Here is a 144,179-nt window from a genome sequence, read left to right on the forward strand (position 1 = left end):
TGATTTGTTTACTTAAAGTATAAAGCAAATAATCAGGTTGAGTATCATTCCTAAATGCACTCACAGTCACTTTGTGTAACCTCTTACTACTTTTTGCAATGAAACCTCTTTAATAGACAGGCTTGCTCTGGGAGATGATACCTTGTACCTGGAGCAAGAACATTTAACTGCTTCAGTAAAGGTGCTCTTAGCTTAGAGTGTGAAAGACAAGTTTGATTTTTGTTTCAAGATGTGAAAATTCAGTTTTCCCTGCCTAGTAGGTGTGGTTATGTGTTGTTATGTTATGTTATGTAAAACGTGCTACCATGTTGACCCTGTATTTGTGTATAAATTAAGACAGTTTGGTTTAACCTTTGACTGTATTCATATCCCTCTACTTCCCTCAGTGCATAAGAATAAAAAGGCATCCTAGAATGTTAGTGTTTATCAGCGAGTTCTCTACTGATTTAGAGGTTTTACTGTGGTTATGACTGTAGAAAAAAATACAGTGTATCTGTGGGTATTGTATTGCATTGATTGAGGAGCTGTATTGGAGCCTTAATCAGTGACACAGAAGAGTGAATTTTTCTATACAAATATCCTTTGGCAATTTTTGCTCACAGAGGTAACAATAGAAAATAATTGTATTTTAACAGAAGTTAATATTTCAAATGTATTGAGTATATTTTGGGACTTGTGACTTTCTGCAGTTGTCCACAGAGCATCCCAAAGGCATGTTTAAAGTACTTTAAGCAATTAATTTAGTGTTTATTTTAAAACACTTACGAGAGATACAGCACAATAGAAGAGAACATTGGCCATGATCTGTGGTTTCATTTCCAGTATATTCAATGGAGAGTGTAGTTTGTATTATCCTTTTCTAGAATAAATTGCCTTTACTTGTGCTAAATGTGCAAGTATGTACAGTTGAGCATCTGTAGTCATTATGTTTTAATTTGTGGACATTTTTACTTGTGTGTATAAATTGGGAGCTGCAAACTAGAACTCAGAGATTCACGTGCCCAGTTTTGAGGACATGTATCTCCAGTTTTGGTGGTATGAGTACCTGAACATTTTAAAGATAACAGAGAGAAGAGGGATGATTGCAAGTTGTTGAAATATGTAAGTGGAAGGGTAGAAATGTTGAAGACTGTGAATAGCTTTACTTTCTTTCCCGTGAGTGAATTCTGTAGGTTGTAATAAAAGACCAAGTGTATGTTGGGATGAGTGACTAATTCAGGGAACTGTCATGTCTCTCTCCCACTCAGCCTGTGGAATCCACACTCAGGGACAGTCAGCTGATCTTGGCTGCAGGGCAGGAGAGGGGAAGTTCCCAGCTAACCTGGTGCACACACAGTTAAAAATGTTTACTTATTGCTTCAAAGGCATCACAGTGAGCTCTCACACTGGGTTCCAGTAGACATCATAAAAAGTTAGTTTGTGAATGTGCAGACACAAAAGGAAAAAGGCTCAGTAAATAAAACACCAGTCTTGCAAGTAATTCTCAATATGGTGTTTGGTTTATGCACTTGATATTTTCAGGTATGTTCTACTCAAGTGTAACTTCCTTTATAGGTAATGCCAAAGCCCCTGAAGCTCTTCAGTTCAAAAGTTAAAATAGCTTGATGCAGCAAGGAAGCAAAGTTTTGACATCTAGAATGACAGCCTGGGTGAAGTAAGTAACTGACCTTCTCTGGATGTGATGTTTTAAAGTGTGCTCGGTAATGACTGCTACAGTTAAATTTAGACTTGCACAGTCAGCCTGCTTTATAAACTAATTTCTTTTCAAAGATTTTTTTTCATCCTAGAGAAGATTTTTTGTGATTTTAGATTTTGAGAAAGATTGCAAAATCTTTCTTTTCCTCTCTTATCTCCATGCCTCTTATCCACATTCAGACCAAATAATAATTTATGAATACTTTTAATATTCATCAGGTTCACAATCCAAACCACACTTCTGATTTTTTGGACATTTTGTTCCTCCAAACCTCACCCCCTTTCACTCTTGTGGCCTTCGTCCTTGTCCCTGCTTTCATTGCTCTTTCCCCAGGGAGGCCTCTCTCTGTCTTGGACACATTTCTTCTAAACTGGGAACTGCTATTACCCTTCTGGAAAAGAAAAACTGTGGAGAACTTAGAAATTCCTTAGCTATGTAAAAATTTAAGCCACGGAATAGAATGCCTCCAATGATGTAACTGATGACATCTGAGTCTCTGAAGTCTTCTGACAGGGACAGGGAAATGGAGATTTAGTATGCCAGTAATAAAATAAAATGTTTTAGGAAATTTCAGCTTTCCTGCATGGCTTCTCCCTGCCCCTTCTACTTTTAGAGGCACGTCCAATATTTCTGAGAAATACCAAAGAGCAAAAAGAAACTTATTATTTATGATTCATCCTGAAAAATTATATCATATTTATAATTCATAATCCCTGAAAGTAGAAATTGCACTCTGTTCATGGAATCAGATTTAATAAGAAGGAAATATGTAGCTTTGTATATCTCAAATGAGCACATAGCTCATATGTTTAGGGTAGCATTTTCAATGTACATGTGTCTATACACTGAAAAAACAAAAAAATAAATTTATTCACTAACATGAGCAATATTTCATGAAGAGAAGTTTGATTAATTTCATACTAATATTTTCTAATTTCCTGCTCTTCTGAGAATACTTTTAAATGGGATATTGATTCTGTTTACAAAAAAGAGCCAGGTTATTATTATAAAATTGGAGCTGAGCCCGGATGGAAATATGTACTCCCTTGCAGCTCTCTGCATTGTATTGGAGCTAAATGCTGAGGTTCACCCATCCATAGTGTCTGTCTTTATAGTAAAGGACTTTTGGGACTTCATTTTCTTTTGAATGTTTCCTTATATCCTTGGTAGATTTCCTGTAGAGAGTACCTGCTTGCTGTCTGCTGAGGGGCTGATCCAGCGCAGGTTAAATGCCTAGGATGTCAGTAGGGGGTCCAAGACTGTCATCTTGACCTATGGAAATTAGCCTGGGCTGTATCACTGATTTCAGTCCTTAGAGAGTTATGCCCTTTCCAAAAGAGATTTGTAGACACCATTAATGTAATACACATAATTTATTTACAAATATACTTGTTCAGTGACTAATTTCTTAGTCACTTTATTTTGCATTTGCTTAACTGTGGAGCTGGAAATTTGAGTTTATCTCATGGATGGATGGATGGTTAATCTGTGTGATGTTTATTTTTCAGAGGAACATTAGTATCTCAGAAAGAGATATTTAACTCAAGTGTAGAGTGGTGTGCATGTGTAGAGCAAAAATATGTCTCCATTCCCCTCTGATATCTGAGCTTTTTTAGAAAGCTTATGGTTTTGCTGTCTCTCTCTTGACTTAAACAGCTGATCACAGTTTTGGAGTTACAATTTGTGATAATTTGAATACAAGGGGAAACAGCACAAGAAAGACGTGGATCTGTAAGAGGTGTCCAGAGGAGGGCATGAAGATACTCAGCGGTGTGGAGCACATCTGCCATGGGGACAGGCTGAGAGCTGGGGCTGTTCATCCTGGAGAAGAGAAGGCTCCAGGGAGACCTCCTTTGTTGCCTTACAGTGCTTTAAAGGGGGCTTATAAAAAGGAGAGGGAGGGACTTCTTATGTGGGCAGACAGTGACAGGACAAGGGGCAATGGTTTTAAACTGAAAGGGCAGGTTTAGACTGAATGATAGGAAGAAATTCTTTACTCAGAAATTCTTTACTCAGAAATTCTTTACTCAGAAATTCTTTACTGTGCCTGCACTGGCACAGGCTTTCCAGAGAAACTATGTCTGCCCTATCCCTGGAAATGTTGGATAGGGCCTGGAGCAACCAGGTGTACTGGAAGGTGTCTCTGCCCATGGCAGGGGATCTGAATGAGATGATCTTTAAGGACCCTTCCAACTGAAATCATTCGATGGCTCTGTGAAACTGATGATGGACTAGGGTTCTTCATTGCTTCAGTCTGGTTTAGGGGGTTTCAGTGAAAAGTGCCTAAATATTTTGCAGACTGATACCAAAAGCAATTCACATGTCACACCACATGTGTGGAGCACCTCATGCTGGAGCAGAGGGTTGAACCTGGGTTTCATAAAGCTAAGCCCACCACCTTAACCTGCTTACTTGTTTTGTCTCTCTAAGCTGGCTGATTAATTTGAATTTATTTTAACTTCATTTGAAGTATTAACTTATTCACTGGAATTATTTGAATGCACTGATTTACTCAAAAATATGACCATGAGAAAAGTAAATAGCAGATTGCAACAAATTTACATTGCAAAGAAAGGGAGAGCAAATTTGATCTGCTGTGGTGAGTCTAACTGTATTGGCTGGAGTTTAATTTGGGGAAAAAAATTATCATAAATATGATAATAGAGCGTCTGATATTTTTCTGGTAAATAACTGGTCATGTAGGAAAACCTCTCAGTCTCCACCCTCACAAATCATTTAAATTCCATCATTCCTTGGGGTTTTAAAATTACTTCCAGTGTGTTTAAAAGGGGCTGTTGACTAGAGATGAGTAAGCAACCCTTCTCTTGAGATAAAATACATTCTTTGGCTGGCAGCCCCCAATTCATTTGTCTTGATATCAGTGGAAGTATCTTTATGTTTTTTGAATCAAATGTTCATAGCAATGAACCCAAAAATCAATCATGTGATACCCAGTAACAGCTCGTTTACTTATTAATGTAATTGTGTACTCTGAGAACACTCAATATTTAAACTTCTGTGGTTGTTTTAACAATTGTTGCTTCAGACTTCAAAATACAGTGTAAATCAGTAAATGTAAATGCATTACTCTGTCCTTCATGTTCAGGCGAGTCGCTACTTCCCTTCAAATCACTGAAAGCCCTCTTACCCAGTGCCTTTCACTGTGCAGGCTGACAACAAATCCACTGAGTAATTCCATGCCCTGATTTTGAGAGAAACATTTTATTTCTCCTAAATCTCTTTATAACAGAATGCACTCAACCATCCTCTTTTCTTGGAATAAAGCCCCTTTTTCAACCTCTTCATTCCTTGTGCTTTACCCTGTTAGTTTCCAAGCCCTGTATTCATGAAGATGTTTCACAGTTCTCCTGGAGTTGTAATGATTTGTATCACCTGCTAACCTGTGCTTTTTCCTACTTGTCTTTTGTCTTACTGTCTCTTGATCCCCAGCTGCAAACCCCATTTTTACATCTCATACAAACCTACTGTGTCTCTTTCTCCTTTGTATTGATCTTAAAGACCTCCCTCTAATGTGATGATTGTAATAAATGAGACTGTGCAAAGGCTAGGTAGAGGCTGATGAGCAAAGCTGGCTCCCATCTCTGAGCTTGATCCATTCAAGTTGGTGAAAAATCTCTTATTGATTTTAGTACAGCAATGTCAATATTAAATTTCCATGTATCTGTATTTATAACCGCATTTCTGATGGTGAATTTTCCTCCTCCTTGGACAGGAACCATCTTTGTCTATGTTACCACAGCATCTTGGCAATGGAGACAAATCTGAGTTTATTCATCTCTATTGTAATAGAATCATAAAATATTTTAGGTTGGAAAAGACCTTTAAGACTATCAAGTCCGACCGTAACACCAAACCTAACATTGCCAAGTCCACCACATAAGTGTGTCCCTTACCACCATGTGTGCCATCATCAAAGACTGGGAAAGAAAAGGGGAAAAGGATTTGGGTGTTACTGATCACCTTGCTGCCACATGTAAGAACCAGTGAATTTTCCCACTGTCTGTTCAGTTTTATAATTCTTAATTCTAGAAGATTGGTAAGAGAGAGCAAACACAGCATTGGGATTTATGGGTCAGGACACTTACCTGGGAGGGTGGGAATGAAGTTCCTGTTCTGCTTTGTCAGTGTCACTTTGTGGATTATCATATCTGGAAACCAAACTGCTGTACAAGGGGAGTTCTGAAGAGATTGAAGTGGTTGTGTACAAATGGGTTTGAGCAAAAAAAAGGTGCAGAATCGAGCAGCAGTAGATGAAACCTGATCTTTATTTCTTGGCTGGTGCTGCTCAGCAGTTTCCTTGATGACTCAGTTACATGGTGAAATCAGCTTTCTGAATCCAAAGAACAGAAATGCCTTTTATAACAAGGGAAGGTTCTTTCTTGGTAATCTGTTCACAAAGTAGAACATTAACCTGCTGAAAATCTTACTCCCTTAATATAAATGTCATCTTTCTTAATGTTCAAAGCACAGATTTTACACAGGGAAAATTGGGAGGTCTTTCAGAATAGAAATGAGAACATTTTAGAGCATTAGTTGACTTACAGGGTGAGAACCTCACCCCAAGCATGTGGGTTTAGCTTTTTGTACTTGCTTGGTTATAATTCTTTTTATATCAGTTGAAGATGACCTATTTTTCTAGTTGTAAGATTTGAATCTCTAGAAAATGAATCATTCTTGTCAAATGAACAAGACCTTCCTCCTGTTTTAAAGAGATAGTTATTTTCATGCATATAACCTGTGGTCAGTTGCTTTAATTAAAAAAAAAAAACCAGACCAATGATTTAGTGTTTTTGTAGATTGTCTGCAAGTAATACAGAGGCAAAAATAATCCAAATCTCTGCAAATCCAGTATCTCAGCCTACCTCTGTTTTTTGAAAGGTGATATGAAGGTTTGTGATCAAGAAAGAATGTTTTTAAGCACATGAACATGTTAAGAATTTGACTGTCTGAAAGGTTCATTACTGAGCACATTCTCACTGGCCATCCTGGAGTCAGGCAGTGCTCACAACAGCAGGCTCTTTGGTATTTTAAAAGGGATTATTGGCACAGTTCTAGGTGAACAAAGGCTTTGCCAAAACACTGAAATCTTGCCAGGGCAGACACAAAGAGTGGTTTTGAAAGCAGCATTGTAGATTTGGTGCCTAATTTCCACTGATGCAAATTTTGAAAAAATCACGTAAGGAGATGCCTGGTCTTTGATGTGGAAGGAGCCCCATTGCTGCCATGATGTCAGTCTATGGGTTACCTTAAACACAAGTGCAACTCTGGCCTTGGGAAGTCAGAGGGGTTCAGTGGTGTAGAGATGTACTGTGTTAGTTTGAAAATCATAAAATAATTTAAATTGGAAGGGCCTGCCAAGCTTTAGCTTCTCAGACAGTAAAATTGAAATTTTCAAAATTATTATGTATATTTATAAACTATTTGTCACCATAGTAATTATAAGAATGCTACTTAGATTTGATTGAAGAACAAACAGGACCTTTTCTGGAACAGGGGCCCATGTTTGTGGCAGCCTGTCATTAATTAGTCTAAAATACACCAATGGCTATTATGGAGGAATAGAAAGATTTATAAAGAATATAAAGGTTCTGTAAGCAATTTTGGGACCTACTAGACTGTCAGCTACTTACTGCATTTATACCACAACTTGAGGACTACTGTCATCACAAGAGGAGTTGTTAGAAAATCAGAATATCCCTGTACTTGGTGTTACTGGTTTTTATCTTCTAGAGATAATGGTATAAATTATATCTAAAATATAAACTTTTGTCTCTACAGTATTTTTATGTAGTTTCTGCTATGGTGGCAGTTTTGTGCATTTCAGCTTTACCCATATGCGTTTTTTCCACTGAGCCTTTATCTTCATTGACATATTTTTAAGTTCTAAATATTTGCATTTTCTTTTGGTTGAAGTTCATCCTGGCTGTGCCAAGTTCCTTTTGCCTACTGCACTTTTTGCTTACCCATGAAGAATTATACTTATCTCCCCATACCTTGCTGCAGCAGAACATTTTGGTACATTTTCCACCAAGTTTACTTTTGAGTTGGATGCCGCACCCTTAGATACATCCTGCACAGACAGGTTCCTGCTATGTCCCCCGTGGTGAGGTCTGTGAGTATTATCCTTCCTCACAGGCTCTTGCTTGTTTTCCTGGTGGTTTTTCATCATGACCCTGCAAAAGAGCTGCTGGCCTCACTGCTAATGTGTGTTTATTTGTTCCTGTATGTGTTTAGAATATTTTCTTTTAATTTCTGTAGCTTCTGTGAGAGAATCTTAGAGTGTGATTTTAAATAAGAGGTTCTCCTCTGTGACTGAGAGCGGAAGTTTCAGAACTTGCCTGTGCCCTGGCCACTGTACAGTGGACATTGGAATCCTTTCTGTTTTCAAATGGATTGGCACAGTACATGAAAACTGAATGTGGTCTGTTGCAGAATGGTTTTGGCGCTCCTTTTTAGTAATTACGTATCATTATACTGCTATTTAAATGCAACCTGCCTAAACATTTTATTAGTACTTTACTACTTAATTAACAACTATTGCTGAAAACAGTCCCCATACTGAGACTTATTCCACTTAAGCATCCATGCTAGTGAAATGTAACTTGCCTTTTGAAGGAATATATGACATTCTGTGGAATGTTTTTTCTTGGTTGGTTCTTGAAAGTGAGCCACTTATTTAGTGCTGAGTATCTGAAATTATTTAAAACAGTATCTGCTAATGCTTTCTACATAAAAATGATAATTATACAAATAAAATTCTCAACAATAATTCACATTCTTGTCTGGGTGAAGAGCCTTCATACAACAAGCCACCAAGCTCTGCTGCTAAATCAACAATTGTGTTAGCCTTGTAGTGTCACTACATGTGTCATTTCCTTTGGTCTCTGACTCTCCTGGTGTGTTCCATACGTTCCAAGCAGTGTAGAATGGATGACCTGGAGATGTTGTCATTTCCCAGGGATGTACACGCAGAAAACCAAAAAGGTGTTTGGGTTTGGGAGAAAAGATAAAGAATTTCCTATTTTTAAATGAATTTGGTTTTTTAAAGATCATTTTTGATGGAGGGGTGCTGGGTATATAAAATAGTGCTCTAGGGAATTCTGGAGCTCTGCAGGATTTCTGGGAATTAGTATTGCTATAATGATGGAAGATTACTTAGAGCCTTCTGCATACAAGAAAGATATATCGTGATTTTCTTCCATAAACTGCAAGCTTAATACTGCACACTGCCAATCTTTTACATTCCTCTTACTTTAGGAATCTCAGATGGAGAAGATGCATACGGGGGAATTTGCTTTCAAAACTGGACTTCTGCAGGACTTGGTTCTCTTCTCACAGTTGTGTAGGCCAAGTGCAACCCATGACAGAATCCTTCACAGTGAGTGACATCAGTTCCTCATAAAGTTATTATTTAGTCATAGTTCTGTATTTCCAGTTGGTAAGATCATGGAGGGGAATGTGGTGTTTGAAGAGAAAATCTTCCTGCTGCTGTGTTCTTCTGTGGGACATTGCCATGTTTCAGTTGTCCTAGATTTTAGTCAACCATTTGAGCTCACAGTCAGCTCAAATTTATCTCCTTTGGCTCAGATGTGTCTGTGTAATCTGCAGCCCCTGCTGCAGTTGTTAACAACTGGCAGAAAGACAGGGCTGAAGGATGGGGGGGGAAAGTCTTTCTGACCACTCCGGTAGGGTTTGTCAGGCCTTGTCTCTTAATGCCATAGGTGTTGGTTTTGTCTAAACTTTGGGCTTAAGGCTTTATTAGGGCCATTAGATGGGAGAAAAGACCTTCATAGATCTGTGAAGGGATGCTTACTGTATTTCCACCCTGGACATATTAGATGTCTGTACAAACTAATTCTTATCTCTGCCATTTCACAGCCCAGGCCTAATCAGGGCAGGACAGACTAACAGTAAATAGATGATACTGGCTGTGAGTTGAGTTTCTGGAGGAGATGGCTCAGGCCATGGAGGTCAGTGGGGCCAGATGTGTAAAAAAACTCCTTTTTGTAGGCTCAAGCAGCATGATGACAGCAAAGCTGGCTGTCCTCAGCCTTTAACTGGAAACGGTATCTGTTCCCTAATGGAGGCAAGTTGTAAATTCACAGATGGTCTATAATTACCCTTAACTAACACTCTGAAGGTAATAAGTGGAGCCTCACCCCCCTCCCGCTTTCCCCTCCTCCACAGGTGTCCAATGTGGTTATTTACACCTGTGAAGAGTGAGTAAGAAAGTAGGTATAAAATCCTGTCATTCAGGTTTGGCAGTGTTTAACAACCTTGTAAATGAGTATTCAAATCTTCAGGTGGAAGATTGAGTACTCTTTCCAATTTTTTTTTTTAATCCTCACTTTTTATGCTCTTTTTCCATCCTGAATAGAGTACCTAGAGTGATCATGCACAGTGATGCTTCAGTGGGGAACTTTTTACGAGGGGTTAATTTAAAAATTATTTAGGACATCTTTTGATTTCATCAACCACTCACAAGAACACTGTGTAGCAAAGTAGTGTGCATAGATACTCCTTAGGGAATAGGACAGATGAGTTGAACTGTATTTTCATTAGGAAGACGTACTCCTTTTTATATCTATGCAAGTATTAAATATTATCAATTCTAATGCTCTTGTGAAACCCTTTGGCACTCAGCCTTGCCAGGGTTATCACTGGGATTTTGGTCAAGAGTAAGGATTTTAGGACTGTACTGATATGCGTTCATGAACCTCATTCTTGTCAGTTTACTGTTTGCTATTTTCTTAAGTGTTTGTCCTAATTTAAAATTTGAGAAATTCTGTAAAGTTGGAAGAAAATTGAGAGAGTTGCCTGTATTAGTGGTTAAAAAATTCCAGTAATTTTTTGCATTTTTATGGTGTGCTTTCATTTTCTTGGTAAGAAAAATGTTCTCTGAGTGAGGGTTAAATGCATTCTTGACACTTGATTCCCTCCCCTGCCTGCTGACTCACCATTTCATTGGCACGAAGCCATGGTACAGTTGTGGAGTGTGTTTACCAAGTGCTTGAATCACAAATGGAGAGTTGCTGGATTTTCTCATACTTGAAATGGTTGGGAAAAGTTTTAGCCTTTCAAATCAGCCATATTGCAGACTGTTCCTTTAAAGCTCAGTTTTAATATTTGAATATCTTTTTGGATGAAAAGCATTTATTTAAAAAGCGCCATTTAGAAGGAGACAGTGTCTTTGTGTTCTAACTAGAGACAGCCATGTATGGAAGATGAGTCCTACCAGGTCTAATGTGCTTTGGGTTGTTCCTTTCCAACTGGCATCACATTAGCATCCAGGAAAATAAGTGCTTCATCCTGCTACATGTAAATACATGAAGAATAAAATGTGCTGTTTTTCTGGTCTGATGAAGGCAGGCGCATCCCAGTGCTGGGGATGGGGTGGGTGTTATCAGCACCATGTCTGGGGCTTGCTCTCAGAAATGAAGGGAGGATTCGAGTCAAGCAGTCACCAGCTCTGCACCCCACAGTCCAACCAGAAGGATGCTGCTAATCTGACCTTTGCCCTTGGAGCAAGAGCATCCATTGGCAGTGCAGCCAGCAGGAGTTTGGAGTTGGTGCTCATTTTGAGTCTAATGGGCAAAAAGTAGATTTGAAGGGAATTGTTTGCCAGAGTCTGAGCCCCTGACAAAGTTGCCGCAGGTGCATACAAAATAAACAAGTGAGAGGCTAAAATAATGCAGATCTTGAATAATTAAGCATGGGAAGAGTTTAATGTGAATTCCTGTATTCATTTAATGAAAGTGAATACCCCAGAGCCTGGTGGGCAGCATAAGGAGAAACCAGGCGTCTGGAAGGACAGCAGTAGGAAATTGCTGATCTTTTTGGAGTAATAGATAGTGTAGTACTTATTTACAGACACATCAGAAACACATTTCTGGATGACTGTGAATAACTTATTTCTAGATGATAGTAATTAACTCAATTCTAACAAGTCAAGATTGCTGCTTAGTGTTTAAATCATTTTTCATTCTAGAAACTCCAATGTTAGATGGCAGCTTTTTATCTCACATCTTAGGAAGCAGCAGCAGTTCAACAGCCCTCGTTTCAAACATGACTCCTGGTTGCAAAGAGCATTTTCACTTTTCTCTTTACAGTTGTTCACCAATATATTTCTGTGTATGACCAATGTATTAAATCAGTTTCACAGATGTGTTATACAGTCATCCAGAATTCAAATTGATAAATGTGACTGAAGGGTTGAGGAACATTAAAACACAGCACGGCATGACTTTCTACTAACAGGAGTCAGCAATAACACTGTAAATGTTGAAATTTATACAAGACTTCATAGACACTGCTGTTAAATTTTGAACTAATGGAACCCTTCCTCCAATGCTAATTATGTGTTTCTCATCAGAGCACTTTATCTTTTGAAGAGATGGCTACAAGGTATTCCTGTACTATTACTGTGAAGGAGTTTGCTGTGGTATCTGTCAGCCACTGGGTTTATCTAGAAGCAGGCGAAGTCAAGAGGAGGATCTCCACTGATGCTGGTGGCTCTTGACTTAGAATCATGGGGTTTGTTCAAGTGACACCAGTGTCAGGAAGTGATAAGGAAAGGTGATAGAGTTTAACATAGAATTTTTAAAGTTACTAAAGGTTTCATTTTCTCAAAATGAAAATTGCCTTCTTTCTCCCATAGTACTCTTAACTGTTCCAGATGAAAATTACTGAGTAACACCAGATGGACTTAATAATTGGAATTTAACAAAGTTTTTAACAGTTCTATTTTTATTACATATCTGTAATGAGCAAATTTGTGAAACCAAGGAAAGAGTATAAATTAAAGCAAAGTGGTGCTAACACAGTTCAAATGGTTTGAATTCTACAGGGGGTTTTTAGTCTGGCTTTCTTAGTAATCTGAAACTCGCCATGCTATGACTGGAGATTGGTTTTGAGGTTAAGTCAGAGTTGTGAAGAGATGCATTATGTTTGATTAAATTTTTCTTCTGAGGTGGTTTCATGACAAATAAGACACCCAAGGAGAGGTGAATTCCTGAAGTCAGTATGTCCAGAATCAAACCTGACTTTTTCCTTTGCAAGCAAACTGTCCCCTAGTCCAACTTCTGACAATTGTTTTGCTTTGAAATCCTACAGTGTTTAAAATTGTCTGCTTTTTTTCCACATGCTTTCATTTGCTTTCAGAACCTCTCCTTGTTCTTGCCATATGCAATATTATTTCTGTTACTCAAAATGAGAAGTGGTACATCTTAGTGTATGTAGAGCTTTGACCTGTTTTTATATCTTAATTGGGATTAATACCTTCCTGTTCTTTTAAAACATGCAATTAATTCTTTATATCTACTTAACATGTTCCTTTTCCATTTAATTTGTATATTAATGTGCTGTAAAAAGGACTGACATTTGAAAAAGCTTGAACCCTCCCCAAACACTTGGATGAAGTTTTTAATTTTAAAGAATTTTTGCTTTCTTTTAAAAATGAGTTATTTAAAATAAAATTCCCATGTTGACAATCTGTGTCAAAACTAAACCAAACTTATCAATAAAACTGTTAGACAGGAAAGCTATGACACCCTGTTCATCATGTGCACATTGCTCACAGTCCAGTGGAAGCTACAATAAGTTAATTCCTGACAAGAGTCACTGTAATAAATAATTGGATTTGTTGATAGTGAAGTAAGACTAAATTGCTCAGTCCTCTGCTCCAAATAGCTGACCACAGTTTTTACTAACAGTGTCTGTCAGTTTAAAGCCAACCAATATAATTGCTAGAACATAACTGCTTCCTTTGAATGAAGTGTAGGTAATTTTTTCAGACCTTTTTGTATAGCTGGGTTGGCTAACCCTGGCTCTCTGTAAAAATATCCTTCCTTTTCTGCCCCAGGCAGTAGTAATTTACAATTACTCTTCCAACCATGGGAGATATGTGATTGGAAACAGCATTCATGGACGCTACGGGCAAAGGATCCCCTGGTACACAAGAGCCCCTGGCAGAAATGTTGTCTGGAGCCATGGGGGGGGACCACAGGCTGATCCACCTTCTCCTGCACCAGGCTGGGGCTGGGCTGAATCTTGGCCTTCCTGAAAAACACCACTTCAAAATCCAGTTCCCTCATGTGGAGCCAAAATCCTGCATGCAACAGCTGGCTCTGGGCAGGAATATTTTAGGTGATGTGCAATAGCAAATAGTGGAAGCGATAACAGTGGAGAAGGTGTCCTAGAAGTGTGTTTGTGAGACAGTTCTTGGTGGTTTTCTATGATTTGATCAAGAAATGGTAATTGAAATGGATCATAATTGATTTCAGACAGTTCTTATTGCAGTGTGTCTTAGTGCCCTGGGTTTTGCCATTTAAAAAAAAAATCTCTTTTGAAAAGCCCACTGTGTGCCTGGTCTCTTTGGGAAGGCAGGAGCCCATGAATAGCATTATCATATATAATGGCTACCACTTATCACGTTCATTCTGATTATGTAAAACTGAAAATCACTGCATTGAAATGAAGTTTCAATGTTTTTATTCAAAGCAGCTTCTCACAATGTATAAATACTGCATATTAACACACATGAAAAATACAACTTCTAAGGCACCCAGAAATGTGTCCATACACTAGTTACAGGACCATCAACAAATAAATTGTGTACAATTTGATCTAGACAGTCAATATTTGATATATCAGAAGATACAAGTCCCTCAGTACTGTACCAGTTTCAGAAAATATTTACAACACTGTGATATAGGGGTGCCTGTACCCTTATAATATTATAATATGTACTCATCATTACAAATATTAGAAACTGTTTTAGTCTGTTCCATGGCATTCTGACAAAATAACTTAAGGGCCTAATTTGCAAAGTTCTACAATTAATTATTTGTGCAAGTTCTGAAAATAAATTTACATTGACATAACTTGTGAATTTTTGGTTCTTTGCTTCATCTCAGAGGTTTGGTAATAAGCCTTACCAATAGACATGCCATCCCAGCTGAACATCACTCCTTTCCCAATAGCTCAGTGGATACATCTTTTCCCCCTTACACCTGACATGGATGAGAACGCAGTGTTTGAAGCAGAAAGAGACTATTTGATCTTCGGTACAAATGTCAAACTAGATCACTGGCAAAGGAACTAATGCTTTGTTAGAATAATGCAATTCTTTGGTCCTTTGTTTTTATGGAAGGCATAATATTTTTATTCACTAAAATTCGAAATCCTGTCTGTGAGCAAGCAAGCTAGTGAATGACTTTCAGTGTAGTATTTAAAATAGCAGTAAAGAGATTTAATATGGCTTAAAACATACGGTTAATTGGGCAGACACAGATAACACATCGAGGATACCAAGTACCCAAATGTACTATGATAAGATTGTCTATAAGTCTCTTATGTAAACTTCTTTAGTGTCTCCTAAAGAGTGCTGGCTTTAGCCAGATTTGACTTTTATAGACCCAGCCACACAAAGCCTGAGATTAAACTACCATGGTTGGGAGCACAAATGCACAGTTTATATATAACAAAGCCCATGCTGACAAGTCTACCTATGTTGTTCAAAAGAAACAACCCGTATTATCCTTTTCACAAGAAAAACTTAAGGCCCTGTACTCTGATTTGCTAACTTTCTTACAGCAATTATTTGGGGAAGTCCTTAGTGCTACATAAGCAATTATGCAGCTTTAAAGATTTCTTGTACCTAATGGTAAGGCTTATTCACAAATGCAATACATTTATAAATTATATTTAAAACTGTAAAGGCTGGCAAAATAATTAAAAAACCCAAAACCAAAAATAAAAGAAACCCCAACCAAAATTGTCTGTTCATCCCTAGCATTAAAAGAGCATTTCATTCTAATGAAAAACTATTGGCACAAAACCATTATATTATAGATTAAAAGAACAGTTCATAGTAGTGAAAAAGATTGCCTAAAACGCATACCCTAACCTACCACAGAAATATAAAAGTTTATATTTTGAAAATATATACTGTATTAAAGTTCGTAAGCTTATTTATTTAAACAGAAATGTACTGAAATAGTAAACTAAGCAACACTTATCTACAGCAAAAATATACATGCAGGACAACACAAAATAAATTGCTTACCTTTAATATCTACAAATGCAAAACTGTAGATTTTTAAAGATTGTACAAAACAATTTACACAAGAATAAAATAACATACTCAAACAACAAATTGCATTTTTAATCTTAAATACTGTGAATATTAGTAAAGGTACCCAGACTAATATGTACAGTACATCTAGATATCTGAATACCTAGTAAGGATAGAAACACAAGAGAAAATTCAGATTCTGATATTTAAATACTGGAAAAGAAGCTTTCAACATTGTTATTATTCTTTTTTGAAGGGAAAATAGATTCCATGAAAACTAGATTGTAACTGTATAGATATGAATAATTAAAAATGTTAACTATGGTTAGCGCTTGCTTTAATGGAAAAATAATTATAGAAAATGTATTTCAACCATTCCTTTGTCATAAAAAATGCTAAGATACAGATATCTGAAAATTCAGATGAAATGGTGCAGTTTAAAAGATCCAACAACGTAAGATTCTTCTCTGTTTGCAAATCTCATTCGGAACGCATTCCTTCACATTGCTGAGCAATCTTGCTATATTTATCTACAAAAACTAAGCATAGTATTGAAATAAACTTCTAATATCTTATTAACACATGACTAGGACTTATGGCTCTCTGGACGGGAATAAAGGAAATAAAGGAAATTGAGGAATCGTGGTACTTTCCATTGCCTTTTTTCTCTTTTTCTGAAGGTATATGCTGGAGGCCTGATTGTGCAAACGTGTGTGTGTGTGAGAGTGGTTTTCACTTGGGTGATCCCTCTTTTTCCAGGTGACTCCGTGTGCACCTGCCATGCCGGGGCCCGAGGCCTTGATCCAACGCACCCTGCGGCACTGCTGGCAGGTTGTAGACAAAAGCAAGTGTTGGTATAAAACAAGTGGTGCATCCATCACTTCAAATAGTTATTGAAAGAGCTCTCTTTCAGTCATTTTAAAATAAGCTAATGGTTTTGATAAGTTTTTTTTAAAAAACATTTTAAACCGGCTAATTAGAAGCCAGATTCTGTCTTTTTAATGAAGAATTTCCATGAGAACTTCTGCATTTAGGGTAATGATTTCCTTAAAATTCAGTGGTACAATTAGGGCATAAAAACAGCACTTCTAATTATTTGTGGAAAATGAAATGTTACGTGAATGTGTTGAAGGCTACTGTTTACTGTAATCACCTGTTCGTTAACTTTACAAAGGCTTTGTTGAAACTCTTTATGGAAATACTAAGAGGGAGAAAGCTGAGCAGCCTCATTTGCAGAGGTTTAAACCATAATAAGTCACTGAGCTCAAGGATGAAGAGCAAGTGCACAAATTACAAAGCAAACAAATGTGCAAAGCTTCTGCTTCAAGAGGTTTCAATTTGGGCGTACTATAATGGCAGGTGAAGTCTCAGAGCATGCTCCTGTCCTTTCCACATGAACTGCCCATAGCAGGAAAGAACTGAGAGAGATCCAGTGTTCAGAAGTCAGTCAGTGTCACTGAACAGTACTAGGATCACATTCGAAAAGAGCAGATTGGATTTTTCTTGTTTATTGTGGACTGCTTTTATGGATAGCCATAAGTTCTTGTAACAGGTGGTGGGGTGGCCAGATGTGGAGAGCTGGGAAAAGCAAAACAAAACCTCTGCCCCCACTTAGTTCAATGCCTAGCACCTTGTATAAACTGCTGGCCCACACCCAAAGGCCTCCAGAGCAGAAATTATCTCACACCTGAGGAATCAGGCAACTAGACTAAGGCTCATAAGGATTTGCTTTTAGACTTCAGACCAAAAGGGGTGTTTAAACCTGAAAAACAGTACGATGCCACGGAACGGCACCACTCACCCTGTTACTGATATCCGGCTAACAGGAATATAGTAAACTTAAATAAAGCATCTTGTTGGCGAGCCCTTCAGTGCTCCTCAAGAAGGCAGAAAGTGAAGAGAGACTTAAGGGGGACTCACTGTGTCAGAATCCACTTTTTTTCTCTTAACCCTGGCAAATGAATCTGTTTCATACATTTTTTTGACAATTTCACACATAGAGGAGCATGCACGTGGCTGTTTCGTTTGCTGCCCACAACATTCTGTGGGTTTTCTGTATATTCTTTATTTTTCTACTCAGTTTGCTGCTAAAATTGTGTTTGCATTCTCATGTGATGCTACTAATTCATTCAAGGGAAATATGAAAATAGGATCTGTGATCAATAAACAGCTGAATATGAACACAAAATAAATAAGTTAAATAAATTCAACAAAGAAAAAAATTCTAGTTGTTTTTGTAAACTAACTTTACATATTATACATATAAATTATCAGATTTTTCCATTAAACTGTTAGAACTTAGAAAAAATAATTAACATATTTCTAATGTATGGTTTTTGGGTCTACGAAAGGTCGTGCTGACCCGGATTTTAGACTGAGCCCTCTGTGTCAGCCCAGATGTGCTGCAACAGCAAGAATAAGTTAAGAAGGACAGACAAAATAAACCCTTACAGGTGGGTGAGCCTTGCTGGGCCTCAGTGGTGCTTCTCAGCACATGGAATGTAGAGTTGGATGTGGATGAGCAATGTGAAAGATGCAGCCTCTGCACAGGTTATGTGCACTGAACGCCTGCCCACGTCTTGGTTACACAAAATCAAACCGGCTGCAAGCAGCTGTGTAGCTCACAAGGAAATCCACACAGCCACAGGCATTGGGATCACTGTCACAAATTCCTCACTGATGCATTGCCTCTGCTTCTCAAACACAGTCATGTCTGACTCTGGTCACAACTGGAGCAATCTCTCTTTAAGTTAGGCCAAGACATCAGACTTCATAAATTTTGTCTTGCAAGTAGCTGAATAATGAATCCAGTCCTTTGGAAGAACTCCACAGTTGTTTTAACATCTGACACTCTTTCTCGTTCACATCTTCAAGTCCAGATTTCAGGAAGCTCCGCACGAGACATTTGGACTCTTCCAATACCTAAAGTCAAAATACGACTCAGTATTTTATTTTGAATCTGAGAAAATTGCTATGGATAATGGCGTGAACAGCATTTTTAGACTACTGACTCTGTTTTACAATCTAAATAACTTCTTTGGGCCCAGAAATTACAATTGATTTATAGCCACAACTCCACTTGCTGATAGTCAGCATCTTTAAGAATTGAGGTTGATGGGTTAGTGCCAGGTTTTTAAAGAATGAGGGATTCTGAAGTACTTTAGATTAATTGAAGGTCTGCCATGAAGCACAAGAAGGAGCTGACCTCCCTCACATTGAAATGAAAATGTGTGAGGCACAATATACTGGCTACCTGTTTTCTGGAAAGGGGCCTTTAAGGTTAGACATGTTGGAAACCCAAATGTGGATGTCCATCATCTTTAACAATTTTCCCTCATATATTATTTCCTTATCAAAACAGAAAATAAGAAAGGGCCTTTACTGCAAAACCCTGTTAAAGCCTATTTACTTACATTTTTATGAAAGTGAAATATTTTATAAAAGAATGGTGCTGAGCAAAAGAAGCACCCTCTGACTGTGTTCTGGAGTTAGATTTACTTGGCAGATACAACAAATCACCAGAGATCTTTGCAAGAGAATGTGCAATCTCAAGCCCTTAGTAATTGTAGCAAGTTCTACAAGGCATGAACTGCAGGTCCATGGTTGCTCCCATAGTTCAGCTCATTTTTCCAAGACCCATGTTTAAACACATTGAGGTTGATTCTTTTAAAATTAATTTTGAAATATACAACACCAGTATGTATCTCACAAGGAACTCAACTAGTCAGACAAACCCATTAATAATTCCTACATTACTGATTTTCTGAGGACAGAAGATTTAATATAACTAATACAGTGCACTGTGGGAAGGGAGGTGCAGTCTTTTCACTCAGCTTTCTCAACACCTTCATGTTAAGCCCAGTTCCTCCCTGTTGCAGGTTTCAACACTGCTATTGCAAAGTAGTATTTGTCTTTAACTCAAGTAAATGGTGTTCATTGCAAATCAAGGGGCCTGTGTATTTTTTGTGGTTTGTTTGTGAACAAGTCTTTGGAGGTTTATCTTTGTCCACAAGTCAGCACCAGTTTTCCTAAAGGGTCTTGAGAAAATTTCATGGGCAGCCAATAGCAGTGAGGGAAGGAAGATTTCACAGTAAGGCCCAGAGGTTTTCCCAACTCAAATAATACATGTTATATCAGCATCATCAAATAAAATTCTGCTACATTTCCAGAGAGTTTCATTCTCAATGTCTTCTCTGAGATCTAATCTACACTTTGTTTAATTAAAAATCTCTTGTGTCTCTACCTCCTTTTACAGCAGATCTTTTAAATGAAACTGAGGGATGCTGAGACAGTTTCAGGCATAGGAAATATAGCAAGAAACGATAACAATTTTCACTTTAATTACTGCAGTTTTATTGCAGCCAGTATCACTTTCTTCACTGCATGTTTTTTAAACAAGGATATGCCCAGAATAGGAGTATATCTGCCTGAGGGGAAAAACCCCTAGGAAGTAAAGATAGGAAAGGATTTTCTTTCAACTGTTGTGTACACAAAAGGAAAGTTATAATACACTGTGACCAGACTGTGTTCAAATCCCTCTTGTCTGGATCTCACCTCTCCTTCACAGCAGAGCTTAGCTGGCACTATCCTACCCTTCTGGGGTGCTGTGTAGAACATTCTGCAGCAGCAGGAACTGTGCAGGTGCAGAAAAGAAGGCAGACTCAGCTGAAACATGGTAGGCCAGGACAAACTGAAAGGCAAATCTGTTTTCTTACGGGTCCTACAGAGGTTTCCCAGTACAGTTGTATAGTTCCAGACTGTTACACCTTCATAAAGGAAACCTGTCCTAAAAGCCCCTTTCAAAATCTGGGGCAAGGAGGTGCCACTCACATTGAATAAATGTAAAGATGGGAAAAGGAAATAACCCACCCTGCACCTGAAAAATGAGGAACCACACAACCTCACTGATCCCTATCCAGGTTTCCTGATGTCAGCCTTCTTTCACAGGTGTGGTTGTGGAAACTGAGGGCCCACATGTGATGAGCCTTCGGAGTGCACCTTACCTCTGTGAAATGCCATTTAATGAAGGAGTTTGATTTCTTACCACTGCACTGCAGGATGCCATCTCTTTCACTCGTAGCATCACTTCTTGGCTAAATGTTGTTGGCCAAAATACTTGTGACACCAGTCCTCTGCTGCAGGCTTCCTGTGCTGTCAGCTTTCTCCCACAGAACAACATTTCATTTGCCTGTGGAACCAAAAGATTCTGGTAATCTTGGGTTGTAATTCCCTTAAAATTTTTCTCATACTTGCCTGCTGTTTTTATGATTAAATTACAAATGTTCTTCTGTATCTTTCCATACTGCAAAATACTTTAAAAGGAGTTTCAGTAGCTATTTAAGGATTGTGCAGGTGGCCAGAGCACAGCATGGGTTTCATTTAAAAGAAATGTGCTGGCATGCATGGTGAATCTCTATTGCTGATCTTACAGGAGTAACTGTCAGTGATACTGTGTCGAGAGCCATGGAATCCAGTAGGAAATATTTGTGGGGCAAATTCTGATTTATTATACTGGTAAAAGCTAAACAGTCTTACTGGAATCATTGTGGATTATCTTTAAAGAGCAGAGAGCTGCATCTGGCTGTATTTCTGCCCACTCCTAACACAATGCAGACAACTACTCTCCAAGGTTATTCTGCTAATGTATTTCTTCACTTTTCTACCATGATGTTGACAATCTTTGCTTTTTTAACCTGTGTCCAATCTTTCTTGTGTACAGCAGGTGTTGTACATTGAATTCTGAGGTTATTTTGTGATAAGAAGTTGGTAGTGATTAGATGAACTTTCCACAGATTTCCATTAAAGACAATTAAGAAAATTGTTTACTTTTTAAAGAGAGAAAGAAGAACAGGAATTTATTAAAGGTTCTTCAGCAGTTTGAGGTAGGAAACCTTACCAGTGCAACACCCAGAATTTGTGGGAATGTGTATGATGAGCAGCCAGCTGGAGTGAGTCGGATTGTTGCATATGGTGTCTGAAACCAAGCCTTCTCACTTGCCCAAACGATATCACAGAGTGGTAAAATAGAAGCTCCTAACCCCAGAGCAGGGCCGTTGATAGCAACCACAATTGGCTTCTTAAACTGAATAAAAGCTTTTACAAAATCCCTAAAATAAAAAATAAAAGAAAGGTCTTGAATACAGAAGTAACACATAAATACCCAAGTTTAAAGTACTTAATCTGAAAACAAATTAGAACCACAGAAGAACACAACAAATGCCCAGTTTTATGAGGTCAGAACTGCAAGATACTTCCTAGTTTGCACATGGAAAAGTTTGCTTATTTTTAGTTATTTAATCTTTCTGAGTACCTGGGCTATTGTATAGTTTTGTGTATGTTGTATATGACCTGATTAAGTGGATTGCACTGAGTGTTGTACTTTTTGCAGAAAGGTTTGATTGGGTTTAGTTTTACTTCTGGACCAGTAGCTCCTGAGTTTGTACACATGACACTTCTTGGTTTGCTCCACAGTTGGCTGGGATGGACCCAGTTTGGCTACTGATGAAATATTACAGTGTGAAAGACAGGACACTCATAGGTGGATCACTGAATATTTATTTTTTTCAAAAAGTTCTCTTAAGATTCTGTGTCAAAGGTTACTGCCAGTCCCATCAGAGGATTGGGAGATTGTCAATGTTTATGGCACACCAGCAGAAAGAACAAGATGTGCAAAGGGGAGTCACAGAGAGAAATGTCTGAACAGGGCAAGTGATCTGTTGGGTCTTCATTGCAAAAATCTTCAGCAAAGCCATTACAAAGCAGATGCCCTTGCCTGACTACCCCAGTAAATGTGATGAGAAATAACAGGGAAGTTAAATGCCATCAGATTTATCTGGATGAACGAACTGGAATATGTTAAATTCTGTGCAATGAGGAGATCTTTTAAATAAGTTACCTACCAGCAACTGTGGAAAGACATCTGTTGAATGGAACAGCCTTTACTCCAATTAGAAAAAAAGCAAGAGTGTAATTGTGGGCAAATTATGGGCTCCAGCAGTTCAGTGCACAGCAGGTATATGGAGGAAAATGAGATGCTCAGTTACTTTAGAAAAAATACATGGATAAATCAAATTCCAAGCAAAAGAGGAGATTCTGTCCCTGCACTGGGTATTTATTAGATCCAGAGTGCATCTTTGCTGACAGATTTTAGGAAAGAAAATTTTGTCAAATGTGGCCTTTGATCAGTTGCTGCTCTCCCACTGAGGCCAAAAGGATCCACGCCTCTGTACCTGAGCACAGGTGGGCCCTGCAGGTTAGAGAGCCCATGTGGCAGGTGGGCAGAAGTGCAGGGGCACTGGCTGTATTTTAAATGAGGCCAAAGAGTCTGAGATGACCCAGCATTAAATTTTCAATTAATACAGTCTGGTTTTCAAGTCCTCTAGTAAGGAGTTAATTTTTGACCATGGGAGAATAGAGAATTGATGCAGCTCTGTTCACAGTAATAAACCAGGAGATCACTGTCAAGACAAAGAGAGTGAAATAAGGAACATTGTTTTTGTCTGTTCAAGCCTATTTCTGTCTAGAGGAGAGCAGAGTTAAGGAGAGTTGTGGTTTATTTTCATTGCAGAAACAATGCTGTTCCCTTATCTCATTATTTCTTTGGTAGTTTATGACTGAGTTGTGACTGGATCATTGCACCTCACTAATTCCAGAATTTTGAGATCCTCAGTAGTTACGTAAGCCTTCCAGGTAGGACCACAGTTAGGAACAGGGATGTGATGAATGATAGGTAAAAAGAAAGCAAACTAAGGATAAATGGTGGCAGTAAATCTGAGGACTATGTGGAGGCAGATAAAAACAGTGTTGTGGAGAAAAGCAGGAATCATGGTGATAAACAGGACTGGAAGTGAATATGGAAAAGCAATTACGGATGTGGAGAGGAAACAGATAATGTGGAGGAAGAACAAAGCAGAACACGTTAATGGAGGGGAAAGGTTGAAAGAAGTCTTCATATGAGTGAGCAAGGAAGGGAGGACCTGGAGATGGGGAGAGAGTGGAAGATAACATTGAGAGGGTACAGCAAGCCTCTGTCATGAGGGAAGAATGGGGAGCACAGATGATGGTAAAACAGATGGGTGTGCAACATGCTACATATAGGATGGAGTGGAAGGCTACAATATTGGGAGATTATGACGGGAGCAAATGCCTGCCTTTGGTCTCCAGAAGCCGCAGTGACCAGCACTACATTTATCTTTGTTTCCTCTTTGGTGCGTTGCTTCAGTGGGTCACCTCTCTACCCTGAACCTGGCACGTTTCCAGGTCTCCAAACTGTAAGTTCACACATGGAGTTTCTGGGCTACAAGATAATTGTTTCAATTCAAAGCAGTCTTTGAAAAGGATTTCAGATTGCAGCTGTTGTTGCACAGTAGATCCAGATGCTTAAAGATAGGAAAATGTGTCTGCAGAAGGCTGCTGGTTTGGCTAGAGGATATCTGGGAAGCTGACCATCGAACACACACTGGGATGCTCAGACACCTCTGCACCGTTTCAGGCTCTTGCTGCTGGGTCAGTGCTTTTAAGTACATCCAGGGCTGTAAAGAAGCTGAACAAGTAAATTTGTCCTTGTCTGTTTTCTTCTGAGCACACCCAGAGTGGTGAGGCTTGGGTGCCACAACGCTGCCCAGATGATGGTGTGAGCTCGGTGCTGGGAATGCCTTCCAGGGAGTGTGCTGATCCCAGGGCTCTGCAGGCCACACTGTGCAGCCTGTCTGCCTTTTCCCTGCTCTGGGAGGGAGTGTGGATGGTGGCAGCTCAGGCTGGTGGGTCTGTCATGGATCGGTGATGGATCTGTGATGGATCTGTGACCAGTGCCTGCAGAGGAGCTGCAGTGCCACACATCTGTTTATTGCAAACCCCGCTGGCAGTGGCCGAGGACACAGCACCACCAATGAATAAACCCTGCATGGGAGAGGAGACTTGATGGGGATTGAAACTCCAGCTGTAACTTGTGACCGGTATAGGAGAGCCACGCTTTGGCAAGTGGAAACACATGGTAACCAAGAGTTCCATTTCATTTTGATACACGTCTACCTTGATGTAAAGCAGTGGAGGCAGAGATCCGTGGATGTGTTTTAGGACATCTAAACCACTGAAAAAGCAATGTACACTTTTTCTTCTCTTATTACAGTGTATTTTCCATGAGTTGAGTCCTTTGTTCACAGAAAGCACAGAGAGTACTAAATGGAAAACATAGGGTATTGTTTCCAGAAGTACAATAAAAATCTATTTTCAGTGGGCCTGAAGCCGACATTCTTGACAAGGAGCAGTACATTGTACCAGTATTTCAAGAGTGTTCTGTAAGTCCAAGGGTGGAAAAACTGACTATCACAGTCTGGCTTGTATTAATTTAAATGTTGAATTGGTAAGTATACCTGTATATTAGATGTGTGCAAATAAATGTAAGCATATATAATAATACCTAACTGCACAATTTTTACAAGAATAATATTAAATTTGTATCTTTAGTGGACTGTGAGTGTGCCTGTGTTTTCAAACAAGAACAGTGATTTTCTTCCCTCACTTTTTTTTTGGTTCCACATCGTTAAAAACCCCCTCACATTTAAAAAATAAAATGAGGATGTGTCCTTCAAAAGGTTTCACTTTTAAAAAATATCACTCATGATATTCAAGCACAGCTAGGATCTTATAAACAGATTGTAACTTACTACATTTAAGAAGTATCTTTTAAATTCTTTCAAAATAATTGCTACCTTGAGAATTTCAAAAGTTTTAAACCAAGAATCCAAACTGATCTGCAGTGGTTGTAACCAAGATAATTGGTGGTTAATGTATGTTGTGTAATAACTAAACCTGATCTTATGTTATACGAATAAATCCAAAGTAGAGATATCTTGTAAAAAAAAATCTTTACTATTCCTTCATAGAATTGTTGCATAAAGTTTTAAAGCTCTCAGAAGAATAATAATTATTTGTAGGAAATGGGGGACAAAAAAAAGGGACCAAATCCTCTCCTGATACAGACTGGTGAAATACCACTGGCTTTAGTGGAATAATGTTGATTTATACTGGAAAAATCTACCTTGTGGATAAGGGAATATTTGGTGATGTGTTGTGCAGATTGATTTGCAGACTGCATGGCATAAACCCTGGAATTCTATTCAGGTGATGTGATATATATATAAGGAAAGTCACATTTTAGTTACAAAAATAAAACTATATTTACATATATATTAAGTAATTTAAATTTAAGAAGAAGAGTGGAGACCCTTCGAGTAAGGCTCTGAAATACAGAGGCAGAGTGCTATTTCAACAGAATATGAGTAAGCCATGGATTCCCATTTGGGCTGAAATTCATGAAAATGATGAACATTAAAACAAGTAAAAGATCTGCCTTTCAGGAACCACTTTAGAACATGAAGCAATACTGAATTTGAAAAAACAACAACGAAGCTGTATTTGAATTTGAGGAATGCTTTGAAATATTAAATACCGAGAAGTGGAATAAAAGAAATCCCTGTGGATATTAGCACTGGAATAAATGTGCTTTCTTATCTAATATGGAAAGGTCCAAGTTTCTTTTTACTAAACAAATTTGCAGGACTATAATTAGAATGCAATCAACATTTAAATATACAACACTTTTGGACCTGAAAAATATCTTCATAATCACACACTGCATTTCATAATTTAGAGATCATAGGTAAGCTTGGGTCACCTTATAGCTTCTGCAATCCTAGTGCTTTCCTTTCTTCTGTCATTGGATAACCTGCCAATTAAATATGAGTAATCTAGGCCACTACAGAATACACTTCCCACTGCGCTGAGAAGTAAGAGTTTACTGTCATCAGCTGATGCATTGCACAATGCTCTCCGAACTTCCTTCATGATCTGTGGATAAAGAAAAGTAAACAATTCGACAAGCATGCCGTGGCAATATCATTTCCCTATTTTTACAAACCTTATTGATTTTGAGAGACTTAAATTTTGGGCACTATTAATACTTACATCAATTATATATAATTTTAATATAGAATGATATTAGAATCATTAGAATGGTAACACTGAGAGTTTGCAAAATGTTTTATATTTGGCAGTGCTTTGTTGATGCTTTATTAACTCAAGGACGTTTTAGGACTTGGCTGTTCTTTTTTGTATGGGAAATTCTACCCAGTTTATGCTACTTGATTGCAATTTAATAATTCCAAATATCACTTTTTTGTTTTCACTGTGTACATTCAGTGTTCACCACTGTATCATCGGGAACATGTTTATCACAGCAAAAGCCTATTATTAACCTCAACAGCTTGTAAGCAAAATCAGTTTTCAGTTCTTTAACTACTTTGGTTTATATGACTTCAACCAGAGCAAAGCAGGACAAGAGGACATCATATACATCAACATGACAAATATATTACTCATTTTTCTGTGGTCAGTGACATTTTTACAGTTTACAAAAGTTAAAGCAAAAAAGTCTCTTGAAAAAGAGACATTTTAACTCTGTTTTACAAATGGATCAAGCTATTAATTGCACCATAAGTCAAACCTTATAAAAATCTGTATAGAACTGAGCTGCTGGTATTGTACAAAAATGGCCTTTCACCTGAGCAGAGAATTGTTTTATAATGATTTTTAAAAGGAAATATTATTTCATAAACTTCTGATGGGTAACTTCTTGTTTGGTCACAATTGGGTGTGGTTTGTGAGCTGTAACTCATTTCAGCCCCCTTTTCTCTGTAACGATTTTCTCCTCACTGCAGGGGCCATGATTCCATCTAGTGTGACACCCCCTATCCTTAATCACACCCATATGTCAAAGTATTTCCTATAGACAGGGTCCTGCTGACTCAAATTTTTCTCCTTTGCACCAAAAGATTTGCTGCTGGTGTAAATTTAGGTAAGAGAGAGCTAAATGTGGCTGGGGATTTAAATAGAGTTTCCATGTGAGAGAAACCCAAGAATTTTAGCCTGTGAATATTTCTGTTCACTACTTTCTGTTTCCAAAACTTCTTTAGATCTCTAAAGTGCCTTGTTTAAGAAATGTCCCTAAACACTGAAGTTTTCTTGATGCCACCCTAGGTAGCCTTTTAATAGAAATCCTGTGGATTGTGCTGCTTTCCCTAGGGGTTTGTGTAAAGATGATTATTACTGGCTGCTGGGACTGGGCATGAGAGAGCAGGTGGTGAACTTTTAGATGCTTCACTTCTGCAAGAGCACTTCAGAATGCCTGTAATACTGAGTGTGTGACAGTGGGTGCAAGTGAAGTAATTAAAAGCTGCAGAATTTGGAAGTGTATTTGAAATTCTTATGCAGGTACAAAAATGTCATCAGCAATTTTAGGAGCACTGTTCATTCTGAGAGTCTCAGAGGCTGTCTCAGCCCTCAGCTGGAAGAAACACAGCAATACTCCACATATAATGGGGAAACAAAGGGGATAAACCCCTAAAACCTCTGTTCAATGTTAAAAGAGAAACTTTAGAATGTGGTAGATAGTCAAATAAAAAAAGATATGTATTTTGGTTTTCCTAGTTCCATGTGAATGCAATGTTGTCCTCTTAATTCACTTTAGAAGATCTCAGAATCTGCTCTTTCTTAGGGTGAATGTATAAATAACATTAGGGAATACCAGTCAAACATTTTCTATCCAGTGAGGAATGTTGCATTAAATATGATGCCATGATACTCCATTCAGCAAGTTTATTATTCCCCTTCCTCCAGTGGTATTTGCCTATGTGCCACCTCCTTGCTGTTAGCAGTGCTCTCCTTCATACACATCATTACTGTTACAAACTTGCCTCTTTTTTATCTCACCCCTCACTGATCTGGATGACTAAAGCCATCTAAAAGCCATCCAAATTTTTGAGCAGAGGTTACACTTATTATGGGAAAAAACCAAATATTCTGCCATCACTGTTTTTCAGTGTTCTGGAGAGGATGACATTGAAAGTCTGTTATTGAGTCAATTTCTGATATGGTTGAAAGTGGGAAGGCTTTGGTTACTATTTTTGAGCAGGAGGGGAAATTTAGTTCAACTGCTCCACTTGTTTCTATCAAAAGAAACCAGGAAACCATTATGTATCAGCATTTTCAGACTCCCAAATGTATGTTTTCTTCTAAGCAGCTCAAAGTTTGTCATTAACTTTATCATCCAAAGGCGCTTGGAGGCTCACTGGAATCCAGCAATGACAGCCAAGTCAATTCTCACTCCCTTGGTCTATGCCATGGTTCCTTTGCTGGTGCAGTGCAAAATTCCCTGGCTCCCCTTGTCACTCAGCCTGGTTACAGCAACTGCTGTTCACTGCTGCTTCTGGGAGCCTCGGCTTTCCCCATGGGTTATGGGTTATGTGGGGATGGGTACTTCTCTCTGCTATTTCTAGGATTACAGGGAAGCTACAAACAGGAAAATAATGATAAAAGAGCTGGTTTGTCTGCCGGGTTGCCAAAGTGTGTTTTAAATTGAAGTACTGTAAAGTAATTATAATTTTAGTTCAGAACTGCTCTGTTTTTAAGGACAAATTTCTATTTACTGTGGTGACGAATTCAGTTCTCAAATACAGAGATACAGCCTGTCTTTAGTTACATTCCTTTGTCAGTTCCATATTCTTTTTCTTTCTTCCATAGTCCTTAAACCTTTCCCCATTTTGCTATAACTATGGCATTTGTCCAATTAAATTTTATTTTCTCTAGTGGACCAGATCTAATACTACTATTTCCAGAGCTCCTTAGCAATATTCTCCAGGTCCATGCTTTTATTAATTAGCTTTTTTATGGCCTTTTAGGTAATTTTCAGTTGTGGGGACAGTATTTCTATTTGAATGCATTTGATGAAAATTTCTGAGGAAGTATTTACAGAACAGTATGGGCCAGTTATTTAGGTTATGATAGTTGATTGGACTGTAAATTTAGAACAGGCCTACTGCTTCACTTACTGTTTTATTGAAACATAAATATATAATAAAATTATCACCTTCTCAGAAGTTGCTTATATTTTTAATCCTCTCAAGAAAATAATCTGGTTCATTTTTGAACAGGACATCTTGTTTTGCAAAATAAACATGAACCAGTTAAAAACTTCATTAAACTTCTAAGAGCTTATTTTAGGGCCCTTTGCTGGATGAAGGAAATTTCTAAAGGCATTTGGTGCCCTTTGCTTTCCATCTTGTTACATTCTGGGAAAATCAAAGAGCTGGGAATTTATACATAAATAATTACACAAAGTATCCTGAACAGAAGTCTTATTCACACAAATAGAAGCACTAGTTAAAAAATTTAACTTCTCTGAGTCTCTGAGGGCTCACCTTCTTAAAGGTAATTATTCTGTAAATATTACCATAAATCCAAATTTTAAAGCCATTCCATTGTTCTTAGAACCTCTTCCCCACTTGTGCCTTTTTACATAAATAAACTGTGTTACTGCCTGTGCAAACAGATTCCAAGTCCATTCTGTCCAGCACCTAAAGGACTTGGGAACCTCTAGAGCTGAAGGCACAAGCACTGGCCCAAACCCACAATTTACTGTTGTATGACAGCAGAACCAGAGAGAACAATAAACTTGTACCTGCCTCTTTTTTATTATTTCTAAGTTAGGAAAAGTGAAGCAAACCACTGCTCCAAAATGCACCTGGCAGAACTTTAAACCCTGTAATTCACATGGCCAGAAATTTGAAACCTGATTCTTGTGTATGAGAAAGTACTTGAGGTACTTTTGTCACTCCTCGATGGAAACTCTGGCTTTTTAGGGAATGTTTTGCTTTTAATTCAGGGGAATATTAACTCCTAGCTCTGTTAGTAGTGTTAAATAAAAACAGCAGATGGGTCCATTTAGTTTGAAACAGAATTTGGATCCTTGAGATGTGCTGAGTTAAAACAGCAGCAGCATCACTGGAGAAAGAGCTTCAGAAGCAGCAAAAGTCCCGCAAGAAGAAATGCCTTAAAGGATTTTAAAATGGTGAAATATTTCACAAATATATTTAAAAAACAAATTTTAAAAGTAGCAAGCCTAAGATACTGAAATAAGTATAAGCTGTACTGTTTCATGACACTGTCTTGGAAGTTTTATAAGCTCTTGTAAAAAATAAGAAAGAATTTCTATAGTGCCCTGAACATTTTTGTAGAAAAAACTCAATTACTGAAGAGGCACTGAGCCAACTTCAATAAGTTCAAAGGCTGCTGGAAAGAGCATTGGCACATTTCATGCTAAAATCACCTGCAAAAATGGGGTTACCAACAACACAGGATGAAGAGTCAGGTAGGCTTCTCTAGACTTTCATATTTTTTTGGGCATAAATAAGTTCTTTGTCATTTTAATCAAATTGGCATAAATATCAGAGGCCAATGGTTGAACACAACTAATAAATTTCATCTGAAGAGTCCGATAAAGCACAAAGGGAAACAGAGCTGTTGAGGGGTGAGAGGAATTTTGTATAAGCTTAAGTTTAAAAGTTTAAAATGATTGTTTGCAGTGCACACCTTTTCTTTTTTTAATGTAGATGGCTGGGTATAACCAGGCCACTATTTAGCCACTTCAAGTAGACCTGCTCTGAATAAATGATTCATTTGCTATTTGGCAAACATAATTTACTGAATGTTTAATAAAGCTTGAAGTTAGCATTTCTTTACACAAAATGAAACACACTTTCTTCATTTTGTAGGAATTGTGTTTTTCTATTCACTGGGAATAAAAGGCATCAAAACTGAAAATGTTCTAAACCTCCCTAAAACACTTTTATCAGTTTGTCTCACCTATGGCTAGGGGTGACAAACTGCAGGGACAAGTCATTCAACACATTCCTCCTTTCAGTTCCTGGGGTTTTTGCTGTAATTGCCAGCAAGAATGTGAAATTGCCAATCCTGGAGGTGCTGGATTTTGTGGTGTGAATGATCATGGGCAGCAGCCTGGACTGAGGCCAAAGAAGCCGTTTCACATTTGCAGCCATGAGTCTTCCAAGGGCAAGAGCCTGTGATTGCTCTTGGCCTGGATGAGGTTTAAACAGACAATCTCCATGAGGAGAACTCATTACCTGATTAATTCCTGACCATCCTGGTCAGTAAAGTGGTTTTCTAAAATGTATTTCCTGGTTTTCAAGTGAGCTTCAATAAAGGTTCTAGAAATAGTCTACACTGGTGATGCAGGGAGAGGACTATTACATGCTTATCACTTATTCTTCCACAGAGGTGGGTTCCTGACATATTGAAAACTTTCAAAGGATGAAATTGATTGGTTTGGCAGATCCAAAGAGCCTGAATTAATCCCCTGGTTAGAGCACCTGAACACTACTGATGTGGAACAGTACAGCCAGAAATGTAAATGTATGTCTGTTCTGACTGAACACAGTAAGTCCATGATTTTACATTTTTTCAGGCCCTTGAGCTCCTTCACTTAAATTACCTGCAGTGTCAATTAGTGGTAATTAAGACAGAGATGGAATGATGGATTTGATGCAATCTAATGCATTTTAAGGAATTAGTGTTAAAAGTGAGTGTTTGGTGTTCTGTGGTAATTACCAAGATAGTCCTTCTAAATATTTGGTAGTTTAAAAACCAGGAGTGATAAATGTTATGTACCATCAGTTTTAGCCATTTAATATCACTCAGTGTATTACTGCCCACGTGTACGTGTGCATTTGGGAAGGGGACTCATCATACCTGCCAGTTGTAAGTAATTAACTTCAAAGTTACTCATTTTCTTATTGAATAAAATGATTCCTCAAAGCTACAATCTACTCTTCCCTCAGGTGGTGCTCAAACTGGAATTTCACACAGTCTTGAAGTTGCTGTGTAGGACGGAGCTGTGCTGGAGTGTCTGGGGGCAGAAAAGGCCGAGATCTCCTCAGTGAGGGCAGCCCTTGGAGGAACTCTGCCTGCAGGCTGCTCAGACAGGCCAGACTGGTGCTGGGAGGCAGCTCCTGGTGTTCCCTCTGTGATCTGAGGCAGCCCTGTCCATCAGGCCATTACTGCCCACGTGGAACGGGGCTCAGGCATGCTTTCTTCTCTCCAGGACATCCACCCTGATGCAAGCACTTATGGACACCCCTTTTCTTCTAACATGGGAATGGTATAAGAAGGCATTGCAGCCACAGGGAATGGAAGGAAAAGCTCCTCAACCCTTCCAGTGATCCATGTATGTACTGGGGAAGTACAAGCTGCAAGTCTGAGTCTGCCTTTATGTTTGGAACAAGGGAATTCATTAATATCTTTTATATGTGGTATGATTTTATGCAATTCAGCTGAGGATAGAGCCCCTAATTGATTAGGATTTCAAAAATAAGGACTCATACAGTGATTCAGAGAAAAAGTAATTAGAGATCAAGATAGAATTTAGAACGGCTGTCTCAGGATATAAACTGAAATTCTCTGTATACAACTGGAGCACTATTTAAATTAGTAAAAGCAGAAAGACCAGATTTCTCCTAAGGATAGTAAATATCAGTAACTTCAACATGTGAAAAGCTGCTTCACACAACTCCATGCTGGAAATACTGATTCTGCCATTTCTTTCGTTAATTTTTTTTTGTCAGATGTGAATTAAAATTTAATTTCCATTGCATTCTTTTGGATAGGAATTCCAAGTGTAAAAAAGTTAGATATGTCTGTACTCTAGATTTATTTTCTAAAATCATAAATTAGGAAAAAAAATACATAAAATTGAATTCAAGTGCAGTGTTTGCAAGATTACCCACACATTAGGATGGCTTTCTTTGGCTTTTAGGGCTAAATACTTACCTCTGGGGTCAGTGCATTGTTCTCTGAAGTCTGACTTGACAGCAAAATATGTGTGAAACCATCTTCTTTCCGGACTACAATGTCCCTGAAGCGGCAGTTACTTTCGTTTTGTCGCACACTGTATCTCAGTCTCTTATCGAAGACATAATCTTTCTCTCCATCAAGTTTCCTTTTCACAGTGCTGTGTAGATTCAAGCTTCCATTGGCCAGAGAAGAACCTTGCAGATGGAAAGAATCAAAGCATAATTACCTCTATACCATCAAAAAAGTGGAGCGATACTCTCTATTAGTTTCAACAACAACAATAAAATACAGTGAGATAAATAAAAAATGTGTCTGGCTAGTCAAATGTGGCCTCAAGCCATTGTTCTTATTCTGTACTCCAATGTGCAGAACTTTTTGTTCTCTGATCAGACAACCTCTAGACCCAAGGAACTGATGCCATTTTGGAGAGTATCCAGCAGTAGGGAAAGAGAAGAACTATGAGAAAGATGTAATTCCTCCTTAAAAACAAGTGAGAGTAATAGTAAGTCAGTTTCAAAAGACAGTTTATTCTGACTTATACTGTGTATGAACTGCAAACCATTCCTTTGCTGATGGTTACAGTGTTTCTGTAATAGGCAACAGGGGATGATTGGTAACAGTGCTGAGCAGGGGGGTTGAAGGAGCTTTACAAGATTTGTATGCAATAATCCTTTTCTAATTACAGATGTTTCACACCATCGCCATTAAAAATAAAGCAGAGACAGGTTGTTGAGGGACAGAATTAAAGTCACTGGTTTGTGTTTAAATAGACACCAGCCCACAATGCACCATTTTTAAGAAAGGCCAAGAGAGAGCTGAATGAAAACACCTTTGTTTGTTCTGTTCTTTACTCCTGCCAAAGCTGACCTGTTCCAGCTCCTGGTTTCAAATAGCCAGGAATTTTTAAAGGGCAGATGACATGAATATTAGAACACAGATTTAAATTTTATAGTTTAAGTGCCCACCATTCAATTAGAAATGCTCTGTTGGAATAGAATTGAACAGTGAATTCATGACAGATGACTCTAAACCAAAATCACTTACCCTCATTTTGGATTAGCTATGTTTCAGCTCGATGCTTACGTAGGTAACTGATCTGTCTGACACCTCACAGTTGGCAGTGGCCTGTGGAATTGTTCACAGTGTGTGAAATCCTGTATGTGCACTGCAGTTAGGAGATGGGATGTGAAAATACAGCCAGCACTCAGCAGTGTGTGACTGGGTCTCATGTGGTGTGTGCATGTGGGTACTCACACATCTACACACAGGGATCCACCTTTGCCCAGGAGTCTGTTCAGTCAATCAGAAAACTCTTTTTTGTTGTTGAATTAAGAGATACCATCTAAAGCATTGCCTGGGTTATACTGAACGGAGGATTTACCTGGTGCAATGCAAACATCGGCAAATGCCATTAGATCATCACTTTAAAAAAAGTAATTTGAAACCAGGAGAGTTGGAAATTTGTTTTCTTGACAAAAAGTGTCTACAAGGGTAGAAGTTACCATGTGCCTGAAATTTAAATGTTATGAATAATTTCCTATGGCATGTTTCTTCTTTTTCCTAAGATTTTGCTACTGCGTCTATTTTGACATGTATACTTACAAACAGAAATCAACTTGTGAAATTACTAATGGAACACCAGTGTCATTAGGAATAATGTGCTGAAACAAATTAACTATTTGACTGAGGCAGGCTATTAAATATTGCATTTTTATCTATTCAGTGCTTAACCAGCAATAAGCTACTGAATTGTGGTGATTGCAAACTCCCAAAAAAGTGTGAAGAACTTATAAAATCAGAGGCACAAATGCCCATTGAGTGCAAGGTGTGTCAGACTAACTGTACTGATTATCTACCTAGAGTGGAAGATTATGCCACATCTATTTTAAATACAGATGGTATAGAGAATAGTAGAAGATTAATTCACTCATATAATCCAGCTCAACAAAAAGCCTCACAGTAATTTTTTTGGTTTTATTCTTCTTTATGTATTCAGTTTGTAAATGAATATATGATGTTAAAATCTATAGAGTTTATCACAGTATTTTAAGTATCTAGAAGCCAGCTGAAAGAAATTTAACCAGAGGAAAGATCTAAATTAAATATGAGAGAAACATAAATGAAAAAGTGCCATTTCCAAAAGTGGATCATTAACAGAACAATATATAGTGAATAGCTTGTTGTTTCCGTGTCTCCAGTGCATCCCTGTAATCTTGTTTAATCCGATAAACTGGAGAAAATGATCAGCACACTCCAAAGACAACACTGATGTGGAACCAGGCCAATTCTGCTGCATGGAGGTGGTGGAGCTTCTGAAGGTTTGCTCTGGAGCCACTGGAGCCACTGGGATTGTCCCTGCATGAGGGTCAATAGTCAGCACCTGCTCAATGCACACAAGGGGAGCAGCACCTGAGTATGTCAAGGTGAAAAATAACTGTGACAGGCAAAAAGAGACATTCAAAGACTCAAAGCAATTTATACTCCACATGAAACAAATTAAGGATGCCACAAATTAACTAAGGAAGCTTTAGCTACATCTAAGTGTGGTTTACTGTCTTAATAGTAAGTAAGTGTTTGATGCTTAGTCTAAGTACAAAAAGAAAACAGAATGGGAGAAAATACTCTTTCCTTTACTGGGAATTTAATTATTACTTTGTGTTTAATCAGCAGTAGAACTTGTGGAATACCTAAACTAACATTTATATTTTTAAGAAGCTTCAATTTTTTTTTAAGGGGATCTAAGATACTCCCAGGCCACTGCTGCATGCAGTAATCCTTCTCCAAGAATGGCAGTAAAGGACGCTATTTAAGGAGAAAATGTGAGCTTGGTTGCTTTCTGCAGGCCTTTCCCATAGTATCATCCCTAAGTGTTGTATAGAAATACGAGAGGGCTCATCCCTCCTGTTTCCTTCGGTGTTTGCTTGTGGACCTTTTCATGGATTTCTCTAATCCCCTTCTGAGCCTGTTGATACTGTCTGTCTCCACAGCTTCCTGTGGTATAAGTTTGAGAAGTTGGGTAGCCACTACACAGAGAAGAATTTTCTTTCATCTGTGCTTTTATCTGATGTTCCACCAGTTTCAGTGAGTGGTCCCTAGTTCTGCTATCAAGGGATTTCAGGAGCAACAGTTCTGCATTTAGTATAGCTGAGGCCTTGATGATTTTGTAAACTTTGATCATGCTCCCCCCTCAGCCACCCCCTCTCGTAACTGAAGCCTCTTTTATTCCTCTTCATTTTAGCTGCCCACCCCTGCATCTTCTACATTACTCCACCAGTGCCAAAGGGTCTGAGACTGGGGCTCCATTCTACCAAGCATTGCAGAAAACTCATTAGAAAATTGTATTCTAAAATCTGAGGCAGACAAATAGCGGGAAAGGAAAGAGAGGAAAGATGGGACTGACCCTCAGTGCTTTGGGGGACTCGGAGCTCCACAACTCCTTCCACTGCTTCTGCCCACTGGTAGAGGACACCTCAAGCTACTGTTATTTCCAGATACATCTTTTCTGAGTGTTCCAACAGAACCAGTTTAATGGTGCAGTCCCTTTGCCACCACCCCCCACAGCAAACCCAGTACTGGTATGAGCAGCCACACCATGAATTGGCCTGGTGATCTGCTCTGGCTGAAAACTCACCCTGCAAAACTGGTTAATTTTCAAACAGATCAGGTTCACCTTGTAGCCTCGAGTACTAAAACTGGTGCAGAGGGAGGGATGGGAATACCGATTAGGGTGTCATGGGAAGGAGAGCTGGACTGCTGCTTTTGTTAGCAGTATGCATTTATGCTGAATGGAAAGGATGATGGAGCTGAGGCTTTAATTTTTCTAGGTGAACTAAGCCATGCTCCCTCACTCTCCCTGGTAAAGGAGCTTGGCATTCCTCAGTCTTCCCCATAGCCTTTAACTGCCTCTTTTCTGTCTTTCTTGTGGGTAGTGGTTAATACTGTACATACTTAAAAGCTGTGTTCTGTTGATAATTTACTAATAATTTCAGACTTCTCCAACTAAGGGAGCATCTGTAAGATATCTAAAAGCAATGAGTTTTTATCCAAACTGAGAGAGCAAGCATGTTTGCTTGTCTTTTACTGCCAGTATTCTTTCAGAATAAATAAAACAGAATAAGCTAAAAAACCAAGAGGAAGCAGTGACTAAGTCACAGAGAGTATTTAAATCAAGGACACCATGAGACTACAAAGATTTTCATAATGGAGAAAAACAGTGGTTAGTGATACATGACAGGCAGAAGTTCTTCAGCAGATGGTACAGAAATAGAGCGATGTAGAAAAAGGAAAGAGAAAATTAAAAGGGGATGTTTTTTGATTCTGTCAAGAAACTTCACAAAACAATCACTCTCAATTACAGTATCTGGAGAGAAACAGAAATGTAATAACAGAAGACAACAAATATAATCAGAAAGAACAGTATTGTTAGCTTCTGGGAGCATCAATGGATGTTCTTCACAGAGTTTTTCAATATTTTCCAATTTGCAGACCCTTAAATAACTGTCAGTAAAGATGATTCTGTTCTCCTTATGGCAGGACATATAGAAGGTAGAAGACAGTTTTTGGTATTAAAGATCTGTCCTAACTTCCACAAGGTCCCAGGCTTCCAGTGGGGTGCACTGATCATTTTGTGCACACACCTGTAGGTACACACTCATCCTTCTGGGGTAAAGAGCTTCCTGGTGGGATTTTTGTCTAGAGGTTGAAGAAACACTTGTACCCAAGTGGATTTATACACAAAACCAAACAGACTGGTGGCAATTCATTCAAGGAGTCATCAAAAGCTGGTTTTCAAATAGCTGTTATTTGTTTGAACAGAACTGGCATGGACAGACAAACAAAATAACTATTATTTGATTACTTCTAGTTTAAACATTACTATCTATATTGCTTGGTTCAATGCACTGGTGGTTAAACATTATTATAATATGAAACAATACTGGTTCAGGTTGGTGGGTTTTGGAGACCTTCAGCATAGGCCGACACTGGTAGCAGAGCTGGGCCTACAGCTGGGTTTTCAAATTGCATGGAATTTGTGACTTTTCCAAATCTAGGCTTCATCTCAAGACAAACCTAAAATTTCTATATTTTCTGTGCAGTCTTACACTTAGCTGTGAAATGAGTCTGACATTCATTTGGGTTCCATACAGGCAATCTCAAAGCTGACATAAATGTCTGCTTCCTCAGATTCTGAACAGGGCCGCCCAGGAGCCACAGCTTCTGGGAGCCAAACCAGGTCCTCCAAGCTCCCTCTTTGTTCCACATCTAGTGCCTGCGAGCCCTGCAAGTGCTGAAGGGGCATGCCAGACTTTCAACTTCCAGACTCAGTGGCAGACTGCCTGAAACCTCTGGCATAGCTAGCTGCCTCCAAGCTAAACGTGGGAGTCCTGCCAAGCAGACTGCCACACTGCTCCCAGTCCCCAGGGACATAGCCTTAGGACCTTGGCTCAGATTTGGAGAAAGTTTTGAAACCCAAAATGTTTGGAACAAAATTTCTGTTATTCAACAAATCGGACATTTTTCTCTGAAACTTTCTTCATTTGTAATTTGTAAAATTTCAGCCTGGTTTTAGTGTGGCATTGATCCCAATTAGAGTGGGTTTCTGTGATAATAATGGGACACAGGGCAGAATCACACTGGCATCCTCTATGCGAGTGTGAATACTGAGCGAGTTAAGGAAATTGTTGGACTTGGTGAAGAGTAGTGCAAGTTTCTTCCACTTGACATTTCAGACCCCTGTATCAGAAATGTGGCTTCTCTCAAGCTTTCAGGGCAATATTAAGAAAAAACCTAGTAATTTCATTTTGACCCTTCTTCACCAGTTTGTTTTCTCTTACTCTGGCAGTCTCATCTCTCCTCTTTGTAGTTTTCTCCACTCTGCATGTGCTGAGTATCACACAGCAGGACTCGAGGGATTTCTGACCTTGGCAGTGCTGCTGAGTATGGGCTTTTCAGAAAAGAACCAGGCAGAGATTTAAAGATCTCTTACTTTTGCCCACAGAATGCAAGGGGAGCAAAATACAGAACACAAGTGATGGATTTGGAGAATGCAAAAGCCATCATAAAGAACTGTTTGAAAGGAGCTGCAGAGATCAGCTCTTGGGCCAGGAGAGAACACCTGGCTGCTCAGGCAAAGAAGCTTTCCACAGAACTAGAGCTCTCTGACAGGGATTATTTAATCAGGAGCGCTGGAGGCCATTCCTTAGCTCTTGTGGGGACAAAGGAAAGGCTCATTTGACCTTACAGTTTTTTGTGACCCTTTAGCTCTTCATTAAACAAAATATTCTAGAATATGGGAATTGATGCATTTCAAAGATACATTTTGTATCAGAACTTCCCTACAAATAATGTAAAATAAATAATTTTAAAAACTTCATTAGAAACAGTAAAAAAAGACCCCAAAACTTTATACACATCTGTAATTAGATATGTAAGTTGTCTTAAAGAAGCAGGTAACTTTTTAGGCATTCTTACATGAGCTCAAACTCCACAAAATTCAAAAGCCAAAATACACTTTTAAGTGCTTTCACTTTAAATATCATTGACATCATCAGGAGTACTAATGCATTTAAATCTGACCATGTATTTTGCTGGTTTGGGAGTTTTTAATAGTATATTTGATGCCTGGTTTGAAAGATCCCAGTAGCTATCACATATAGCCAGTAAGACTGGGCAAGGTCAGTTCTCCTTCCCAAATCAAGGAGCATTTGCCAGGTTGCCAGTAGGGTGGAAAATGGAAAGCGGGGTGATATAATTTATGTTGACTTCTGAAAAGTTTTTGGCAGGGCAATTCACCAGAAGCTGTTAAGGAAATGAGTACTATCATGGGCTATAGAAAGTAGCTAATAAAAATAAATAATTGGAACAAATGGTTACTTTTCATCATGTCAAGTTGGCTGTCCCAAGGACCTGCAGAAGGATTAGTTTATTTAATGTATGTATTAATGAACTGGGAAGAGAAATATGAGAGGAAAATTTGAAAGCAATACAAAATAAGTAGAGTGAAAACTAGGAAAGATTTTGAAGAGCTTCACTGAATCAAAAGGTGAATTGGCAACCGTAAAGCAGATTAAATGCATAGTGAAAGGGATCATACATAAAGCTGTGTTCTAAATTAACTGGAACAAGGAAGGAAAAGAAACCCAAGAGCAACTGTGGATCAGTCAATGAAAACCTTTATGCAGTGTGTAAGAGCAGAAAAAGTAATTCTCCAAAGTTCTATCGTCACTGTATCAGTAAGCAGTCGGAAATCACTTGGAACAGCTCCTGCCGTTTTTAAAAGGTATTAAAACCACCCCCCCACAGCAATGGCACAAGAGGATACTCAAAACTCTCAGGAACCAGTAAAGTCTTCCATGTGGTAGGAAATCTGAAAAGGGTGGGACTGCCTTCTGAGTGACATGGCATCCTCCACTTCATCCCTTCATAGAGGGATGGGAGGCTATTCAGTGACAGTAAAGGTCAACTCCCCCCCAACAAAATCCCAAAACCTGATCAAATAAAATGTGCATCTTATTGTTAACTCCTGGAAATTACTGTCACAAAACACCATTGAGGCTGTTTCTTATGGATGGTTTATTATCCCCTACCATTTTTGGGGGTTTTGATCTGTTTTGTTTTGTTTGTGCCTGGAGTGGCTGCTGTTCCTGCCCCACCCGCCATCCTCCCTGGCTCTAGGGCTATCTCGATGAATGGGAGCCCGGCCGGGGCTTCCAGAGGGAGCTGGGGGCAGGGTGAGAGGTGGCCCCTTTCTTTTTGGTGCAGGCTGTTCGACTGTGTCTGGTATCTCTGACCAGGGATCCTGCTGTTTCTGCGCATTTTGCTTTCTTCTTTTTTATTTTTTTTTGACACTGTGACTGAGCTTCTTGGCTTGGCTTCTTTTGCTGCTCTGCTGTCAGGAAGCCCAAAGCCAGTGCGTGCCCGCCAGGACCCAGGAACACCCCTGTTTTCTCACCGGGGGGCTGCCCCCCCACCCTCCACACAGCCCGCCCCTGTGAGAAATCCCAGGGAGCCTCTTCCCTACTGTGTTCAGGAGCCAGGCTGCTGCTGCCCAACCCCTGACATACCACTGCCATCGCTTTGGGTTTGTGCTAGACTCTAGCTTTCACCCCCTGCCTGCCAGGAGGTCCTGCTGCTCCAGCTTGCTTCTCCTGAGGTCCCTGCTACAGCTCCTGTTGCTGTCCAGAGGGGGCACCAGGATCGGCTGCCGCTGGGGGCTCGTAAAGAAAGCCTTTTCTCCATCCCATCTGCCAGCTGTGCCATGTGGAGAGAGACGGCCGCACTCACGCCACAGCGCCCCCTGCAGCCGAGGGGGAGTCATCGCACCTGCCCTGCCCGGCCGGGAAGCCACCAGCGCCCCTGCCGGCTGCGACTGTAACTACACAAAGGGGAAAGTACCTGCAGGCAAGAGAAGACTGTTACTGGGTTTCTGGGGGGGGGGGGGGGGAAGGGGTAAGGTTCCTCAATTTCAATATCTAGCATTTATTCAATTTTTTTTGTTAAAAAACAGGTTTTTTTTTTTCATGTTCACCCCCCGGTATCCATTTCTCTCATTGGCAGTAGAAAAGGGAGTTATTTAAGCGCTTTCTCCGTAGTGGAAATGCTCATTCCAGGGCGTTTTCTCCTGAAATTTGTCTTGAAACCGAGACAGGCTATAAATTTGGTAGGATTAAAAACAAACAAACCAAAAAGATTGGACATATATAGATAATGAGAAGCTATTTAATTTCCATTAAGCTGAATAGTTTTTATAGAGAATATAAACCTTATTCTTTGAGAACTAAGCCAGTGAGTAACTATGAGGATTAGAGAGAAATTTCTCCTATATCTTCTTGTTCACTTCAAGACTGTTTGTACCTTCCTCTAAAGGTCTTACGACTTTTGATGTGTCCAGTCACTGTCAGAGACAAGGACCTGGCTGTTCTGAGTGTTCCTGACTATGACAAGCATTGATACTGAGAACTTGAATCTTATTCAGCCATACTTACCAGGGCACTTTAGCAAGAGTGGTATTCTAAAATAATTCTGGTTTCTCTAGACCACTGCGTTTGAGCACACCTAACCGAGTAGTGATTTGTTATGTGGTGATACACACACCCAGAGCTGCAGCCTTATACATACCTACTGTATGTATAAGTTGTCATTCCTACTCCCTGCCCTATCCTCATTTCCCATAGGGATGTACACTGCAAAGGCACGTGACAGACCCCACACTGCTTCGTGTCATTCTATGGGAAAAGGAAAGAGAGAAGCCAAATGATAAAAAAAGTCTATAATATATGGAGAAAGTGTGGAATTTGTTTGTGTGCTTCTCACCATATCACTTGTGTGACAACAATTTTTCCAAATTTTCCATTTTGGGCCGTACTTGCAGTTGCTGCAATTAACACCCCCCTCCCGCAAAGAGGAGTTGTTTAAATCACATACCAATTCCATTCACAACAGGGGAATCGCTACCGACTTCCAACACACTGGGCAAGTTTTGTTCTCCTTCGTGATCATTTAAATCCACGTTTTGCTGCTGTGAGCCATTCCCAAAATGTCTAGAATCTTTCTCATGGCTGCCATCTCCATTCTGCAGACCATTATGTGGCTTTTTCAGTGGCATGATCTGTAAACCGCTGGGAGTAGTTCGGTAAGTAACAGTTTTAGCAGCCCTGTCATTTGCAGATCCTGGCTTTGCTGCATATCCTCGTTTCTGTTTTTGATGAGATGGATTAATTCTCTTCCTTTTGTGTGTTGATCCTTTAGACTTCCCAGATTCAGAAGGTCTATGTGATATTTTCTCAACAGATGACCCTCGGCTTTCCCGCAATAATTTTGGTGCACTGGCCTGTTTCCCATGCCTGGATCGCTTTTCTCTGGTAACATGTAGTCTATTGAACTCATCAATAAATTCCTCACAATGGAGTAGGTGATGTTCAGGTTCCCAGGTGTCTTCATTGCTCCCGTAGCCTTTCCACCTGATAAGATACTCCCATTTGCCCTTCTTGTTCTTCCTTTTGTCTACAATCCTCTCTACCTAAAAGGAAAAACCAAAACTGTATTAGAAAGAATGCCCATGAACAGACCTGGCAGTACAGGAGCGAAATGCAGAGCCCCAGTAGTATTTTGACAGCAAGGCCACTGCCCCTTCTGAAAACATTAAAAGAGATGTAAACACATCCTCAAATCTGATCTGGGCACTTGCAGTAGCTCCAATGTGAAGAAACAAGAGAGAGTCTGAGATCATCAATAAAAGCACAATTTCTTTGAAAATCTGGTTGCAAAATGAGACTATTACTGTTATATTCCTTAGCTATGTCTTGTTTCAAAGAGCCAAAGAAAGGTTTTTTTGCTGCTTTGTTAGTTACTGATCATTCTCCTGAATCCACACGTATTATGTCCCTATAAGCTTCCCCAGTCCTCTTTGTATCTTGAAACTACCTTGAACAGAGAACTGATGACGACAAATTGCAGTATTTTACAGCAAAGATCTTGTTTGCAGTACTGTACATCCACTTTGCTGTTTCCAACTTATAAAAATTTGTATTTTTAGGAACACAGTATTTGAGTAAATACACAAAATTTTTGAATGCACCAATTAAAAAATAAAAAAGCAAACAAAGGGTATAAAGGCAGGGTTCTTACATGGAAAGAATGAATTTTATCAGCCTGTTCTGGAGAATGCCAGTGTAAGGAACATTTCTACAGCAAAAGCTAAGGGACTGTATTGGGACTGCACCCTGAATGTGAATTAACAGCATCATGATGCTGTGGAACCTGGATGCTGGTCAAGTCTGAGGTAGAGGGAGAATGCAGAGGAAAGTCCAAACACAACTAGTGGACAGCAAGTCGGGGTTAAACTGCACCAAGTGAAATTCAGATCAAGTCATTAGGAAAAATGTTGTAATGGCAGCAGGAATTAAGTATTAGAATAATATTTGGTAATGTGTGGAAGGTAGGGAGGGTTTTTAGAACAAACAGTTTTTGTTACATATGTCTGCCATGAAAAGTCAATGCTGGAAGATCAGTTATGATAAGGAAACCTTCAAAGACTCTCCCAGGTTTTATTTTTTCATTCTTTAATTTTTATATTTTGTTTTTAATATGTGGTTTATGAAGGATAAAGATGCCACTAATGAAAAAAAAGTCATTATCATTAACCCAAAGCAGTATTGTTAATTTAGAACAATAAATAAGTGGATAGATCATGTAATAGCTTTCACTGCTCTTCAAAGAAAAATCATCTCATGTGAAGAGCAATAGTGGAATCTGTATGGAGAATTTAACCTTGAAGAAGGGCAATCTCAGCAGTGTAAGTAATTGTTCATTTTAGGTCCCTTGTTAGAGCAAACCAATGGATTAATTCTGTCTGTTCACTGGCTGGAACTGTACATTCATAGAAATCTTGGTGGGTTCCCCAAAGGAGTCTAAATGTAATTAGCAACTAAACATTATACTTCTATCTCAGTTCATTTACATGGGAACTGTGCTAAGGTGTCTCTGAGTTGTAGTGGACACCTTCCTCCATCTCCAGGGCTCCCACTGCAGCATCCCAAACAGCTCTGGTGCTCTGGTTTATCAAATATCTACACAGAACCACCTCAGAGGCAAAGCAAGGCATCCTCTTTACTCTAAATTTAGCACAGTCCCCTTCAGGATTGCTCAGAGAGGCAAAACAATTAACTGAAGCTCAGCCTGGGCAAGTTTGAGATCATTTGTCTGAAAAGAGGGAAAAGGCTTCACAAAATAAATGAACTGGCTTTTTTTTTGTCCTCATGTGGGATGTGTGGCTTTCAGTTGTCAAACTAATAGTATACTTATTATGATCTTGTTGACTTTATAGAGAGCAGCTGTCCAAATTATCCTTGGCTTTAAAATACTTTCATGTTCCTATCACGGACTAGCCAGAAAAACTGTACATTGAACCGTGGAACTCTGTGTGGGCTGCCTGTGGATTTGTTACCTTAATTACTGCAGCTTGCTATACCAAGGAGCAAAACACATATATGTATGTCCTGGGGAAAAAATTAAATTGCTTCTAAACTCGGTAGACCACAGCTATCAGTACTGGAGAGTCTGGGTTACTGCTTTTCTGTCTGTACCAGATAAACAACACATGCATTCCCCTCCCTTTTAATTCAGAACTTTGGACTTGGAACACAAACTCCATGGCAGGTTGGTGCTACTTGGGAGATACTTGTCTTTGTTTTGCGAGATTGCATCAGCTTGGTTCCCCAACTTGCTCACTGGAGGAAGAGCCTCAGAGAAGATGGACAAATACCTCACCTTTTCTTGGATCACATACAAAAACCATCTCTTCACCCTCACCTTTTTTTCACCTTTTTTTAACTACACAGATTTCTTATTTTCACGTTGTTGCTCGATGTGAAGAGGTTTTGTGGAGGGCGTTTTTTAATATGGAAAACACTCAAGTATTTTGGTGATGAGGCAGCCTGCATTTCGATTAAGAGGATAAAAGGAGAAAATATGAGTAGTCTTTGTTCCTGGGAAACAAAATAATGGCAATGGAGAATGTGATTAACCAGTTAAACACATCATGAAGGGAGAATAAAAGTATTTATGAAATTGGGTCAAATTTAATGAATAGTTGCTGAAAAAACATTCAGAAAACAAATATATTTGGGAAAGACTAACCATTTCATTACAGCATTTTCAGAACAAAATTATCAATGTTCAAATTTAACTAACTGAAATAAAGAAGGACTAAATAAACTGAAGACAAAATATTTTGTTTCTGTTTAACCCTCTTTTCAGTTTATTGTTTTGTTGGGCAGAAAATGAAAATAATCTGGTTTAATCCAAAATTAGTTTGTTTTCCTTGATTTTTTTAGTTCAACCATAATACCCACTGGCTTGACTAATGATGCATAAAAAGTCTGAGTAGATATTTTCCTGTCCTCATTACTGCCTCGTTGTTCACTGAATGCATCTGAGGGTAGCATCAAACATACTTGACCTCTCAACATGGTCCCTTTTCTAGTGCAGGGCTTTAAGTTCTTCAGTAATATTTATCCCCTTCAGAGTGCCACTGGGAAGCGCTTCAGTGGAGGCATAAATATCAGGGTTTTAGCCACACCTGCTACTGTCTGTCCCATTTTCCTTCTATCCACAATCCACAGAAACAACAAACATCACTACTTTGTTTTTATAATGATGTGTATTTGTTTTAACAGGTACTATGTAAAATAATACTCTTTCTGTATTTACTTAAGGTTGCACAAATCATATCAGTTCTCTTAATGAGAAATAATTCTGTGACAGCTAGTGATTAATAGAAACAATACTTTAAATCCTCCCCTAGAATAAGCAATACATGGTTCTGAGAGTATGAAGAAAATATCTAGGGCTTCAGTGTCTGATTTTCCATTTTCCCCCTCAGTTCCATCTTTAATCAGAACTGAGTAACATGTTCCCAAAAGTGACCTTGGTAGTTACAGTTTCCAAATCCATGATTTCACTTTATTTGGTTTGGAAAATGAAGGAGTTAAATTTAATAAAAGTGCTATGACTACAAACAAACTTTGTAGCGGTATCACAGTTAAAAGATTGCTAGAAATTGGTACCATCACTTCCCTGGATTCTCTCTCTCTCTGCCCCTGCTGGCTAATTCTGGATGAACTGAGGTTCTGATATGTTACCATATAAATACATTTAAAGAGAACAAATAGAGTGAGAACATGGCATCTGTGCAAATGCATTTGCAACACAATTTTAAGCTTCCAAGTAGCCTTAAACCGAGCTCTATACACAGCCGCACAAACTAGGATGAAAATCATAAATAAAAAGCCTTTAAAAATATATCTGCATTCTAAAGTTCATGTGAAATAAAAAAAATACATCAGTGAATTACAGCACAAATATCTATAGCTTCATAAATTTAAGTGTTGTGCTTACATATGCAGAATACAACAACCCCCTCACTCTTCCTTCAAAGAAAATTCTGGGTCAAGATCATTTAACTGCACAATGTTTTTGTTTGGTTATCAAAAAAATTACATCTAGGCTAAGTTAAAAAAGGGTAATTCCTATGCAATTATTTCTACAGCTGTAACTATAACGTCAAAGCACAGCATACTCATCTCAGTTTACAGCTCTGAAGGGTAGAGATAAAAATCCTTGTGCTCCCAGAAAACACCTTCTGGGAGATGAGTAAACTTCTAGAAAGGTTTGGAAGGTTGCATATCTACTTAGTGATTTCCAAAATAAATACATGTCATTTTCTCTTCTTGCCATGCACATCCATGTAAAAAATTTAAACTGTAATCGGTGGTGTTCAGATGGTCTCTGTTACTGAACTCTTCAGAGCATCAGAGCGACTGCATGACAGACACCCGAAAAACTGCCTTTCATTGCTATGATTACAGGACTTGTACTGGTTTATGTGGGTTTTTTCATTGGAGGTCTTTGTCCCATGCTGTGCCTCAGGGTGTTGGAAGGGTATTTGAAGAAAGTGCCAAGGAAGGAAAGGCAGTAAGATTTCTGAGAGAGATAAAGGCCATCTGATTCTACATGTGTCTCTTTTAAAAATTCGGTATTGCCCTAACCTCCCCCCTTTTTGTTACCTTTGCTTTGAGAAATACTGTATCTCATTAGCGGTAAATCTCGTCTTCTTGTCTTTGTAACTTATTTTTATTTTTCTTGTATTTGATTTCACAAAATCTGGTAATTGGAGAATTTGTTCCAGATGTACAAAATTATGGCAATATATCTTCTGAAGCAGCCAGTATTCATGTTAGGAAAATAACAGTGGAATAGCTGCTGGGACTCTCTTCAGAATCATAGCTGGACATTAGGTCCAGCTATGAAACCCCCTCAGTACTAAATTTGTGTTGTTAGCTGGAAGATCAAAATGAAAGTGAAAGGGCTAGATAGTCTTAAAAATGAAAGGGAAGCCATTCCTCATCTGAATTACTCACAGGCAAAACATCAAATGACATCTTCCCAGGAAAACCAGTGAACAGCCCATTAAGATCAAAAGACACTGCTTTTTATTCAGCTCCTTTTTTCTCTTTTTAATTTTCTATTTTCCAAGTTTCCTAGAATTAGAAGAGGTGTTAAACTTTCTAGGGAAATCCTGGAACTTCTACATTTTCACTGGGAAAAGCCTATCAGCCTGGTATTACAACTCCATCAGTTGTATGTGTCCTTCAACACAGACCTAGGAAGACTTAAACAAAACAAATAAATGCTGTAAGATCTCCTGTTGTTCCCTGTCCTGCACCTTTGATCTTCCCCTCCTGAGAGATGAAGCCCCTGCCAAGGCTTCCTGCTATGAGATTCCATGGTTGGGGTTTAGATGGAAAACCATCAGTGGCATTTACAGAAGTGGTGCAGCCATTAGAAGTTACTGCTCAAAGTGGTGTTTTCGCATTCCTAACTTTTCTGGCCCAACATTTTGTCTGCATAAGTACACTTTGTCAGTTACCTTCCCCAAGCAACATTTGTGTAAGGGGCCTTCTGGCAGAGGGAGTTTCCCTTCATTAGCAGTGGAGATCCAATGAAACCCTGGCTGAGGGCCTGAACCAACCACAGCTTCCATGAACACTCATATCTTCAGTGACCTTATGCCAGTTTTCTCAGAAGTCCCACCTTTCTGTGAAATTCAGTCTCTTAGAAACTGAAATTCTGGTCAGGTCTCTCAGTTGTTCCTTTCTGACTCTCCAACCGTGTCCTGGTGCTGCATCTCCAGTCCCACACTGGGGCCCTGGTTCCCCCTTGGTCCCATCTGTCCCTGCTGCTGACTCTATTAACAGGACCTATTTTCATAACCCTGTCCTCTCTTGTTTTGTTTCCAAAAGCTTTTTCCTGGTCAGAACTTAAGAGTGCTCAAATCTGTTATGCTGTTAAATGCTTAAGTCTGTTAAAGCCATTTCCCTCTCCCGCTATACATTTAAGGATGTAATGTACATCACTTTCTTTTCATAGGATTGAAGTGTACGTGTATCAACTATACCTGTGGTGGAAGTGCCACATTCATTGTGGGTTTTGGAGCAAACAGGAGTAAGACTATACACATTAATCTTGCACCGGAGGGAGGGTGTTTTTGTACAAGCTGATAGTGTCCCCTAGAACAGGAAACTTGACAGATGAGACAGGGATCAGGAAAAGACTTTTTGGTCAACCTGTGTAGTCCCTGTCATTGTAGGCAATTACATCATACAAACCCTTTCATATTGGACATGTTCATGATACAGAACGTATTTCTGTCCAGGGTTATTGCTCATAGGTTGCACAGCAAACAGCTGTTCCTTCCTAAATGCATTAATTTTGTTAAAAATGTTTTAGGCTTTCATTTGGAAAGTGAGAGTTTTCAAAGTTGCAAGAAAAGTGCATGAAAAAGTCCTTTATAGCAGCAGGTTACGGTAATCTTGAGAATATTCTTTATATGGAGGAAGAGCAGGAATTTTTCCTTTGCCATCCAAGAGTGCATCCATGTCATAAAAAACTGTTATGCAATGTGGGAGAGACTTCTTTAGATCTCTTCCTCCATAAATGGTTTAAATCCCTTTGACTTACAGACATTAATCATCACCTACAACATACTTGGAAATCCAAAGAACATGAGGGTTTCTGTTTATTTTAAAGCACAGTGACACATTTTATTTATCAAATCCCTGTTTTCTTTTGTACAATAAATCAGTTCATTATTGTATTTCAGTGTTAATAGTTGAAAAGAAAGCAAGAAGCAGGACATTCAAAATTCTTGGTGTCCTTTATGCTAAAAAGTGGTCGGTTCTGAACACAGCCACAACAATGAGTTGCTGGCACAACTCATTTCTGCAAAATTCAATGGGATTTTACAGTTTTCTACCATCCGAGAGTGTGTGTGTGGGAAATGTGTGGTTTATAAGCAAAGAAGGGTTCAGCACAACCTAGTATGGTTCTGATTCTGCCTATACTTCCTTTACAATACTACAAGTCAGCACAGTTATTCCTTATTAACTTACATGCAAGTAAAATCTAAGTAGGAATCCCTGGGATTTAAACCATGAGCTTTTTGGCTTTTAGTTTAAAAGCAGTTTATAGGAATAGGAGAACAACTTGAAGAGATTTCTAAGCAAAGCAGTGTTTATATGAACAAGTCACAGTTCTCTCAATAGAACTGTCTGGAATTTGTTAAAAATACTCATGTTTCCAAACAGATTTTGAAATGTATAAGTAATAGTTAAAAAATAAAAACATGACTATCACTAAAGGTGCTCTTCAACATTAAAGCAACTCCAGAAATGCAGGAAGCAATAATTAATTTGCATAAAAACTTAACTTGAAATCATTAGAAAAAAAATTAATGCTGTTTTTTTATATTCATTGGCAGATTTTTCTCCTCTACCTTGTTCAGTTATGGCTTTTTTTGGTGCTTTTTTGTACAGTTTACCCAGTATTTTTCTTCACTATATGGGCTTCGTTCAGATTCAGCTCAAGGCCAGGACTTCAGTTCAACACTTCTACATCCATCCCAAAGCTTAGTCAGAAGTGAAGATTTCACATTAAAAAAATACAAAGGTTTAGCTATAATACAGCATAAACAAATATTTGAACTATTTGCTGTACTACCACTCAGTGAGTCATTGCTTTACAAATGCTACTGGTACGACTGTCATAAAACAAACCACATGTTCTTGTGGGATAGGTAGAAAAATATTTTCTTAGACCTTTTACAGCAAAGTGGTAAACTTGAGCACAGGGATGTGAAAGCCTTGGTTTTGGGGAGCCCTTCATCACTAGATGTGTCCATAGGTGCTGAGGATTTGGGATTTCAGATGTTCAGAGAGGCTTTACCAGCTGAGGAGGGAAGCTTGCTGGCTCTGCAAAGGTGATATGGCAAGGAGGAGATGAGGGACAAGAGGGGGCTACAAGGGGACACTGGTCAGTCCAAGTGGCCATTGTATTAAAGGGCTTGAAGTGGATTTTACAGCAATGTCTAAGGCAGGATAAGGCAACAGTTTTGCAGAGATTTTGAAGGATTGAAATGACAGCTTGGTACAAATGAAGGCTCTGGGTTGGAAAACAAGACAAATGGATGAATAGATGTAGTTACTCCAAGATCTGGGATATGAAACAGCCGTTTTTGTGTAAAGAATCTCCCGTGGCAGTATGCGTTTTGTAGCTCTAGCACACAGGGAGATATAACTATTTTTTAAATGATTGTCATGGCTTAGAAATTATATTCTCCAATTTAGTACTCACACTAAAACCACCCTCTGCTCCCCCTCCCCCTCCAACTGGAGGCACAAGAGGCAAAGACCATGGGTTGAGATACAAACAATTTACTGGAAACAGCAATGAGATGAGAAAAATTAATAGTAACAGCAACAAGAGGTATAAGAAAATAAATAATTCACACAGAAGAACTCCCTGTAAATAAACAATACTAGACAGCTCCCTCTGCCACATTTTCTTGACTGGAAGAAGTCCCTTCCTCCTGGAAGAGAGTCCCCTTCCCTGCCCCTAGCAATGATGATGTGAGGTGGCATAGAACAACATCAGGGTCCTGGCCATGCCTCTCCTGGCTACTGCAAAAAATTCATCCTGTCCTGGCCACAACCAGGACAACAATAATACATATCTGACAAAGAAGCAAATCAAAAATAATCCCCAGATGACGGGCCTGAATGTGAAGGAGTACAGTAATCTCTCCCCATCACTAACACAGAAGGGAGAAGAAAATGCAGAACCTTGTCCACGTTATATGAGTGACTGGACAGGGATAAGGTGATATGAGAAGGCTAAATCATATATCCCCTTCATACTTTCTATCCAGACTAGAAAAGAGGGCAATTGGTTTGGAACATCCATATAGCAAAAGTAGTAAGTCAAATTTGTGAATAATGCCATGCAGGGATAGATTTTAAAGGGAAGGGGCTAAAAATAGATGACTTTGTACAATACAGAAGGTGGAGGGGTGATCCTTTGAGTGAAAAGCTGAAGTAGCAGTTTGTAAAGTGTACAATAATAAGAGAAGAAAACTCATGAAACACAAAGCTTTCTTTCAGAATTCAGTAGAATCCTTCATTTTCTTGGTTACACAAATGAAGTTAATGTGGTGGCAGAATACAGGAAGGTGCCAAAAAGAAAGGTAGAGCAGAAAAGGGAATAAAGAAACATGCTTTAGGCAACTATAATGGCATGACAGGAGCAAAGAATATTACAACTAAGTATCCAGGATACCAGAGCAACATCACAGAAAAATGGCACAGAAAATTTCAAAAATTATCTGTGAAGGAGTAATTGTCAAAAAGGAAGAAGAATACATCATTATACCCTCAGAAATAGCATTCAGATGAGCAGGGTCAGTAGGCCAAGTTTTGGCCTCAATTATTGCATTGGTTTTCACTGCAGATTTAATTTGTGTTTGAGATTTGAATTCTGCCCAGTGCAAAACCAACTTCCTACTGGTGCTTGGAAGGAACAAACTATCTTATGGACAGCAGTAAAGGCAGTTATGAAAGCTGTCAATGTTCATCAGACAGCTGCATCTTAAATTATCTTAGAGTGCAGCTAATGAGAAACCTGCATTTAAAACATGGGGACAGTGCTTTAAACACAGAGATGCAGGGTGTGAAAGCATATCCATTGATTTAACACAAGTGTGCTTTGGAGCAATTAGCTGGGCTCTGAGGCGGCCGTTTGCTGCCAGGGTGGGTGAAAGGCACTGACACATCTGTGCTTGTCCCAGGGTCTGCAGTGAGTCAGGCTGACCACACCACACTGTGTGGCATGCTCTGGCCACATGCTGCCCTGAAACTCCTCTGGCATTGCAGAGTCCCTGGGAGTTGCCATCACTGATGGTGCTGCCGAGGAGACGACCACAGGTTACCCTCCTGCTGTCCTCAGACCCCACATCTCTTGAAAGCTGCCTTTGGTAACAGATGAGCACCCTTCCTTGATCTCAGCAAGTCCTGTGTCAGCCCTGATAATTCACTCAAGCCAAGGACTTGTTAACTGATGAGTGCTGAGTTCTTTAAAATGATCATGATTCCTGGTGATAAGGTTTCAGCCAAGTGTTGGCAGCACTTCCAGCCATAGGGGGTTGCTATAAACTGGAATCCATTACTCCTTTCAGGAAGATCCTCAGGAACAACACTGGGGTTTCTCTGGTGGAGAGGTACAGACCTTGCCATCCTGCTCCAAACATGTGCCAGATGACTCCAAGTGTTCCTGTGGAGGCATGTGCACATCTCCATGCTGCAGCTACCTTCTGTCTCTGTTCAGAGATGGTGCAGACCCATCAAGCATCAGGGTGAGACTGGAACTCCGATGAAGCTGAGGAACCATTTAGAAATGTCTGTGCTCGAAGCAGTATTGAATATGTAAGTAGCGAATATATTACTGAGGAAATTTTCCACGTATTTGTTAGTCAGATTCCTAACTTGGCGGTTGTGTGAATACCTCAGCTGCTCCTGGATGCATTTGCAGCAATGATGTGGCAAAGGGCTTTGTTCCATGTCCCTCCATAGAATAGGGCAATTACAGAATTATATTTTTATAAATGTAGGTTTTTCTGAGATTTATTCCCTACATTTGTCTCACTGGGACTGGGCTAGTGTATGTTCTTTCCGTGGCACTATGCCAGTCACAAACTGGAGCTGGGGAAGGCTGCAGCTGTCTGCTTGTTATTAATTGAGGGTTAGTGCAGAGACCAATGCACATTGGTGCTCCAACACCCAAACTGTTTTCCAGATACTTCATGAATGGAAGCTTAAATTCCCACTTTAGTACAGCAAACATTTAATACTAAGATCCCACTTGCAAATGGTTTATGAGCTTACAAAAGGGAGTTTTAACTTCTAGGACTCTTATGAATTGCACAGCTAATTAATCTGATTCTAATGAGTCATAATAATCTTCTGCTGTCCTCACTGTCATGCCCAGCACAAACCATGTAAGTGGTCAAATACTGGGACAGATGTCCAGAGAGGCTGTGGAATATCCACCCTTAGAGATACTCAGAACCTGACTGAGCATGACCCTGAGTAACCTAATTAAGTTGGTGCTGCCTTAAGCAAGAAGTTGGATCAGATGATCTCCAAAAGTCCCTTCCAACCTAAATTCCTATGGTTCTATAATACATTTTGCCTAAAATATTTGCTAATAATTTAATAATTCTTCATTTATTCTTTTCCACTTGGAAAAGCATCTCCATTTGGAAAACTGAGTTCTGTGCAATCTGTGGAAGTGTGTATGTGTGAATTGACTCAATTAATCTGGGTTTAGATTCACCAGGCAGCTGGAAGGGAGCTTCACACAAGCAGCTCTGAACTTCCAACTTACTTTGACCTGGTACCATCAGGGTTGTTGGCCTTCAGTCATACAGCAAGAGCCATCTACTCTTTGAGATGTACAAAGGAAAGATGGGTTGGAAAACAAAGGTCAGCTGCTCACAAGGTTAAAAAGATTTTCTTAGTCATTAAGTGGATGTTTTTTAATACTGAGATACATTGTGAAGTCATTCCTCAGTGCCTTTTCAGTGTTTGAATGAACATTCAGTATTCATGGTATAAGCAGAACAAGGAATGTGCTAAGCTGGGGTGTGAACATACAACATGCTCCATGGCAACAGCTGTATATTTGCTTTTCATCCAATATGATGGAATTAAAGACAGCGATAAGAGGGATAAGTTGCCAAACCTTTACCACAAAGGTAAGAGGAAATATGCAAATCGAAATATTTTTGTGTTTCCTGTACCTGTCCTGGAGGTTTGTGCTGAGGTAGTAACAGAGTGTTGTGCAGGACAGGACGCTTAGATGGGGCTTCAAGGTCAGAGTTTGTGTTTCTACTCCTTGTCACCATCTCAACTGTTCTCTTTGTTTTTATGTGCCTCATCCAAAAAGAACACCCACTCTATGAAGTGATTTCAGACCTGGTGTTGAAAATGGGAAAGGTGCACTGAAATAATTTGTATGTAGAGCAATGTACAAAATGAAAATTTTAGTGAAGCAGATCTGTTTTGAAGCCTAGTGAGAAATAAAAAATGGGAAAAAATACCAAGATTAACTTGTGCTGTATATGTGCATTTTGTACTGGTGCCCTTTGCATCTCACATTTGGGAGCAGATTATGCAGTATAATGGCCTGACAAAACCAAAAGGTTCCTGGCATATTTGGGAGGGGTAAGAAATTCACAAGATAAATACATGGGAAAAGGACTACATGTGGATTATATGGCTCTGGAATAACATATGGAATTTCTGATCACACTTCAACCATTGTTTCTCTCCAAAGAAAGTTGTGTACAAAGGCATACATAGAAAGACTATCACAGAAATAAACAATAACACCCACAACGGAGAGGTGCTATATTCTTAGTACTTCAGCAGAAATATTGATAAATACTGGGAAAAGTTTTACTTTTATTATGCTTATCAGCTGTAGTCCAATGAAGGAACATAAACCTCCTCCTTTTGGAATATTTTTAGGGCTAATAACTAATATAAGGTATCTAGAATAACTAAACTTTCCTTCTAGATAATAAGAAAGTATTTTATGTTTTGAAGATTTCAAGATGATGTGCACATGTTTAAATTTTTTATTTTAATTCCAAGGAAACAAGAAACTTTTGTGGTCATGCAAGAAGGATTTATACAAACCAAGTTTGTCTTTAGATCAGAGGATTTCCCTAGAGAGTGTCTATTTTCCCAATTACCACTCTGAAATGTTATTTTCATAGTTACGAAGCACCATGTAAACCTATCCTACTACAGGGATACTAATGATCATTGCTATTATTTAGCAGCATTAGAGATGGAGCTTAGAGCAGTGAGCATTTTAATACATAGTGTGCTATAACGTTTGACTTGTTCTTGAAATTAAATGGTCAGAATATGTTAATCACAAAATCTAGTACAGAGTGTCTGTCAGAAAAGTGCTAATGATTGCCTAGTGCCCCAAAGTCAGAGATGTTAGTTTTGCTGTGCAGAAATTCAGTGTTATTCTGGAAAAGACCTTGCCCTTGGCTGCTGAATGTCACATGGACTGTGCAGTACAGGGCAAAGGCAGCACAGGCAGCACCATATGCTCCAGGATCTTTACAGTTCTTGCCTTGCTGATTCCATTAATGCAACAATCATAAATAGTTAGTGCAGGTTTTAAAAGGCAAGTTTGCACCTGTGAATTACTTCTAGAGGTAACCAGAGATATTTTACGACACGAGTAAGGATAAATACTGGTTAGATGACTCTGGGGAAAAATGGATGGAATAGTCTCCAGTTTCTCTCTAAATGGCTGGAAAGAGTCTTCCAAAGGTGGCAGTAAGGGAGGAAAAAGTGTCTGAATCACCTGTACATCTCCTATATTTTGTTGGAAACGTTCCTTACTCAAGTGAGCACTCTGGGATGTTTAATAAATTCCTCTGATGGCTATAGAATATCAAATAATTTTTATTCAAGATAATCAGAATGTCTGAAATCTTTCTACGTTCAGTTTTTTGGTGATGTACTAGCTCATTTTTTATACTCTTCATAATACCATACATATCAAAATGGACAGTCCTGTCCAAGTTAATCAATAAGCCACTTCAATTTTTTGTAAGGGTCAGAAGTACAATTTATCTTCAACCAAAAAAATCTATTTGGCCTCAAATTTTTTTAATGGCATTTAAAAAAATATGATTAAAAAATGAGCTATTTAAGGAGTAAAGATATTTTTCAAGCTCTCTTTACCCCAGAATCTGCATTTTATGATTTTGGTTCTTTCCCTTTTCTAGTGCCCATCCAGTCACAGACTCATAAGTCAGCGACATTAAATCTAATTATGTAAGTAATTGTGGGCATTGTTCAATGAAGGGCATCCATTCATAATCTAACTATGCTGTGTGTACAGTGAAAAAAAAAGTATAGTTCTAAAAAATTAGAGTCTGAAATCACTTGTTATTTGAAACAGCATGAAGTGCTGGAAGTTTCTGCTCCATTAGAGCGATCTGCACTTTATTCACACACTAGAACTCATTCTCCAACAGCTGGTCACCATGCCTTTCTTCAAACTATAGATTTTTAACCACTGTTTAACATAAAAGCTAATAATATCCTGTTCATTAAATGATCTAAAAATAATGGTGAGACAGACTGCATATTTGAGCTTGAGATTTTTAGCATTTTAGGTGTTTAGTGTATAGTATAATCTAAAATGAAAACCACAAAACTATTAAAATAATAGTGACCTTCTGGAGTAGATGACAAATGATATCACAAAATTTTTTTCAATGTCACCAAAGTTTTCCTTTTTTGACAAATGTTTATTCTGTGGCTATAAACCTTTGGGGATGTAGTGTCTTGATAACACTAAAAACCCAAGTAAACACAGATTAAAACTCAAATACAGATCTAGAATAAGTTTTGCATACCTGGGCACCAAAGAAGTCCCAGAGCCACTCTGTTAAGAGGAACCCATGGTCCTTTTCAGTATGAGGGCCCAGATTTGCTTATTTGTGTGCCATGACATTATTTACAGGCTCACAGTCACAGATTTGAAGGCCAAAAGGGACAATTGCACCCACTGAACCCATCTTGGGTTGCACAGGAACATTCTTCATCCATGTTCTGCATGAGGTCCCAAATTCTGGTTTACTTAAACCATGATGTTACAACATCATCATGTCTTAATTTGAAGTGATTCACAGAAAGTACACCATTGCTGGTAGTGAATCAAAGTCCCATAAATAAATGCTATCACCTTAATGTTAAAAGGTGTGTCTCAACTCTAATTTTGAAGGGCAAACTTCCAGCCACTGGCACTTTTTATATCTCTTAGTTAATTTAATTTTCCAAACATTAAATCCTGCAAAGTGGTTTGCAACTTACTGACCAGATGGTCTACGTGTTTCTTTACATTTTGTAAAATTTGGGAGCGAATGTGATGGCTCTGTCTAAAATTTTGTAGCTGCTTTAGAGTCATATTCTAAAACTTCATCCTAAAGGTTAGGGTTCATCACTTGTGTTTAAAGTTCAAATTCATGTTATTTTGTGTAATATTGGGGGAGAGCACTTTTATGAAGTGTGGGACTATAATAACTGCATTCACCAGATCAGTATAAGTAACTTCTTTTCTTTGTTTTATTGCTTAGAAAAACAATGCACCTCCTCTTAAAACAGCACAATTTTGACTAACAAAAATGGACAAATTAAATGCAAGGAAAACGTGCTGAGTTGTGTGCTCCAGTTTTACTTCTGCTATGCAAAAAGTTTATTACTTATTGTCTTAAATCTGTACCCATGTGCTCAGTCACATGGCCAAAGAGATGTTTTCACTGTGCTATATGGGATCACTGGAAACAACTATATAATTGCCCACATCTGTCTACAAACTGCTTTACATCTGCATAGACATGCACTCTGTTGGAAACAGGACAACAACAGCCTTGCTCATTTGCAAAAAGTTCAAGTGCTAAATATGTATTCCAATTTTTTTAGTTATAATACTACCTAAGTGAGAAAGCTTAAAAAGAAGTCATCCATGAAAGACGCAGATCTATAAAAATTAAAATGTTTACCTTAAAAAAATTTTTTTCAGTGTTTGGGTTTTTAAAACCCTATGCCATGAATTCAAAAATACCAATTAAACAAATTGAAACACAACACTCTAAGAGTGTTCTGAAAGCAGACAGACGAAACATTAATAGAGTGTAAGGAGTTAAATAATTTGAGTTAGTGTCTCATATATGTGTTTTACCATAGTAAAGTACACTCACATTTTTTATCCAAAGAATAAGTGTCTTTTGGATATATGTGCCCAAAAATAAGAAAGGGGTTGGTTTTGCTGACCTGACAGACCATTCACTAGGCACAAGTGATTCACCATCAGCTGCATTTGGGAAATGAAGATGTAACAGCGTTTTCTTCTCAATCTCAAACTGACTAGTTTGCTGAGCCTGTTGGGGTATGTAAAAGAACTGCTGTCACTTCAGAGCAGACAGTGAACCAAAAATTACATGATTTTCTCAAATGAAATTCATGACTAGTGAATCAATTTCCACAGAAATAACCCAGTTCTGCATCATCAGGGAACTCCACGGGGTAAATTCAGTGAGTGTTTGCATTAGTGGCACATGAACTCCCTGGTCCAGGGCAGCCAAGTGTGAGGGAGACTGAGGGAGATACATAAGTGACACTTCCCTGTCCCTGCAGCACTTTTGTATCCTACATGACGTTCAAAAATACTAAACTGAGTTTAGTTTTGAGGCCAAGTTCTCTGTGGAGTCAGCTGTGGACAGCCTGTCTTATTCTCCAGGCTTTCCTGTGCATGGAAGCAGTAGAGAGAGGCAGTGAGATTCCAGAGAGCTGGACATGGGCAGGGCTGCCAGGTGACTTCCCAAAGACAAGGCCAGCAACATCCAGGGAAATGCCACTGGCAGCACAAAGGGAAGGGATGGGAAGAGCAGGGGGCAGGGATGAATAAAGAAGTTCCTTGTAGAGCTTTCAGAATAGAACAAGTGGTTTGGGATTAGGAATGCTCTTGAAATGGCTGTGTGTATTGCCCAAATTGTACATCCCTGCTGGTGAAGCGACTGACGTATCCATATACCACATGGGAGAGTTACTGCTTCTTTGAGCTACACTCACACAAAAATGAGCAGCACACATCTACCAAAAGGAAGGATGCAGCAATCCTGTTCTGTTCTAGGATGCCATCCTTTTCCTGGAAGAGAGACACAACCTTTTGCACCAGGAGCATTCTGGAAAATTGAGAATATTTTCACTTAAGGGCCAAACCCTCAGGTATCTTTTGGTTTTAGATACCTGAAAAACTTTTCACTGGCATGTTGGACATTTCCCTAATCATCTGAATCAAAAGCTGTAGATTTAGTGTTAGTAGAAGTCACAACCTTACACCACTGGCAGATTCTGGTAAGTTATTCAAACAGTGCTATACTCGTAGCTTTGCACAACCAAAGCTCTCCAGCACTGTAACAACCAAGGTCAACTTGGTTGGTTGAAGTCCTGTTTTTAAAGTTACTTTTATAAAAATACTTAGCCCTAGGGCTTTTAATTTTCTTAGTATATCTACCATATTTCTCAGCATTTGGCATTAAAGCACACTGAAATAATTTTATAAAAGCAATTTTTTAGTTTGACTGTTCCAGAGTAGACTGTCCAAGGATAGATAACTTACAATACACATCCATTAATAAAATTGTAACATAGCCAGAAAACAGCTGTGATAGTACTTTTAAAAAAAATTGTACCAGTTCATCACCCTGCTTTGCCAAAAGTGAGATAAATGCTGCTGCAATGAATTTTTCCCTTTGAAGGTCAGTGTCCATACTGTAGATGGAATGAATCTTTGCTATTCATGCTTTACAAGAACAGTATTAACATTCATGAACGTTTCAGCTTTAATCATGCGATGAGTTTGGTTAACAAAATTCCAACTCCGTGTCTTCTGTGGGTACCTCTTTCACAAAGCAAATAATTTTTTTTCTATATGAGTGTGGACCTCCTGGACTTCAGTGTCTGTGACCACGGTGAGCCGTGCCAGTGGAAGCCCTTTGCAGTACAATGTCTGATCAACTCAATGCTGAGAACAGCTGCTGAAGCGGGTGAGCTACTTACAGTGGGGTTGCTGATGTTGCTGAAATTGGTGCAGCATAGAACTGGTGCAGTTTTTCAGAGCTCTGCAGTGTACAAGGCTCAAAGGTCAGACTGAGAACGCTGGTTTGCAGGACTGAGAACTCCAAAGAAACTTTCAGTCCCGTATAGGATTTATTAAGCTCATTAAAATAACACCCAGTCCTAAATGAGCCACAGCTTTACTTACTCTCTGTTGTGGCTCTTGAAACTCAGAGTGTGATTCCCTCACACAATAGCAGTGAGAAGCCACAGATCGAAAGCAGCTGCCACCATGTTTGCAGAGGGGAACGTGCTCTGAACAGTCGGCAGTTTCTGTCCCAGAAGTGCTGCAGCTACCGGCTTACCCCGTACAGAGATGTCTCTGTTTGAGTCACAGGTTCAAGTAACCTTCTCAGAAATGGAGCTACAGACGAGTCACTTCAAAAGAAAAAAAAGAGCCTTAAAACTGACTGTAAACCAGCCTTGGTTCATCCTCTGTCTCCCTCAGTTAGGCTGTATCTGTCTCTGCAAAGCCGTATTGCACTACCATATAATCAGAGGAGGAATGAAAAGTTAGGTCTTGCTATCAGTTCTTCTGTGAGATCTAAGGCTTATCACACAGCTCCTCTGCTAACCCTGAGGCTTACTTCTCAAGTACTTTCCAAATCTTGAATAAGTGATGTATCAACTACTAAATACCTGTAGGCAATCCCCAGATATCCCCTCAATGCCTGTGAAAGTGTACGTATTTAAATGCACATCCAAAACATACCTTGGTGATTTCTCACTACTAAACAACATCCCTGGTGTCTAACCCAGAACTTGGAAAGACCAATTGCCATTACACTGCAACTTTTAAGATGCTTATTATCGTGGAATGGCTGCCTTTTGGTGGTAGCAGGAGCAACAGCAGCTGCACATGAAGTAAGAAAGATGTTTAGGAAAAGTTCTGTTAAATCCGTTCTGAGCTCCACAAATTCCTAGAATTAATAAGGGAATCCGGACATCTTACAGAAGTGTTACATTAAAGCAGAATTTATTTCAGTTAAGTGAAGGAATTCTGCCTTGTGGCTTGGGGATTAAAAAAACCATTAAAAAATATTGTCCTTGGTTTATCAACTGTCCTTTGGACACGTATCTTCAAATGGACTGTAGAAAATCAAGGGTTGTGTAACCTAAGATATACCAGCAATGCAAACTGCATAGCCAAAATAAAAACTATATGTAAACTACATATCTTATTGATCAGTAAGCAAGACCTTCTTTTCCCTGTAAACTAAATAGGCTATAAGATCAGCAGTTAATAGCAGGGGAGGAAATTGCATCATTCATGGTACAAATAGAAGGTTCAGTTCATGTTAAAAGGAGACTTGCCTTTCTCCTAAACAGAGCAGGTTGTCAGTGGTGTTTGACATGAGTGGATGAAGCACAAAAACTAACAGCAGCACAGTTGCAAAACAATTCAAATCACAGCCCACAGCAGCTTGTCAGTAAGTGGTCACCCTGTGCCACTGCAATATCTGATACCGCTTCTGAGAGGCACTCACTAGAAATACTGAAAGTGATGTCATGTCAGAAAGCCAAAGCACAGGAGGGTCAAACAATGCAGGAAAAAGATCTGTCATCCTTTGTGGTGCCCAGGACAAAGCTGGGGAGATGCTATTCAGCTGGGAGAAAGAACAGTCTTCCATCAATTCTGGCAATTTCTTAATGCTTCCTGAGGCAGCAAGAGGCAGCTCATACGAGGTTATGGACTACAACTGCTAGTCCACACGTTGAGCCATGCTGCTCTTCAATGAAAGCACATTCTCAGTTTAACAAAAGACTGATGAGAATAATAATGCAAAGCTTGTGATGTGTACAAAAAAAAAAAGGTGTCTTCCTTGGAGCTTGTAATTTTTATTATCTTGATCCATTTGATAAATGCCATACAACAGACTGTTCACACAGACCTTAGTCAGCAGGAAGAGATGACAAGGCCACCTTGGCACTCCTGCTTTAACCCATCACCTGATGCAAGTGCATGGGAAGGGCACTGGAAGTCATTTGCTGCTGGTGAAAAGGCAGTGGATGAGTCTCCTTCCAATGGCCTCCAAATGCTGAGTGAGGACATGGGAGGAGCAGAGCTCCCTGATGCTCCTTCGTTCCTTTAGGCCACACAGGCAGCCTGCTTGGTCTGTGACCAAATGGATAGAACACTGTCAAGTTCTTCATCATCTCTACCATCTCCTTTTCTGACTGCTGTAGTACATTGGTTCTGACTTGTCAGCACAGTAGAAAAGGATGAACCAGTGCTAATATTTACTGAACACAATAGTGGAAGTTTTTTTCTCAACTTTTCAAATTTTCAGGTTGTGAAAAGCTTGAGTTTATGTGCCTGGACTCTATTACAGACTCTTACTGCCAGTTACTGTAGACAAATCATACAGTTCTACTTGCCCCTCCTCAGCCAGTATTTATCATTCCTTTAAGCACTTCCAGGTTATTTCCACTGGAATCATGTGAAATCATTTTGGTACATAAATGTAGTTTTCCCTCTAATTCCTAGTACTTAATTTGGGACCCAAAGCTTCCCTCCTCCTCCCTGTATAGATTTTGATATGTGAGTCATATTCCTATTTAATTTCAAATAGGAATTTGAAATATTTCATTTGAAATTTCATAGCTTTACTGCTGTGTTGCACCATTGCTGAACCTAGAAGTTTGCTACCTCCTCTGCATATGTAGAGATAAATTCAGTCACTTCACATCAATGAAGGCCTTCCCATGCTGTGCCATCCTAAATTCATGCATTCCCATTTGCACTGCAGTCTGCTACTCCTCCCTTACATTAATCACCAAAACACTTTGTGATCAACATCTTTGCAGTTTCTCTCAGAACCCATTTACAAGCCCTGTAAGCATTACTGTGGCTTTTCCTTCCATGTGAGCCCTACTTCTCAACATTTTTCCAGCACCTTTCCTGTCAGATTTCCTGTGCTAAAACACCTGAAACCTATCACAAAAGATTTCTGGAAGACAAATTCATTAGGTGTATTAATGTCATTTCATATTTTGCAAAACTGTCCCTTCCCCAAAAACCAAAAAAATATGAGAGCAAATTTCAACTGCATAACATTTAAAGGCAAGTTCATTAGCAGAGTAAAACAAATTTTACAAAGTAGTCTTTTAAAAAACTGTGCAATGTCACACTTTAAGATCTCTCGTACTACTAAGAATAGTAAGATACATGAGCAATGCTCTCTCCTTTGTTGCAGTAACTGCCAAGTGATGTCACAAAAAAGTTCATTGTGTATGTGTGAAAGAATTTGACAGGTCAGGCTGGTCAGTTAGAAATTAGACTGTTTATATATCAGTATATTAGTAATCACCATTTCTGGAAAAAAACCCCAAACAACAAAATAACCACTTGATGGGCTTGTTAAAAGTTAGTGGCTTTTTGATGTATATTCAGGTAAGGCAGATACTGTATAGACAATTCTGTACAGTATTAAGGAAGCCTATGAATACTATCCAAAATCATAAATGTGGGAAAGCTGTGGATAAACCCTTTTAGATGCTGAAATGCTTTTCTCGTAGGAGAAACCTGGTTTTGTTCATCAGAAATGTATTATTCCATTAATGTAACTTTCCAGTAACATTGACTCAATCATTTGCCTCATGCCATGCATTTACTGGAATGTTTTCTAGTTTATCTTTAACCCTTTATCCCCAGTTATTAAGTAGAGCTACAACAAGGAGATAAAACTTCATTTTTATTACATATGTTTGATTCAGTGTTCAGTTCACCTCCTCTCTTCTACTCTTTTGTTTGCTTCTACCACACACTGCAACTTGTTAGAAGTCTGGAATAGGCTGTCCTGGGCAGTGGTGGAATCACCATCCTTGGAAGTCTTCAAACGGCATGTGGATATGGCACCTGGGGACGTGGTTAACAGTGAACACGGTGGTGCTGGGTTAATGGTTGGACTCAATGGTCTTAGAAGACTTTTCCAACCTTAATGATTCTATGATTCTAAATCTGGACTGTGAGGGCTCTAAACCAGAAACTGAACTCACTATTCTGATTTGTCCTTTGCTTTGCAAAGATATTAATTGACAAGGGTTATGAATTAGAATACTAGGATACAGCTTGTAAGGCAAGTGTGTTTGTGATCTCTGCAGACTGTATCAACACCTTAGTCAATAACCATGTTTGTTTAATGACTGTAGTAAGTACAAAACTAAGAACTGCCATACGAGGTCAGACTAAAGGTCCACTTAGCTCAACGTGTTGTATATTCAAATAGAAATTAGTACTGGATGCTTAGGAAACAGCATCTATAGAGTAAGTGCTGCCCTTGCTCTGCCCTCACAGCTACTCATGATTAGCAGTTTAAAGATTGGTTTGTGCTGAAAAGCATAAAGGGATCAATCCGCCAAGAACCTGTTTTACCATTCTTTGAAACCATTTACAATTCTGATTTGCGCAACATCCCATGGCAAAGACTTCCAAGATTTAAATACTGTGAAGTACTTCCCTTGTCTCCACCACTTGCCTAATTATTTCCTTTGCTGCATATCTTTTCTTGTGCAATGAGAAATAGCATTCATCTCTGACTTAACTAAACATCCCCATCTGTCTTTTCCATACCATTCAATCACTTCTTTACCCAGCCAGAAAGTTGTCATAAGGTGTCATTTCCCTGACAGCCACTCCATCCCCTGCAACACCCTGATGGCCCTTCTCTGCATTACTTCTAGCTCTGCGTCTCCTGGCAGCGGGTGCAGTACTGCAGAGGTGGAAGCACCATGTTCCCCAGGGACATAAGGACGATAAGCTTCTCTTTCATTCTCAATTGCTTTTTTAATCACATGCAAACTTCTGTTCGTCAGAAGTCTGGTCCCATGGACTGGACACCCATTAGGAGCTGAAACACATTTTCTGGTTTGGTTTCTTCGGAAGGGAGTGTGGTCACTGCTCTCCAAGACAATGCCGTGATGCAAACAGAGGTGTGGCAACTGGGGCTCACGGGGAGATTCACTTCAAAAGCATGCACCTGATCCAAATTAAAATATTAACATGGACACACCCTCAAAACTTCCACAGTGATTCCAAGATTTCCCCAGAATAGTAACAGCTTCTTCAGGGCTCATTTTTATGCATGTATAGTGAGGATTATTTTTCCTTTGATCATAAGCTTGCATTTGTAAACACTGAATTTCAGTTGCTGTCATTCCGCTCTTCACTGTCAACCTTTGTCTTGACAATTATAATAATAATAATCTAGAAATTATCAAGAGTAAATGTGATTATTTTCAAGTAGTTGATGACTCTGTTGTACAACACAGGTCCCAATACCAGTGTTTGAAACCTCTGTTCATAGACACCTCTCTGTAAACGAGGTAGTCTAAGAGATGACCAATCCTTCCGGACCATAGCTTGGTTTTGTTATGTTATCAGCTGCTCTTGTGGGGTCTTACAAAAAGGTTTTTTGAAAAACCATTTACACCAGCCAGAGTCATTCTTCTGTACATATTGACTAAGAGATCTGTGAGATGTCCTATAAAAATGTTAACTGTTGTCCAAACCAAGACATGTTCACATGTATCTGCTAATTCTATTTATTTTGACAGGTGCTACTAATCTGCATGCAATGGAACTCAGACTTAGTGCTGCATAGTCCCTCATATTCCTTCTTAATCCATTGGGTATGAGGCACACAGAAGTAATTAATATAAGATGATTTCACGAAACACCAACAAAATCTAAATAAATGCAGTGAAGAGCCTGAAGGAAGAAAATATCCTCATCATTTCTGGTTTGCTGCTCTGAAGGAATGGGGTGCAAATTTTGGGGGTATTCTGTGAGACATCTAGGAAAGCCCAAGTAGGGGAACTGCTATTTTCAGACAGAAGTGTCTTTCTGACAGACGTTTTAAATGCTGGTTTTGTTTTAGTGTTTTGTTGTAGTCTTCTGCTCATACTGCTACCCTTTACCATTTTGTAAGAGTCAATCTAATTCCTCTTTTTGGTGAGGCATGAGAAGAATCATTCTTCTCTACACAGGTCAATCATATCAATTTCTTTTGAAAGCCTTTAGAGACCTAATAGATTTGCAGCAATGTTTTATATCAGGACTCATAATGAGATAGTATTGAAATAGTACTGTGATCTACATTTGCTCTGTGTAATAGAAGAAAACAGACTGAAGTGTATTTCCTTTTAGTGTTGCAATACTACCAATGTAAAGTTTTAATAATAAACGAAGAGTGGGATATTGTAATTCAACAGGCAGAAAGGATGAATTTCCTTTTGTCAAAACCAAAATATTTGTATTTGCATGAATGTATGTTACAAACATTTGACTTTAATTATATTGTTCTAATAGTTTGAATGCAAGGAACAGCAAACTATTTATTAATATTTTTTTACCAGTGTCAAGATGCCAGTGCCATAAATGTGCTGCAAAAACTATCTGAAAATTATATGGATAAGAAGGAACAACAAAAAGGGATTGCACTGATGAAAATGTACAGAGCCAAGAAACTGTACTAATGCTAAAAGTCAAAAGAATGGACAAAGAAATGCTATTTACAACATAGCTGGCCAGTACAATCACTCCATTGATTAAAAAAAAAAATAATTAGCCCATTTCTTTCAATATTAAACCACATTTAAATTTTGCCATTATTTGAGCTATCTCTCTCTAAATATTTTAACTTTCAGAAGCAATTACTAAACCATGAGTTTATTGCTGGATTTTAATATTCAATCAAAGACCAGCCCAAAATAAAGCACTGTATTTTTCATTAAGGAAGTATTAGAAAAAATGACACAATTTTAATCTTTTGATCGTTATGGGCAGTGAACCTGGACACTGAAGGGAAGGAAGCCTGTTCAGTTCAGTAGCTTTGGTGGTATCTTCACTTCAAATGTTCTGGCTTTTAAGAGTGACAAGGGTGTATTTCAGTGTCCCTCCCAAGCAGGAGCACACTTAAGACTTGTACCTTGAAGCAAGCTACACTTGAGCCAGATAAAACACTTTATCAAGATTGTAACAAGGAATCAATTGGTTTTTGGTGTCCCAAAATACGCTCAGCAGTTCACAAGGTAAAGGAAGTTAGGCTTGTGGTAACAGTGACGCTGTAGGTAAACAAGACAGTCATTATGGGCATTGAAATGTTCCATATGCAGATCTACACTGGAATTTCTTAGTAAGACAATGAATACTGCCAGAGTTATCCAGGTCCACTTTTGAACCTCACTCAGTAACTTTAATTTAGAGAAGTCCCAAGACCTGGCCAGAAGGGACCTCTGGTTAATTCTTTGTTACTGTCTTTATACCCAAATTTATACTTCAGATAATTGCCCAGTTTAGGATTGAAGAATACAGTCTGCACTGCAAATCACACCACGTTTGGAACAGAGTCCTGAAAATTTTCACCAGGCAACAAAATTTCTGGATTTCTACCGACTAAAGGTAATACTGCTTGGAAGTTACTTGATTTTGAGGACAGTTGTCTTCTAAACACTGATTTTGAGAATAGATCAATGATAATGTATTGATGAATAGCTGATTCTTCAAAATAGTTGTTAGTAAAGCTTTTCCACTAAAAAAAATGGAAAGGCGTTTGAGATGACCAAATCTCAGAGCTTGTGAGTGCCAGCTCAGTATTACTGAAATCAATGTTGCATACACAGTTTGCCAGTGTACAGAAGGAGTAGGTGCTTAAATGTTCTATATTCCCCAAGTCCTACTTCAAGCCACTGTTTTCTGCTTGTGAAGTCAGTGCTACTCCTTCACCACAGATCAGTTGTATCAATACAGAGGCTGATTTGACAAATAATAACCTTTACTAAAACACACCATCTTCTTCCAAGTCACCTCTGTCTTAGAAAATACACGTGAAATAATTAAAAAATAGATTTCTGCTTTTCAGTTCAATAAGCAGATTTTAAGTATGTATCTCTGCTAAAAAGTGACTCCATTGAAAGAGATGCAAGATGGAAAGCACAACGCTCAAAAACTTGCATTTCCTTGTAAAGCAAAGATGATTTTCTAAACCCTACATCTCAAGCCAAACCTTGCACTCAGAAGTTCAACCCTGTTCTCTCCCATCTGCATGTCTCCACATGTCAGAGATTCAGCAGCCCAAACAGTGCCATTATTATCTTCAAGTTTTGACTTTGCTGGTACCTGAGTGCAGGTATAAATGGGAAATACTGCAATTATCTGGAAGTACATTATCTTTCTGGTGGATCACGTGAGCTGAAATAAACTGCAGCTCGTTCCTACACTGCAGCATAAACAGACTAAGATTGAATTGAAACGTGTCATTGTGGTGGACATGCTCCTGTCCATGGGCATTGCATCATTTCAGTAAGAAGATGCCATTTTAAAAAATGTCACTTTTCCCCTTTAATGCAATAACTATTGAGCTTTAAAGACCTGTTTTATTTTTGTGATCCAGAAATGCATACATGTTAAGACCCCTTCAGAGATTTGGCTGTAATCTTTAGATCATTTACCAAAGGTGTTGTAATACAATCTGACACAATAGTAAAATACCACTTTAGATTTCAACGTCATCACCCCTGAAGGTCTAGTAGTGTTCATTGCATACAACCCCCCAAAATGTTAAAAAAAAAAAAGCATCGAGATGAGCTTAAAGAGCATCTCTGTGATACTGATAACCACATATTCATCAATAAAGGGGTTTTTATTGCAGTAAACAGGATGCTCTGGGCTAGGAAAAAAGTTAGGAGCACTGTTCATATGGAATTTTTCCCCTCTAAACCCATCTCAGACTTAAAATACCAGAGTCTGTGAGATAACTGTCTGGATTCAGATAATGTAACCAATTGTACATGGAAAATGAAAAACGTTACTTCAAGTTACTGACAACTTTAATGTGAATCAACAAACTTGGTATTTAAGAGTAAGTACATTTCCCTTTCTGTCTGTTCCCCAAAAGAACGACCATTTCCTGTCAGTGCATCCAACAGTGTATGATGAAACACAAGGCAAACCAGTGCTGCCTTACTTGAAGGCTACTCTGAAGACCCTTTTTTGTCAGTCCTTTATTTTCAGATTATTATTTCTAAGGAAACATGCACCATAGGTCTTTAATATTTAACAGGTCTCCTCTTAGGAGGAAAAGCAAGATAAAAAAAAGGAATATTCCATGACACTTTCACCCACTCACAAAAGCTTGAAATCATAAGCACGTGGAACTCAAGCAAAGCCAAACCATTATTTCATATAGCCTGAGAATTACACTAAAACACACACAACACTCTTAACTGGTAAAGGAAAAAAAATGCACTTAAAAACTTCAAAACTAACACCTACATTTTACCATATACATTTTACCATATAATGGAATAATTAGCTGTAAAATGTCTTGGTTCTAACACACAGGTCTAGAACTGACTACCAGTAAACACAGAACTCCTAATGGGTGTTCTTTTGCTTCTAGAATAAATTAGTACCTGTTTTACAGTCCTAACCCAAATGTTATAGGTGGTATTTCAGATGATTAAAAGCCATTTCTAACTAGAAAAAGGCACCTACCTAGCCAAACACGGAGGTTATTTTGTCTGTGATCTTATTTTGCTTCAATATAAAGACAGTAATTGAATTTAAGTTTAAAAGGTTGAAAAGCCTTTTAAAATAACACGACAGTAGAAAATGAATGAACTGACAGGAAAAATATGTACACCTATTTCCAAAACTTCAAAATTTATAGAAGTTTCTTGGGTGTCACCAAAGTATGATGAGTTCATATAGGCAATATATACACTGTACTTTTTCCATGTGCTCTATCAGGACTTCTATATTGTGATTGGCTTTATAAATAATTTTGCAGCCAGTACTAAATTCTCCAAATTGCAGAGTTAATTATTGGTATTATTTGATGAAGTTCAGTAAGAATCCTTAAAGGATTTGGATATTACTAAGGAGTCAAAGAGTAATCAGGAGTGCACCATACCTTTGGAATGTCACCATAAGACCCAAGTTGTTTATTTACACCCACAGCCTCAAATTATTTCAAGGTAAAATCCTGAAACTGTTTAATGGTCATCCTGCGATCCACCCAGTGTTTTACTAGTTCAAGACCTTGGACTGCTCTGAGGGCACAAAGCACTTCATCTCATGTGCAAACTGGTGTGGGACATCCCAGAGCTAAGAGCTTCTTTTTAATAAATTCCCTTGATGCAGTTGGTTTTTTGGGAAGGGGGAAAAGCAGGGAAGCAAAACTGATTCATTTTTTAAATGAGGCCAGTACCATCTACACAATTGCTACCTATTAGACATACAAACTCTTCAGCTTTCTAGACATTTCTTCTGACCTCTGTCAAGTAGAACTTCCCAGTGAAGATGCAAAATGCAGACAGATTGATAACTGAAGCCCTGCATGTACTTTTTGCCTCATGTCCAACATGAAGATGAAGATTTTACACCATGACCAGTTAAGGTCATTTTCCAAACACCTCACACAACGAGAAAGGAACAGCCACACCTCTTCCACCTACCTGATCTGGTGGAGACAATTCTTCCATATTGTACAATGATAAGCAAAAGTATTTCAAATGGAGTAACAAAGAAAGGAAGTGATTCAGACGCTTTGAACCACAGTACCAAAAATTCACATTCATCCTGTGTGCAAATGCCTGCAAAGAGACTGGGCCTAACTGTACCTGCAAACTGGGCTGTGATTCTGCTCTCTCGCAGGACACACCAGGTGACTACTCAAGCAACCTCACTTGGATGTCACACAATGACACAGCCCACATCCAACTACCAAACGTCATCGTCTTACAACACAAAGATCATAAAACAGCAGAATTTTTAACGATGAGTCAGAGCTAAACCAGCATGGCTACCATTAGCCTAAGACATACTAGCTTTATTTCTTTCTGTAACTAATCCAAACATCCAAATATAATTCAGACTACATGAGGCAAAGATCTCCTATGCAACCCAGAAACTACTAATACTAAAATTGTATTGCTAACATTTTGGGTCAAAGTTGGTCTTCACAGAACTCCCATTGGCTATTCTAGAGTCACAACAGCAATACAGCTGACATACAATATCCTTAAAATTACAAAGTTAAATGACAGATACTGCAAAATGGGGGGGAAAGGTCAATGACACTATTCAGATCATCATGTACTTCCGATAATTTAACACACGTAGGAGAGTTTAAGTACTTCAGAGGAGGTCTGTGTCACACACAGTAAAATACCATCCTAATAGAGCAGTGTCATCCCTTAGTGATGACCTCGCTAAAGACTTTGAAAGACAATGACAAAGTGAAAACTGTCTACGTGAAACCTGTCAGATACTGCACTTCTTGCACTTGAGACCCTACAGCTGATCATCAAGATCATCAAATGGAGAATAAATCCAACCATGTCCAAACAACCACAGAAGCAGTTCCACACCCAAGCACGCCCTGATGGTTGGCACACAGCTCCAGCTGGAAGGTGATGGTTTCTGTGCTAGCCCTTACACTATGCACTCCAGAGAGCCTCAATACAAATGGCCATTTCACCAGGAAACGTGGAGCCTGAGGAGGTGCCCCAGACCAAGAAGTGTAGGACATCCAGTCATGTTTGGTGTTTTTACCCCTTCCACCCTGGTTCCACTTACTGGCACTGAATATTTCAAACACCCATGTCCAGTCTGTCTTATTTTTCATTTCAGCTTTCTCCCTTCTTCTTCTCTGGCGTGGCAAGAGTGGCTACACTCGTTCTCGGTTGGGGCATTACAACTGGGTGCCGGAGGTCAAAATTCGGCTGGGTCTCGCCCACTGCCCGCCGGCTCCTTTTTCCCTGCCTGCCCCCGACCCGACGGCCGTCGCCCGATGCTGCCCCGCCGCTGTCGCCGCCGCCGCGGCCGGGGGGGCAGCGCACGCCGGGCTGCGGGGCCGGGGGCCGCCGCCCGCCCCACCTCGCACCCCGGGCCGCCCGGAGCGGGGCCCCCGCCAAACTTTGCGGCCCGCGGGGAGCCGGGGCCCGGCCCGGCCGCCGCCCCCGCCACCCCCGCAGCACCCCGGGCAGGAGGTGAAGCAACCTGGCGCCGGCTCCTGCACTTTGCACAGCGGGCGCAGAGCCGCCTCCATCCCTGCGCCTCCCGGCAGCGCTAAGGCGCATTTTTTCGCACTAATCTGCACATTCAGCACGTCCAGAGCGCCTATGACTTTACCTGGACTTTCTCCACTCTCCGGGCTCATCACACCGCGATCGCCTCCCCATCCTACCGCTAACTCTCGCTCTCCTTCACTCCTTCCTCCTTCCCTCTTGCAAGGCCTGCTAAGATCAAGCCCGATGGAAAGTAGAGAGAGAAAGAGAAAGAGAGAGGCAGCGGGAAGGGAGGGGAGCCGCTCCATCCCTCCCTGCCCCCCCCCCGGGCACACACGCCAGCCCTTTTCCCCCCACCCCAGCCCTTCCTCGGCGATTTCCTCCGCTCTTCGGCAACTACGAGGGCTCGGCGGAGCGGCTCCGAATGCGCCCCCGCTGCCCTCGGCGGCGCCCCGGCCGGCGCCCCCCCCCGCCGCCCGCCCGCCCCGCGGCCCCCGGTACCTCGTAAAGGTCCCCCGAAGCCATGCTGGGGTGCGGGACTGGGATCCTCCGCGCCGTCTCCCTCTCTCCACCTCTCCCGCTCCCCCACTCGCTCTCTCTGTTGAGTAAACTGTGTTTTGCAGAATGACAGGCTTTGGGGCTGGCTGTGCGCAGAATCAGAGGCGAGGAGAGCGGAGAGGCAGGCGGGGGCTGGCGTAACCAGCAGCAGCAGCAGCTCGGGCGCACAGCGCCGGGAGCCGCGTCTCCCCCGCGGCGGCGGGGCCGGCGCCCCCCGCCCTCCGCTCACACCCCGCCCGCCGCCGCCGCCTCCCTCCCCGGGCGGGGACCGGGACCGGGGACCGGGACGGGTCTCCCTCGCGCCCTCCCTCCGGGAAAGTCCCCGGGCCGCTTCTGACGGCGGCCTCCTCTCCCTCCTCCTCCTCCTCCTCCTCCCTCCGCCCCCCCCCCCCCCGCCTCAAACTCTTTCCGCGGCTCAAAATAAATAAATAAATAATAAAAAAATTTAAAAAAAAATAAAGATAGAGGGCGGGTGGGAGGGGTGGGTGCCGGAGCGGGCGCTCGGCGGAGGGCCGCGCCGCCCGCCCAAGGTCACCACGGGAAAGGCGGGCGCGGGGCCTCGGGCGGGCCCTGCCGGCACCTTCCCGTCCCCCCGGCGCCGCGTGGCCGCCCCGCCGCCCATGGCCATCGCCGAGGGAACCGCGGTGGCCGGAGCGCCCGAGGAGCGGCGGCCGGGCAGCGCGGCGGAGCTCAGGGACACCTCTCGCCCCCGCTCCCCGCCGGGCACGGCGATGTCTCTCCGCTGCCCCTCAGCCATTTTTCAGGTTCGCCCAGCCCGCTCGGGATATGAAAACCAGCGGCCTCCCGCCCACTTGCCCTTTCACGTGGAGGCGGTGGCCGGAATTTTGGAGCGGCTGGGGAACGCGCGGCGACACGAAGCCATTCGGCCATCGCCACTTTAGAGCTGTCCGTGTCGTTTCTCGGGAGGAAAAATGCCGCCCCATGGCCGCTGGCGTCCCCGCGGTGCTTACCTGAGAGACGGGGAACGTACGAAGGTGATGCCAAGTGAACCGGGCTGCACCTTTACCGACCACCGGCCTTCGCCGGCCATCACTGCAGAGCTCCTCCTGCGCGCAGAGCCCCAGGCTGAGGAGCTTCTCTCACAGCAACGCGGCCGTGAGCGACCTGAGCCCGGACATATGCAAGAACGGTCTGGACGCAATCCCGTGCCATGTGCTCTAGGATGACCCTAGAGCAGAGTGGTCGGACCAGATGACCCACTAGCATGACTGATGCTGTGAATTGCTGTGAAGAGGAATGAGCTCATGGTGACAGGAAGCCCCACTTTGCACCAGTGACGGACTCTAGAGGAGGCAGGAGCCGGGGTGTGGCAAAGAACCCGGAGTAGGATGCCGTGGCCACCGTAAAGGTAAGGGCTGCTTCCTGTGGACGCTGATGAGCCCCGCGTTGTGTTCCTGAAGCTTCACGCTGTGGAGGATGTGCTTCTACAGGTAAGGTGTTGAACGTTCTCTAGGTATTTTATTTATTGATAGGGAAGAGCACCGTGGGAGTGTTCTCTGACCAGCTCTCCACACCTTGGCTCCGTAGTCAGCCACCTCTAGTTGTTACTGGATTTCAGACTCACTGTTCTCACCTCACAGCAGACCTGTGGCAGCCATTCCCTGTAACCTGGGATCAGTGGTGGATGTTGCATGGTCTGGCTTTGCCATGGTTGTGGCTTTTGTTTGTCTTCTTGTGTTTGTTATTTTTCCCCTCTTGATTTTCCATGTGAATGTGAGAATTGGCACTGCCCAGACTGTTACCTGAGCGCAGGTTGGAGAGGTTTATTGAATGTGATAATGGTTAATAAATGTCGCTAGTATTGAGTGCTGAATTATTTCCAAAATTTCATTAATGACCAAAAATCTTGGTGCAGTTCAAGTAGTGTGAAGCCAAAGACTTTTCTGGCTGAGAGGATTCCTTTTTAAAATACCAATATTGGGTGTTTTGAACATTGTCACTTTTTATCATGAAAGTAGAAAATCACACATGCACATCCAGCTCTTGCTTGACCCCTTCTCCTGAACTGTGAATATTACCTCTGGTGATTATGAACTTGCCAGCTAACCAGTTTAGTATTGACTTAGAATTCAATAAAAACTATCTAATGGTAGTTTGGAGCTCAAAGACATTTATGGTTTGTGTGGTCTACAGGGGCGTGTGATGATGTCGGACTCCTAAGGACAAGACACTGCTTACATAAAACGTAACTATTTTTTTGTCTTGACTGTAGAAGAGTTGTCCTCTGCTTTCCAATTTGCCAGCAATATTTGGATTGTTGGGATTTGATATTTGAAATGTAAAATGTTGAAAAGATTAGGAAATATTGTAAACTACCCATGCCTAGTAATTTCAATAATTAATGCAGCAAATACTTCTTAATTGCCAAACAACGCATTAATTAATAATCACACCCCATGGTTTCTTCTTAAATCAATTATTTTGTCTTATTGAAAGTGATATTTATTGTTTACAGTAACAAGTCAGCTCATTGAGCCGAATATAAGAATATATCTATCGATAAGTAGGTGTTTAAATACATCTCTTCAATGTCTGCTTTATTACAACTACATTTTGCAGCTTTCCACAGCAGTAAACAAAATGGCAGTCAGAGCCAGTGAGTCATTTTTCAGATGCATACTAAAATATTAGTTCTCTGAAAGTGTTGGCTTCCTTCATAGTATCAACTCTTTCCAAAGGTGTCTTTGGAATTAATTAAAAAAAGTCCCTTCCCAAGCTGTAGAAGAGTATAAGTCTTTCATTTTGAGACAGGTCTAATAATCAAACTATTCTTTCTGGGCTTTGCTGTTCCCATGTTCCCGACAGTTGAAATGAGACCACCTCACCCTGTGCCATATCAGAAGAAATCTCCATGACCTGGTCTATATTTTAGACAATTTCATTGACATTGTACAGTGTTTACGGTAACATTGTCAATATTGTTGCTGCAAGATTTACAACCCAAACAAATAGTAGTTTGGAAGTTTTGAAAGGATGAATGCTTTAGTGAATACTTTGAAGAGGGGAAACATCTTTTTCCTGATTACTCACTCCTGGTTTCAGAGTGCACAGTCCCTTGGGATGTGGTGGTTTGTGAGTCAAGAATGAGGAGTATAAAGAGGACTTTTGCAATTGTCAAACCCAGGAAAAGTTGATTATGGTTTTGGTGTATTTCCCTGTGATTTAGCAGAAGACAATGTTTTAAGTTTTAAAAAATTCAAGTGACCTTCATTTGCCCAGCAGGTCTTTATTGTAACTAGACAGGGCAGGCGGTGTCCCTCTGAGTCTTGTGTAAAAGCTAGAAATGCTTAAATTTATGATAATTTTTTTAGGGTTTCTGATAATAGATTTTCTGGGAATACGTCTTTTCCAATTTTATTTGCCTTTCAGTGGTAATATCTATGAAATGAAATCGCAGCAAAATCCAGACTGTTGTACAAATTTCAAACTCTAAACTTAATGGTTTTGCTAAGTATGTGATTATTCATTACTCTTATTGTTTCGCTGCCTTCTCCTATTTCCCATCCCAAGAGAGTAATGCAGGCAAGGGAGGCATTCCAAGCACAATACGTCACATTTGAACACTTCTTTGGATTTGATGGATGCTCTGGTTTCCACTACTTTATTTGAAGGAATTACCTCTCAGTCTGAATAAACTGAAAAGTAAAACTATTCTATTCCAGAAAGAAAAAATACTGCTGTCATATCTGGGCCATTGATTTGTTATTGACTGTTTAGTCAATCAGTCCAAGGCTATACAAATACGTGGGGACTGTACAGTCACTGACACAGTTCCCCCAAGGAGTGCAGAAGAGTACTTGAAAACAGCTTGCATGAAAAATTGCTATGAGGGGCTGGTTTGGCTCTTGACGAGGAACCAGAATGATGGACAATAATAATTAATAAATAGAGAAATTGAGAGAATTCCTGTGCTAAGGTAGGAAAATTATATGAGAGAAGGGGGGGAAACAAGGCATGAGTGAAGAACAAGGAACCAAAGGCAAACGAAAGGAGAAGGCTGTGCAAAGCCTTGGTTGTGTGAAAAAATGGGGGAGGCAAAGGAATATTTTAGCAGCAGCAACCGAAGCAAAAGCAGGAAACAAGGTAGCGAATGTCTATCGCCAATCTAAGAAGGGAGGATTATCAGAACATGGAAAATGTCAGTGAGTGAAAATGAAAAAAAAATGTTTTAGTGGGTTATTCATAGAGTAGCAGAGGACAGGAAATGGTCAGTAGCTACAGCAGGGAAAGGAGAATCTCTTATGGCACCATTGCTCTGGCTGGGTGATTGGCAGGATCAGGGATTTCCCAGGGCTTGGGACTGTGATGGCACCACTGTCGCAGTGACCGCTGCTGCCCACTGCCCACTGCCCAGGCTGGCTCCGGCGGTGTGCGGCAGGAGTGGGGAGCAGCCGGACGCACGGAGCTTTAACGCTGCTCCTCTGAAGCCTCTGCTCTACCCAGGGGAGCGAAGGCTCCAGGCACTGTGGCAGTCAGCAGCCCTCGAGGAAGGGAAAGATAAAAAAAAAAGTAACAGGGAGGCTTGCCACTAGGAGACAACCCAAGTTTATTGAAGGGGCTCCACAGCGAACAAACAACAGTTGCACTGTCGCTCCACCTTATAAAGGGGTGTTGAACGGGGGAGTAACCCAACTAGGGACCAATAGGCGGATGAGGAGGGAGGGACGCTGGAGGGAAGGACTCACATCTGGTCCAATGGTCTTGGTGGGTGGAGGGAGAGCGGTCACATGCCCCAATGGAGCATCGGGGTTTAGGGGATTTCCAAAAGGAGAGGTATCCGAGGGGGCAGGGTCTCGGGGGATTGACGGGGACCAATAAAGGTAATTAGGGAGGGCTTGGGTGACGGGCACAGAACAGTCCAGAACTCCGGGAGGGGTTTGGGTGATTGATAGGGAAGGTGCCAGAACAAGGGGAGGGGATAACTATTTTGGGTGTACCGGGGCTTGGGTCTGGGACAGACCAACTGGGAATAGAAGTGGGGAAGGTAGGGAGGAACCATTAGGGTACAAAGAACATACAAAAATACAATAAAAACATCGCACCACTACACTCCATGCTCACCTGTTAGGTCTGAGGAAGCGCTAGGATATGCCAGGAAGCTTATCACAAAAATTATCCAAGACATGAAATCAAAAAGGGACTGCAAAACAAGAGGAGAGTGTCCTTTACATACATAGATCATCTAAAAATTAGAAATTAGAGGAACGTGAGAAAAATTAGGAAAGCAGCATGTTTTTTAAATAATTGATTTATATTATTTTGTGACAAGAAGTAGGCTTGGGAAAAGCCTGATGTACTTCGCCCTGTGCCATGCTGTCTTTGGAAGCAAACAAGTAGTTGTGATCATTTGATTCTGATGCTAAATTGATGTCTTCCTCCAGACCCTTCTTTGGATCTTATAACATGCAATAACTTATCATCAAGAGGAAGCATTTGAAATAGAAGCTGCAATACCACAGTATAATGAAACAAATAGTAATATATGGAAAATAAAGTAATGTTTGTTGCAGTACATCATACACTGTGGAACAGAACTTTTCTGCGGTCGACAGTACATTTTAATGGCTGCAGTTCTGAAAAGTGACTTTACTTCTTACAACTTTATGAGTCTATTCTGTTCTATTTAGCATGGCCAATACCATTTTGCCTTAATTGGGGAAAAGGAAAAAAGAAACTTTGACCAAGGATAAAATTCTGTCTTTCCCTGAACATATTGAGTACCTCCCAATATAGCACCAAAAATAGCATCTTTCCACATTCTACTCCCTCTTGTTTGCAAATGCCTTTTTTCCCACTTGACATGTTTTCAGAGATAATAGGAAGGTGCCAAAACATTCCTGTTGGACAATTTGCTGACTTTTCAACTAAGGCAAAAAAAAAAGACAAAGTGTAGATCATGTATGTAGAAGTCAGTCTCATTTGGGAACTCCTGTGTGCACAGAGCCTTTGAAATTGCTGGCTCAGCAGTTGAATTTCAACTGATTTAGGAGATCATGATGTGCATCAAGCAGGAGCAAATGGCACACATTGTTTTCCCTATATTCCTATACATCCTGAACATCAGGAAAGAGTCCAGTGTTAGAGATTTTGGGTTATGGCCTTATTTTTCATGTGGGTTGAAACTGAAGTGTGAAGTGGAGCTCCAGTGGTTTCTTCTGTTAAGCAACAAATAGCGATGTGTGAACACCTAAGAATGTTTTAAGTTGTAGTAGAATATGGGATTTGAAACTTGCCCACTTAAGTGTGCCAGTTAAAGGTTGGGATATGGTTTATTAGTACTATCTGGGCAAGATGTATTAGAACCATTATAAAGAACCCATAAATAGCAAGACTATAAGGAACACAGATTAATCTGAGTGATTCTCTTAAGGGAAGACATCTGACATGTTCAGTTTGGTTTACACATAGAGTGCATGTGATATTCAGAGTGATCACAGTGTATTGCAGCACATTAGGAAGCTAATTTTTTTTAAGCTGATTTTTCTCCCTGAATCTTTGCTTTATAAAAATTGCACTGAACTAACAATATCCAGCATAAAAATATGCAGGGTTTTAAGATCTAGGTGTATAAATTGTATATGTTAAGCAATACTGTGTTTTGTGACTTTTAATCATGGACTCACCTTGTACCTCTCACAAACCTTCGGTGTATAGTAGGCTGCTCGTGACGGTTGCCCAAGAAAAGGAAAATCACTGCATGATTTTAATAATAACTCTGAAAGTATGCAAGGACACCTAACATCTCAGAAAACAAAAAGAATTATTCATTACTAATGAGAAAAAGTGTGGAGCTGGACCCATCCATGAAAAGGATTACATAATGTCATTGTGAGGATGGAGAGCCTGAAGCCACAAGGTGCCTTCAAGTCTGTTTTTCTGGGTTTACAAGCAAAAACTCCATGATACACTGAAAGTGTTTAAAAATACATACTATTATAAGAAAATATAGAATAGTGGTGGCTGGAGACAATCTCTGTTGTTTGTCTTCTCCAACCCTGCAGCTCAGTCCTGAGTCATCTAGAGCACATTCGCTCATGACTGTCTCCAGTTGGGTTTTGAGTATAGTTGCATAGTCAGGGAAGAAATCCATATCCTGACTCTGAGGCCCTTTCTTCATCAATTAATTGGCATATCTGTGGCATTGTTTCTGATGACATTCTTTAAGGAGAGACTTCTTTTTTCGTACTTATAGAATTCTTGAGCCTTTGTACATTACGTTAGATTTCACTCAGGAAAATGAATATATGTTGTATTCGAATATCATAGCACAGCCTAAAATATTATTATGAGCTACTCATAAGTATTAGATACTCTTTGCCTGGAAAGTTAAAATAAGAGCTTTTTGATCTCTGCAAAATGGGAGAAACTGAATGTAGTCCAGGGAGAAGCAGCATTCATTTTGTCTGCTGGTCATTCAGAAATTCTTTCTGTGCCAAGTTAGCTAGAGTTCCTTATGGCACACTTTTTTGAAAGATATATGTATTCACAGGAGGTTTTTTTTAGGAGGATGTAAGCTAAATTTTAAAGGAATATTTTTCTTTTTTGTTTATTTTGCTAAGATGTTTTATGTTTCAAAATAATATATGTTTAATGGTGCCTTATCGTACAATGTGCACTTTAAAAATGTGTAAATATATCGCACATGTTAATTATTTTTTATTATAGATGCCTTTAAATATAAGCTAGTGGAAGTCTCCATTTACATACAAGGGCTGCTGCTGGTTTGGTAGTGTCTCTAAGAAGAGAATTATACCCACTGTGAATGAATATGCAACAGGCTCTGCATTACACTACATACTTAGCTATGCTAATCATTAGCACTGCTTTTTAGGGTAAGGGCTATAAACTTGGTCTTATGGGACTCAGTATTTGCATTACATTTATTTGCAGGAAAAGTACCCTGCCAAAGTGTTACTCACACAATTTTTCATAAAGAACTTGGAAACCAGTAATATTTTGTCCTTATACTTTATTCTAAGTTTTTATATTCTCTTTTTTATTTTTAGACATTAAATAGTCTCAACTTCAGAATTGTCAAGAATTTAACTCTTTTTAGTTGTCGCATTAGAGTGATTTTTAAAAATTGTAAATCCATTTGCAATACTGATTTCCAAATAATGAACCATTTAACTTTTCTTTAGTGCCTCTACCAGAGTGTATCAGAACAGATGAGATGGCAGCCCTCCCACTTGTGGGAGGCATGAACTGGTCCACAGCCTCCATAATAGGCTTTCTTAAAGAAAGATGGACTGTCTTAAAGTGAGAGGTAAAAGAGCTCAATGAAAAAAGCCTAGTTTTAATTTGAAAGACTAATTAATTTATCAGTGTGAATAGAGAGTAATTCTTGGAAAATCAGGGAACATAAAACCTGAGGAGAGATGAGGGTCAGGTCTGTACCTCTGCACTCAACCCCAAATTTCCTAAACAGTCTGGTTGGATCAAAGCAGGTTGGAGAGTATTAAAAACCAAAACCTGAAAGCTGAACTTTCAGTGAATGTAAAGTAATGATGTCAACATAGCAACAGCAATTCACCTTCCCTGAAATTCTGACCTGGACTCTGTAACTGGAGATGCATCCCATGTTGGTAGGAGCCAAGGATTACTCCCAACCTACCCCTCACCACTTAGTCTTACTCGGTGTTCTTCTAGTTCCATAATGCATTAATTTTGCTTCTTCTTCTGCTGTCTTGGCAACTTGTTACTTCTTACTTCTGGTTCAGAGTTCCCTGAAAGCAGAAGTTGTGACTATGTTTCAGCCTGGCATTCTGGTCACTTGCAGTTGTACTTCTCACTGACTTGTATTCCTGTGTCCTCCCTCTGTTAACCAGTTATACCAAACCGAATCAGCCTGTCTAAACTTACTGTGTGGAAATGGCAGCTGAGTTTTGTTTATTTGTGAGTTCATGCAACTTATTGTATATGATACAGATAATTTTTCATTCAAGACAGTGCAGAATATTGGTGCTGATATCATCAGATGACAGCCTTGGTTTGTTTTTTGTTGTCTTGAATATCCTCTCAGTTACACTCTTTTTGTGCACAAACCAGTCCATTCTCATTCTAATTCTGGGTAATGAAACATATAATTTTCTGTTCTAGTTTTAATAACACAATTTCAGAGCATGTGTCAACTAAGTATCCCTGTGAAAATGGCTACTCAATTCCTCACTGGTGTTTTTGATTGGTTTTGCTCTTTAATGCAGAAATATTTGACACATGTTCTCCACCCTGTTCATCCCCTGAACTGAGTTTGATTTCTGATGTGGCAGTAAATGCAGAGGTCTCAGGTGAGCACCTGGCTTCACTGCAAATTTTAAATTGATGTGGAGGCTGGGACCACACACCTGGTGTCACTGTCCTGGATAGGGACAGTTTTCAACCCTCCCAGCCTTGTTGGTGCAGAGCAGGAGGGTTGTGCTGAGGGCTGCAGTGTGGGAGCAGTCAGGTCATTAAAGTGGCTGGGGGGTCTAAGAAACTCATAGAAGAAGGGGCTGAGGGGCAAAGGTTTGTTTAGTCCAGAGAAGAGAAGCTAAGGTGGATCTAATAGTGGTCCTAAGGGGTGGTAATAGGGAGGATGTACCAGATTTTCTGAGTGATGCATAGCAAAAGGACATGGGGCAATGGTCACAAGTTGCAAGAGGGAAAAATATGACTGGACAGAAGGAAAAAAATTATAATGAGGGAGATTAAGTGCTGGAACAGATGTCCAGAGAGTTTGTGGGTTCTCCATCGTCAGAGACTTTCAAGACTCAACTGGCCAAGCCCTAGGATTGCCTTATCTAGCTTTGAAATTAACGCTTTGAAAAAAGAAGGTGGACTGGATGACCTCCAGAGGTCCTTTCCATGCTCAGCTATTTTGTAATTTTATGAACCCAGAGGGAGAGATCTGAGATTTTTCTCCTTGATCTGTAACTGCAGTTCTAAGGATTTTACTCCTTGAAATTGCAACTGTTAACATCGTGTCAGTACATAGTTAGACGAAATAAAAGTGTTCAAATTACCTTGTGTGGGTGGAGGTAATCTGTGCAGCCTTGAACTGCAAATACTAATTAAACAGGGTGGTAGCAGAATGTATCCTGTGCTAGAGCTCCTACTCTCTGCATTGCTGTGTGCTCTTTCTTCACTGCCTTGTGTGTGAGTACCAGAGTGGCTTCAGCCAAAGGAAGGCAGGAAGCAAGAGAACTCATGAGAGGATCGTGGTCTGCTGATGATTGTTGTGATGCTGATGCTCTATTCAAATGTGTAGTCAAACAAACAAACAAAGGTTAGTAAAACACACCTGAAGTCTGGCACTTGGTATTGCTGAGAGGACAGTGTTTTCTACATCTTTGCGCCATAGATCACATCACATGCCTTTATGTTTAGGTTTCAGGCTATTTCAGAGTCTGATCCTTGAACTTTTCCAGCATGTCAGCAGCACAGGACACTGCAACCCAGGGACATGGTTGTTGATGGCTGCTTGATGATTCCGCCAACATTTGACATTCAGAAAGGGGTAGAGTTGGCCAATGTGCCTGGTCACTCCCTCTGCCTTGGCAGTCTGGTGCTGTTTGGTGAGCAGGAGCTGCAGCCTGAACCAGAGTTTCTTGGAGGGTCCAGTACTGTTACAGGGGATGTTCCCTTTGTTGCCCAGAATGGCAGAGACAGTGCTTGAGCTGAGAGCTGTGCCTACAGTCCCACTGGCACCACCCTGTGTGCCACCTTCCCATGCCCAGAAATACCTCCTCTCCTGTCCACAGGTCTCATTCCCTCCCTGCCTGTGACTCCTGCCTGACCCACCCATGATGTCTCACCATGGCCACGTGTGCTGGCTCTCTGCATTGCTGGCTTCTCAGAGGTCATGGACAAGCTGGGCCATGGATTCTGCTTAACTCATGAGATTGCTTCACTGGCTCTGCTGTCACATGGTGGTGACAGCAGCAGAGGCAGGAACTGCCTTTGGCTCCTTCTGATGCTGCCAATGGTGCTCAGTAGCTGCCTCCTTGCTGACTCTGTCGGTGCAATTGAAACACTGAAAAAGCAGCTGAAGTGGAGGAGGGCTCATAAAACAGTAGTCTGCTCCCAACTAGAAAAGGAAAATATGTCTGTGAAATATGTTTGGAGTCTTGAGTTTCAAGTGTAGATGAACTGTTATTCATGTCACAAAACCAGCCACGTTTTCTGTTGGTCTCAAAAGACTAATGCTGGTGGGTATAAACCCAGAATGTCCCTGTCACCTTCAGATGTGGCCTGCTTAGCCCGAAGGTTATGTCTATCAGCTGTCTCCTCCCAGGAAATCCATGAGTACACTTCAGACTTTATGGCTGTTAGCTGTCACCTTTCTTTGGTAGTAAAATTCCTTACAAAGCAATCCTTGCCTCTACTTTCACATGATTAATAGGATAGAAGTAACTCGGTTCATGAGCAGGCTTTAACAAAACACTGAGAGCACACTACTGGGTTGCAAGGTGGCACCCTAAAAAGCAGTATTTCCTCTTGACAGTTAGAAAGCTTATTTCTGCAGATGTGTAATGAGGAAGATTAATTTCAAAAGTAGAGAATTAATTTCAAATTGAGCTATTTCTCTTCAGATCGAATAATATTTCTTTCTCTCAATGGTATCTCATGAGTGAAAGTAGACATGGAGGAAATTTCATACATATATGGACAGAGAATATATAAAGTTACAAAAAGAGACTGTATTTCTTGTTAGAGGACAGAGCCTACAGAGTCAGGAGCTACTGAGTAGTTGCTGTTGGGATCTACAGCAAAATTGAGCAATAACAGCTAAAACTGACTCAGGAGGACTTTTAAATCAAATGAATAATCAGTTATGATAGCAACTGCTCCTTTGGCCTGTGGTTGGTCTTGAAAACTATGCAAGGCCTGATGGCCTTAAAGACTCTTGTTATATATTCTCACCTCTCTTGTCAGTACAAATAACTCTTTTTCTATTTTTTTAACAGGTTAATCTGCATTGCTGCAGACTTCAGAGCTACCCAGGGAGGGAAGAAAAGTGGAGATATGTTGAAGAGATGTACCAACCTTATCCTTTAGCTAGGTTAGACTTTGGAATGTAGTATTGAAGCACCAATCTCCTGCTTGGTAAAATGTATTGCTGTTGTCCCACTGTGGCGTCTTCAGAATGTGTTTTGTTAAGTCAGGCTGAACTGAGCCACAGCAGTGCCACATTGTGCTGGCTAAAACTACATATTAAGGATTAATTTTCTGGTTTATGTGTCTTTCTTTGTGTGTGTCCATGATGGATGCACAAGAGTGTCCCAAGTGCACCACTGAATACTAAGTCATTCATAAACACTGTTGATGAGTGCTCATCTTTTAGGCTGGCAAATGCACGGATTCCCTTGCTCTCAGTGCCTTTCTCCAGTGCTTCTCAGCTATGGACTCACACAAAAGGAATGGTGGAACAGTGTTGAGGCTCCTCTCCCTGCTCCAGGGCATCAGAAGTGTTCACTACATGAGAAAGAGATATGGTGCCTTTCTGATCCGTCACCCTGAAATTCCTATACAGAGAGAAATTCAGGGTGGAATTTACAAGGAAATTTCTTGTGTAGAACACAAAAAAGGCTAAAAAAACCCAACTGACAATCGCCATTTCAAACCCTGAGAAACAGAAGACAGAAAATATAGAGCATTAAAATGCTTTCTGTCATATCAACACTACTTTGTTCATCCAGTAATTTTTGCTACAAACTTTAAGGCTTTCACTGTTTTGCAGTTTCCAGGCTCTAGGAAATCATGAGCTTTTTCTAATACTCAAGCTAATTTTCCATGTGTTTTTTTGTTTTTCTTTATCAAAATCAACATTGACTCATCAAATGTGATTATATAATCTCTGTTTTTTTCTTTCCTATTGTTGATGTTGTATTTTCCCACTTCTTTTCCCAGAACTATGTTTATTGTATCCACCAAGAAGTACACAGGCAACATAATTACACCAATCTTTGTATACTATGTTGTTGCAAGGACTATGTCCCCTTACTTCTGTTGTCTAGGCAGTCACTAAATGTTTAAAACCTACCCCCCATTGGTTAAAAACCTTTTGAGAGCTTCTAGAAAATTCAGACTATTTCAGTGGCTTTTTATAGGACATTTAAAAACCCTTCTTGATATTTTCTGGTTTTGTCCTTAGGGCAAATACTTCCAGAGTTATCAGTTCCAAAAGAACCTGAGAAATAAGAAATCTAAGCTTTCACCAGTGCTGTCTTCCTTTTGTTCCCTGGTGGTGCTGAGCTCCGAACATGGGCACATTGCAGGAGTTTTGCTTAATCCATTTCTTAACTGGAATTATTGATGAATAGTCAATGATTTGGTTTGGGGAAGAGTGGTGTGGCAGCTCTAGGTTAGTCCTGCAAACCCAGCTCTTTAGGATGCCCACAGACGGTTAATTCTTGCTGTGCTCCTGAAGCTCATTAGGAGAGTGAAAGGCTTATTTTAGGATAAGGAACTAAAAAAGACTTGGCTTGTTCAGCATAGGAGGGGAAAACCAGAGACAATATGAATACCTGAGGGAATAAATACAAGAAAAGGAGAAGAACTATTGAGCTAAAGGCCAGTCTTTGCTTATGAAAAAAAAAATGGGTCTAAACTGACTGGAAATCAGAGGAAGGATTTTTTTATTTTTATGAGGTTCTGGAACAGCCTGCAAATGAAGTAGTGGGTTCAGAAAAAGAACAGCAGCTTTTAAGGTGGAGCTCAATACTTTCATGAGAAGAATTATATAACATGGTGCCTACAGACTGCATGTGATAACTCAGGAGGTCCCTTCCAGTCCTATGTTCCTAAATTTTCCTGAGCAATTCAAGTATAAGAAGAAAATGTCAATTTTAAACAATTTGTAACTTGGCTCAGCTTGAGTACAGTTCAGCGGGATGAAGAAAAGGCACTTTTTTAGCTTAAGGCCGTTCTGCCTTCTGCATTTCAAAGGCCTGTGGCAACCATGCTAGCTTGTCAAAATGGCTGTAAGAATCTTTTAAAATACAAGCTTTTAGACATTGTAATTCTTGGACTGGCCAATAACAATAAAGTTTAGTATCTTTTTTTAAACTTTCTAAATACTCCCCCTTAACCTATAGGAGGAGGAAGAAGAAGCTCCATTTTCATCATGGGTAGAGGGAAGGATCAGTATAATCCTTTCAAGGGAAAATTATTGTGCTACTGTGGATTAGTTGTCCAAAACTGGTCTGTAGCAATCACAGGTCCAGTACACAAGTGTTGTGGAGACTGGACAAGAATTTTTAAGAAATGTTCTTCTTCATTAATTTGTTGGTAAAGCACTTCATGTATTTTCCAGAGAAATTTTGCTATGTTTACCACATCTGGAGCACTGGTTCAGTAACTAAATTCTCCACGCACATTACTCAGACTTCCTTTATCGACACTGTTATCTTGTTACTGATTGGAAATGCTGTAGAACTCTAGAATAGGACCAAAAATCTGGGAGGTGGTAAGATGTGTATCAAGCCATGTTCTTGTTTGTAAGCTTTTCCTTCAGCATTTGGGATTTTCTTGTGCATTAAGCTCACTAGAAACTCTTGCTTTGGCCTAGATTAATTCCTAAAAGCAGAACACAAATTACTTTATACTTGGGGATTAAGAGTCAGTTAATGAGAACAGTTGGTATTGCCTCTCCGGTTTGGCTGAGTTTCTTACGAGCCAAAAAGCATCTCCAAAATTGCAGCTCTCACCTGCAAAACACCTATCTGGGAAATAACTAATCAGTGCATTTTCTTCCTGGCCTGATTGCATTTCTCCTGAATCAGCTAAACCCATGGTGGGACTTCAGCAGCTATTTCTGGGTCCCTGAAGGGAGGTGGGGATTGCAGGAAGTTTGCAGCATTGCTGTGCTACTGCAAGCAAATTCATCAGTGTCAATGGTTTCCAGACTCTTAGGCTGAACATTAAAACCAGTGGTTGCAAGTAGGACATTTTTCAGCAAAACATTTTCCTTTTTTTTTGCTGGAAAGAGGGTGGATTTTCAATTAAATACCAGTTTGGGGATGGAAGAAGAACTTTTGTTGAAACATCTATTTTTTTACTTAAAATCTGAAAACATGCTAATGCTCGCAGTTCTGATAATCAAGAACATGTTTTATACAGACCCCTTTACCAAACCAAAGAAATATTTTTGTCGCTGATTAAAACTTTCCATGAAATAAAAAATATGGCTTCCCAGCTGCCTTTGCTCTATATTGTTTGGGTTTTCACAGGTAGAGTTTGTTTGTGGGAATTTTGTATCCCTTACATCTGCAATAAATAGGGTAAAAAGCACTTGTAATATTTGCTGAGTGTCTCTCCCTGCTCACCATTAGTCAACTCTTACACGGTCGCATTTCAAAAAAACCTCAATAGAAATGTAATGCTTCTGTTGTTCTGTAGTGTAGCACTGACATTTCCTACTGTGAAAAGGTTACCGTTTTTTCTGGTATGTTTCTATGTGAAGAATATTCCCTTTTTCAGCTAAAACATGCTGAAAAAGCTCCAGGTTGTCTTTTAACATCCATTACTAAGCATTCAAATTCTCCAAAGTGCAGGAGGATACTTTATGCTGGTAATGACTGACTGACCTTTCTATTAACACCACTTCGAAGGCAGTTTAGTGGCTTACCTCTTTAGCAAAATTAATAAATTCAGGGTTCCATTAATGAGTATTTTGATTCATAGTTCTGCTTTAAAACATAAGTATATGTTACCCATAATGTTGCTCATACTCCTCTATATTCTGTCTCTTCATTCAAAAGCTGGTCTGTGATGTAGCTGCATTTCCATTCTTTCTTTTATCCCTAAAGCCACATCTTGAAATCAGTGGGGCCACATCATTGCAACAGAGAAGTATTTGGCACTGCCTCATCTGAGAGTCTCGTCTCTCGACACATTGTTCTTGTTGTAGCTGGAAAACATATGTCCCATTACTTCTGTTGTGGAAATATCAAGTAAGATGTAGAACGTCAACTACAGTTGTTCATGGAGGGCATAAAGGCAGGGGAAGCCTCTGGAATAAATGCTGGAACCTCAGGAAGAGCTCTCTAGATGGCTTACTCCAGCATTCCAAGTGATGGGAAATTCCGAGACCAAAGACATGGTAGACATTGGTTGTTTACTGGTACAGAACTTTACACTTTCTAAAATTGTGAGATTTCTGTCACCTTTTCTGTTTGGAAGCGTCTTGTTTGAGAACATAATTAATATCTTTCCTTTTTTTGCTGTCAGCAAGTAAAGCTCTCACTGAGGTTCCAGGTAGGCAAGAAGGTAGTTATGCACTTAAATATAATAATTATTTTTATGTGAGTGGAACCATAGGACATTTTATTTCTGCTGCAGCTCCTTAACTAAAACAATTTCTTCAGGCTTTTCTTTCATACAACTAAACTGAAGCAGCCATGAGTCAGCGCTGCACCCTGAATGACTCAGCAGTTTATCTGATTAGGGGTATTTGAGTATGACTGGTGCAAAAAAAAAAAAAAAAAGAAAAGGCAACAGAAATTAAAGTATATGACTCCATCATTAGTACTTCTTTTGTCAGTGCGGGCAGAATGTTGTCTGTGAGTTCTGTGCATTCACTAAAATCAGAAAGGACCCAAGATCTGGGTGTGTTTTAATCACTTCTTGTGTGGAGGTTCCAGCACTTCTAGCTTGAGATGTGTGCATGGTAGAAGGTATTTTGTGTTTTCAGTCTGGGTATGGCCTAGTTGGAAGCTGAAAACTAATTTCATTACTAATTTCATGTATTTTAATCACTGTTTCCAGCAAAGACATGCTTTATTTCAGATGTACCCAAGTACTTTCTATGTAAGGTTACTTCTCATTACCAGGCTAAACCAATGATGCTGATCCGTGGGGCCTCTCTTTCCTATTGCTCTGTCCATGAGTATGACGTTTGGCATCCAGCATTGCAAACACTTGCCCTGGAAGCTGTAACAATGTCACAACAAAGGCCAACTGCATTAATCTGGTATAGAAAAGAGGTTTTGTTTAAGTCCATGCATTTTCATTTTTAAGGTCGTATGATGACATCAAAGATCAATAAATCGTTAATGTGTTGTATTTCTGTGGTGAGGAGAGAGCAGATTAAGAACTGCTATAAAAGGCAATTGTACTTTTTCAATGGTTACAGCTTTGCATTTTGACTTTTATTTATGCAATTGCCATATTCCCATGACTCCGTCATAAACGAGTTGGGAAATTCAATAGTGTATCCTGGCCAGGTAAATAAATGGGGACAAAACATGGTAATGGCTTTCACATTTTGTATCCTATGTGTTTTATCTCAGATAAATAGACTCAATAAATGTTACAGTATATGCACTTGTGCTACAAATATTGCATTTGTTTCCTAATGGGTCATAAAGTGCCTTTTGCAAACCTTCAAAAAAAATGTCAGCCTGGTCTATGGAAAATATATTTCAGTACTAAATTTACTTTATACTATTTGCCCTACTGAACTTTTTCGTGTCTCATGTTTCTAAACTATGTAGATAGTAAAATTTATGTTTTGGGGTTGATCTGCCTCTTGGTTACAAAGATCTTAATTCCACTGAAGTGGCGCAAGCTGGATTCTTTACATCCTGTTGCGGTTTAATGTGTTCAGTGTTATAGTAACATAAGAATAATACTATCAAAACCTATTATAAGCTACATGAATTTTATTATTTGAACATATAAACCGAAAGTAATTTGCAATATTGCATCAGAGTAAGTCTAAATTATGTTACAGAGATCTGCATTATATAGAATGGATCCTCTGTTGTATTTAACATTTTTGACCTTGTGGGATATGACTCATGGTATAAACTGAAATGATGATGGTGAAATAGAGGATAGATGCAGCATCAGCTATAGTGTTGTGACTTTTGATCACTTGAAGGAAAACTCAATGAAAACTTTGTGTTAATGTGGTAATCTCTAGCTAAATTGGGTTATATGAATTATCTGACCATCATCACAGTTAAAGCATTAATGCTTGAGTCGACTTGGGGAGTTACAGAAAAGCTGAAAATCTAAATTTGTGAAGTAATATTCCATAACTGGTAACTTTGGAATAAGCTTGTTTCATCTAAGACCAGAATTTTACAAACGTCGTTCTTGAAAATTGAAGAGCTATTTATTCTGACTAGAATATGGCACATATTGATAGAGCCAAATGTAGCTACATCTAGATGGTGGTATTTGTTCCACATTTATTTTAGTATTTAGGATGATGCAGTCCCAGATGATTCCATTTATGTATAATAAGTTACTGTAAGTTACAGAGACAAGGCTAATATATAATTTCTCTTAGTAGTTCCATACAGGCAAGTACCAGAATAACCAGTGAATGGCTGCAAGATGTCAGTAAATCTGGGCCACAGAATATGAAAATTGTAGAATCTGAGTTAATTAAGAATCGTCATATTCATATTATTACATGTGGGTTACTGAGGATTCCATGTGCATTATATCTGTGGTCTTTGAACCATTTCTGGTCATCATAAATCTTTGAGTTAAAGAAAATGGATGGCTCAAGTGGCAGCTGGCCACTTGTAGTGAAGCTGGAGCTAAAGCCTTCAGCTCTACTCTCTTCAGAGTTCCAGGAAACGCCAAGGAAGTTTTCTTTAACTTTTATTAGTTTGTAGAAAGTTATTTAGTGTTCAGGGTTTGTTGACCCTAAGGAAGAATATAAAATGTATACTGGCACTTAGATAAATATTTGTGAAAAAAGTGCAGTGGCGGCCAGTCAGCTGCCCCTTAGACCTGCTGTTCCTTCAGGGAGCCATTAGGAACCCATCCACTTCCAGCCAAGTCTTTCAAAGGCTTCCCATCAAATGAGATGGGATTGAGCCAGACCTTTTGGCTGAAATACTTAAGTGTGTTCTTCAAGCAGTAAATTTCAATAAATGACAGGAGAATTAAGTAGAGAAAAAGGAATATACTTGAGCAAATAAATGTATTCACATTCAAATTAAATTTTTGTTCAGAGTACCAACGTCTAAATGAGTTAATTATACTGTTAAATCAGCTCAGGTGTCCAAAAGACTCTGAAACAAAATCTGGTAAGCAGTCAAATTAAAACATTAAAAAAGATCCAGAAGAAAACACTGACAGCTGAGCCCACCTTGAACCTGTTCACCCCTGCTCTACTCCCCAGGAGCTCTCCAAAGAAGGTTTACAAGGCAACTGCCATCACTATTGCTCCACAGAAGGATGGTGATTGACTGGACTGGCTGTTCCTAGATGTGATCTGTTCCACCACACGGGAGTAATTTATTTAAAACCTGTCAGAAGTTCACCATTTTAATAAGAGGGAGATTCCTATAATCTGCAATAATAGTAATTAAAGTTTTAAATGTTGTGCACTTTTATATGTCTTACATGCATATTCAGAAATAATTTATGTACAAAACAGTGTCTCAAACTGACTCCCCTGAGGCCGATGATGTATGTGCCATTCCCTTAGTGAGGTCAAGACTTGGTAAGAGAGAGTGATTAAAATGAGAATTAAAATGTGAATTGTAGGGAGACTTGAGTCCTCTCCAGAGATAATGTGGTAACGCTGCTCTGTCAAAGGAGGAGTAAAATGATCCTCAGAGATGCTGATATTTGTCTAAAAACTGGAACAACAATTTTTTTTTTCCTGTTTAAAATGAAAGAGTTAGAAAAGCTCTGTTGATTTTTTGTTCAGAAAACAAGCAGATCTCTCACCTGAGTTTATCTGTCCCAGCATGTCCAAAACATGATGCACATGTGTGTCCTGGTGGGAGGATGAGGGGGTCTCACCCAAGCTGTTTTTGAGTAGGCACAAATCCTCTGCATGGTGTGTCAGACCTTTCCTCATAGCAGCAGTGCACTGGACATGCTTTATGTACTTAACTCGTCCTGAAAAAGTCAGTGACTCAAAGCCTTTTGTGTAGAATGCTCTGACTAAAAGAGTTTATGAGGTGTATAATGTCTCATGCTCTGCACTTCCTAACTACTGGATTGACTTTTGCAGCTCAAATAAAATCTGACATGCTGGGTCTTCTGACACAGCAGCAGCTGAACAGCTCTCGTGGGCTGAGGCCAATGGGTTCCCAAACTTTGTCCCACTTTTGTGTAGCTTAAATGCTTCATGCACAGGGAGGTCAGGGAACACGAGCTTTTAAAAAGCATGTGTAGAAGCGTGTTCAGTTTGATTAATTTGATTGTACTTTCTTCTGGTTTAATAGGCAGAATACAGGCTGTTGTCTTGAATTTTCTGATCTAATGTTCAAGGAATTTGTTGTTGTTTCCAGTCATTAATAAGGGCCTTTATTTGAGCTAATAGAATAATTGCTGCTTACCTCTGTAAACATTTGTCACATCTCCTTAGAAAGAGTTAGCAACTGTAGTTTCTAAGTCATTAATCACCCTTTCCAAGAGTTGTATTTCTCTGGGCTGCTCCTTCTTTTTTCAATATAGGCAGTTCTGAGACTTTTGAAGTTTTTCCTCATTATATTGTTAAGAATTTTATCCAGAATTTGTGGAAAGCCTCTCTCTGACTTGTTGCTATAGCTCATAGATTCAAGCTGCATATATTGCACTTGAGATAGATGTAGATAGAGAAATTTCAAGTGTCATATTCCATTACAGTCTGAAATTCCATGAAAGCTAAAGCACATTGTAAAATTGGATTGTCTCGCCCATCATTTAGCTTCAAGAAAGAAAGAGCTCACAAAAATGTCAAAATTTGGTAAATTCCATATTAAATATAATGAGCTTTTGACTTTGGTACTTCCAGAGATACTGGCAGATGAAAATGTTGTTTAAAAGCTTCATAGAATATTTCTCCTATTTTCTAGCTTGAGTTTTTTTCAAGAATGGTTCATACACCTGGACAATTTGTTTTTAATTCAATGCTATCGTATAGCTAAAATAGACATTCAATGTATTTAGCTCTCTAATGTACTTCAGACATCAATCATAAACCTTTTCAGGCTTCAGTCTGCTAGGCTGAGCCTAGGTTCATTTAGTTTTCTTGTGGAAGATAAGCTCTGCCTTTCCCATTCATCTTAGTAATGATTTTCTGTGCTTGATCCAGTTTGTGTTCATTTTTCTCGAACAGGGGTTGCTGAGGCTGTGCATAACCCTGGGACAGTGTCTTGGACAGTGGCAAAACAGAAATCTTTCATCTGCTGTCCCCTAAGCTTGCATCACAGGCTCACTGGGTTGTTGAAATTGGAAGAGACATTTAGAGAAATTATGCTCTGACCCCCCTGCTCAAAGGAGGGTCAGAGTATCACTCAGTTGAGTGTTACTCAGTTCAGTGTGTCAGTTTAATACTCAGGAGTGATCAAAAAAGTGGATATTGAGAAAAATCAGGAAAAATATAAACAAACCAGAAAGCATTATAATGTTGCTGTGTGTTGTGCACTTTAATCCATAACACTGTCTACAAAGTTTTGGTTCTGTGCCGCCAAGGAAATGCAGTGGAATTCCAGAAGAGGGAAAATCATGGAAACATCATTCCAAATGGAAGGAATGATGCTGCATCCTGTTGGAGAATGAATGAAGAGTGGGACATTTTAGCCTGTAAATGAAGGAAATGGTAGATGTCCATGATAGCAAAGTGGCATGGAAAAAGTCTTCCAACAAAATGTGGGGCATGAAATGAAAGTAGCATCAGGCAGGTTCAGAAAAGCAAAAGAAGGTGCTCCTTTAGAGCCATGGGATTCATCTGTGGAACTCTCTGCCACAGGATGCTGAGGAAAGCAAAAGTTTTCCTAAATTTAAAACCAACTGGACAACTTTATGAAAGAAAAATCAATCAACAGCTATTAATTAAGAGACACAATCTTTGGTTTAGTAATCTGAAGGAGTATTCTGGGGGAAATACCACTCCCTGCTAGCTTTGTTCTTTGTAGTCTTTGTGTGATAGTGTGCACAAAAGCTTTGGTTTTTAATTTAGAATGAAGTTAAATTGTAAAATCTTGAAGTCCTGTGTAAATATTTTTTCTCCTTAGTGGTCTAATTTCTAGAGACCAGTCACAGTGAAAAGTTCTGTTGAAGAATACCAGTTTTATGCAATGTAAGGGTAAAATGGTACTTGTTCTCTTTCACCACTATTATTTTATTGAGTTAATAAGGGTACCTTTAATTTATATCAGGGAAAAGAAAGAGACAGCTATTATGTCTTAAGAGGGTGAAATTACAAAGACATTAGTAGGCACAAGAAATGTATATTTCCTCCAAAAGATAAATGTTTTCTGAGATGTTTCAATTGTCTCACATCTGTGTCCTTCATAAGAACTAGGAAAATTGTACATGCATTTAGTGTTCTGAGTTGGCCTGAAAAAACAGAATAAGAGCTAATTATGTTAATGGCCAAGGGCTAAAATCTCCTCACTTTAGTGTGTCTTCATGGCTGTTACAAAGGCCAAATAGTGTAATATTTAATGACCACCAAGAAGTCAGACTTGCCAAGAGTGAGGACTGAATATTTTTATTAATTGCATAGTGGTCAGATACAGCACTGGCCACCCAGTCTCTTCACAGCAAGATTTCACTCAGATCATGATCTGAGACGGGGCAGGAGGCACAGCCTCATTCACATTGCAGTAGCTCCTCCTCAGCACCCTCCTGCTGGTAACTTGGGATCTGACCTCACAGGAGGGAGGTTTTAGCAAATGTTTATGCCTGGTACTTTGATAAATAAAGTGCAGCAATGTCTTCAGCTTCTTAATAATCTTGTGTGAGAGAAGAACATTTTTTTTCCCTAAACCCTGTTAGTGCAATCTGATCCTTCTGCTCTTTCTCAAAGACTTGTCCTACTCAACTGTACTTGCAATTATCAAGCTAAGTAAATATCTACTGTTTGGAGATAACTATTCTATAAGTTTGCCTTTAAAACTAAGGGGAGTACTTTTTGATTTTGTTTTGTGAAAAAAAGAAAAAGTAAACAGTGAAAATACAAAAATGTTTGGTCCAAAGATTTTGGTTTAAAATCTCATGTTTTGAATTTGGAAATGCTTCTAGGGTATCTTATTTTTGCTATTGTCTTCTTAGAGTTATGTTTCAATTTTTCTCTCATGGAAGTACAAGACACAAATGACATCTCTTTTCTAGAGCCTTATTACAGTTTAAAGACCTCTGTGTATTTCTCAATGATTTTTTTTTTCTATTTTAATGAATCAGCATTTTACCAAGAAAAGCCAACATTTTATGGAAAACTTTTTTTTTTAAGTAGGAAAAAATAAGTACTCCTTTTAAAACCAGATATAGCCATCCACTTTTTGGAAGGATAGGGGAAAGAAATCCTTTGCTTCCATTTTAGATATTTTAATGTCACCTTTTGGCTTAGGCAGATTAATTCTTACCAAGTTAATTTGTGATTCTTAGGGTCAATGTTTCCTGTAGCTTGTCAGGTCAGATCATTGTAGTATTACATCTCACATGAGCAGGGGTCTGTTCCTTAATTCCTGTTTTCCGTTTTCTGTTAACCTGCATCATCAGTGGGATTGTCCGGAGCCAGCCCAGCAGCTTCTCCCAAGCCATCTTGCTTGTTTCCTGCTGAGGGTCTTGTAATGGCTTTTCACTGTTTGCCTGTTCCAGCAATTATTTCCTGGTTTCTAGCCAAACAGTGATTCACACAGCATATAAAGGTTTCATTCCACTTCTGTTTTCAGTTTCCAACTTTCTGGTGTTTTCCTGCAATTTCAGTTCCAGAAGACATACTACCTTTTTTCTTCCCTTTTAACCTCCTACTTCATGCAATTTACCATCATTTGTCTACTCCACCTCTTCCTTTCATGCTGTTAGAACTGAGCTGTGCTGCAGAGTTCAGAGGCTGCAGCAGCTTGCACTTAATTCTTCTTCGCTCGTGAAGACTTTTCACATTCATCATGGAGTTTTAAGTTTCTCATATTCTCTTCTGTATGGAAAAGACATTCCAGCAGAAGACATTCTTTTGATGCGTGGTCTTAGCTGTGCAGAAGAACACAAAGAACAGCTCAGCTTTGCAAGATCTCTTTTATGAGACCTCATACCCAGCAGTGAAGGCTGGAGCTGGTGACCATAAGAAACAATATTACATACTTTTTTTCCTTCTCTCCTTTGTTTTAAGAAGCAGGACTCCACTCACATGCAAATAGCAGCTGTTTGCAAGTGAAAAGCAATGAATAATGATACTGTTCTGTTCAGGAAAAAAAGTTGTGTTCTAGAATTGATAATGAATTGCAGAAGATATCTTAATAAACACATCTGCTTTAGTGTAAGGCCAGAGCTTTTAAATGCATGACCTTGTAGTCAGAAGTAGCATGGAGAAGTATCAAATCCCTATGATTTCATAGATACAAGGAGCAATTTCTTTGCCTCATTTCAGAGTTCTGGTACTGAAGGTGGCTTTCAGTGGGCCCCACTTCATCCCTGCCCAAGTAACTTTTGAGGGGAGGAAGAAACATGATTAAAAAGTGGGTCCAGATGAGCATTACCTCTTCTGAGCGAGAGAGTCTTAACTTTGAGTGTTCTTACCAAAGCACACAGGATTGAGGGCTATTCTGGCGCTCCAGCATTAACTTAAAAACTGACACCCCCTTGCTGTTGCATCAGTGCCCGTGTGTGTCTCATCTCACAGTAGTGACTCACCTCTTTTCTCACCTTTCTGTTCAGATTGCATCACTGGATGTGCTGGAACCAGATATTGTGGTGTGTGGGCTGATCCATAACAGAAATCAGCCTTATTTTGCCTGCAGCAGGTGGATAGTCAGTAACAAAGGTTGTTGGTGCTTCTCAAAGGCAGGCTCGGATCTCAAGGGGCTCAATATCGTCTATACCTTTCATGCAATTCCTGCTTTTTTGCAGTAAATATTTTTACTTTCAGCTGAGTTAGAACCTAATGCCACAACTGCTGGAAGATGTTTTTTAGGGCCTTGGTAAGCAGAAGCAGTTTATCAACCAGAGCAAGCGCTACTATGGATTCAGTCCCTCATGGAGTGGTGGCAAACCAAACACGGGCAAGAGTCTCTCCAGTGCAGAAGCAATCCTTCCCTTCCTGTGAATCCCCTTTCTTTGGGGCACAGGAGTCTGGACTGAGAATACAGTGCCTAATGAATTGTTAAACTATGTTTTCCTTTTAGGATTGAAAAGCAAAAGTAACTTGCATATGACGAAAACCACTGGAATTATTTCCTTCCAAGGGGGATAAAAGCAACACACAAGTACAGCCTGTGAGTTTACTGGCATTAATTATATGGTAGTGATATTTTGTGTGTAACAGAAGAAAGAAGTCATGCTTTTATCAGTGGCATTGATATTAGTGTTCTTTTTAATGGGAGATACATGGGTGACAAAATGTTGGTGTTGCTTAAGCTATTATTGTTTTATTATGCCACTGATTTTATTAATATACTGTTTTTATTCTAATGAGTGATCAGGGTTTGTGTCTTGGAGGTTTGTTCACAAAATATACCCCGAGTGGAGAATATGCATGGAGAATAAAATTGTCATATATGCATGTCTGTATCATTAATGTGAGAAGTTGGTTTTATGATATATATGTAAAAAATTTAAGAAAAGTACTGTGTGAAGTGCTTACTCAGCCAGTGAACTTTCCTACTGAAATGTATTTTTCAGTTACAGAACCTCCTCATCTGCCCTTGCTTGTTATTTTGCAGTAAAGATGTTTAATTTCAGCTGTGTTACAAGTTAGTGATGGAAACCAAGGGTCACTGAAAGACTTTCTGTTGATTTCAATGCGAAGTTTCTTGAAGTCTTTTTAAATTTTGTGTTGTACAGGGTGAGACTTTGCAGGGAAGTTTCTATTGCAGCATCTCCTACAAAACACTGCAATTCCATGTTCTGGTAGAATTCTGCACAGGATCTTATTTGTAGCTGGAGATACGGGATGTGGCCTGCCCTGAGCAGTACATTGCAGACCCCTTCTTGTTTTGATTTCTTACCACCTTTGGAAACTCTGATCCTGATATTTGAAGAACAGGACTATAAATCAGCAGTCACTTTAATCTTATTTTCCTTTAAATGTTTATTGGAAATCTTGAAAATATATATATATATTCAGCATCAAACTCCTGTAATTTATACTGCCTCTGAGGGCATTCTTGGATTATTGTGCTGAAGGTGGCTGCCTTCTGTGATCACTGCAAAGCAGATTATGTATAATGCCTATGAGTTGGGCTTTATCTCCCTGCTTTGCTGTTATTATCAATAATAATGAATGTATATGAATTTTTCCTTGACTTGAAGTAGTGAATTAGTTCAAAATGTGAATCCTGAGTTCACTTTCATAACTTCTTGCTGCTTGTCACAGTATTTTCACAGTATCTTCCCAACTGCCATTTGAAACTTGTTGGGTCCGTCCCCTTACGATGCTCATATGCCAGTAAAGAGAATCCTATAAATTCCCTGCTCTTGAGGCAGGGATGGAGCCAATTAAACAAAATTAACAACATGATCAAAGGGTCTGGAGAAGGTTTTAAATGCTCTCATCAAATATACAGCTTTCTGCATGAAAGGGAGCAAGCACAGAGGAAATACTACTTTTCTCATCTGCTACATATTTTTTAGAAGTCTCCCAGTCCAAGATAAGCCCAGTGAATTCCGACCAGCAGGCACACTTCTCTCAGTCTTTGAGATGTTCCTTGTGAAGTTGCCAGAAATGCAAAGCAAGGGTGATAGAATAATGCTGTAACGGAAGATCAAACTCATTCTTTCTGCTACATTACTCTAATTTTTGTAATGCCCTCCCAAGAGCATAAAAGATCCTTGATGCATGGAGCAATGCTGGTATAAATGATTAGCTCTCTACTCCAATTTGTTCATCCTGGATAGTCATAAAATGTGTTTGTTTCAAACTAAAACCTCTGCTTTCCAATTAAATAACAGTAAACCATTTTCTGTTCGCTTGTTTTCATTTTCTATAAGAATATTTGAAGGCAGAAGCTAAGTTATTTTGACTTTTAAATTTATATTTTCAAGGATAGGGGTTTGGAATCCAGCTGTCTACATCAGCATGAAATTATTGAGATTGTTTGTTTGTGGTAGTAAACCAGTTTGTAAAAGACTTGGAGCATAAGCTTTGTGATAGATATTTCCAAAACTATGGTGATAGTATTTACTGTTAAGTCTGGCAATGTGTTGCAAATTAATGATGACTCAATTTTTCCCTTTAAATTCATTCATCAGAATGTCCAAATTAGATTATACTGACTCCAGGTTTTTGCTTTAACAGGCTGTGCAAACCCCTGTGGAAAAAGAATGGGGAATTTAAAGGGAGCAAGAATAGTAGGATTATACAAGAATTTAATAAAGTCCCACCAAAACTTTTAAGACTACCTCTGGAACTAAACAGTAAGTGATACCTCAGATAGACTTTTGCAATAGCTGGTAAAATTGGATAGCAGTGACACAGCTTCCTGGAAAATTACGTACGATTTTTGAGGAAAAAAATCTCTCAAAAAATCTGAAGACTATGATTTTTTAATTTCCAAAAGAATGTTTCCATGCAGGACTATTCAAGTCCAACCTATCATTAAGATATCACATCTGTAATGGAAAAACCCCAGGTAGAGCAGAGTCTGCGTCAGTTATTCTTACATTCCAGGCATTGCCACCTCTTTTAGAATGGGGCCACACCTTGTGGCCAGCTTGAAATGTGGAGCTAACCTCTGCCTTCAGATGAGCCCTCAGAAAAGAATTTGATGCTTATCACTTCTGCTTGAGCTATTTCCCTGTTTGTGGGGAGATTCCATAACCCAGCCCATCCTTTACATGTGATTGGGACAATTAATTTAGGAATTATTCAAGGAGTAAGAAGGTTTCAATAGAAAAAAGAAAAGGAGCTGCACTGTGAGAGAGGTACTTCCATAGAAAGGGTTGGCTCCAAAAAAAGGTGAAAGAACATTTGTATGTGGCAATGCAGGTGGCACCAGAGCACTGGAGTTTGGTCCTGAAGACACAGCATTCCACTCCTCCGTGGAAATCCTCCTCCTTCTGGTGCAGTGAAAAATCCCTTCTCCCTGGCTGAGCGTGTATTTTTCATTGTGATACGAGCAGCACTGAAGACATGAGTAAGAAAGCAAAGCAAAAATCTTTCTATTGCCTGGAATGAAACACCCATCTGGGTGTGGAAAACTTCCTCCGGCCTCAGAAAAAGAGGCAAAATCTCAATTTTTAGTTAAGTTCAATTACTGGGAATTTAGGGGTAATTCCTACAAAATTTGATAAATGAAAGGTAAGAAATTGGATATTTTCTTATAGTGCCTGAACTTGTATAGTTTTTAGATATATTTTCCAGTCATATTCTGTACTGGTGTAAAGAAAAAGTTATTAATGAGCTGTGTCATGCTTTCAGAGATACAACATACCGTGGAACTCAGTGGGTAACTGATTCCAGTCCCCGGCTACCCTGAGCAGTTCTTTTCCAGGACATGCTGCTTGAACATTCACAAAAACAACAATTATGTTCATTCTAGACACATGAGAAGAATAGATCCTCCCCTGGAGCAGCAAAGACTTCAAGATATTAAAAAATGTAATGGCAGAGAGGTGTGAGGGGAGCTTAGGTATGGGATCAGTGATGAGAGGGGAGGGAAGAACTCTGTCCATAAGAAACTATTGGAGCAAACTTCCATCCTCAGAACAAGATCCAAATTTGGATACTGCCTTCACTGCATAGTCATCACCCAAACTCAAAAATTGCTGCTCTACCATTTCAACATTAGCAACGGGGGAAAAAAATCTACCGAAGTCAATTTTTTTTTCCCATTCCAATGCCCTAGGAAGAATCCAGTCACATGCCAAGAAAACCAAAATGACACAAAATTAATGGGCATAAGTCATCACTGAAACATACCAACATGCTTTGTCAGCTTCACCTGGATAGGCTTAGAGGGCCAGCAAAGCCTCTGCTAAAATCATGTGGGTATTTTGCTCTGAAAACACCTTCATAACTGTAAAAAAAAAAAGCTGTCACCATTGTCTAAGGAAGTGGGACACTCTCATTGATACAAGCCAGTCACTCAAGTCTGCCTTGCAGAGAATCTTTGCACACACAGCCCACTATGCTTGTCCAAAAGCTGGCACTGCTCCTTGGTTTCATAGCTGGAGGTTCAACTCAGCTGAAAATTCATGAGGTAGAAAACATAAGTCCAAAGTTCCTTGTTTATTAGCACAGTTCCTGATGAACTGTCTCTATAAGGGAATTAAAGAGTTTGATCACACAAGACATTTTCAAAACATGAAGAGTCATTTTGAAGTTGACTTCTAAAATCTTCCCTTCAGTGTTTGATGGGGATGGTTGTTGATGTGTTTTGGGTCTGATTTCTGGTGTCCTTTATGTATTACAGGAGTCATAAATACCAGGATTTTTTTAGCTTCATCACTGCTCATATAAGATGAATTTTGCCATCATGTTTTTAGTTTGCAAGATGATTATGTTGTGTTCTAGGACATGAATTTTATTTCCCATTTAGTTCCACGTTCCTACTTTGAAAGGTCTTTGAACAACTGTTCCTGAACTTCTTTTTGTATATCCCTAATCACCTTTTTCTTTTCCTTGCTATGATTTTTGGATTTTTCCACTCTTTCCTGTGAGCAGTTTGAATTCTGAGGAGGTGTTAGAGCATTTTATGCTCATGTTATTTTTATATTGGAATACTTCAGTAGGGCTGTGGTTTTTTGGTTTTTAAATTACAGCCATTTCTATTGTTAATATTCAGAGAAGATGGTTTGACCTATAAGTTTGACTTTTGTGATTGTTTCTGGAAACTTGTGAGCCATCTGTTAGGTGCTTTAAAGGAAAGTAGATGTCCATAAAACTTATGGAGGCATCACTGATGTGTGCAAATCTGTTTCTTTACTTCTGTATCTTAAAGTTCAAATGATTCAATATTCTGTATTTCCTAAAAGAGAAGCTACACCTGAATTAAAAATTTAACATGTAGCAAGTTCAGCAAAAATTGAAGTCCGTTATGAAAACAGATGTTTTTATAAAATCACTGTGCTGCTGACTGGAATGTGATTGAGTTACCTTAGCAGAGGTCAGCCTTGGGTACAGCTGATTTAAAGGGTGGCTCTTCCTTTGCAGGCTCTGGTATCAGTAAAAGTCATTCTCATGTGTTTTGCCTGATCCTGTTATGCTGTGGAGGACGTTATGCTGTAAATATGGTTTACTCAGTAATTGCCTTCCTTGGGATAGTCCCTGTGTATGAAGCACATTGCTCACAACTAAGGGTTTTCACGTGCTGAGAGGAAATTGGCAAATACTTTGAATACATAATAGGACCTATACTGAGGTTTCCATTAACTACTCCAGTAGAAGAATGTTGCAGTGGTCAAGTGTTTTACTATTAAAGGACTGACTAACAAGAAGGAATGTGATCCTGTTAGATACGACATCTATTTATAACTGATTAAAAAAAGGAGGTGCCAGCTCTAAACCAAGTGTAGGGGATGATATTTGCCAATTATATTATTTTTAGTTTAATTTACCCATTAAGTCAGTAGAATACAGAGTACTTTAATGTTAGTAGAATGCATCCAAAGATGGAATTCCTTTAAAAAGTTACTAAGAAAAAATGTTCACTCCCTCAAAAGATGCAGCTGGTCTGAAACTACTTTTAATATTAGACTAACTTGGTGTGGAAAAATATGCAGCATAAGAAAAATAAGATCTTATATAGATAACCTATTAATTGTAAAAGGTGAAAATAAATTTGAATTATTGAAAATATCATGAACAGGTTATTGTAAGTAAAACATTTGAGAAAAGCGCTGAACCACTCAAGTTCTCACACATACTGAGAATAATATTGGCATTTCTAAAAACGTGGTAGAAATTAATATTTAATTGTGCATGACCTACTCTTTTATCTTGACTCTGCTGCAGTCCTGCTGCTTGGAAAACTAGAGAAGTAACCTCAGTGGAGGAAGTAAAGTAGACTCTTTCATACTTATTCTCCAGCAAAGCCCAAAGCCTTCACATAAAAGCCATCAGCTTTAATAAAATATGTAAAGATGAGTATCCTTGTTAACTGTTATCTGGCAAGATTCTTGGAATGGATTCTGACATCCTGGTCTGTGTGTTCCATTATACAAAGGACATGGGGTTTGGCCACAGCTGGCTGGGAGAGAAATCCTTTGCTGTAGGAGCATTCCCTGCTGGGGCTGCAAAGCTGGACCTCAGCCCAGGAGCTCTGTCCTGAGTAATATGTGCTCTGCCTCCTGCACCAAGTCGAGCTCTGATGAGGAGAGGAGCTGTTTCTGACCAATAGTTTCCTTACTGTGTTCTTAGTCTCCAATACAATTGGAAAACTATAAAAAACGAAAGCGAGGTTCAGAGCAGTATGTCTCCTATGACCTTTTTCTTTGTCCAGTTGTGCGTATTGAATATCTTATCCAGAATTCTCATGCCAAGGTTAAAATAATTTCTTCTTGAGCTAGTCTGCAATGATGAAGTAGAATTTTTCAGGAGACGGATTGCTCTGAGAGCGGAAGATTATTACATGCAATTCACTCTGTTAAACTGAGCAATAAGCATTGCTAAATTGAGCTTTCTCAGTGCTGGGTGGTCATTCTTCTAGTTCTCTGGTGAAAAGAGGGGATTGGAACCAAGTTCCCTGCTTGGATCTGATCATCATACCAATCCCTGCCATCTGAGCTCCTCATTATGATTTACTAAAACTTGGCATGAAGCCCAGATCTGCTAAGGAACTAGAATTGAGTGTCCCTGCTGGAATCAATTCACATGTCAGACCATGTAGCAGTCGTGGATCCCAGGGTGTCACCCTGCTGGGTTGTGTGACAGCAGTGCTTTAATCCCATCATCACCATCCCAGGCCCTGCTGGGTGCTGCAGGCAAGGCCTGCACCAACATCCTCTGCTGGGACGTGGGTTGCCCTGCTTGGGTGCACTGCCATGGGCACCCTCCTGCCCCACAACCCCACATCCCCAGTGCAGCTCAGGGCTGGAAGAGGATCCAGCTGTTTGTGGCTGAATTATGAGATCAGGGAGCAGGGAAGGAGCAGGGATATTGACCTGAAAGTGTGCATAGATAGCATCAACAAGGAAGCATGAGACAAAGCCCCGAAGGTGAACTTTATATTCAGTACACGAAAATTGATGTCTAAAAGTACTGTAACAGGACTACTTTCTGCTGTTTGTGTTAGTGATGGAGATGTTTTTCTAAATATTTCACTTCAGCAGCTTTCTGGAAAAATGAGAGTGAATGCTAAATTGTGTTATCTGGTAACAATATTGATGTTCAGTCAACTTTGAGTCATAGAATTATGGGGTATCCTGAGTTGGAAGTTGGGACCCACAAAGATCGAGTCCAACTCCTGGCCCCACACAGGGCAACCCCAACAATCCCACTATTGTCCAAGTGCCCTCAGCCCCTTCTCACACGGCTTCTGCTCCAGACTCTTCACCATCCTCATGTCCCTCCTTTGGACACTCTCTAATAGCTTTATATCTTTCTTTTTTGTGGTTTCCCAAGCTGCACACAGGGCTCGAGGTGAGGCTGCACCAGAGCAGAGCAGGACAATCACCTCAATCACCAGTAAAATGAAGCAACATGATATTTTTGGAGAATCTTTTGGTTTGTAGTTAATTGTAAACAGCAAAGTTGGATGGTTTTCAAAATACTCCTCAGTCAGACACCTAGCAGCTCACAGAGCTAAAGAGTCATTATCCTCAATAGTTATTACATTCTTGGTTACAGTGTTTTAAAAATTCCTTCCTTCACTGGTGTGATGATGTTCACTTAAGTTCTCTGGAACTTATTTTGGGGACTGCACCATTAATGTGAACCTTCTAACCTGTGTCAAGCTATCAGTTTCTCCACTTAAACAACATGCTTTATAATTTCTGACTGCATTATTAACATGTATTTGGAGAGGGATGGGCACAAAGCTCACTGTAATATCCTTTATGAGAGAGAAATATCAGAGTTCCTTTTGGCCTAGTATCAACAGAAGGAGATGACTCCATCTGAAGGAGTGGCTGTTCACTGATCTAAATATTAACCTACAAGACTTGGTAGTACAATGAGACTTCAGCTGACTGATGCAGGACTGGTATCTTGCACTGAACATATAGAGAATCATTGTGTATTTGAGGTAATTTATGGCTTTTGTCATCCTTTTACTTCATCAGCCTTTAAAATAATGAAATAACTTTACTTGCCAGAAAATGTCTTGATGGGCAAAGCTTGCTAAGATTTCTAAATGCCTGTCTTCTTTTATGGTTGTAGGTTAGTTCCGGAAGACTCTTCAAAGACTGGGCTCCTCAGATTTACAAATTTATAGAATAACTTAATAACTTAAGAATAACTTAAGTATAATCATGCGGTAAGTATCCAAAAGCTGATGAAAAATCGCATTAGAGGTATTTTTTTCTCCTACCACAGCGCCAGTTCTGCCCTTTATATGAAATGCAGGTGACTCTATGCAGCTGCAGTGGAATTTGACCTTCAAGCAATGTTTTCCCAGAAATGATCAGGCACCTTCTTTTGTTTTTAATACAGTCATATAAAATTATCACCTTAATTAAAAGGAAAACTGTAAGCACTCAGCCTTCTGCCTAAATTTCAGAACGCTCTTGTTCCTTGCTTTGTTGAATGAACATACTGTGTTCCCTTTCATACTGCAATATCCTCTATGTTTTGTAACCCTTCCTGTTCCTTCAGACTGGAGTTATTCAGCACAGTCAGAATTAGGGCTCACTCATCAGTAAACATGGATTTTATAAATTCATTACTTTTCCTTCCCAGATATGATTGCATACTTCTGTCTTAAAAAAAAAAAAAAATTCAATCTGTAGAAAGAGTTTTAATTGTAATTTGTAACTGTACAAAAAGCAACATTTAACATCACTGTAAAAGTCCCTGGATGCAAAAAGTCAGGAACAAATAGTTTTCGGAAATGTTGGTGATGCCTACAAAAAGATCCCCAAACTGTACAGTGCTTCTTTTATCAATAATTACCAGCCTTTTTGTAGAAAGTTCATTTAACCAGACCTTTCTCTCTGTTGCTCTGTGAGATTAAAATGCGGTAAATGGACAGAAGTTAAAAGATTATCTAGCTGGAGAAGACTAAGTTTTTGAAGCATAGCCAATAATGAACAGGAGGTGGATTGTATTGACACTATTAACAAAAGCATTTTGGGCACTGGTGCCTAGATAAGCTACAATTTAATATTTCAGTTTCAGCACGAGAAACTTAAGGAATTTCCTGCATTCTTAAGTGCAGGTTTCATTATTAATTTTCAGAGCTATCCACCTCTTTTACAAAATGCTGTCCTCCTCCTACACAATTTAGTTGTTTCACAATTGTATTGCGCAGCAGACAAATTTCCTGTAAGTTTACAAATAATTCAGGTCTTGGTGGTTTTGGAAAGCAGCCTTGAAGTCTGAACTTTTAGCCCCTCTGACGATTTCATTTTTTGTGGATGAAAATTGTTTGTGGACTTTTCCCTAATTTGTCAATGAGATGATCAAGTAAATGGTGTTAAAAACCCAGCAAGCCTAGAAATAGTTCATTTCACACATTTAATTGCATTTCTTGAAACCTATTTGTTGGCAAAGTCTGCATTTGGGGCTTTGAATGGGTGAAGATTAAAGTAATGCAGAATGATCATTGCACTCTCATACTTCCTTTTTTCCTTTGGAGCATTTTTTGTGTTAGAAATGTCAACACTTGAAATCAGATGTGACGGTGCCTCCCTTTCTGAGCAGGTGCCAGGTGGAGAAGAGCCTGTCCCAGTGGGAGCCTCCTCTCCCCAGCTCTCCCGGGGCCAGTGCTCCTGAGGAAGGGCAGAGCCAGCGCCTGGCCGAGCCACCTAAAATTAGATCCTGATGTCAACCCCGGAGTTAAGCCCTAACTACTCAACTTTCATAAAACTGCTTTTGTCATTGCTTGATGCCTGCTGGTCCACTGAGCAAGCAGGTATCAGGGCTAATCCTAAAAATGCATGGTTATTTTTACAGTGACCTTTTGAAACAACCTGGAAGTGGTGTCATTGGGATCAAATCAGAGCTGGTGGTAGTTTATTAGGCTCATGTCACTCTGCATTTGCCTCCAAAACATTTCATTATGTATTCCAAGTACTTGGTTAATGCACTTAATTTAACCCAAGATGACCTTCTTTTCCATTTGAAATAAAATCATCATACATTTTGGCTTTAAAAAAAAAAAGTTAATGTTTAGCTTTTTAGCTATTTTGATTTTTTAAGGGTTGAAATGACAAGGTCTGTCTTCATCAGAATGGAAAAATCACTGTTTAGTTGTCACTTAAACTTTACCCTTTAAACATCCCAGCATTACTTTTTCTGATGCTGTAGTTATTTTCAAATTACTTTTGTGGGAGTAGAAATGCATGTAAGAAAAACGTATTATTTACAGAAATAACTTAAAACTAGTAGTATTCTGAAAAAAACCCCAAACAAGCTACCCTGTACTTGAAAGCAGTTTGATAATTAAACAGAACAATTTAAAAACTAAAAAAAACGTGCAAAGCAATTTGGAAAGGAAGTAATTTGTATAACTAGCAAATATTTAAATAGAACAGGACTATTTCCTGCAGCGTAGGATCCTTTGCAGAGTGTTTCAAACAGTTGAACTCACAACAGGAAGTAATTTGCTGTTGAAAATAAGATCACATGAAACTCACTGCCTATAGTGATAAAAGGGAAGTACTTCACTTGGTGGAACCACTGGTTAATGTGAAGCATCAGAGCAGGTCAGTGGCACTGTGTGTTTTAAATTAGGTTGGGATGTCTGAAACAGGAGCACAGAAGATATGACAATCCCATGGAACAAGCATTAAATGAACAAAGATCCCATTGGGCATCAGATTATGTGAAATGGCTGTTTGAAAACATCAAAATCTTTATCGTAGGTGCTGGGAGTGTGAAACCAATCAAACAAGGATGTTATAGATCTCTGCACATACACAGGGAAATAATTGATGACAGTGAATGAAATTCTTTCTAAGTTCCTGAGCAGGCCAAGGTGTAGGTGTGGACCTGTAAGTAGAAAAATTAAACAACCTGAACACCCATTTGCATGTTTCCTCTAAAGTGGCCACTGTCAGGATGATGTTTGAGGATACCCAATCATGCACTTGGAGACAGTAAACCAGGATACTTCTAATTCTGATGTACTGCCCTTTTAGCTGGCAATGGGTGGTAATACTGCCCAGTGGCGGCAACTTTTTCAGAGTTTGAGGAAAATAGTCAATTCTTAGTATTAAACAATGCAGAAGGAATAAAATTTTTTTGGAGCTGATGCACCAAGTCACTCCTGTCAGCTTTATCAGCTGCTCCTTGTGTCCAGTCTACAAATTGCTTTGTTAAAACAGTGTATTTTTATAAAGCTCTATATATTTGATGTTGTGCCTGTTTCATGGGGTTTTTTTACTGTGTTGTCACTCTTGAAGGACCTCTGAGACTTTCAAGACTGAAGCTGCTGCTTAACCCACTATCCTTACATTCCTAGAGAGTTTAAGGCAGGGCTACTGCTTTTCCAAAGCAACTTCTTTTCTTAGGGCCTAATGCCAAAATCAGTAGGAATTGTTGGGTTGACTTTGGTAGTGTATGTCTGAGACACATTTGATCTGTTGGTCCATCTCTGTAAGGAATCATTCTTAGGAAATATTTATCCTTATTTATTCTTTCTCTGGTACTGCCAGGAATCTTTGACTGGGCGATGATGTACTTGAGCATTCAGCAGGAGATACAAGAATGTGGTCATCTGCTCCAATCTGCACCTAATTCCCCAGTGTGATAGTGTGGTGTGCTCCTGACACATCTGTCTGTGATAATGAACCCTTTTGAATTTAGCAAAAGAAATTTAGCTCTATGCTTCAGTGTTAAATTATTATTATAATCTGAATCTTAATTAAATCTTTGCTATATAAACATGACATTTTAATGGTCTCAGTAATATAGTATTTTATTTTAAGTAAGTCACTAGAAAGATGTTATAATAGTTGAGATCAAATGTATTTCACTCATTCTAGGGGGAGAAATGATATAATGCAGTGGTATGATTTATCTTTTTTTTTTTGAACTATGTCCAAGTATGCCATACATATGTAAAATAGTTGCATTCCTACATTAGTCACAAGTGTTTTATCAGTGGAAGTGGTGTTGCTTTGGGTCATGTGGTTCATTGTGCCAGGAGGGATACAGTCTTCCTTCCTCTCACTGAGATCAGCTGGACTCTGGCAGTGAAGTCACTTGGAGTTACTTGACTCTTAATTAGTTGCTCCCTGAATTTGTCCAGGATCTTAAGCCTGCAGGGAGTTTCCCCTGCTTCCCTGGGACACTGCACTGTAAATGTGCTGTACAACCAGTGCAGTGTAGGATTGCTCTGCTGGGAGCTGTGGCTGCTCTAGAAGATGAGGAGTCTGCAGGGGAAGTGACTCCAGGCCAGGCATGAATAGTTTGTGCAGTTTAAGAAATTTGTCTCTTTCTGTTGCTTTGCCCAGAATCCCAAAACAACAGGCTTGGATTTGGCGACTGGAATCAGCTCAAAATACACATGATGTAATGGTTTAATTCCCGAAGTCCTGCCCACTTGGGACTCTCATTAAAGTGGAGATTACCAATAGAGTGAAACTAGTTGAAGTTTTGCTTCCCACAACACTTGTTAATTTCGCAGTTTCTATTCAAAATCATCATTGTCCAAATACTTTCCTTTAATCACAACATGCCATGCTGACACAGTTATTTACTTAGTAATCATGCCATACCTCAACATTTATGCATATTCATGGCACCACAGAAAAAATTATGATATAATAGTTGCTTCAGACCAATGCAATCACATACAGTGATAATTTAAATGGGTATTACACAATTATTTATTCAGCCTTTAAAAGGGGAAAAATCAGTTACCAAAGCAACTGCTATATTGTGTGTAACTAATGCTATTTTTAAGATAAAGGACATTGGTAAGGCACACATATCAGTATCTCTTAGAAACATGGACACACTTTGCAAAGGGGGAAAACACCAGGACTATTATAACCACTGAATTTGTGAAAAGAAGTTAGGACCTCTTTGCTAAGTATTTCCTTGTAACTGAGTTTTATCACCATTCTTACAGCATTGTAAAATCTTCTGACAAGACTTTTAAGTAATATTCAGGAAAAAAACCCCAAAGAGAAATAATAATATGCAACAGCAAGGGAAATATGTTTGTGTTCAGGGTAGGTCTGGTAGATCAAACAGCATTTGCAATCCAAAGTGTGCAGCCAAACACACAACATTTATACCATTGCAGAAGACTCTACATAAATACAGGCTATGGAGAATCATTTGCTTCCTTTCTTTTCTGTTCATCCAGTAGAATATTGGCCTATCCTTGCTCTGAGAGTTGGGAACATAATGTGCTCTGTATTCCTTGTCACAGAGCAAATGCTTGAGGCTGAAGATGTTTGCATATCACTGTTATGGGCTGAACAACCATGATTCTGTGTCAGAGTGGAAAATAATAGCACATGACGTAAGCTTCAGTAAAACATTTTTGTCCTGAGTGCACTCATAACCAACTTACAGACTTTTAAAATGCCTGGTTTTACTTTTTGTTCTGCCAGTCCAAAGGGCACAGAAGAATATTGAAGAAGAGCTAGGCTTTATTAATCATATTTCAGATTTTTCTGTTAGCATCCTGTTCATGAATAGACTGACATTTCCTTTCACTTTAGAATTGTTTACAAAGTAAGTTTCAAAAAAAATCCTGGTCCCTGGTTCACTATAGCTGCTACATTGTGAATGCCTAATGTACATCAAAGTCCTTCAGGTGGGATAAGTGAAGTGATGCTGTGCTGAATATTATGGCTTGTTTCAAATGCTTTTTGTGAACCTGTAGGGTTATGAATATGAATACATCTTTCTGTTAGTGTTGCACAAAAATCTGCATTCAGAAGCCCTGGAAAACGTCTTGAAGAAGGTCTGCAACTTGACCCCTGCAAAACCTTCTGTCTTTGAACAGCCAAGATACAGCAATAGTGAAACTGAAGTGAGTGGAGGTACTCTGATGGTCTACATTAAAGTTATGATGTTTGGGAACAAGTAATTTTCTTATGGGGAAAAAAATTATTTATGAACAATTTGCCCAAAGTCTGTCCTTCTGCCTACTTGCAGAAGACACTGATGCACCTCTTTGAGAGATCAGACCATTCAGATGCTGGGTGATTCAAACAGTTGCTGCTGTGTTTCTGTAGCTGAAGAGCAGGGCCCAAATTGAGCAGCCAAGAAATGCTGAACTGATGCAAAGTAGGGACCCACCTCTCCCAAAGGAAGTTTTCTGGATTTTATTGCAAAGGAGCAGTTGCCCAGCTCTGGCTGAGATTTTCAGAGCTGTGTAAATAAGACAGCTTGCAATGAAAGAAGTGTACCTGGGTTTTCACAACTCACCGTGATCCAGTCTGTTCAGTTAGAGGTGATTTAGATGATATTATTAATCTACCCAGTAAGTTCTTCAGTCATTTCTGTTGCTGGCTGAATAAGGCTTCAAATCATCTGCTGTCCAATTTGATGAATAACAGCAATGTCTGAGCCCGTGGCTAATCCAGCATTAGTCATTTCTCCGCTCAGGTGTGGTATCAGTTTCTCAGTTCAGGGATAGTCTTCTATGGAGAGGTATTTTGGGAGAAGCACGAGCCATGGATCAGTGCATGCATCATTTTGTGGCTCAGCTCTGCAGAATACTGCAGGAGAACTGTTGTCTCTGATATCAGGATCAGAGTGCACAGCAGGCAAATCATCCAAGTCCGTGCAGAACTCTCTGTTTTCTCTATAAATTGGATAAATCCTGTTGGTCTCTGATAGAAAGTGAGTTGAAATATTTGAAGATACTTCATTGCATTTAATATGCCTTCACAGTAGTGCAAATGGATAATCTGGATTAGGCAGCCAGGAGTGTGACACCAGAGAGAGGAAGATGGGAGAAATAGTGGTAGAAAAGATGCATCTGTTTTAATTTGTCTTTAGTCCCTAACTGTGGATACGAAGGGCTTTTCCTGGCTCCCTCTGCTGGCTATGAAGCTGGTTCAGCTTTTTTTTTTTTCTTTTCTTTTTTTTTTCCATGACAATATTATTTTTGCTGATTAAAATAGCTATGGCAGCTTTGTGTCTATCTCAGCCTCCCTTCCTCCCCCCCATCCTGTTCTACACATTCTTCTCTGCTTAAATACACAATTGTTTTTATGACTAATTCCTCTTTTCCCTTGTAAGATTACTGTGTGATTCATGTTTAAAAATGAATCGATCCTTTTAAAAAGCATCAATTACTCCAAGTACATAAACAAAGGTGGAAAAAGAAAGAGAAAAACATGTGAAAGTCATAAAATATTAAGCAGTAATTTTCGGTATGACCTAAGTTTTTGTTAATGATGAATTTAAATAATGAAAGAAAATAATAACAGCAACATAGCAGCAGCTTCCCCAAACATGAAATGTTTGTATTATGCTTTTTGCAGTGCCTCTTTTCAAATCACCTGAGATTTGAAATGCTGCACCGGCTCTGTAGTACTTAAGCAATAGCAGTACTTTGGCCTGACACTGAATTTATATCTCTTGAAACTTTAGGTATAAACTGATTAAATCTGACAATTCTCCTGTAGAGCAGGTAGTAACTCCCATCCCAGATGGATCCCAGAGCATCCCCAACCCACAGAAGGGGACGCTAATCTGTTAAGGTTTAGCAAAATATCAAGTCAAAGCAAAACCCTACACTTGCTCAGACATTCATTTTTCACTGTGAATTCCACTATCCAGCTGTAGTTTTCTACTTCATCAGTGACTGCTCACAGTTATTATTGTCTGGCTGGTCTTTAGCACACCCAGAGTTGTGGGGTGTGTGCTTGGGTTTGGAGTTTGCTCCAACAAAGTCACAGCCCTGTTCCAAGGCTCTGCTGAAGGAGCACCAACAGGGGCTGATCTTTCATGGAAAAACCTCGAGCACTGGGGCCACTACAGCAAGAACTGCGGTAGCCAAGCAGCTGCATGCCCCAACTGCCTCTGCTCCGAACTGGAGTGGGGCTCCAGGAAAAAGTAACTTCCAGTTAATGTAAGCCCTTCCCTTCTGAGAGTCACCTCCCCAGAGATGGGCTCCTGTCTGTCTGTCTTTGTTGAAGACCTTTGTGTGGGAAACAAGCTCATGGGCTAAAGTTTTTTTGTTTGCCATTTTTAACACTCCCTGGTGACTCAGCCCAAGTCCTGTGGGAATTCCTAAACCACTTTGGGGGTTTTGAAAATGTTGCCTTGTACCTGTGAGGCTCCCCGTGTTCCCAGAGTTAATGGGCAAACCTGTTAGCAGTAGGCAGAAAATTCTATTAAGATTCTTGTATTAGTCTTGCTGTTATAATATATGGATGCTGCAGGATGTTGAATGTTTCTATCCTTACAGCTTCCTGCTGAGATGATATTACTGCTTGGGTTAAAAGCTAAGTGGCTTTGTGTATGTACACACTCCAGTCAAATATATGATTGCTAGTAATCCGTGTAGCATAAATGGAAAAGAGTTTCATATGTGATAATGTAGAGCATGACTTCCGTGAGAAACTCACGTTAGGTTTGGGTTGCAATCTGGTTGAAGATTTCACCTTTTTCTTAAATTTAGGCCATTCTCCTGGCACTTTTTGGTTGTTTTTATCCTCATTAACAATGGAATATAAACTTAACCTTGAAAGTGCCTCTTGAAAATTTTATATACAACATTTTTCTAGATGTAAAATAGAATTTTTTACTAAGTGAAAATTTTAAGTTTTTAATAAAGTAAGAGAGCAGCAATGGAAATTATCAAAATATAGAAAATTAATGAAAAAACTTGCAAGTTTTAATTTTTTTGACAAAACGTCTACATTTTTAGAGACTGGGGTAGAGAGAGAGAAGACAGGAATTCTGAGATGTTTCAGCTTCTCCTCCACCAGATATGGAAACTGATTTTGGGTGTTGCTCTTTTTTATGGCTTGTGTCCAGGCATAAAATCTGAGATCCTGACCTGATGCTGCAGCCCTGGTCTGAGAGCTGTGGCAGTGTCAGCTGGGCATTGCAGCCCAAGCTCACCCAGGAGAGTTTTAGAAAAGTGCTTGGTAATATTGAGACAGGCTTTTCTTTCTAAACAAGAACTTGATTTCTAGGTTTTCACCAAGAGGACAGTGCCATCAGACCATAATAATCACTGTCCTTTCTAACTGACTGTCCACTTCCTTTATCTGACCTTTCACAAGAACAGATCACGTACTAGAGGTGAGTTTATACAGTAAGGTTCCCCCAAGCATAGAATAAATATCCCAAATTCACTTCTGCTTGCATACAAGGAATGATTTTAACATCTCATTTGGAATTTGATAATAATCTAAATATATCACGCCATAAATCAGTTTTAAAATATCAAAACAAAATTAAATCAGTGACGTTACATAGCTGAGTTGTTACCACAGTACAGATGCTCATGTTTTGGTCAGGTGTCCACCACGCCAACCTGGTTGCCTCTCCCCCTTTCTATCAGGCATTTGCTGCAATGACTTTTGCTGGAAGAGCTCCTGTGTTTCCAGAGCCCAGGGTAAGAGTATCCTGTCTGCTTAGGTAATGAAAAGCTGGAGCTTGATGACAATTTACGTATAAACAATTCACATCAGTCTGTTTGGATAAAACATCATAAATGGTGAGAATTTCATACAATATATTTCCTACAAAGCTCATTAAAGAGACATTTAACCTGCTCATATTTTAACAAGTGTTTCCAGTGCATCTTTCCTCTGACTCTGCTTACAGACTTTCAAACCCTTATGATTCCATTTTCTGTTCCAGCCGATGTGAGGAGCACAGCCTGTCACTTGGTTGAAGATTTGCATCTGATTCCTCGCATTTTTTAAACTTCTTATCATATTAAGAGCATTTCTGATGGAAACAAGATGGCTGATCAGGAGCAAAGGCAAGAATAGGCCACCTCTCAGAAAAGTGACTGTGTCTATAGGTGTGTGTGTGATTTTGTCAGAATTTTTATTCAGAAGGGGAATCTTTGAAATATTAAAATACAGTTCCTCCAGCTGCTGGGCTTTTTCAGCTTTTCATGGGTGCTGTGTGTGATAGAGCTGTCTTTTCACCAAGGCTTCTCGTGTGACAGATGATATCTATGTATTGCCCTGCTGTTTAATGTGAAGCAAATGGGATGGCTTATCTAATGTGACAGGTACAGTCGTCTGTTGTCAAAGCTGTGACAGGACTGACCAGGATTATCTGGATGAGCGGTCATCGTGGTGCTGCAGCCTGGAAGGTGTGGGCCTCATGGATAAACTGCAGCAGTACAATGAGATCTATGGCCACTGGAGTAGAAAAGATGAGGCAGGCTAGATGCTAATGTGATGTATAAAGACATCAGACACTGACGAGTGAAATTAGGATAAAGGTTTTGGGGGTGGAGGTAAGTGGTGGAGGATGCATGAAATACATACCTCTTGGAAAATCTAGTAGGCATTATTTGCAGTAAAATAGGATGCAAGTTCATTTTTCTGCAGTTAGGCAGATGTCTGTGCAGACTGCTCCTCTGCATTTTTTGGGACTCATTGGAGGATTCTCCCAGTGCTCAGGCTAATAAGGTGCAGAGGCAAATGACTGAGCAGCCAGCAGTGTGAAATATTTTCACTAAGTATAATTGCGAGCAAATGAACCAAGCATGTCCGTAGTTTAAAAGTTGGTTTATTATGTGGCTGCACTGTGCAGTGTGAAATGAGAATGACATTACTGTAGCATTGATAGCATATACACTTCTGCTGTTACGGCTGTGATTTTCACAGGGGCCTCCATTGGGGAATGATTTTTTCAAATTGTGGTCTACGTTTCAGCAATAGAAATGAGCAGAAAGAAAGAGCTGAACATGCTGCTGGACCTCCTGCAGCACAGCAGAAAACGCTCAAGAGCATTTGAGTGTGACACCCCAGCAGGCTGCAAGGCTTTAACTGGTGCTTCACAGTGTTTTCTTGAACTGCATCTTCCAAAGCCATACAGGTATACAAACCCCAAAGCTTTCAACTACAGGAAAGCTCACAAGGTTCTTCTGCAGGAAAACTTCCAGTGTTCAACCCATCAGGTGTTTGTCACGAGACTGAAGCTGAATTGGCAGCCTGTCTCATACCTTTTCCAGTGGGTGGGACTGGCAGCACTGCTGCCAGTAATGGTGTGGTTGGAAGGGTACATTTTAGTTTCTTTCCAAAGAGCATCTCTGTATCACCATGTACAGAATTTTCATGGTTTTTAAACATGGAAAAAGTGTGTTGGGCATTCAGAGAAATGGTGTTTCTGCCTACCCTCACTGTCCTGAGGAGAATTTATCTACATCACATCCCTTTTCTTCGGAAATGAAGACCTGAAGAGTAGACTCAGTGGTTGCATCCTAGCGCTTCTCTCTCACTCTGAATTATACAGCCTTCTCTTTAGTAGCTGCTGTTTCTGTGTTTCAAGGTCCTGGGCACTAGGAAGCTGTGGGTTGCAGTCAGTACCAGCTTGCTGTTCTGCTACTTAGTTAATTTTCAAAAAAACCCAGTGTGATTATTAAATACAACTTCCTTATACCTTAGTGACCAGAATGATTTCAATGAGCTGTGATTATACACAGGAGCATCTGTGGGGTCTGGGAAAAAGAGATGAGATGCCTCGCTGCTATTTTTGGCACTGATGCTTGGTATTTCTTCCATTTGCAGACCCTCTGTACCATTTTCTGATGACAAAACTGATCCCTGAGGGCACAATTGATATTAATGAGATGTAAATGACAGATGAGGTGACAGATGACAGTGTCATCAACCAAAGAAATAAAGAACAGTATCATGAATAAGCACAAAACAGTCAGAAGACATAAATGAACTGTATATAATATTGTTGAACAGGTTATTTTTTTAAAAGGTAATGCATTGGAAAAAGAGATAATCAGAGCATGAAATATTAGCATGAAATGACTCTGACTATTGTAGCTCTTAGCAAACATTTTTTGGGGTATTTGTTGTAGGAGACTGAGTAAGAGAAAGATTATTCATTTATTTATTTAAGAGTGACAGTGACAGAAGACATGTGACAATGGAAAGCAGGTATTATGCACTTGCTGTTTAGGAAAGAAAGGTTTGATGTTTTCATGGGTCACCACAGGAATAAAAGAGGAGAATGAAAGATGATATTTAGCAAAGGTCATAAAAGCTTTAATCTGGAAGCCTAAGACATATGTCTTGGCATGTTAAGTAATATTGAAGCCTTGTAGAAGATGAGATTTTCACAAGGACTGTGTCTTGATGTTTACAGACTGATTCATTCCTGTCCAGCCACTGACAATCTATCTAATTTTTTGATCACTAAAACATGTAAAAGCTGCTGTCTAACTCACTGGTGCCCTTAGGAGCCCAGACTTGAAGAATGGCTGAGCTTATGAGGATTCCATATGGATAATTCATTTTCCCCCTCATTCTGGCCTAGATACTCCAGACATTTTGTCATAGTGTTTTTCCATCTTTTTTTTTTTGTCACTGATACTCCACTGGGTTTCAACAGATTTCTGACTTCAACTCTGCCTGGTTAGAGCAGTTAATCCTCCCATCTGCCCTTGCCACTGTGCTCTTGTCTGCAGAGAGTTATTTTGAAAGCACAGCTGCAAAAAGTGAACAGAAATTTACCTTTGCCCCACACTTTATTAGAAATGTGCAGTTCTGCCTCACTGGGGCACAGGAATCACTTCTTTAGGGTGACATGGAGTCTTTCCAGCTCAGCAGAACCTCTGCAAGAACATCTCTGTGTATTTTTTTCTTTCTCTGTCTTCTCCTGTTCTTTTTTCTCTCAGCTTGGCTTTGGAGAGAGCACTTCCAATGAGCCATACAGGAAGTTGATGCTCTTGGCTGTACATGACAAAATAGTGCTGTTATTATTAACAGGTATCAAGCTTATAAGATGTTCTTGTATCAATTAGACAATGTATGGGATTATCATTAAGTTCTGTGCACATGTTCTCTTAATTATTTCCTTATTTAATAATGACTGTCTTCAGGGCATCATTGATGCTTTTGTAATAGTTCCCAAAATTTAGATGCTTAGCACACTTGATTGAATTCTTTTTCAGCTGAAACTTCTGTGTGGTGTAACCTAAAATGTGGATTTTTTTGGTTAATATATATATTTTTTGTTGTGTATGATACCCAATATTTTATGTTGCAAAAGTATCTTGCAAAGTTCCAAATGGGGAAAGATTGATACCCTTGCTGTCATGTAGGTTTATGACTCAGCTTCATTAAGGTCTAGTGAAGTTTGGACATCATTTGTGGCTCAATAGAAGGAAAAAATTCCCCGTTACTGGTTTTCTCCAGGGAGCTGCAATTCTGTTATTTCTCCAGGAATGCTATCAGTTGGATTCCCCTCCTCTTAAGTCACTCGTTTGAATCAGCTGGATCAACTTCTTTTGGTGTAAGTGGGAGTTAGAGTGGGTTGGAGTTGCATAAATTACTACATGTGGCTGACAGTAGACGACAGAATTTGAAATTTTTTTGTATTATTTTTCTGCTAAAAACTAAAAAGAAAAAGATTAAAAAATACTATTCCATTAAAATTCAAATCTGTTGGTGTCAGGAAAAATACAAACCATGTCTTATTAATTCTTGGTCTGCTGCTTGTCAGGATTCATTGCTCTTATTTGGCATTTTAAATTAAAACTGTATTACGTGCACTCACAGGTCACACCAAGTGTCTGTCCGATTGGAAGACCCAAAACTTTTAGAGGCTTGTTTCTGATGTGAATGCTTAAATTAAAAATTCATAGTTCACTTTCCTCAGCTACTGTGCAACATTCCTTTAAAATTCAGTGTTCCAGTGAGCAATCTTCATTTGATACAATATTCATGGATGGCAATCACCGAAGGTTGCAATGCAGTCAGAGCAGATTTGTTTGGAAGTTCAGTGGCATTTGTTTGGAAGCCTTTGCTGAGTGCTTGTTCCTCACTCCCTGATGCTCTGTGGTAAATTCCCCAGTCCTATTCTTTGGCCTGGGGAGTTTCTCTTGGGCTGCTTATTCTGGCACTAATGTGTTACTCAGCATCCTGAGAATCCATCCCTTAAAACTGGGTAACTGGAGTAGTTTGGCTTTTCTTGTAGTGCCTGCAACAAAACCTGTTTGCTTTGGTTTGATAGCACAGCGTTGCACTGATAATCTGGTTCCTGATTCAGTCCATGTATCTGCCACTCTGTGGACAGCAAAATTCCTTAATTTAGTTGTCATGGGTTGGATTAATTCAACAGGCTTTGGCATTAGTGCTGGATTCAGGTGCAACTATTTATCTAACTTGTGTGCTCTGGAAATCTCTTCTGGCACAAATGGGAAGAGAAGAATACAGCAAAATACTGTGCTTTTTCCAAACAGCCCTTGATCTTATGATTTGACAAAATTTGTTTTGAGAGAGTTTTGTTGCAAGCTTACAGAATGAAATTGGCAACTCATCCTCAGTTCCCTTAGGGTGATATCTTCAGTGATTTATGTAAAAGTCTGTGTAGCTGAATATGTGGAGAGATTATTTTTGACATTCCTGGCTTGGATAAATGATGCATTTTGAATGGCTGGATACACTAGTTCTCAGGTGGCACAGATTTTTTCCCATGTAAAGAATAATGATACTTAATACATGTTTGCACATTTAATTATTTTAAACCTATTTCTATTTGGTTTTCTAATCAGAAGTATCATTTTCTTGCTACTTTCAGTGATTGTGAGGAGTTTCAATCACAGGTGTTTAAAGAACTGCATAAAGTTGAAATAAATGAATAAAATGGAAAGATTTATTCTGTTCCCCTTTTTATTCTGTAGGAAGTCACCTGTTTCAATGCTGGAGTTGCAGAGAGATTCAGTTGGGAAATTCTGGCAGGACATTCAGGTACAGACCTGATAAGTATCTAGAAATCACAGTGTGCTTGCCTAAAACTTCCTAAACCAAGGCTGAACTCAAGGGCATTTTTATCTCTAGATATGCTCTCCCCTATAAAACTATTCATAGACATATTTATCTGCAGCCAATATTTACCCGTATTCTGGGTCTATTTTTAGAAATTGTTTGTTCCTTTTCTATTTCCTTTTGGAATACATGGCATGGACTCTCACCTCCCCCATCACAAGTGATTCAGCATTTCAAAGGACTCAGTGTTTTCACCGTCACCACTTCATGTTCCACACAGAGGCAACTAGAAACTCTCCCCACTCTTCCTGTTTTCTTTTGAATTTATTGTAGAGCCTTTTTTTGCTGCCTTGCTCACTAACTCAGCTCTGCCCCTGATTCCTCAGAGGCTCCTGCGCCCTAATCAGGTTGATTTCTTGATCCAATTCACCTAGTGGAATTGCCAATAATGTCATTTAATTTGGGGCACCAGTACCACGTTCCTTTCCCTCTGACACTCTCGCTTACTTTTCTTCTTACCACTGCGTCATGAGCGGGGTCTGAGGAGCAGCCAACCCCATGTCCTGCCCCTGTGTACAACCAAGAGAGCTCCTTGGTTTTCCTAGACACCCACCTACTACCCCATTCCTTCACAGTGCTTCCCTCATCATGGAAATGTCTGGTTGGATTCAATATGCAAGTATACTCCAGGAGCTCTGCTCTCAGGGAGGAAAATAGCCCTGGCAGGACTCTGAATAAAACAGGCTCTGTTGAACGGAGTGGCTGCTTTTAGGAAAAAGAAGCATTGCAGAGCAGCACAATATGGATGAGGTATAAATGAGTCATTTAAACCCATTCCTTGTCTCTTTTTTCTGTGAACCAAATGTGTCTCTGAGCTGAGAGAATAAATGTGACATAAATCTGGAAAGGAGACTCCGGATCATTGTGGCATTGCCTGGTTTCCCTAGCGTGGCAGACTGCTCATGGTATGGTTTCTTGACAGGAGTAAGTTCTTGGTTTGCCTACACACTTGAAACTGAACCAAGTGACTTTCCTGTTTTCTTAACACATGATCAGCAAACATAACTCTTGTTACACTACATACCTAATTCCCATAATATTGTCAGTTGTGCCCTGACATAATGTGTAAAGACACAGAGGATCATTTCTTCAGTAGATGTAAGCGGGTGAGGATGAGAGGTATTCTGACAGCCAGGCACTGGCATTCCAGAGCTCTCTTCTCCACCCTTGAAACAGAAGAAGCTGTGCTTGTATGAGTTCCTGGGTAGGTAATTTTTAGGAAGAGCAGAATTCTGGCTGAGAGAGAGAAAGCATGTGAGGACACAACAGAGAGATTTCCAAGGAAATGCTTCTGGTGGAGTTGCATAATACCTATTATTGGGAAAAACAGTCATAATGTTTCTTGCTCTTTCTCTTCAGTGGGGGTAGTTTTAGCTTTCCAGTATCAACTGCACTGACCAGATAGTAATGGATCAGCATTAGTGTGCCTGTCAGGGAAATGCAGGATACAAGCAGCATTTCCTGGATGGGCTAAACCAGTTTACACAGATAATAAGGTAAGGACAGGTCCTGGAGTCTCCAGCTGTGGCTGTGCCATGCACAAATGACCAAAGGAAAGCTAAATGTGCTGTTTCACACAGCATGCCAGGGACACAGCTAAAGAGACAAAGTAGTCTGTTCACTCATGGACTTTTCTTCTCTCCTTTGGACCACTCTGTCTTTGCCTTTAAACAGGGGCTGCAGAAATAAATGTCTGGAAAATAGGTGCTTCCCGTGCTTGTGTCTGTAGAACTATTTGCAAAATGAGTCCAAGTAGAGAGACACACTCTTAATCTTAAGAAAGAAATAGTTAAGGCTCATTCTATTGGTAGATTATCTGAGGGGATTATCTCCCTGTGAGAATCCTGGTTGGCAGTGAGGGCTGCAGCAGTGCCTTTGAGCTGTGTCAGGATGTATGGATGTGCTAGCTGGGCAGCTTGGTTGGGATATGTTGGCTTTTTGTGAGGGTACAAAGTCCTAAACCACTTAGTATAATTAGTTTAAGGAGTGGCTAAAATAAATAAATCTTTAACACCACAGTGATTATTTACTGATTTTTTAAAATACTGAGGTCCTGATATTCCCTTTCTTTGAAAGTTCAAGAAGGCACAACGTGTATTTCTGACTTTCTTTTCTAATTTTTAGAAAAGACTGATGAAAGTGAGTGATATCTGGCGAGAATAGAAATATTAATGTGTTGTTCAAGACAAGTTAAAACAGGGAAAGGCAAATGATAGCAGTGAGTCAGCCTTTCAGATAAAATAACTAGTACAGACCTTTACTCTGGGTGACACTATCACAACTCACTCGACTAGAAAAGTTCTGTACCAGAGGCCTTTTCTGAAGATGTCAGGGAGATAAAAATGCAAAATGTAGTAGCCATATATGCTGAGAAGGATCAAGGGAAGATTTAGGAAAAACAAAAGAGGTACAAATCTAATTTCAGATGTGAGGAAAATGTTAGACCCATAAATAAATTATAGCTATGGAGCATTTAGAACTGTAGAATTAATTATAGTCTTAATAGAAGTCTGAGAGCAAGAGCCTGCTGTGAAGGCATTACAGGGCTAATTAAGGCCAGTCTTGGAAATACAGCACTTAACAAAAAAAATTTTTTGAATGATGTGAAAATGCTGCTGCAGAAACCTCTCACGGAGTTATGCAACCACCTGTGCAAAGGGAAGGTATGTGCCAGGGGCACACTCCAATTTTATTTTCTGTGTTAAACAACTATGCTAAAATTAAGGCCTATTTCTATGGAAATGTTAAGTTCAGATGTTTTTCTGACATGTTTCCATATTTTTACTGTCTCCTTTAGTCAAAATTGTTGTCCACATTGGTCACTATGAAGCTAATGTGGATTTATGGCATATATGAGCAAACTGCATTTGGAATACAACACTGAATAGTTGGGGAATAAATTTAAAAGCTGCTCTGTTTCAATCTGTCTGAAGTAAGTAGTCATAATTTTTTGAGTTGATTATTTTCTGTCAGCAGGAGAAGAACTCTTAAAATAGAAATTACACCAGGTTTTGTGAACTGGGTAGCAGGGACTGTTTCTCCAAAGTGTGAATTCAATTACAGGCTGTAGTGAGAAGTGTGATGTTACAAATCAAATTGATAGGCAATTTATTAAGGATATAGTACTCATAGGTTTGCTCAGTTCTTTCATCCTGCAAGTACAATATGTTCTTGTGTAATTTTACTCAAGTGATCAATTTAAATTATAAGATTAGAAACAGATAGATATCTGTGGGCAGTATCGATGTGTCATCATCCCAAACCTAACATCCAAGATAGGATGGTGGTAATGATGGTTGGTATGATTATGATTCAGTTCTGCTTGTTTATTTGCGAGAGGTTAAATGATCACAGACTGGCTGCAGTCTGGTGCAATGGGAGAGATGTGGTCAGAATCATCAGTAAATTTAAAAATAGGTTTTGGGTTTAACTGAGCTTAGTGAAGACAGTGTTAAGGCTGATGTAACTCAGTTGCTCTCAGCTAAAGTTCATAAACATTCTGTGTTCCTGTGAGGCCATTGTTGTTGTGCTGTGGCAAACTGATGTGCAGAAAATGCTGTAGATTTCGTGTCTGCAGATAATTGGAACTGTGCCACAGTGCTTTTCCCTTTCATTTTATTTGAGAGTCTAGAATCCCCAAGTCAGGAATATTAGAATATCTGGACAGCAGTTGCTGGGATTAGGTGCTGTTGCTCACAGCAAAAGCTGAAAATCAGTATAAAACATTTTGGGTTCTAATTACAGGAGGACAATCAGTCTGAGAGTCGCACATGCTGCCCTGCTCTGCGGGTTTCCCATTTTCTCAGCTAACATCTGTAAATAACTTTCAGCTTGTCCCTATTGATTCCCCAGCTGCTCTATCTCCCTTGTTGCTCGTGTCAGAGACAGATGAGTCTCGAGGGGAGTGCGAGAAGGCTGGAACAGAGTTCCTGCAAACGCCCACAGAGCAGGCAGGATGTTCCAGTTGGTCACCACAAGGATCCTTCTGGTGCCTGGAGAGTCTGGAAGTTCATTGAGGTCATACAGGTTTTCTGAATATCCATCATGAACAATTACACTTGAAGAGAGGAAAAACTAAGAGTTTACTGTGTGTTCAATGGTAAATCGTCTTCCTTTTCCTTTTTTTATTGTGTTTTCTCTCTGGGTTTTTGCTTCCACTCATTGAATTCAGTAGCCAAACTCAAGTTGGCTTAAGTGGAACAAGATCAGTTCCTATGCCAGGGGGAATTATAAAGCAGTAATGATAATCTGACATTTAGCTTTTTATGTAATGATAGCATGGTGTATTCAGGATTGTATTTACCTGTGATGTCTGTCTGATGTTATGAAGCTCCTGTCCGATAACATTTTCCCCTGTGGTTGTGTGATTATTCACAGGCTGTGCAGTTCACAGTGATATTGGATGGTCAGTAAACATTAGAACCTATTCTTATCTGAGCAATGGACAGCTGTTCATTAAATAAACAGAACTTCCAGGTTTGTCCTCAGCTATTTGGAAGGTGGTAATTCCCCTGGAAACTGGATTACAAGACTGTGTGTTACGGCTTGGTCTTGTACCACAGACACCTGTGAGGTAGGAATGCAAATAATCTCTGAGAAAGTGAGCAGACACTGAGGGCTTAGCTGTGTTGATAGGAGGAATGTTTTTAGCTCCAAGATCAGCTGAAAAAAAAGAAAATGCTTGCCTAGAAAGGCCAAAGCAAAGGAAAGGGACAGTTTGTGAACCAGGGATCAAGGTGTATACAGGGGAGGAGAACCACGTACTTCAGAAAGGCTTAGGGAAAAGCAATGCTGGAGGCCCCTTGAGCCAAGCAGAGCTCAGTTGTACCTACCCACAATGGCAGGTCCAAAAGCATCATGTTCAGAGCTGGCTGCTGCACAGCTGATGGATCCATGCAGAGCGAATCCGACACATCCCAGCTGGGGCAGCCCTGCTGCACATTTGCACACAGCCTCGGGAGCGTATGGGCAATGGAGTTGATGCAGTGGTTTCTCTGCATATGTGATTCAGCATTCTTGTGGAATCGCCGTTTGTTCAGGATACCCACACATCCAGCATTTGGAAAAATGTATTCAGCCACTGCTCAGAGCAGCAGAGAGGGAACTTTCCTGCTGTAAGCAACAGACAAGTATCCACACTGGGAGAGCTGGCAGGTCTGCGGAATGTGCCGGGATCCAATGCAGCTGGGACCCAGACACAGCTGTGCGTGAGATCTACCAGGAAGATACAACAATTGAACTGCTCCCAAAGTTTTCAACCTGCACAGAATAACAAGATTGGGTTCACAAAGCCTAGTTCTGTTGGGAAGGGAAGAAGAAAGGACTTTTGGATGAGGGTCAAATGGAATAATACACCATTTATTCTTACAGGTACATTTACTTGTTCACATTCAGTCCCTACATTGTCTCTCGAATTTGTCTATTCATCACTTCCAGCTTGCCGACTCCAGCTTTGCTCTTTCTCATTCCTTTCTTTCTGGTTTCCACTTCCTCTGTGTATATGTAGATCCCAGCTTCTCCTTTATATGCTTGTCCCATGAGAAAGTATTTCTGCAAGCTGCATTCTTTGTTTAACACAATTTTTCTCTTACCACACCACTAGAAAGGTGAGTCCCAGTGCAATTAGGGATACACATGTCAACAACTGGCTCTCATGAAAACTGCAGAACTGAAAAGAACAGTTTGCTGCATCTGTGTTTTATTTTATTTTAAGCACTTTAGTGTCTTGTACAAGTTCCTGTGAAAATTCAGGGTGTCAGTTCTTGTCTTTGAGTTTCTTGGACACCTGGAGTTATTTGTGTGGCCAAATTCTGTAATTGAAGTTCCTGGGTGAATGAATAATATGCAATTTATAAAAGGTGAAGCAACATGGATAGTAACCAAAAATAACAGCACAGAGCACTTTTCCTGGCCTCTGTCCAGTACAGAGTCAATGGGAATTTCTTCATTGGCTTCAGTGTAACTTTTATCAAGTCTGTTGTGAGAATACTGTAGAAGACATCCACGTCAGACAGCAAGGTTAATAATACCTGAAGTCACAATCATCAGGAAAAAATACTGGGCTGATGCCAAGGGCCAGTGGAAATCAGCTGTCATGGAAGGCTCAAAGGTTGTTCAAGCACGGTGTAGCTGATAAAGTGACCTGGAGGTTATGCAGGAGACACGACCTGTTTAGCTGGGCTGGCTAAATTTCAGAGTACTTGTGGGATTGCAGTGTTTCCTCAGGAACAGCTGGGTGTGATGAGCTCTCCAAACGTGACCTCACGTGGAAGGTGCTTTAGGTGTCATAGCACTGCCAGTGACACTGGAAATGTGCTCCTGTTTTCTAGTTGCAGTGTTCACTAATGTCATTAATGGAGACAAACAAAAAAATCTGAGTCATTTGCAACAAATTGTTTTCCAAAGCATTTGCAGGATGTAAATGTCTTAAGATATTTGCAGAAGCAGAAGCAAACACCGAAAGCAAAATAATGAAAATTAAACGTTTCCTTGCTCATTCAAGATTAATAATGTCAGGGTTAATCACTGCCATATAAATACCCAAATAAATAAAATAGATTAGGCAAGTATTATCTGAGTGTTTGCCTGGCTATCTGGCTTTCTTAGGATCTTTAATTATTGATTTTTCAAAACTTGTTTCTAATTGATTTGAAATTCACACTATCAAGGTAGGTCCAGAATATTTTGAATCCCTTATCAAGTTTCTTTGCACCAAATGCATATGTAACACAGAATAATCACCTTCAGATCTGACATACAAGAAATCTGAAATAAAAATTGAGAAACTGTGATTAGACCAATTAGTTTAGAAACACTGCCTCTAAATTATTCCTCTATCTTAAGAAAAAGTGAGAGTTTAGTGCAGCACCTGTTCTCTAACCTCTTGAAAACCAGTTGGAAAACAGCATCACCAATGAAGAAAACAATTAGCCTGAAAAAGGGGTTAATTACTTAAAAAAAACCAAAAAAGAAATAGCCAGTGGTAACTGAATTCTCCCTCTCAGTATCTTGCATAAAGTTTCTATTTATGCAAAGCTGAAAGACTAAATGTGGTGCTCTGTCTTCAGAGCGCCTGGAGATGCCTACATAGCATGATGTCATATTTAATAAAAATCTTACATCCATGATCAGTTGCATCTGAATATGCCTCACCTCCTAGTCACTTTTGTATTTAAACTAATGTTTGAATCACCTTTCTTTTGTCTTAGAACCTGATGATGCTTTTGAAGGCTTAGACCACTGCTATGGGGCAACTTATCAGTGTATGGAAATATGTGCCAAGAAGTTTAAAATATTGTGTTTGTTGTAAAATGCTGGCATTAGGACCTCAACATACAAAAGATGCTAAAAAGCCTTCTTTGAGTGGTAGGAGTGTATGCAGTGATTGGTGTACACATGTATATAAAGAAGTTTATTGCTCTTTTGCAATGGAGAAAACTGAAGAACAGACAAAACTAAATTAATTTCCCACAGTCAGACAATGAGTCAGTGACAGAGCTGATAAAAGAAACCACCAGACCTGATGAGGCAGAGGGAGCAAAAGCTGTGGCTGGGGACTTTCACAGACACAACACCCAACTCGACACAGATGGAGATTACTTCGGTATGGAGGTGGTCACCACTTCTCCAGCATGTTCAGCTGGGACTCATTAGTGGGGCAGAAGCTGCTGCTCAGCCAAATCTGCTCACTGCTCCTGGCCCGGGGCCCTGTGGCAGCTCGGGATTGGTATCCACGAGTTGTTGAGTCACCTCCCTGCATAAACCCTGTCCTGTACTGCCCTTGTGTGTGCAGCAGGGTGGTGGGAGAAGGGAAGGGATGGGGGGGGAATGAGTGGCAAGGACAAGCCTGTTGCTGCCTGATGGGGGTTAGTGCCATGTGCAACACACTTAAAAACCCCTAAACTGCTCTGTAATTTCTTTTGGTCTTTCAATTATCCAAAACTGCGGTGCTTACTGATCATGACTCAAGTTTACATTGAGCCAGGAAATCTTATTTCAGACTACAGCACAGATTTACTTGGCTTCTAGATAACACATGGAAACATCAGGTACAATTTTGTAAACAGAGCACTTCAGATTTTTACAATGAGGAGTAATTCACACAGCACATCTTTGTCCTGGGGAGATTTTGCTGTAATTCAGTGCACAAGCGCTGTAAAAAGTCAGTAATAAAACACCAGGATGGTGAATTGAAATTGGAGTTTTGAAGAATGAACTCAGTAACAATTACTACTACCACTGAATTAATTTGTATTAATATTTCATTAAAAGAAATTTTCTGCCTCTCTTCTAGCTCCAGGTAACTTTTTTCATGAGGTGCTAAGTGCAAATCACAGATCTTAATCAGCAGATGCAAGTGTTTCTTGTGGCATAAAATTCAACTGTTCAGATAATGTGGCTAGTGGTAATTTACTAAATTTTATTGTTCAGACAAGTGAAATGTATTTAATAAGAAGCTAAAAAATTTAAGAAGTATATATATATATTTATTTTTTTTTTAATGAAAAAGCAGTTTCTTTTGCCTCTTGGTAGGACCAGGCTCTAACTGTACAGTCTGTCCCAGTACAGTTGCTGCTCCAGGCACAGGATGGAATCCAGATTCCGTCCCCTCTCCCAGGGAAGAGCTAAAATACTTCATCCCTTCTCCGTGAAGCAATGCCTTCTCCTCTGGGCAGATAGCTTACTTTGTGAATGGAAATGTTGTTTTCCACACTGCAGAGTGATATGCAGCAGGACACTTTTGGGTGCATGTCCTGAGCTCTCCCTCCACAGCTGTGGTTATTGGCTGAGGAGAGCTCATCAAAACTCGGGACCAGATTTGTCATTGCTTGGTGTTGTGTGGCAGCCATGTGAAAATCAGAGTGGATGCTCCTGTGGGAGGACACTGACTGGGCAGTCAGGATGGCCCAGAGTCAGTAAAAGATCTATCAAAGTACCTCTCCATGGATTGTGTCATTGCATTGATATGATGAAAAATTAATTGTTCAAAAGCTATTTTCTTTCTCTCACAAGCCAAACAAACATCCTGAAAATTAGTGCATAGTAATGTAGTGTTAGCCCTGTTGCCTCCTTTCATATGTGACCAACCCTTGCAGTAAGCAATGGTGTCATCCTCCCAGATGTCTTGTAGTGCCTTTCACCCATCTCTTTTCTTTATCTGCTCGATAACATCTCACTTGTCTTAAGCACTTTGGCTGCAGCCTTTCCTGCCTTCAGTAATTTCCGTCTGCACATAATTTCAGTCTGAACCTCTCCTGTCCTCCAGTAGAGCTGATGTTTTATACACACTATAACTCTCAAAAAAATCTATCCCTGATTGTCTTTCACACTTCCTCACCCAGTTCCATTGCCTGTTTAATGTTTTATTCCTGCCATATTTATTACAAGATGGCATACAGATGCTCAGGTCCTGCATATATTATGTTGCCCATTCTGCTGCTTTTTATTCTACTGGATTTAATCAAATATTGCTCCATTATTCACTCATATTTTTCTCTGGTAAAATATAACCTCCTGAAAGAAATTATCTAATTTTTAAAAAATGTCTTGTATTGTCCTGCTGAAAATTTACCTCTTACTTTATGGAGAACACTTCCTTGTTTTATGAACTTTTTGCAGTTCCTTTGAGTTTCCTAAAGAAAAATCCAATACACTTCCGTAAAATGAAACTTCCTTTATGGAAAACAATGAGCCTAATTCAGTAATGTTATTTTATGGTATCTTGTATAGAAATGTTTCACGTCAATTCAGTAAATAGATGTTGATTAATTGCACATTGCGAAACCATCCCTTTTCCCACAAAGTTTAAATTAGGAATGGCTGCTTAGATCAGCAAGTTTAGTCTCCTGCATAAGACAGGTCATGCAACTCTCTTCTATTTTGCTTCGTATTCACTAACTTTGCTTATTGTTGGAACAAGACCATATGCTTCAGAAAAATGATGCATGTTGGTTTTTAAATTACCCAGTGTTGGGAAATCCACCACAAAATGAGTAAGTTTCTCCCATGATTAATTAACCTTGCTACTAATAGCATGTGCCTTATTTCTAATCTGGCTTTGTGTGGCTTCAGCTTGAGCAATTGGTTCTTTCTTATCCTCCTCTTTTTGCCAGAAAGCCCTTGACAAACGTCTTCCTCGGACAGCTGGAAATCTCTCTGTGCTTGTGTGTCGGCCTGAGCAGCCATTCCCAAGAACATTGTAGCATTTTCCACTTTGGTACCGTATCAAGGCTTTTTAGCAGCTCTCTCACTGTGCCAAGAGCTGATGTTCCTGGGGGGGTGGACCTGCAGCTCCTCCTCTCTGAGCACCTGAACCTGGCCACTCTTGGTCAGTCATGCAAGTGCCACCAACTCCCTTGGCTTGGTTGCTTTCCAGACACAGATCAGCTCAGAATGGTGGAGAACGGTGACGCATCGATCAATCTCTCCTCATTTGGTTGGGGGCCAACATCCCACCAAAGTCAGCCCTCAAGAGAGCCATCCATGGGTGCTGCAGGCACAAACCCAGCTGGAGCTCATCCCTTGAGCCTTTCTGTAGCTGTTGTGTGTGACTCCTTTATGTGTCTGAATTGTACACGAATACCAGCTCTTTTGCACACATATATGGCAAAATAGCCATTTATGGTAAGGGCAGATTAAAACCCAGTTTGATTTCTTGGAATAAATCAGTTTGATTTCTTGGAATAGCTCATACTTAAAACCTCCAAGCTGAGTTATTCAGGTATGCCATGTCCTACAGGATCACCATGGTGGGAGCTGTAAAAGCCTCATTTTTGTGCACTCTGAAGAGTAGAGAGCTGGCTGGTTGGAAAAGCTTTGGATGCTTATTTGACTTGTATGACATGGACATACAGTAATCACACTTGAAAAATGGAGAAACAAACAACACGCCTTTTCAAAAGCAAACACACACAGACACACATCCCTTATTTCCTAATGCAATTTTTAACATTTATTGTTATGCTTAACTACATGGCAATCAGGAGTGTATGTGAAAAACAGTAGTGTTAGTAGCAGTAGTATGTAAACGTTCTACTACAAGTGCAGTTTCCCTAAATATAGGACAAGAAACTCCTGAAAACCACATTTACATTAAAAAATACCCTTAGAAATAGAGCTCTAAATCAACAAAAACCCTCATGAAAAGTCTCTTAGTCATAAACCAATAAACTTATTTAAAGGCAAGGACATTGAAGCTAGCAATTCAAAATGAATACCTGTGTAGAACTGCTGGAGTATTTAAAGCAGTGTTTTCTATTGAAAACCTCTCTGAACTCTCAACTTCATGCCTAAGATAATTGAAGGAAAATTAAATTTACCCCTAGGACTGTTTGTAGGAAACTCTTCTAATAAGGTTTATATTTAGCAGATAACAGTGTGTTTATGGTGGTCACAGCCTGCCTAATAGAGCTGTAATAGATACATTTTGTATTTAATCAATATCAATGAATAATAACTTCTCTTTATTAACTGTAATGCCCCTATGGTTAATTTTAGCTTGTACTGTAGGGATATCTGTACTTTGTTTTTCAAAGACTATGATTTTTTTCTTAAATAACCTAATAGAACTGTTTTTATCAAAGCTTTCTAAAATTTTGGTGATGGCCTATTACACACGAAGTGTTTACTTTGATTTTGCTTTCAGTGTAAAGCATATTTTCACACGTAGCTAGATATTAAAAGATTCTCAACTAAGTATAAATCCATGGGCAGATAAAATTTGGGAAAAGTCTTTGTTCTGTGAGCATTATAATTTATAGCTGTCCTTAAATACTTGCACAATTTTCTGAGATGGTTTAATTGAGCTTGTTTTCTACTGAAAATTCCGAGAAGGTACTGTGATATATTTTAGATAATCAAATTACTGTGTATGCACCTTGGCTCTCAAGGACAAGCTTGAATTACCACTGGATCTGGTTACTTTCTGCATGTCAGGTTCCATCTTTCTGGTTGTGTTCCATCTGCTGCTACTGTCAGTGGGAGGCACTCAGCTGCCCTGGAGATGCTGGAGCAGCCCTTGAGGAGGGAGTATCCTGGCAATTCCAGAATTTTGCCTCCTGTGCTGTTGGAGATGGGCAGGAGGCTGGGCAGAATTCAAAACCTCCTTGGTTGTCATCAGAGCTGTGTTGAATTTATGGCTGTGAAACTTTTCAAGGAGGGTGACCTGGCACAGTCCAACCAGACAGAGTTAGAGCAGCTCTGAGCAAACTTTTTAAGAACTACAGGAAAACTTAGTAAAACTTTAAATAGGGAGAAGCCTATGCTAAAAAATCACAGCAAGACTTTGCACATACACACAAGCACACCCTAAAATACTGGCATATTTTTAATACTTTTAAATATAATAATTTAATTTAGTCTGCCAGTAAGTGAGACTTTTATCCATGAGATTTTTTTCCAAGAGTTCTTACTTCCACTGATGGTACTGTCTGCAAGAAGAAATCCTTTTTTGCATAAACCCTTCTCTGTGGGTATGAGGCATTCATGGGCTGGCCAGGAGTAGCTGCCTCAGCCTATTGTTGTTGAGTTCTATTCCCACGGTTAAATTAGAGAGAAACTTTTGTATTTATTGATTTACCATTCTCTCTTTCTAGAGGGAGGTATCCCTGGTGAGGTATCCCTGTAAGATCCCTGTCCTGTGAGCATTCACTCCAGGGATGGAGTCAGTTGGCAGATCCAGAGATACCAGAGACTATAAGGCTGCTGGAAATGTGCCAGTGTTAGTGTCAGGCCCACTCCTCTGTCTGAGTCTCAGGTGATGATATGAGAATCAGGACAAATGGATTTATATTTGCAGTTGAAAGTACTGCAATTCCTGTGGTCTATCCCTTTGTCTCCAACTTATCTCTAATAATTTGTATACATTCTTCTTAACAGAAATTACATTTATAATATAGTGGAAGATAAAGGAGGCCTTTAAAACAAACTGAGCAAGTCTTTGAGATTTCAGTTTCACAATCAATTTAAGTAATGCTGTTGCCAGCCTTGTAGCCCAGCCTCACCCAGTGTATGGAAGTGGAGCCTGTGATGTGCTGCTTTTGTGCTTCCTACGTTCATGTTCAAGGCAGTCCTTTGTACGACTGAAATGGCAGTTATCTGACTCACCTCTGCAGCTGATATTATGTACCTTTCCTTGCCATCTCTGTTAGAAGCTCCCACATCAATGGAAGGAGCAGTATTATCTGGATGAAATGTGAATGTCACAAGAATGGGCTGTATCAGACCATCTTCTAGTTCTGCATTTTTAGTATTCAGACAACATCGTTGGCAACAGAAGGCAGGCGTCTTTCCTAACAGAGCTGTTGCAGTCGAAGCAGAAATGCTGACATGTGTTAGTGGTATTCCAAGGATGTTTAAACTCACATCTCAGTTACATTTGAACTTGGTTTTCCTCTTTGGTTCAAAGGCAAATAAAAGCTGAAGTTTGTGGTTATGATATTGCTGAAACTCCTCATCATTTTCAGTGCTCAGTTTACTCTTGTAAAAGACATAGAATTCATGGCATTGGTAATTAATAATATTCCTCTTATTAGATTATTAGGGAACCAGAGAAGTCTGGTGTAATTTTATTAAAGCTCATAGGAAATAACTTTGCTGAAATACTTTTCATTAAAGACCATAAGTGGCGTAAGGCAATGTGCTGTTAACCCACGTGTGCTTAGCTCTGCACTGTGCATGAGTGCAGTCAGAGATGAAGTAAGATTGAAGAGCTTTTGGGTTTAATTCCCTGTTTCTCACAGATTTCCCATGTGACTTTGAACAAATCACTTACTCTTTTGCTTCTGTCTGGAAAATGGAGAGAGCAGGATGTTCCTGCCTCACAGGCACACGTGAGCGTGGCATATACTTGGATACTATGGTGTGGGGGGCTGCAGAAGTGTGTAAAGTAGACAGATGTGTTACTGCTCCTCAGCAGCAGCTTCAGCAGAGAACAGCCTGCTCAGGCTTTCCACAGGACTGAGTGAAGAGAATGTGTTTTTTGCCTACCCTTTACTTTCTTTTTTTCTTTTTTAAATCAGCTATACTGTACACACTCTGTTTATTTGCTGGTGTGGATTTGGAAAGTGCTTGCAGTTTGAAGGATGAAGGTATGTGAGGATGTAAGAGAGCAAGATTTTCTTTAATTTGAATTCTGACAAAAGTGGACACACTTCATATTCTCCCTCACCTCACTCTCATTGTCTCTTGTGGCAGCCCCTAGCATTGAAATTTATTGGTGAGAAACACTGATATAGAGACTTATTAAGTGATAAATCAGCACTCACACAGCATCCAAACTGAGCACAGCAGGGAACATAATAGCCAAAAATTAAGCTTATTGCTCAGGAAAATAATTCAGTGATAGTGAACTCTTAGCAGTCAATTTTAACAATCATGAAAAGGGATAATTTTACACAAAAAATGGATGGCTTCCACTTTGCACTGTAGTATATGTAACTGGTTGTTTTACCCATGCAACTCACATGACAATTTCCCAACCAGGAGATTTCTCACACCATTGCACTCTTAATTTTACAGAGCACTGGATCACCGCCTCTGCTTCCTTGGGCTACCTTGCACCGCTGCTTTTCTGTGGTGTGCAGCCTCAGAGCAGAAGTGTTTGTCTTGCAGCATAAGGCACTTGACAGTGGGACCATTGTCTGTGGCAGTAAAGCCAAAAAAAAGAAGTGGAACTGTGCTTTTATTTGGGATTTAAATGGACATTGCCACAGCAAAAACATATATGGAGAAGAAAAAAATAAGAGCATTCTAAGTCTTGCTAGTACCAGATTAAACTGCTATTAATACAAATGACCTAAAAAATGTGTGTGCCATTTTCCACTTTTTGTTTAGTAGCTTGTGAAAGCATGACCTGTTCAGCCAAGGTCGTCCTGAAAGGTGTTCTTTACATGTCTGATTCCTACACAGTCCTAATGTGTGTGGTGGGAAGTTCTTGTATGCACCTTTCATGGAGAGACAGCTGAAGCCTGGAGAGATTTAGTGACTGGTTCAAAACATGCTTGAAGTCCATGGAGGGACGGCTGTCAATTCGGGTCGTGCCCTAATGAGATGTCTGCTGTTGTACAGGAAGTTTGAACACAGACTTGATCTAATTTCTCCCCACAGCATCCATGCCCTCTCTTTGAAGTCTGAGAAAAAATTGTCTATCACATTAATTAGGTGGGAAATTTCAGGTTCTTGAAAGGAGTTTTTTTAAAATCTGCCAAAGTTGTTTTGGTTTAAATGTAATTTGGGCAGATGTCCTTGACATGACTTTTGATAGCCAGCTTGTATACATTGCATTGGTATCTATAGCTGACCTTAGTTTTGCTATTTATAGCACTGAGCACTGGTAGAAAACAGTAATTTCTGTTTTCCATGGTTTGGGTCATATTTTGTCTAGCAGGAAGTCTTATGGGGAGAGTTACGATTGTCAGTTAAACCAACTGATATAGCTGTAAAAGTGGACAAGCTCTCAAAAGAAGAGTCTTAGCAATTAGAAAATGAAAAGTAACACAAAAATCTTAGTTTCCTGTTCTTTCCTGAGTCTGAGAAAATGTCTCTTATATCATGTAAATCATAATTTTTTCATGTAGCCATAAATCATTACATGTTGCTGTGCTAACATGTTCGTACTTGTTCCATCTCTAGGCTCTTTTTATTAATCACTATACACATGTGGGATGGCATAGACTGAGATATGATCAAACTGATATATTAAACTGTGGCATCCAAACAACCACAAGCTGTGGAAACAAGCACATCCAGCAGGTAACAAATGTATACAACAGCCACTTTACTTCAAAAGAAATCTTTTAGCTATTGAATTAATTTTACATTTTTGTTGCTTGCTTTACCAGAAATGAACATATAATTCATGTGTGTTCTGCTAAGCATTACAGATCAGTAACTTGTAGACAAATGAGAAAGCTTTCTCAAGACTGGAATAGCTTCTTGGTTTGCAGTGTTCATGGGCAATACTGATATTTCTAATGAAGCTGCCAGTGCTTTAGTCGTGTGTAGAACTCCTGATTGATACAGAAAAAGGCAAGTGGGAAAAGATTATTCTTTCCTTATTATAAAGTTTGAGGGACCTTAATACCTCTATTCCTTTTCCAAGGAAATTGGATGCTGCATCACCTTGCCCAGAGCTTTTCAGGTCCTGTGTAAATTGCAGACCATTTCTTAACAAAATGCTCATGAACCAACTCTCATTTATGCTTTCTGTTTTGACCCCCATCTCTGACATTCCCAGGGGCACAGATAACCCATTTGCTCTCTGAAAGCAGGGGAAAATCATGGTACCTTCATGCCCCAAGTGTCTCTCCTTGGCTTTGATGATGTGGAGAAGATGGAGAAGCTGGAATACAGCTGTGACCTTCTCGTAGGGTTTGAGTTGGGTGGTGGACAAGGGCACCTGGAAGCTGAAGAAGTCAAGAAGGCTCAAGAACAGGAACAATCACTCAGAAGAGCAATCAGAGCTCCTACTGAAGAGTTTGTGCATTGCTTTACACATGTTACTGCTGTTAAAACCCACCACTCTCCTGTGGGAGTCACACCTTGTGTCTACACGACCACAAACACCTCAGTGATGCTTTCTCACCCCAGAGGTACCAGACCTCTCTTCCTGAAGGCTGCCTTGCCTGGTCACACTCACCAGTGGTGCTAAAATTAGTAACCAGGCTGTAGCCTAGTGACTGAGAATTCTCCCTCTGCCTTCTCTTTTCCTCTGATGTTGTTAGTAAATATTTGTATTACAATATTAATATTTGTACCTATATAAACCCTATTTTAGGCAACCTGGTGAGGGCTCAACCTCCCAGACCCAGAGCACTCTGTCTCTATGCTGCAGCAGTGACTGCTGGGCCAAGAGTCACAGCTTTCACTCCAGTGAAGTAATGCCAACTTACATTATGTTGTGTGAGATTACAAAGAAAGATTGGGATATTTTATTACACTGTCAATCAGCCCGTAGCCTGGCTCTCATCTGAGCCCTGAGCCATCTCCCCTCTTCCTCCTCAAACAAAGCAAACAGAAAACCAGTGTTGTTGAAGGTGTTTATCATGAAATGTATGAAGCATGGTGACACCTTCGAATACAACAGAAACCACATGCCAAATCAGTCCTATTGTGAAGTAAAGAGAGCAGGTGGATTTCATGAATATATATGTGCATTCTCTGGGCATGGCAGATTTTTCTAAAAATGATGATGAGAGTAAATCAGTACAAAATAGGTGGCAATTGAATGCCTTTCTTTAGAAAAGAAGTTTTTATTGGAGAAACATAATAATTAGTTTCCACAACCCATAGCTGTGGACACTGACTGTTCTGCTAACGAAAGATACTGCAGATATTGGCTGCAAAAGAATACAGGAAAATTACAGACACTGAAAAAAAGGCATACTTTTCATTTACTAACTTTTCTTCTCTGAATATTCCTTTGAGTTACCTTGTTTTGTTTACAAGAGCCTCAGGGGCGGAGGAGGGTGGTGCATTGCCTACATGGGCAATTACTTTACATACTCATTTCAATCATAATCCATTCAGAATGATAAAAAAGAAATCAAATGTAATTTATAATCTAGAACATTGCAGCTAGAGCTTTTTAAATATTACAGCTACAACGTGATTTGACATAATCCCTTGCAGTCATTCAGGCTCTTTTAAAACCAAAACACATTTATCCATAAGTGACAATTACATCTCCACTTTTTTCTTCTGAAAATTTGGTATGTTATTATGGTTTGGGGGCCGATCTTGTGTAAGTAATGATTGCTGGTTGCATATAAAGCTGTTTATTTTCAGACTGCCACCTACCCTGAACCTGTTCCATGCACTGTCGTTTGCTTAATGCTGCTAATTAATATGAAATAACATTCCACTGTTAGGCAGTTAAAAAGAAAGACTTCAAATGGAGCTTAGCCAGTTGTAATGGCTGTCTTGTTAATACTGTTGTCATGTGCTCTAAAATGACACTAAACAGTAATTCCACTCTGTGAGTATTATGATATGAGTGGCATTTCATTCTGTGTTTAGAAATCCCAAAGCAGCATGAGATGATTGTGTATTCCTCCTCCATACAGGGAGAGGAATTCCCCTAAACCTGATGTGGAGTATAATTTCTTAGTTATTGATTTGTTTTATTTCCAAAAAGCCATTGGTGACAGAATCTCAGTAGCCTGATGCTGAAGTACATCTGTAGCACATTTCTGAGCATGCTGCTGCCAACCTAGTTTCTGTTTTGTCCACAGAAGCTGATCTCTTCTGTGTGGTTAATTGTCATTATCTTATCTTCATCTCTTATAATCTGCAATATCTACTTGTTTTTCATGATTTTGCAAAACAGTGCAGCATTATTCTCTTTGGCAAAAACGTCTGGGTGTGCTGAGTCCAAAGCTGACAGTGCTTGGAAAGACTCTGATTTCAGCAGGCTCTGGATTGCATGTGAGTGTCATTCTTTGTGTGCTTCCCACTGCCAGCCGAAATGCCTGTTTGCTTCAGGTTGTAGCTTTTTGTCTCTCCTTCTCAGAGCAGCCTCACTTCAGGTCTGGTGCTTCTTAAAATTGTGTGATAATGGGAAAGTCTTACTCTGAGGTTTTCGATTTGCTTTTGTTGGATATTGAGGCAAATTTTCTCTCCCTCCTCCCCCATTGGCTGCGATTTCTTCAGGAACAAAAATGCCTGACCTCTTCATGGAGTGAGTGATCACTTTCAGGGACATAGCAGAGGATCAGAGTTCCCCAGCTGGGCTTCAAAATGCCAATATTGATGCAATGAGAAAAGTCCAGTAGAGAAGAAGGAAAGCAGAAACTACAAGGCTGGGGAAATACCAAGCAGTAGGTATGGGATACTAGGCTAAAAGGGTATTGAAATTCTTGGTATTGCAAATGCTAGCAATTCTTGGTATTCCTAGACTCAGACATTAAAAGTCTTGAGTTGAATGTTAGAAAACAATCAACTGTTTTTCTGAAAAGACACTGAGTCCTTGTTCTTTTCTTTGAAGTTTCAGATTTCTGTGGCTCCTTCATGTGTGTCAGAGACATACCAGTAATGTTTTGAGATACTTTCAGAGGTGTTCCTGGGGAGCTGCAGCTGGGCTCATCTCTTACATCTGCTGACCTGTATCATGCTGCTTTCCAGAGTCTCAACTGGCCATTTTCCTGTGGCATTATATTACATGTGCATGGCCCCAAGACTCTGGGGTAGTTTTGTCCTATTAATTCTATCCAAGTGCCTTCCTCAGCTGTGCCCTTCCGCCTCTTGTAGGGTCACTCGTCTAACCTGCACATCCTCAACCACACTCCACTTTCTCTCTGTGGGTCAGGAAAGCTTTTCCCCTAAACCCTTCCTCCAGTTTCCCCTACAAACATCCTCCAGTTCTGTCCTTCATACTCACCTCCGTCTTTGGGTTTTGTCTCCAGGCTTAGCAAGGTCAGCTACAGAAAGCATCCTTTTTCCCCGACCTGCTCTTAACAGGAAGCTTAGGATAAAAAGCTTTACCTGCTACTTTTGGTTGTTGACAAAAAGCAGAGCAGAGCTGATGTGCTGCTTGTCTCAGGAGGTGTGGAGAAGTGGGGCAGGCAGACAAAAGCAAAGCTCAAGAAGACATGAATAGAGTGTCAGAGATGCTGACCATATAAAGAAGAAATGGGAAAAATCTGATAGACCTTTTGGATTCAAGATCACCCTGGCCAGCAGAACTGTGTTTACAGGAATGAGAAATAAGAGAGGTTGAGAGGAGTAAAGACAAGAGCCAGGATTTCTATATTTACAAGTCTAAGATGGGCCCTAAGTTAGTATTGTTGTGTTGAGCAAAGAAAAACACAAAAGGGAAAGAGATCTTGAGGAGTTTACAGCTTTGTGTTACTTTATTCTACAGCACAAGTCCACTCAAAAGGCAAAGGTTTCAAAACAAAAGATCCAGACAAAATCATAATGAAATCTTTGTAACTAGCTTAAATCTGGTGGAGCTATATATATCCTGATTAGATCCCTCTGCCCAACTCTATACTTAATTAATTTGATAATAGTGACACTAATTATCATTCTTTTACTCACTTGCCCTTATTGCTGCTTCCTCCTCCACGTCTCTTGGTTAGTGAGCGTATCCTTTGTGGAATGCAGCACAGCAGAAGACAGCAAAAATGACTGAATAGGAAAGAAGACAGAAATAAACTTCACCTGGTAATGTAACCCATGTTTTCAGGCTTCCCACATGGTATGCTTAACTTTCTAATTTGATCATATTTTTATGTTTTGAATATTGTATGAAGTGGTTTAGATAAAAATAGAATGAGAGCTAAGTTAAGTGGAAGTATCATATCATTTGAACTAGTTCAGTCTGAAGACTGTTTTAGCTGGCGACATAGCTAGGTTTTGTTATTTTTAAAATCTTTCTGTATGAGAGAAAAGCAAGGCAATTTGGCTTCAACGATTTGGTAAAAATCCTAAGTAAGTTAAAAGCAGCAGCCACGTTCCTGTAAGTTGTCACTGTAAATTGAAGGGGTTTTGTGTGAATGATCTGTATTGTTTGTAGAAGTGTGTAATTTGACTGTTTGTCTCTCAAAACCATTGAAAATGGACTATTTTAAGTGCAGATAAAATAATAGTTCATTGCATTTCTTTATGTGTCCACAAATGGATGTCACCTCGAGGACTGTATGTCGTGTGCCCAGTGTCAGAGGTTAGGTGTGGTAACATGTAGCCCTTAGCAAACACTCCTGAACAGGATATTGGGAAGAATAAATGAATCCATACAAACAAACTTGCACTCTCTTTTGTTGGAAGATGTAGAGATACCTGTGTCTCTGCTTTCTTGCTAAGGTACTATATCACATTTTGTCTTGTTTCTTCCTGTGTTTCAAAATCAATATTCTATCCACAGTTTCAGTTTTCTTATCTGCTGTGTCTTATCTGCTGTCTTTGTGGAGATGGACAATGAATTCAGTCCTGAAAAGTATTTGCAATGCAGAGTTTTTTAATAATATAGTTTTGGATGGTTATTCAAAAATAACAGCATGTCATTTTAATGGGTGAGTCTCAGGGTTGTCAATTTACTTTAAGAAAACCTAAAGCATTGACTGGCTTTATATCTTTTTCATAATACCGTACTGAAAAATACCTACTAAAGACCATTTGGAAGAATTTTATTTGTGTTTTGTGTGGCTCTTACCCACTAGAGGAACTCTACTTACAGCACCTGAGACCTGTTAAAATAAGTGCTGTGTCATCCCTCCAAAAAAAGGCAACACAGAGAAAATAAGGGAATTGTATTTTCATTATTTTGTGGATGGAAAGACAGGCACAAAGATATTGTGGATTATTCTGGGTCATGCAAGAAATATGTTATGGAGTTTGAAAAGAATCTGATATATTCTGAATTGTAGCACAGTGGCTCAAACCAACAGTCTTTGGTTATATGTAACAAAAATGGCATTGTTAATATCAAGTTGAATCCATGTCATCATTTTCCCAAAAATATTTAAGAGAAAACTCAGCGAGTGAATGTATATTAAAGCAAGAACAGTAGCAGAAAGCAACAGGGAATTATATTCTCTGTTTTAAAATATGGAGGCATAGTTTTTCGAAAATACTTCTCATTCATCACAGGTACAGAGTTCTGTTCCTTGTATATGTAGCATTTGTTTAGTAAATAGTGAATGTAAAACCCTCTGTAATATATCTTCAAAAGCAGCATTCCATTGCTTTTCCACAGTTCCTGTGGGGTATCATCTGGGACACAGACACATGTGAGAAGTGGGATGTATTGGAAGAGGCACCCACAGCAGCAGAGTTCATGCAGGTGCCACGTATGGAAGGGAACTAAAAAGTTGAGTCAGCGCAGGACTGAAAGTAGGCTAATAAATAAGCTCTACACACAGGCTCATTAATTAGCTTGGGCACAGCATCAAACTGATACAGCTTTTGGAGCTGAATCTCCACAACAGGGCTCAGCAGGGGCTGATGTCAGTGAGGGCATCTCTGCTCTGTTTTTCACGGCACAGAGCAGACACAGTTCTATTTTCTTCTCAGCCTGTGTCTGTTGGGGGGGTGACAGAGAGACCGCTATCTTCTGAGAGGCCCTTGGCCAGGCTTGGTTTGCAATAAACCTTCTCAGTCCTGAATTATTGTATGGCTTCTGATTTTGAAAAGGTGCAAGCACTAATATCTTCAGCTGAAGACAATAATGATGCAGGTGCTCAGTGCACCTCAAAAGAGTTTATTCATTTAATCAGTTCTTGCCAATTCTTAGCACTCAGCTTCCCAGGACTGCCTTTCTAGCATGTCTAGACTTATTCACAATCCACGCCTTTGAAGATCATTAACACTACTGAGTAGACGTGTGGGATTGAAGGTGGGTATGTAATAAGAGTGCTCTTGTTTCTCCATGCCTTTTGGGGGCTGGGATGAACATGATTTGGAAACTTGTATTTTGGAAGATGATGTGTGTAAAACCGGTCTCTCTGCTTACATCGGTGGGGTTGTTTGAAGAACAAATTACTTCCATCTTTATGCCCAAGTCTATGACAAATGAAACAGAAGGGGCCACCTTGCTTTAATGTGTTTTGGCTGACTAACCACT

General features: G+C 39.6%; 1 protein-coding gene and 1 long non-coding RNA gene across 2 annotated transcripts; one reads left to right on the top strand and one right to left on the bottom strand.

Moving 5' to 3' along the window:
- Positions 1-627: 627 nt before the first annotated feature.
- Positions 628-15,575, top strand: LOC109145159. The gene is made up of 2 exons (XR_002046423.3): positions 628-1,654; positions 8,975-15,575. It is a non-coding gene; the product is annotated as an uncharacterized LOC109145159 (long non-coding RNA).
- On the bottom strand, positions 14,190-73,880 carry CDYL2 (chromodomain Y like 2). Its single transcript, XM_039558233.1, has 7 exons — positions 73,610-73,880; positions 42,918-43,512; positions 33,471-33,688; positions 26,467-26,639; positions 21,688-21,898; positions 20,836-20,979; positions 14,190-18,713 (listed from the first exon to the last, which is right to left on the bottom strand). The coding sequence occupies exons 1-7, from the start codon at positions 73,631-73,633 to the stop codon at positions 18,555-18,557; spliced, it is 1,524 nt and encodes a 507-aa protein (XP_039414167.1). The 5' UTR covers positions 73,634-73,880; the 3' UTR covers positions 14,190-18,554.
- Between the last annotated feature and the right edge of the window lie 70,299 nt (positions 73,881-144,179).

The sequence above is a fragment of the Corvus cornix genome, chromosome 11 (assembly GCF_000738735.6).
Source record: "Corvus cornix cornix isolate S_Up_H32 chromosome 11, ASM73873v5, whole genome shotgun sequence".
NCBI lineage: Eukaryota > Metazoa > Chordata > Aves > Passeriformes > Corvidae > Corvus > Corvus cornix.

Coding starts and splice junctions, on each gene's coding strand:
- CDYL2 (XM_039558233.1), bottom strand. CDS start 73,633: ATGGCTTCGGGGGACCTTTACGAG. Junction 43,513..73,609: donor CTTCGGGGGACCTTTACGAG/GTACCGGGGGCC, acceptor TTTTCCTTTTAG/GTAGAGAGGATTGTAGACAA. Junction 33,689..42,917: donor CCCTGTTGTGAATGGAATTG/GTATGTGATTTA, acceptor TCCATCTGCAAG/GTTCTTCTCTGGCCAATGGA.